We start from the raw sequence: 144,179 nt of genomic DNA on the forward strand, positions 1-144,179 counted from the left end.
TTCTGCAGATAAATACTTTGATTTTTCAACCATAACGCAATCAATAACATCCATTAAAAATTGCAAAAATTTCGAATGAAAGTTGTTTAGACTGCCTGGAATGCATTTTTAAAGCAAGTGAATGTAAATTTTATTTTATTAAATAATTTATTTTAAAAAGTAAATGGTTTATAACATTTCTTTTCTGCTATCAAATAAATTTAACTTGATTTAAAAAAGATAAAGTAAAAATATACATTACATTTGTTTATTACACCCGAGTGTGATAGATGAAGTTAATATACATATGTATGTATAGAAATATATTATGAAGATATATTTAAAGAACAAATTTAAATCACACTTTCGATTGTATCAAGAGGAAGTGAGTTGGAGTAAGCGATCAATCAAATGTATGTATTATAAGCATGCATGAGTAGATTTCATGTAAAGATATACAAAGTATCTGTGTCAAAATATAACCGGATTTTTAGCCGTTGTTTCAAATAACTATAACTGATCAAGCGCAAATATTATATACATATGCTAAACGTATTGTACACCAAGAGTTGACCGTGGAATATGATAGATGGTTCTAGTTATGAAAATAATAGCTATTGCACAATGAGACATGAGAACTTATCACGCCCTTAAAATGCATATGTTTTCATTTATAATCAATTTGAAGTATCTACATATATTGAGTGATTCATTGATACAAATTTAGTATGAGACATTATGAGGGTCAGAGTGAATTTTGATCAGTTTAAATTTAGAATTACTTTTTTTTCATTATTGATATTAATTATTAAATTGAATTTATTTTTATTTTTCAGGAGCTACCCGAGTTGATTAAGTCTTCGACGATCCATGGCGTGGATTTATATGAAGCACACAGCACACTAAATCGAACTAAAATCGTCAAATCGATCGAGAGCATTCGTTCAGCTCTCGGATCCGATGCCATATTGATGATAACTTTGCCCGCTCAGTCTGAACTGTTGGCAAAGTATTACGATCTGAAAGCTCTCGTTAAACCGGTATCGTTGTTCACCGTTGAGACACATCTCCTCGGTGAAGTCGAAAATGAAACTTTTCACCCTAGTAGATTGAGCGGTGTTTGGGATATGATGAACACTGTAAGTTATGAATGTGCATGTATATCATATTAATCAAATTATAATGAAATTCTCTTATAATATATTTGTCAATATGAAAACAGGATTCAGTCGTCGATTTGGCCATCGGACTTGGAGTTCCTTCTGCGAAGATAATAATCACCAGTCCTGCTAGAGCTTTTAAATTTACATTGAAAAATGTCACTCTCAGTACTCCAGGAAGTCCCACTACTGAGCAAAAGCCTATATATTTAAACCAAGCTGAATTATGCAAGGAATTGAACAATGGTGATAAATGGACGTTGGAACGTGATCAAGATTTGTCGGCACCTTATGCTTTTAAGTAAGACTTAAGATACTGTCTGTAAGATACGTATTTTCTATTCAAAATACAATTGGTATTAAATAAAACTAAAATTTTAGGGATGCCAAATGGTTAGCGTTTGAAGATGTATCATCGTTGGATGTTAAAGGAAAATATGCTCGTGTCCGTGGATTGGCAGGTTTAGGGTTAGTCGCCATAGATGACGATTCTAAGACTGATTGTGGAGTAAGTCTTTTGCAAACCATTGCAAAAGGCTTGGGAAGTCAATCAAGAGCACCCCGAGGAGCATTATTGAGGTATGTTGCTTTTAAGATTTATTAAAAATAATAAAAATTTATAATTTAAATAACTTTTAAATTTGATTATATTTTCAAGTTCATTGGAGAATGAAATATTATCAGTGCCACATTCAAGCCGTTTAGTAGATGGTATACAATTGTCACCATATAGAATATCAAGAGTTGTTGATTCTGATGGAGTTATCCACGCTATTAGAGAGGTATTTATAGATAATTGAACGTGTGTAATCTAAATATAAAATTATTATCTAATTATTTTTTGTTTTAATTTTAAGGATACAAGAACTGAATTTGAATGTCAACGTCAAGGATACTTTGTTCATCCACGTACTTGTAATAGATTCTACCGTTGTGTGAAATTCGATCAACTATCTGATGAATTCACAGTTTTCGAGTTTGATTGTCCTGCTGGTCTTGCTTTTGATTCCCGCTATGAAGTTTGTGTGTGGCCTGGAAGTCTTTCTGATGCTCAAGCCTGTCCGGGAAGTTCTGAAATTGCTCCGGTGCCTAAAGCACGATTCGTGTGTCCAGAAAAACCAGGTAGCCATTTGTCTTATATTATTTAATTTTAAAATTAATTTATGTTTGAATGATAAATTTATGTTTTTTAAGGTTATTATGCCGACCCTGCAAATTGTCGTTGGTTCTTTGCCTGTCTTGATCACGGAAAATCACCACTTTCTGCATACGAGTTTCGTTGTCCGTTCGGTCTTGGTTTTGATGAGTCAAAACTTATTTGCGATTGGCCATGGTTAGTACCTGGATGCGGAAATCTCGGAAAATATGAATCAACTGCCTACGGACATGGATCATCAGTGCTTACTGGTATGTTGAACTATCACAATTTTTAAATTTGATTAATTATAATGTATTAAAAGTTCTTTTTTAATTTCAAAGGTGCTTCGGCATACATCGGAGCTTCAGCAAATTCTGTAAACATTGCTGCACATCAAAGTCTTATATCTGGGGCGTCCACGGATAATTTGGTTGGTATCCAATCGGGATATGGATCTCATGGTAGTGGAGGAGGCCAAGGTATTTCATAAAAATTATATGGCGTAAATACATAATATACATTATTCAAAGTTATTAATTTGAATTTATTTAATAGGATACGATTCCGGAGCCTATATTGCAAGTGGGGTTGCCGGTAATGGTGGATATGATAATAATAATCTATATGAATTGAGTGGTAGTGCTCAAATTCACTCTGCCGGTGGTGCGGAAGGTGCTCAAATACTTTCAACTGGATTCGGTAATGTACATTCTGGGCAAGGAGGAAGTGTAGCATACAATTCAGGAAACGGGGTATATAGTGCAGGAAATGGAGGCTATAATGCAGGAAGTGGAGCTTACAATGCAGCAAGTGGGTCTTATAATGCAGGAAGTGGCGCTTACGATGCAGCAAGTGGATCTTATAATGCAGCAAATGGTGCTTACAATGCAGCAAGTGGATCTTATAATGCAGCAAGTGGGGGTTATAATGCAGCAAGTGGTGCTTACAACGCAGCAAGTGGTGCTTACAACGCAGCAAGTGGAGGTCATAATGCAGCAAGTGGTTCTTACAATGCAGCAAGTGATGCTTACAATGCAGCAAATGGAGCATACAACTCTGGAAACACAGCTTATAAATCAGGAATTGTATCTCACAATGCAGGTTACAATGTTGAAAGTGGAGCAAATGGAGGTTACAGCGCCGAAAGTGGATCCTACAATGGAGGAAATGCAGTACATTTATCCTCAAACACAGGAAACATTGGAAGCGGTATATCATCCTCTTATGTATCAACTGGACACGCTGGAACTGGATTCATAGGAAAACAAAATGTTTTGCTCAATAAAGTACCAGTAGCATCATCAGTGTCCTTCGGAAAGGCACATTCAGTTGAGAGTGGTGATTACTCTGGTGCTTATTATCATGACAATTCAGGTGATTATAAACATGATTATTCAGGAGAATATCAAGAAAGCGCCGTTCCTTACACACATCAAAGTTCGGGTGTAGTGTCATATTCAGGATCAAATAGTGGTATTGGTTTATCTAGTTCAAATCTGTTATACAAAGGGGATGGATCTAGTCAATATAGAGAGGACAGTTCAGGATCATATCAACATGATAACAGTGGATCGTACAAGGGAGATTTATCGTCTGGAAACGGTTACACTGATAATTCTGGTCTTTACAAGTCATATCAATATGGAGGAGCATCGTATGAACAGAATTCTGCTGCTAAATTAGGAGCTTTCGCAAACGGTGCTTCGAACGTGTACGTAAATCATGGATCATCTGGTCAGCAATTAAATTCAGCATATAATAGTGGTCTGAACGCTTACACTGGATATACTGCAACTGGTGGTGCACATACTTTGACAGCCGGTGCAATCAATGCTGGACTTGTTGGTAAAACCACATTAGTCGACACTCAACTATTACACAATAATGCATATGCTAACCAAGCTTCTCACGGTGCCTCAGTGCAGTCGTATGGAAACTCTGGTTCTGCACAATATTCAGCTGGATTAGCATACAATCAACCGAGCATTCTAACATCCCAAAATATCAACCATGGACAGCAAACATATACTGGATCTAAATTTGGAAACGGATATTCTCAACAAAGCGGTGCTTATAATCAATACTCACAAGGAAGCGCCAATCTTAATTCAGGTTATGCGTTTTCAACATCAGCTCCCATAGTGCAACAACAAGTTTTGTACGCTACTCCATCGGTGCAAACTGTAGCTCACATAGTATCACCACCAAAGACAACGCTGACCCAAGGAGTATTTGGAGTTCAAAAGCAAGCCGTATCATTTGTACAACCTATTGTAGTATCGTCTACTCCTAAGACGTTAGTACAACAACCGTATCAGCAATCTTACAATTATCAAACTGTGTCAGTTACACCAAGTGTGGCTACAGTCACCCAAGCTCCAATCATTCAATACCAACCTCAATATTATGAAAGTTCAACACCGAAAGTTTCCATAATAACGTATGAAAAACCAGCAGTTTCAGTATACAAAAATCCATTATTGCCTGTAAATAATGTCACACCTATCCCTACCATTGCTTCGGTGCCAGCTTATTCAAGTTACATATCCCAACCATCAACTATACAGTATTTGAAACCAACAATTTCATCATACAATTTTGAAGCCAGTAAAAATGCTGGACAAGTGTACCAGCAACAAAATGCCGTATATCACAATGTACAGCCGAATGTGCAAACTTATGAGCAAGTTAAATATGTACAAGCACCAGTTGTACAGCAAACTTATCAGCAGCCGTCTGTATCCCATCAGACGTTTACTTCACATAATCAATACGTTAAGCCGGTCATTTCATCCACAGCAGTTCCGTTAACGTATGTGTCTGAACAAAATCAACAAAGCCAGTCATTCTCTGCTTTCAAAGGTCCTGATTATTTACCACCAAAGGTCGAGTATAAAAAACCGGTCTACGTGTCTTCAACTCCAGCTTCATATCAACAATCTTACAGTGCAGTTAATCAAAAAGTATCATATCAACAACCTATCCAGGTAAAACAAGAGTATCAGTTTGTTTCGTCTACTCCAGCGCCTGTTAAATATCAACCACAGGCAGTTGTTCACAAATATGAAGCACCTAAAGCAGTCTTTACACAGCCCGAATATGTTTCTACATACATTTCGTCAACTCCAACTCCAATCAAATACCAACAACAGAGTGTGATTCACAAATATGAAGCACCCAAAGCAATCTTTACACAACCTGAATATGTTTCTACGTATATTTCTTCTACTCCAGCTCCAATCAAATATCAACAACAGAGCATAGTTCATAAATATGAAGCACCCAAAGCAATCATTACACAACCTGAATATATTTCTACGTATGTTTCTTCTACTCCAGCTCCAATCAAATATCAACAACAGAGCATAGTTCATAAATATGAAGCACCCAAAACAGTCTATACACAACCTGAATACGTGTCTTCATATGTTTCGTCTACTCCAACTCCAATTAAATACCAACAACAAAGCGTAGTACATACTTATGAAGCACCTAAAGCTGTTTATTCCCAACCACAGTATGTTTCATCAACTCCAGCACCAATCAAATTCGAACAAAGTTACATTCAAAATTACGATGTGCCAAAGACTGTGGTTTCATCTACATTTGCTCCATTGAAATATGAACAGCAGAGCACAATTCATACATACGAAAGTCCAAAACTATTGCAATCAGTTTATTCTTCTACTCCAGCTTCTTTGAACTATCAATCACAAAATCAAAATGATTTCTCTTACCAATACAAAACTCCCGCAAGAGTTCAATACGTTCAACCGGTGGTATCATCAACTCCAGCTATAGTTAAATTCGAACGCACTTTCAATTATAAATTGCCACAGACTTATGTGACTCCAAAAGTACAACAACCACTTATTCAAATATCTTCTCCAGCGCCTTTTGTCTATGAAAAGCCAAGCAAAGTTGTAGAATCATTCCACATCTCTTCAAATTACAAATCTGATTCTGGATCAAATTATAATTCATACGTATCTTCAACTCCAAGACCCCATACTTATGAACAAACTTATCAAGCTCCCAAATTTGTCCAATCGTCCACATACCTTCCACCTAAAGTAAATGTACAACATTATACATCAACCATTGCTCCTGTTGCATACAAAACTGTAACTCAACCTTCATTGGTAACATCAGTATATAAAGGACCTGATTATTTACCACCTGTAACGACAATTAAGGGTTATAACCGGGAAAATATCAATGTCAAATACGTATCAGTGACACCACCACCTGTGAAAATAGTTTCTAGTACGACTCCTTTGCCAATATACCGTGAACCTGTAAGTTATAACATTAATCCTATTCAAGAGTTTACTTTCAACAAAATTGCCGTGACCACAGCACCTACTATTAGGTACAGGAAGCCAGTATTACTCCAACAAAACTATGCACCTGTAGTTAAAATAACTGAAAAGCCTGTAGAATACAGTTCTACCTTTGGATATGCCGGTGATAGTTCAGTTAATTTATTAGGATTTGGAACGGTAGGACCTGATGCTGGTTTAGTACATTCTTCAGGATATTCTACGGTCGCTGCCGAACAATACATCCCCGTAACTCAAAATATAATTAAAAAGGTAACATATGCGCCCGCCACTCAAAAGTATGTTGACGTGACTCCTACCATTGTACGAAGACCGAGACCAAAGGTAGCCGTTGTTACTAAAGTTAACGATTTCAATCCACTGATTGTTAAAAAGTTGGGAGCGGTTTGCAGCTGTAGATCAAATGTATTACGCCTGCGAAAACCTAGGCCTGATGTTGAATACGAGGTTGAGTATGAGAATGACTACGATGTACCTGTAAATGGAGACAATGATGAGGAATGGACTTACAAATCTGGATCTCTCGACGGATCGCCTAATTATTCAGTACAACCTCAGATATCTTCGACATACGCAAGCGTTCCTGTAATTAAAAAACAAAAGGTAACCTTCGTTTCGTCGACACTAAGTCCTATCATAGTACCAGATGAATCACCAAATTACGAAGAAGAGTATAATTACCGACCTAAAGTGAAGTCTACCTTACAACCCATAATTGTCACAGAGGAAAATTACCCAGATATAGTACCAATAGTAAAGACACAAAACGTTCGTCCATACAGAGTTAAAACTAGAGTTAATGCTGTGACCGCAGCTCCGACTCTTGCAACAGTCTTGATTCCAGAATCGCAGTCTTTAGTTGATGTAGACTCAGCTAGGGCATTCGACCGTTACGGACCAGGCGGATGGAGAGGTCGCGACGAGACTCTTCAAGGCACTGTTGATTGTAAGAGAGTGGGTCTCTTCAGACATCCCAAGCATTGTAATAAGTTCTATTCTTGCCGATGGGACTGCACCAAGAAGAGGTTCACGCTGCACGTGTTCAATTGTCCCGTACAGTTGAGCTTCGATCCGACAATGGGAGCTTGTAACTGGCCAAGTCAAGGACCAGCATGTCAAGGTGATACATTGTTGCCATCAGGTTATTAAATTATTTGAGTGATTTTAAGTATAAGAACGAAACAGCCTTCATGAAAAATTTCAATCGCTTTATATATGTAAATATTTTATATTAAATTTGATAAATGTTACCATGACAATTCGACTATTATACTGCCATATTAAATTATATTCATATTCATTCATTAAAATTATTTATATAATATTGTAAGCAAACAATAATCATAATCATTTTCATATGGCAAACAAGTGTGAATGTAAACACGGTTATTATTAAATTATATTATTTCTTATTGTATTATTTAATTTTCGACATAAATACATATTGTCATTGTTTGGTGAGAGTGCCATTTGTTTTATATAGTGTGCTATGGGATGGATGTTAATGTATCTATAATATAAATATACTTTTAAATGTATAATACATTTTATATCATTTTTTTTTCTTTATATAAAAAAATCATTTTATATTTTTGTAACATCCTAATATCAGGGTATTTTAAACAGTGAAAATTATATTGGATACACATATCTAGACATAAGAGAATGTGACAACTACTGATATTTATGCATAGTGTGTAAGTTTATGTGTGTACATGTATCAAAAATTTTAATTGGATACAATTTTGTATTGTGTGATTGTCAAAAATAAACTCTATTTTCATTTAACGATTAGTGCTATTATTTTTACACCATCATCACAGTGGTCTAATATCTTATCATAAATGGGACAATCAGTCCTAAGGGAAATCTCGAATATTGAAAGGTTGATACAGTTATGTATATAATTCACAAAATGGGAATACTGCAACATTATATGACATATATAAATGATTTCCAACAGCTATTATTTAATAAGAGTATTTCTACAATCCATAAGTATACATATATGTATGTAAAATAAATCAGAGTTTCCGTTTAAACTGGTCACCCGCTATAGTATAATAATGTAATCAAAACAATATAATAAAAACGATAGATTTTGGAAGATTTTAATTGACTGATATATGTGGTAATTCATATGGCCAAATCAGCGAACTTCTTCGTGGCGAGACTATTCTTGTATAATGCTAGAATAGGTTTGACTTCATCGTCCAAAAACTCAACCACTTGTTCTGGGGCTCTGCCAATGAAAGTTGATGCATCCAATATATCATCGAGTTGGTCAATGATTGGTTCAAAGTACGGATCATCTTTGACACGCGCTATTAAATCATTATCCTGGCCTAACTGTTTAACTTGATTGGACGCTTGTTGAGACAGAACCCTGATCTTTTCATGGCACACTTGCCGGTCGCCTCCAGCCTTCACCATGGCCATGATGATGTTCTCTGTGCACATGAATGGCAGTTCTTGTAATATATGACGCTCGATTACCTTTGGATAGACAATGAGTCCTTTCGTTATGTTTAAAAGTGTGAGTAATACAGCGTCGGCAGTGAGGAATGATTCTGCTACTGTTAAGCGTTTATTAGCCGAGTCATCCAGGGTCCTTTCGAGCCATTGAGTTGCGTGTGTATTAGCTGCACTAGAAAATAGTGTGATAAGATGTCTAGCCAATGCACAGCATCTCTCCGAACGCATTGGATTCCTCTTATAAGGCATCGCACTGGATCCTATTTGGGAAACCTCGAACGGTTCTTCCAATTCTTTTCGAGAAGCTAGCAAGCGAATATCTGTGCACATCTTATGCACTGTTGAGCCAAAACTAGATAGTGTGGCTACACATTCAACATCTACCTTCCTAGAGTAAGTCTGTCCAGTAACTGGATAAGACTTTTCGAATCCAGCTAACTCAGCAACTCTACGGTCCAATTTTTTGACCTTTTCAGAATCTCCAGCAAAAAGTTGAAGAAAAGATGCTTGAGTACCGGTAGTGCCTTTCAGACCTCTAAAGCATAGTTCAGAGCTGGCACGACGTATTGCACGTTCGTCCATAATGAGATCCTGAAGCCAAAGTGTGGCTCTTTTGCCAACTGTCGTCAATTGGGCTGGTTGTAGATGTGTAAAGCCCAAAGTTGGCAAATCCCTAAAAGAATTTTAAGTTAGTAAAAAACTTTTAAATAATTAAATAAAATATAATAAAAATTATATAAGGTTACTTGTATTTGTCTGCAAATAAGGAAAGATGGTGGATCACCGAGGCAAGTTTTGGCAAGAGTATGTTAAAGCCATCTTTCATTAGAATGAGTTCTGTGTTGTCAGTGACGTAACAAGATGTGGCTCCGAGATGGATAATTCCAGCAGCCATAGGGCACCGAGCTGCTAGTACATGCACATGGGCCATCACATCGTGCCTAGTCAACTGTTCTTCAGCAGCAGCAGCAACAAAGTCAATGTCGTGTATATTAGTTTCCAATTCAGCAAGTTGTTCATCGCTTATATCTAAGCCTAACTCCTGAAAGAAATAAAATTGACTAAATTAATGAAAAATTAAGTGACAACAGTAATGTAAGTATATTTTAAAATAAATTTAAATTAAATATTATTTTTCTATGATAGATATTTTTAAATTGAAATCATATGCGTGATAATAAAAGAGTCTTGTAAAAAGAGACCTCTATTGAATGGTTTTATCACAAAATTCGGATAGATTAAAAGTATAATGAAAACGAAGCAGGTAAAGTTATGTTATCTTTTAGTTTTTATCATTGGGCTGGGTAATCATTGTTCTTATCTTTCTACATATCGTCCTAATACACAATGATGTAAGTGACAGCATGAGTTTATGTCGCTTAAGCTTTTTTATATTTGAGAAATATTATGGTTGAATCATCTATATCGAAATATAGATAACACATAGCAGAGAGTAACGATAGTCCAGTACACTGTTGTGGATCGTACCATTAAATCGGGGGATGTGAAAAGGGTTTCAAACAGCATTGAATAAAATTGTCCACTTGAGGAGATATTCCAGTAGTAAAGGGAAATATATTAAATAGTTCAAAATGGTGTCAATACAAACTATAGGATCTGTGATGATCAAGCTGTTGAAGTTGGTAAGTGAATTAAAATTTGTTTTCAACTATACTGAAATTCAACTCACATTCTTCAATAGATACATACATAAACGTATGTACTTTTTTTTTAAATTAGTACATTCTAATTGTATAGATAATTTGAATTAAAAAGTATTTTATAATAGTAAAATCAATTAAAACAACATGGCTGAAATAATTAGACATTGAAATGGATGCGTCGTATGTATGAAATACATTACAAAGTATAAATGTATTAGTGAAGTTACCTTATTTTTTACACAATGAAATTGGAATGATAATTAGATATCGTGGAAATGATTCACAAAATAAAAAAAGTGTGTAGTATGTAAAGTAGCTATGATTCATTGTAGTAAATTTCAAGTGAATGAAGATTACGTCATCAAAATAATTAAAAGTTGATAATTAAATTAACGTAGTGTAAGCTTTTGGATTGATAAGAAGTTTTGATAAACAATGAAACTTTCAATTCACAAAAAAGTATCTGATATCAGTTGTACCAAATATTTTATGAAAACGGTGGGTAATAAATATAAACTCTATTCAAAGTATTTACATACTTTCAAATATTTTTACACATTCAAATTATTGTATTCAACACTCATCGTATTTACATATTCAAAGTATTTACATACTTTGAACCCGATACTATCTGCATTTAAACATGCGGCAGTAAAATCTTGTATTTGAGTTATTTGTTTTAAAAAACTTACTTTAAAATAACATGAAATATGATATACACTGAAAAAATAATTTTTTTGCATTAATTTATTTAGTGATAAATATTATCATTCATTGTTCAATATAAAAATTAACAATCATCCTATTTTATAAAAGGACATTCTGGTATTTAAGAGAAAATTGTAAATTTATAGGGTTATTAGGCAAAATGAACGTGGTGCAATTATTGAATTAAGCGAGCCATTATTTGATTAAGTAATTTCATCTAAAACTACAATGAAAACTGGCGTTTGATTATTCTATTTTGAACGAACAATTCAACGCCATAATTAATAATTTATTTCAAATCATATAATTTATGAATAAAGATTTCAATTAGAATATTTAGCACGATACAAATTCGCCATGCAATGTTTGGAACGAACCGCTTTAATTGGACAAATTAAATTAAAACAAGGAGGGAATGGCACCAAGTGTACTAGTGCTGGTGGGTCATCACGGGTCAATTAGCGGGTCTTATCAATTGAACATAGTTATTTACAGACGAAAGAGATGTTGAAAATATTCTCTTTCAGTAGACTACAAACACACAAGAGGGTGAATCGAAATAGGGTTATAATAAATCGAATGTTAAAACGCTTAAGTTAGAGACTGATAAAACCATAGGGGCGTTAAATTAATTTATTGAGAGTATGATTTATGATTCATCAGATCAGTATTTGTATTGATGCATCAGTTGCATATGAATGTAACAATCTAATGTACATACGTACATAATATTCAGTGTGGGTTGCAAATAATTAAGGAATTGTCTATATAATTGTTTACATCCTTCATTAACATAAAAGACGTCGAACACACCCAAAAGTTGTTTTAATATATTTAAATTTTCGCTGGAATACAATAGGATTCAAATTGATCGATAAGATAAAGCAAATTCACCGAAATCGTATTGAATTAACGATGAGTATGTTTTTTGTTTACAGGTATTGAATTTATTGGTTCTGATCCTATATAGAACTGGGTATGCAGGTCAGTTTTTAGGGGTGAGTGGACAGTGGAACTTCAACGAAGTGAAGATACCTGATGCTGAAATATTTGCATCGGGTGTGTTCGTTGGATACTTCATATATACATCGGTGCAACTTGTATCATACTGTTTCGGCGCCAAAGATCATCAAAAGTAAGCTTATTCGAATTAAATGCAAAAGCACAAATGGACGTACTGTACTATAATTATGCTTTCAAAAAATCTTTCAGACAATTGACAGATACCATGATGAATTTCGTTGGTATTTTCTTGTGGATAGCAGTAGGCGGCATGGCACTTCACTACTGGCACGGTTACATGGGTGAACAACACTACAAACATATTTATTCTGAACGTCAGGTAATCGATTATTAAAACATAATTCTTACGATTATATTTTCAATTTGATGTCACATATACTAAAATGCTAATTAATTAAATTTCAGGTTGGTTTAGCTCTCGGTTCATTGTGTGTGTTGAACGGTGCAGCTCATCTATTGGATACAGTATTGGCTTTAGCTCACTTTTCACAATAAAAGTGATTATAATATAATATTTAAACATTAAGTACGATAGGATTAAGAAAAAATATAAAGTATAGCCAATGTGAAAAATGTAATTTTATATTTGAAATTCGTACAAAATATTACTAATAAATTGAATTTATATGTTTTGTTAATATGTGTGGTTTATTTACTAATTTAACATACAAACATCCTTTCCATATTCACATCAAAATATTAAAAAAACAATGCTTCTAAATCAATAATAACAAAGTACATGTTTGATTCACAAGAGTATTTTTATATTACAATAAAGATGTGTACGTACCACATATGTATGCTGAATTTAATAATGCATTATACGGTATGCAAAGTTAAAAATTTGACATGGACGATTTGATAACGAGAGCTTAAATTTATATGTACTCATACATATTGATCATTTTGTACAATCGTACATATTTATAAACGGAGACTACAAAATTGTTTCTATGTATGCATATACATAAATGAAAATGAAGTTCATACCAAATTTATTGGTACTAGGTCGATTTTAGAGGTTTTATTTTACAATAACCATTTGAAATTTGAGTAAATTAGTTTACAATTCATACATACATACATATGTATATTCATATATGCACATACATACGTATATTCAATATGTAAGTACTACTTATTACCAAAAAAAAAAAGACTAAATCTGAATAATTCTACGAGAATCTTATTTAGCTTTGATTTTTAGTATATTAATTATATAGAATTCCATTGGCTGTGGTACTACATATTAAATTTTGTAGAAATTGAACATGATCCGATGACGTTTTGTGTAGAAAATATATTGAACATGATCCGACGAGCATGTTCATTCATATCAGAGTCAATTTGTAAAGATTAGTCGAACTTTAACATATATTTCGTTACTGAATTTAAAAAAGCTCTAATTAAATTTCAAATATGCAGGTGACAAGAACAAAATTTTGATACAAATATTCAATGAGAATCAATAACCATTGACTGGGTGGGGGGTGGAAATACAGATTAGTCTAATGTGAAATAGCGGAATTGAATTTTAAATTGGTCACATACATAAATAAGACTATTTCCTATAAAGAAAAAAAAACGAAAATTGATTACAGAAAAAAATAGCGTGATACATCGTTACAGGGCGTAGTCACTTGTTATCGTTTAGCTACACTATCTGTGAGCTGGCCTGAGCCCATAGATAAAAAACACGCTAAAAACAAACACAGATCGAGAAGGAAAGGCAGCAAGTCACACGAGGGACAGCTCGACTTACGACGTTTCGTTCCAAGCACCTGCCTTACTCATTTCTCGATGATGAAACGAATGCCAATCTAATCGTTATCTGCTTTTGCTGCCGTGATAAAGTCATTTAGTTAGAAGGGACAAAAGAGTCATCATTCTCGATAATTACAGCTACACAGTGTAGGGCACAGTCGGTCTGGATTAACAGAACGGAATAAATCTGTATTGTGTAGTGTTTTTGGACAATTCACGAGTGTCATCATGTCGTCGTCGGTGAAGTCAGTGAGGTCCATCATCCTCAAGATATGTAAACTGGTGAGTGAGCGCCATTTTATATTTTTATTACGATAAGCGTTGATTTTGGCCCTCTTTGGAGTTACTGCATATTTAAGTAAAATACAATCGATAATTCTACTCATGATTTGAATGAAACATTTCATCTAAATATCATCAAAACTAAAACATGGTACATACCAAAATTAATGCTAGATCTGTAGTCGGCAATTTTTTAGGTGACTGGGTGAATTTTAAAATATTATTTTATATAACTTATATATATTTGCTTCATTTAACTTGATTATTTTCTGAAGTCTTCAGCTGCTGAATTTTTGAGACGTAGAAAATATATAATATAGGAAATAATAACGTCAACTAGAATTTAAATAAACCTATAGTTGATGAATATATTATACACATATATATATATATATATATATATATATATATATATATATATATATATCTTGTAATTATATATCTTGTAATTATATACATATATGTATATTTAATTATTTTTATTAAGTCACAGACTCCCCTAAATTGCCTATTAATCGAAAATAGTGCATTTTAATTGCTGCTAAAGTTTTATATATAGCAAATAAAATAGTATTTCAAATATCATTTGATGATAGTATTCCAAAGCTTGCAAGTAGTAAAAAAACTTCCGATATAACTTTATCGACATATTGAAATACATATATGACATGTACTTAGGGCTGATTAGGTACTATTATGCAGTCTAGCTTGTATTTATTCGATTACTATGATTTTTCAGGTTCTCAACCTAATCACCTTGATCCTGTATAGGGTAGGTTTTAAAGGAAATCTTCTGGGGATTGGGGGTACGTGGAATTTGAACGATGATAAAAGTGCTGATGCTGAAATCGTAGCTTCGGGAGTTTTCGTAGGATACTTCATATACACTACAATTCAAATTATTTCGGATTGCTTCAGACCGGAAGATTCCAAAAGGTATGTTTTGATTGTGATGGAATTTTATAAAAATGATTACCTTTCTTAATACATAAAATGAAAGATTAATTGTCATCAAGTCAAGACACTTAGACAGGTATCTTAACTTAATGGCAATACACAAGTACATACTATCCAATCGGATATTATGGCGATCTATTTCTTGAAAGTTCTATAAATTTTTGATTGATGTGTCGTTATTGAACGTTTCAAGTTGGTTTGCAGGCAGCTGACGGATGTATTGATGAGTTTTGTTGGAATATTTATGTGGTTTGCTGTGGGTGGAGCTGCAATTCACTACTGGAGTGGGTATGGAACCGAAGATTTGCACTGGCAAAATTATGCAGAACGAAAGGTAATTGCAATATGCAGTTCCCATTGCAATATTTAATTCAAAATATGAAATTAAATCGTCATTTATAATCATTGTTTAAATTTCAGGTCGGTTTGGCTTTGGGATCGCTCTGCATTGTCAATGGACTTGTTTACTTTGTAGATACAGTTTTGGCAGTCGTAGATTACTATAGAGACAATGCGTAAATCATAAATTTATAGTATTTAAACAATTAATTCTAAGATATAATTCGTTTATTAAATGAATTATTTTTTTTGAGCAGTTAAAATCTTTTTATACATTTGGGTAAGATTTAAAAAAAACAGTTAAGTCGCCATGACAGAAAGCATCAATGATCACTTATAAATGTACAAGATGTATTATAAATTACAGTGCAAAAATAGTTTTATAATGCAGTCTTTTTAAATGGTGTACATATATATGAACAGAAAATCCATTTATAAATTTAAGTTTGAGTAGTATGTAGAGTGAGTGTAAATGTTGAGAATTTTGTATAATTTAAATTCTGACTATTAAACATAATATTGCTATAGTGATAAGTATTGTCATTTATTTTAACTAGTAATAAGGAAAAATCACAGACCAAAAGAGATGTATCTTTATAGATTTTTTAGATATAATATCATGCATACTTACACAATACAATATGTATTTATGTATGTATATATTATATTATTATGCCACAATAATATGATACGCAAAATGTATTATATTATTATTATGCTATTATAACCATGCGTGAATGAATGTATGTTATAGTTTCGTTTTTTATCATACTTTTGATTTTTTTCTAATAAAATTATTTAAAATTATACACAAAACAATATTTTTAATATTTAAAATTTAAATCATCAATAACTTATACGATGTCATATATAGAATATTTTCTGATATAAAATTAATTAATTAAAATTTTATATTAGAACACTAATGTCATCACTCAATAGAAACAACTATTAAAGTAACTAAGGTTATTGAACTACTCAATAGCTCTATTTATATAACTATTTTTGCTACTTAAAATTATATTATGTACGTATGTATATTATTTATCATTTTCAAACAAAAAGAGTCAATAAAGAAATACAACAAAAACAGGAAGAATTTGTTATGGAATAAATTAATTAAATTAAATTGATTTTAACTAACGGAGATATTGAATTACACACTAAAAATGAATGTACGTTTGTAAATTTCGAGTACACAAGAGTACGTTTGTAAATTTCGAAAATAAAAATAAAAATAAATCTAGAAATAGAGCTATTTTATACAGATCGAACCTGTACCTGAGCTATAATATTTTATACACACATACATACATACACAGTAAGATAAGTAAGTAAAATTAGTAGATTTGATATGCGATGCATAGAAAGTTTTTATTGGAAAATATCAAATTATTAATCAACATTTGGGTGTCGGATTGGACTTAATAATTAATATGGACAATTTTAGTGTTCTCTCAAATTGGCACTGTCAAAATTGACCTGAAAAGGTTAACAACTGTCGTATGGGAGAAATGCCACGTCGGTTGTCCAATTTGCGTTAATCGAGGCACTGCCTGTTGATTCACTTAGCGAAATATGAGGAGCTATCCGCTTTGTGCAGCTATGTCACTGACTAGAAATAACAAAAGTACATCATTTGGAATGCGCCTACGTCTCGCAACTCGAACAGACAATTTAAATGGACATGAAATTTACAGATAACAGAGAAACTACACATGCACAAGCAATCCTTATCGAAATTTATAGAAAACTTTCAACGGATAACTCACTTAGAGACCCAGTTTTTCGCTTTTTGTTTTGAGTATTGGTGAAATTGTGAAGGCGCCAGATAACAATTGCATTGTTATTATACCCGTATTTAAAAATACATACATACATAGGTGTATGAATAAATTACAGTACACGTGCTGAGTTAAAGTGGACCAAGTACTTTTAGGGAAATCTAGAAATTCTCAACATTTGGTGTCGACAGTAAAAATATCATGTAGGCACACTGAGCTTTAACTGTTACATTGGACTTAGTCCTTTTTTTTGTATACAAAGACCTACATGTATGTACATATGTATGACATGTGATTGAAGAACTTTCGCTGTCAAAAAATATGTTATCGAAGCATGTACATACATATTTGTGAAATTCATAACAAATTATCGTCAATTATGTAAACTTCAGCACTCGGAGAAAAGTTAACCGAATAGGTAGGTGTGTTAGTTGTCGTTTAATCTGCGTACAATTTCCAGCTCGAATGCCTGTTTCTCAAACTTACACACCGCGTAAATATTTATTGCATAAATGTCACGAAGAAATCGAAACTGGTACAGCGATAATATAACAAAAATAAAAAAATAAATGTTATCGAATCTCATTCACGTTTCAATGAGAATTTTCTGGCTTCACTGGCCAGACCACATCGTGCGTGGCGATGGCCAATAAAATGTGTCCCTGAATTAAACATTTCATGGTATGTAATAGCTGCGTAATTTTCGCAAGAGGTCTAGGAATTAAATCGAAAAATAATAAACAAAATCACTCAAGATCTTAGTCTGATACCATTCTATGTATGTATCTAACCAAGACTGTGGAGCGTGTAATTGATCAGTTTTGTAATAAAGAAGATTAAAGCGAAAGAATCTATTAAGTACAAAATATAATAGTATATTTATTAAAATAATTTTTAATTGCAGTATTAAGCTTGGTAGTTTCAGAGATATAAAAAATTGTGCAGCATAACTTCCTTATATAATCCCGTTCTGAAATGCGACTGGAAAGGACCTCTAATGGATTCACATGATATAATATTTTTGCACCAGAAGATTGATTTTTTTAATTAATACATATATACTTATTGTAGTTGATTCGCTCATTTAATCTGATTTTATCAATTCTTTTGTGTGAGTACGGATATTTGATAAGATAGAAAAGGCGGAATCTCCATGTATGGAAATTCACATCAACGTTCATTTGAAAGGAACATCAATAGTTTGATGTATAGTAAAAAAATAAAAATCTAGAAAGGAAGCCAAATATGAAGATTTCGAATGCAAAACTATACTTTTAAAATACCATTTATCGTTTATTTTTTTTAGAACTACATATGTATCTAAATATGAGTAGATTACCGAATAGATGACAAATATTAATTGATAACACAGAGCAACAAAAAAATCACGTTTTTTACTTACCGAAGCGGGGACGAATCAATCTTTACTAAGTTTGACCCACCGAATTCGAATATGAGATATGAGCGTTTAAAAAATTCGCAATTGCTACAGATTTTTGGCATAAACAAGAGGAAATCATCAAAAATCAATGTCATGTTCAAATTCAGTGGGTCCAATTTAGTAAATATTGATTAGTCTTCGCCTCGGTATTTTTTTTTTGTTGCTTCGGTAGTTTTTTATATTGATTAATTAAAAAGGACTAACATCTAGTAAAATTAATAAAAAGCTTGTAAAAAGACAAGAATAAAGTTCAACATTTCATTATTAGACATCGGATGGGTCATTATGGCAATGGCAAATAACAATACACCGTTCCAACAGTGTTTATAGTAAAGAGAGCAAAAAAAATTATTTCTACGAAGTTATCAATAGTAAAACCCTCTTGGCCTAACTTTGTATGTAACTATTGCTGGTTCGTAGAAAAAAAAATGAATATTCAAATAAATATAAATAAAATAAAACTATTCAAATAAATTTAATAAAATGTTTACTATTGTTAAGGGGTTTATATTACAAATACCGAGCGAAGCCGGGTAAAAACACTAGTACTAAATATAATAATATTACAACTACATATACCTATACATATTATGAAAGCACATATGTTCATAAAATTGAAAGAAGTTGTCTGTGACGAATTTTTATTTATTTTATTTTATTTATACCAGGAAGGCCTAATAGGTAAACCCAATGCGCCTTCCTGGTCAAAGACAATTATATAAACATATATGTACACCATCCATATATACACAAATACTTGCACGCATACACAAATACACACACATACATACATAAATATATAAATACACATATATACACATACATACATACATACATACACACATACACATATACGGGTGCACCTCACGGGATCGAATGTGAAATGCACGAAAAACCAAATATCGGAAGGCAAAGATCGAAAATCGAAAGATCTTAAGTCGAAAGATCAAAAAAAAAAGGTGCATGGTAAACGGTACATACTCACTTAATTTGCGCGAGCAGGATACAACAGGAACAAGAGGATTAGGCTTTTCCTCCCGTATTAATGTGCGCGCGCAGAATACGGGAGGAAAAGCCTGTTCCTCTTGTTCCTGTTGTATCCTGCTCGCGCAAATTAAGTGAGGATGTACGTGAGTATGTACCGTTTACCATGCACCTTTTTTTTGATCTTTCGACTTAAGATCTTTCGATTTTCGATCTTTGCCTTCCGATATTTGGTTTTTCGTGCATTTCTAATTCGATCCCGTGGGGTAGACCCCACATATACATACACACAGTGGCGGACTGGGACTGAAATTAGTGCATGCCAGGAGACAGAGGGGGCCCACCCAGGGTTAAAAAAATTTGTCCCCCCCCCTCATATAACAAAATTTTCTTCTTTCCATCACGCTAAAAATCAAGGGTAAAAAATAAATAAAATTTAAAAAAATGGGAATAAACAAATTTAGGTACAAGAAAAATGGCAAAAGCAAAATAGATCCATAAATTACATTGTATATTTCGTTTTAACCCTTGTCCTAGGTAAAAAGAATGCGGCATAAAAGCAGCTTTTACTTTTGGTAGAAAACAATCAGAGACGTCATTTCAGCTTTTTCTTGGGGGGGCAGACAAAGATTGGTCAAATTGAATTTTTTTGTACACCTTATTGAGTTATAAAATATGAAAAAAATAAGCTTATTTTTAAAAAAATATTATGTAAAAAGCCAAAAAAGCGCCGCAGGCGAAAATCTTTTTCCAAAAATCTTCACATGGTCAACAAAAATCGACCATCAAACTGTGTCACTAAAAAACTATCAATAAACTTAATTTCTACCGACTATCTATGTACATACATTAACTATGTACATAATGTACGTTATATTATAACAATAAATAAAGTTTTGGGATTATGCGATAATTCGAACTCAGAATCGACCACTGATCACATTTACATAATATAGAAAAATGTGTGTGGCTTTGTGTGCCTAAGTGTATGTTTCTGTGTGTCTTTTTATTATTTTATATATGTATATTAGTGCTTCCAATCCCGGAAGGTTTCTTCAGCACCGGGATTGCGGTGCTGGGAATTTCCGATCCCGGGATCCCGGTGCTATCGCCGGGATTTCAAATGTATAAGAAAAAAAAGTTCAATTGCATGTTTTCATATTTCAAAAACGTTCAATTGCATTTTGCAAACTCTCCCGATGTTTCACGCAAAAAATACTCCCATATTGGCGTACTAATTTTGGGGGTTTGGCTACATTAAATTTTCGGTTCGCATCCACACCCATCCACACCCCTGAACGTATCAAGCTGAAAATTTATATTTGTATTCTTTATGTACTAAATTTGATAAGGTTTTGGTCGGAAAGCAATTTTATTAAATAACTAAAACTTTTTTGGACCGAATTCGTTACACATGAAGTTTAAATCCATCTCATTCGTTGTTTAGGGAGAGAATGGACGTCTGCAAATGAAATAAAAATACGAGAAATAAAATCATTTGTTATTGAACCGATTCAGTAAAATATTAATTTAAAACCTTTCCTGAAAACAAAAAATATACGAACTTTCGGAAAAATAAACGTGATACATCTGTTTTTGAGACAAAATAAAGTAAAGGGGACCTTTCTAACGATTTGCTCCATAGGATGAACAATTTCTAAGAATTTTACCCGAGGCATACCATTTAAAAACCAAAATATACTTGCTTCAAAATAATAAAATCTTTTTTTTTTCAAAGCATATAGCAGCGATTATTTTATTAGTTTACCCAAAAGTAACATACATAAGAAATAAACGTATCATTCATAGATTCGTAGTATATCATTAATCATTAAATTCATAATATTTTCTAAATTCACACTATTCCTTAATTTAGGGGGGCGAGTGCCTCCCTATGCCCCCCCCCCAAATCACGTCCCTGAAAACAATGCATTATATTTTCAATTAATGTTAATCGAAAATCTGGATTTTGGGGAGGGGGCCCCTATCGTATATTTCTTTATACATGGACGTGTCTACATAGATTAAGAATAGATTTTATATTCGGAAACTGTTTAAAATTGTGTATTTAAATCTTACTATATCGTCGAAGTATAATCAAATGTTATTTTGAAAGTATGAAGTAAATTTAAATCGAAGGTTGATGATGAATCGTCCTATCAAAATTGTTTTAAGCAATTCAGTTTATATTATTCACGGAAATTTGTTTATTCCCATTTTTATTTCAGTAGGTAGTTGTTACATAGGTACATATATACATAATCTTGAGGTTGGAAATGGGCCCAGCAAAAGGGCCCACGCAAATATTGAAACTTACATTTCCAGCCTAATAAAAAAAGTTAACCGATCCTTGGTCTGTTAAAGCATGTATTAGTTGTTTGTGTATATCGTAAGAAATTTGTTTTGTTGAAATACCCAAACTTTAGGTCCCAAAGTGCAATATCCTATAAATTTTTACACACGTGAAATAGTTAAAAAGTTATTTAATTTTACTGAGGGCCCATATTTTCCAACAGATAGTGGGGCCCACATGCCATCGGGCATGTTCGCTTGTATGGCCAGTCCGCCACTGCATACACATATGTATATATACAATTAATGAGACATTTTAAGAAGAAACAACGATGGGAGAATGACATTTTTATTGGTTTTCATTTTTGTGCGATATGAAAACATATGTACATTTAAAAATAATACACCCAACGTTTCATCCGAACAATTAGTTAATCCTAATGAATACATGCACTTAATCTTGGTTGGAAAATTCTAGTTGTTGGGGAAAAAACAGTACATTTTAGAAGCCATGGATGATTAGTGCGTCGGCAATGGCATCCTCAGGCACGCCCAGTACTGCGTTGACAAACAATTCTTGTTCAGTCGTTCTTCGGCAACAGTGGTGTTTGCACATCGTCAGTGTTGTGGCACGTGCTCTTGACAGACGATCGTTTGTTTTTCACACAGATCGAACAAATTTTCCACAACATTTTCCGACTACGGAAAATCCTCGCTTTTCCAAGGACAAACAGGCTAACAAACGTTTGAAAAATCAAGGTACATTTATTTACACACATTATTAATTTCAACTTACTACCGTGGAAAACCTCACCAATACATCAACTTTTAAATTCTAATTATGCGAAAGGATGATGTTCATAGATGGGAACAAACTGCACTATCATAATATTTACTAGTCATCGTGTACAATTGTTCCTAAACATATGTATGCAAAAGTTAACGGTCTATTACTTCGCACGTTCAGTTATTCGCTTCATTTGATAGTTACGCGCGTTTTGTTTGTGTCACAAAGTTAACCTTCGCCACTCGTCGCAATTGAACGGTTCGCATCGATTGTTCGCTACGAAAATTTGGCACACTTTTTCAGACGGTGGTAATCGCCTTACGGATTACAATCATTAATCAATTTGTTTAATATAAGAATAAACGACGCGAAAAATAATATATCTAATCAGACAACACATGTGCGTGTTAATTTTGCATCAAGGGAAAATGCATTACGGTCTTGAAGCAATTTACATACAGAGTTGAGCAATTAGTATGTTGTAATTGATCGGCGTTTACGATATAGATCGTTATATGTATAATAAATACTGTTGCGAATACTTATAATACTCGTCCTTGTTATACAAAGTAAATTTATTTTCATACATCTGTACAAAAGCGCAACAGTAAATAGAGTATGACTTGTGATATTATTGTGTTCTGATAAAAACAACTCGTCGATTAGATAATCAATTTCCAACAAAGAGGAAGGGTTCACTTTCTGTAACTTGTTACAAGGCATTGTAACAAGTTACAGAATGTTAAATGTTATAAATCATGGAAAGAAATCTAGATCGCATCAAAATTCGAACACGAGACTTTTAATACGCACTAATGGTTTCGCGCGCAATTCCATTGTAGTAGCTAAGTGAATTAAAAAATCTATGTAGAAAACTTGAATGACTATATTCATTAATTAAAGGCAGACTGTATTCGCATTTGTGCGTTTACGGTTTAAAAGCGAAGTTTACGTTGCCGAAAATTTGCATGAACGATCACCTGAATAAATAAAAACGAATGATTTATCATATATATGTATATAAAATGTTTGTGTGAGATAACGCTCGCCGTACTATAATAGTCGTTTCGATTCGAAATATGTACGTCACAGTTAAAACACTGCCAACAAAACTTACGAACATAACAGATCAAAAAAACTTCTATATATACTATTTGCTACCAATTTTTCCACTAGGGAAGTAAGTCTCTGAGCATCTATTGAATATTTATTTAATTAATTATTTTCTTTCGGTGTTTTATATTGTTTATATGTAGGTAGGTAGGTAGTTTTTACCATTTTTTCATAATAACCAATTAAATATAAATATATTTAAAAGGTATTTGAAAAAAATACGACCACGTGCTGATCGAACACAGGACCGACACATTTATTTTAAATTTTTTTTTGCGATGATATTTCATCGGGCACAACACTAGTTTATTATATTATTGTTAGAATTGATCTTCAAATGTGTGTGCGAAGCAGATAGCTTAAAAATGAAACGATAGGTTAATTGTCAAATCGATTTTTTGTTTATGAAATTATACGCACGAGAAAGTATCGAGAGAATGTACGTACGTCTTCTAAGTCGCAATTTATACGAAACGAGTTTAATGATAAAATCTATGCAAAAAATTGTGTCAACGAAATAAAAAGTGTTGTAAGAGTTTATTTGATGGGTAATAGTGGTCGTTGGTGGGAGAAATTTGGCGCGAAATTTTGGCGTCGAGTTAATATACCGTATTTGAAATAAGTATAATACAATATGTTACGAATGCTATAAATCTTTTAGTATATTGATTAATAAATATTGACGTTTCAATAAAACTAGAGTGATAGAAAAGTGTTGATGTGTGAGGCGAAAGGGTTAATAAAAAATTAAAACCTTTATAAACGTAGCTCTGAAGGTCTTCTTGGGGTTCAGGTAAAAACAAGATTAGGGATGAGATTGCATAAAAAGCCTACAAACACACGTTGTCATACAAAAAATACGACATGAAAATATTTTAAACTATTAATTCTTTTGTTTTTAAATATATTTGATTTTGTGTGGAAAAAATGTGCATTTCGTATAATATTTAGAAAAAAATCATACAGTGTGACAAAATTTAACTTTTCGTAATGATCAGTCACGAATGCGCATTATGATACATTTTGAATGAAAATTTCGAAACCGTTAGTCAATTGCAAATAGAGGCAATTTTTGATAATCGAAAAATAATGAGATCAAATTTAATGCACAAATTAAGATTAAAATTTTAAATAGCTGTAATCAATATTTACTATTGACAATTTTCGTTAAAATATGATTTAATAAAGTAATATACCAGGAATGCCTAACAGGTAAACTCCAATGCGCCTTCCTGGCCAATTACAAACATTGCAGTTTTTTTTTTTTATTACATAAATCGCCGAATTTCGAAATGCTGAAAATATATTTAAACTGGTTTATAAATTTTATTGTACATAAGTCATATTCAAATAGTGGTGACATATGTAGTGGGTAAGATGGTTTTTGCCAATTTGATGGAGGAACAGTTTCAACAATGAAATCAGATAAATTGGCATACTCTGATAGGAAACGATCGACTTGAAGTCACAAATATCCAAATCTGACCAGCAGCATTAAAGATTATACTCAGAATAAATTATTTTCAATCGAGGCCAGCTCACGGGATTTAACCCGGCGACCTCTCGGTGCTTAACATAAACGCAACCACCAAGCCATAGTGCTGGCTTATGTACAATATAACTTAACCAGCAGCGTGGTCTAGTGGTGAATGTTGAATTATTTCGTACTTGATGTTACGAGTTCGATTCCCGCTAAGTCTCGCTGTTGGCCAGACGTTGGTTTGTCGAGGTCGATCGTTTCTTATCAGAATTTGCCAATTTTTATGATTTTCATTGAAACGATTCCTGTAAAATTGGCTATTGTTATATCTTAAGTTTCGCCATATTGCTCACCATAGATGTCTCTGTGGTTGTTTATCGAATATAAAAAAAATCGTATTGTTACATGAAAGTTATTCATCGTTATTTATCGTATTAATACGATGTTTGTAATATCTGACCATAGATGTCAGATATTGTTTAGATTTACATGTATCTATGTAATAATTATGTGGACCAGGAAGGCGCATTTGGGGTTTACCTGTTAAGCCTTCCTGGTATATTTGTATATATGTATGTAAAAATAAAAATAACTGGCCAGATTGATTCGTGTATGAACAAACTAGTATGTTCATGAACTTGGACTGTTACTTATACGCTAAAATTGAATTAATATAATATGTTGCAAAAATAAAAGAAAATTGACTTAAATAAGATACATACTTTCAAAATTCCGTTATAAGATTGCATTAAAAATTCAAATAGAGGTATTGCATATTCAAACGGTCACTTGTGCCTTATATGAATTAAATGTGTCGCTCGTACAAAAATACCGGTCCAATCAAAATTTGAGAATCGCAAATGAAAGAACTAAGAAGAGGTTAGTAAAAATAGACAAAGCACGCGCAGGCAGGAGTGAAGAAAAAAAATGGCGCTCACAGAGAAACTTCTGGACAGAGAAATCAGAGAAATTCTGCGGTTAAACGACAGAATGTCGTCAAACTTGTGAACGCACATCGATGACAGGTGTTTAATCTAAATCGTAAATATAGTGTCCGATCGAATTAAGTATAGACCGTGGGCGACGCTGCTCCAGTTTGGGTATTGTTTGTGACCCAGAACTTTAGAGATGCTACCTGTGCGTTGCGTATTTTCATTTTTGGTGGATAACGTGAGAGTTAAACGGTTTGCGAGGAAGAGTTGAACCATGACGACTTAACTTTTGTGCTGACTGTATATATTGGTTAAAATGTGACCGACAAAATCGAACTTAGAACCCACTTTCGAACGCGGGGCTGCCTTACAAATTGGTCTCGTTTGCACAGGTGCCGGCCACGCACTATACCTGGCCATGGTGAAAATTACAATAGCACACGTACCTATAACGTTACGGAACTAAACAAGATCTCAATCTACTAACGAGATCTATTTGGTGTTATTTTGGTTTCAATTTGTCAGGGAAACGTGTGAATTTGTGATATACGACCTGTTAAGAATTTTTAAGTTTATCTCAGATGAAGGTTCTTTATATGAAGGTTCAATCTGCTCAAAACATCTCGCATCTTGTTTGACGTATCGACATTACCTGTCAATAGGTGCATATTGATCGGCATACAAACAAAATACAGTCACAAAAATACGAATAGTGTCAAAGTATTATCCAAAAACGGAATGGATACAAATTGTGCAATATGAGGGATAGATTTAGAAAGCATGAATGAATACCAGCCAAATAGCTACACATCTGCTTGCTAAATGCTTCTTGAAGAGTCTTTTGTTTAGCACCGAGTCGACTGTCAACAAATGCTAATAAAGCATAGTAGACTTGAGCAATCATTGAGAACGATATGCATACTAATTGTGCACCATTAACAAATGTACAATAGCGATTCTCATCTACTTCTACTCTGTGTGATCAGAAGTGCATCAAAATGCAACAGAACATCGGTGGTTCCGAGTTCAAAGTCAAATGCCGTTGAAAATAAGGTCACGGAAGACGGTAAGGTATTGTGTGTGACCCATACGATACTTTGATGGATGTATGCGTAGTAGATTAGACTGGACTGGTTTTGCTGCTGCGAGACGCAGCTCTAGCTGTCATGGAACTATCTGGTCAAAGTCGCTCAACCGTATTGCTTGTCACAGTGCAAGTCATTAGGGAACGGAAATGAACCCAGTATACGCTCTACATCAGAAAATGTTTGCAATCAATGGCTATAAAAACTGTGGAGAGAGTTCTACTGATAAGATTTGAAAGTGCAATAGTGTAGAAATATAACGAAACTGGGAAAATAATGTATCAGAACTTTTATTCCCAATGATAAATTTGTTACTGAAGGATTTTAAGACAAAAACACACTTAAAGGAACGGCACGGCACGTCTTCGTGGCTTTGTCAATGAAGGGCGTTCACAGTTCATTGTTAATTCGTACGATCTTACTATTTCGTCCAGTTTCTTCTGCATTTTTTCAAATATGGGATTCACCGTTATCGATCATTGTCAATACAAGGATAAAATACCACCGAAAACACTTTAAGGGGAGATTTTTGGGACTGCGTGCCTCGGTTATAGCTAGGCGTGCTTGCAGTTTGTTTGCATGTTCAAAAGAATCTAAAAAAAAAACACGTACCGCCTGCCTCTCAGTGTGTTCTCGACCTTAAGTACGTACATATATACATACTTCTTGTTCAAAAGGAGTCATAAAGTATTGTACCTTACGAAAACAACATAATCGTGTACATATGTACATAAGGTACTTTATTTATTGTAACGTGTGCAGTTCATAAGAGGGCATAGTAAAATGCGTGGGTCACGTACGAGTAAACGTGCAGAGCTCAAAATAAAATGCTACTGTATTTTTTGTTATAAAAATACACATACATTTATATAAGTAGGCTAAATAAATACCTTGAGTTCAATTTTTACCGTGGAAAAAATAGAAACGATTTCAATTTAACTTAAAAATTTACATGGAAATTGATAAACGAGCTATGTTACTAATGTGTCGAAAGGGGTGTATATTTTCAAAGGATATCCTGTTGCTCCTAGACGACGATAAAAAACTGGTTCTACTTGGAATTAACAATAAGAAAAAGTTCGAACGTATCCTGGAGAGACCACCTCGAAGTAGGAACAGAGTGATAAAATGGATTATACTACCAAGTATGTAGATCAAGTTACAAGACCGAGTAGATCAAAATTGAAAATATTATTATACCTAATACATATAATGCTAATCAATTACAATTCTACAGTTGCGGCGATCCATCACGATCATTTTCCGATTTTGGACCGAGTCCTAAACAATACTGATCGTAACAATGACGTTAGTTATATCGTTTGCATAGTTTTGACGTTAATCATCTAGTCCACGATGAGTAACGATCGGATTACTCATCGGATTAGTTTAAGAACTTATTGTAGTCACTGGACCATTCGGCGAATAAAAGGGTAGTATGCGTAACACTTTGAGGGCCACTGGCGAATCGACGAGGAAATACACAGCTGCCAGAACAATGGCTGGGAAACGACTTTTCACATCAACTTTTTTTCGAGATTTCACTTAGTCATACCCATACGCACTCCCAAGTAATTTTCATTCCATGTAAGCGAGGGTAATAAAATATCAGCAGTGCAACTCACGCTCGCAATGCGAGTCGTAAAAGTTATATGTTAAGAAAAGGAAGAAAGTAAAATTGTATTGTGTTGTAAATATATATGAACCTATTGGAATTTTTCATTTTGTCTCAGGTGGCGGAATCACCAAAGTCGACTAAGCAGATCCATTGGAACATGTCCTCGGAAGCTGAACGAGGAGGTGACCCACAAGTGAAGAAGGCAGAGAATGGAGGTCATCAAAGGCAGTCACCCACTAGTTACGTGAAGGAACATTGGTCGACAGCTCTCAAGATAATAGAACTGGTATGAAGGATTGTATGAAAGCAGATTCACATTGAGAAAAATGTAGATTTCTAGTCATTCTACCTATAATATTAGTATCTACATGTTACATGAATTAAATTGTTCGTAACTTGAATTGTAAATTATTTTTTATAGTATACTATATTTTGATTCAAATTTTACCGCCAGATATTATATTTTGTTGTTTGGTTTGTTACTTTGCTAATAACTTTTAATTATATAGTTGAATCATAGATGTCACTACTTTTTTTAAAGAAAATATAAATTTCTACTGCATGTACATAATGTACATATATGTATGTATATAGAGTAGGTTTTAAATGCATCAGAAACAAATACGTGTAAATTGGAACTGATTAGTATACAATGATTATAAATATTTTATTTATTACTATTAGTTCCACCCCGGCTCGGTATTCATAACATTCATTTGTTTATTTTTTTTTTATTTATTTGAATATTTAACGACAGCCAATCAGAAACTATTTTTTACATATATATGTAGTGTAAATAGTGATATAAAATACACCTTCATTAGATACAAATATTGTACATATGTACCTATGTATATATGTATATGTATATATGTATTTTTGTATGTATGTATATGTATATGTATGTATATATATATATATATATATATATATATATATATATATATATATATATATATATATATATATATATATAACTAAATATTTAAATAATTGATAAATATTTAAATAATTGGAAAAACTTTTAAAGAAAATGGATAGTAATTGTTAGAGGTAGGATAGTCACAGTGCTATCCATTGTTCGGCAAACCTTTAACAATGCATTTACAACCTTTGAACAATACACGGCACCCTCAGGCTCCGGTGACTAGTAATTATCATGAAAAATACCTATGAATGACCTTAATTTAAATCATAAAAAAAAATCTTTAATATTTCAATGTCACAAACCAAGCGGAATTAAATCATCAACTAATATAAATTGTAATAATAAATTGTGTCATTGTTTACAGAAAAAAAAACTAAAACCATTGTTCGAGATGGTACTAAATTTTAACTTAAATTATGATTGATTTTAGCTATTCGCCATATTCTGCATCGGCTTGATCGTAGACCCGGTCAACTATGGAAGACTTCAGAACAACCTCCATCATATCGCCATGATTTTCACAGCATTTGGAGGTACTAACACATTTATAACGATTACATGAAATAGTAACGAATAAAGCTGCCGTATGAAAAAAGCGACAAGAATCTAATGCGATTTAAATTGGCCCATAAATATGCGTTAAGTGCAAATTTATTTACGACATTCTCACTAGGTAGTGTTTTATTCGTCATGACTAAAAAGAAAATTATGGTAATTACATATGTGATTTACAGCGACGTTTCATTCTAAAATGTCGCATGTAATTTAATTCGAGCTCCGGATTTTTTTTATGTACAACATTAAAAGTACAATTCGATGTAATTAAGTCATTATACAATAGTATCTATTTGTATTTATGGATATGGATATTTTGGTCCAAGTCGTAACTGAGGAAGCTTTTGCACAATCGTGGTACACAGGTGTGCCATTGGACAAAATACAATATGTACCATGAATCACGTATTATTGAAGCAATTAACCATACTTATGAGAGTCGTTATTGTGAATAATGGGATGGTGGACCAAAACAGGTGTCGTCAATCGATGTCTAGCGACCTTGCTTATTCTACGTGTTTCGCCATATACACATTTCAATTGTAGAAAATTACAATTGTTATTATGCACTACTGACTACGCAATGCATTTCAAAAATCAATAAAAAGGCATAACTGTGTTTATTGTAAGCTGTTAAAAACAATAACAAATGAGTGCTTTGTTTGCAGGATACATGATAGTGAATTCTGTTTTGATCTTGGGAAGACTTAGCGGAGAGAGAATAGGATGGAAGACATCGGTCACTTTTTCGCTCGTAGGAGCTGTAGTTTTCACAGCAGCTGGTGGGGTTATCATTTCTGGTAAGATATCATAAAAATCTAATAATAATACTTGTTTTAATCAATGTAGTTTAACGTAGACATCATTCGCGGGAACTTGAATTTTTTTCTTAATTATTTAAAAAAAATATAAGGTTTCATAATAAATATATTTGCATGAGCAAGTATAGAAAAATTATGTACATATACATATATACAAATGAAATACATTGAATATACATACAAATGGTCGATGGCTGGAGTGTTTCCCCTACTTTAAAAATTTGTTTTTAGAGCCAAAAATGTCATGTAAATCTTAACCATCCATTTTGATAAATAAATGCCAACTTAAGTAATGAAATGCAAACTTCAATTTAACCAGCAGCGTGGACTATTGGTTAGCATACATGCTTTCAAACATAGTGGTCACGGGTTCGAGTCTCACTGGTTGCTGCTGGCCAGACCTTGGTTTGTGACTCCAGGTCGATCGTTTCCTATCAGAGTTTGCCAATTTATCTGATTTTAAACCGGTTACACCCGTTTTTGGTCAAAATTCGACCTTCGTTACTACTGGTAGTATCGAAATATAATGATTTCAATTTTATGTTCGTCGAATTGTTTTGAATTAAGAAGAAACTGTTGTATCGGCTAGTTTTTTGTTCTTTAGTAGACTTTATTGTGCATGTATGTATGATAATTCCGATCAAATTTTTGAAAAATATTACTACAAAGCTGTTAGTGGCCGCAGCAAAATCATCATGATGGCTGCACTTGAGAGCCACTGCTAAAAATACCACAATTTCAACGATGCTAATCTTTCATTTATATCATAAGCAAATCAAAATGATTTTTCAATTGAGAATGATAATAATAATAGGGACGATTTCGAAGAACTTGAATTGCTTTTAAAGGTTAAAATATACATATGTATGTTACGTATACATATGTACATCTATAAAGATGAAAATGTTTATAAACACTATTGCTCTAATATCCAATTAACGGTTTGGATAAACTATAATATAATACAACTTGAACACACGAGAATTTGATTAGGAAATAAATAGTATTACATGTATGTAGTAAGTGCCGAATCTAATAGCAAAAATTTTATATTAAAATTATATTTCAGATTGGACCAAGTATATGTACAATCACGTCTATCATCCGAGCAAACACTACATGGACATGATGATTTCTTCGGGCGTTTTCGCCATTTTCTCAGCGGCTATATACGTCGTAGACGCCATATTGACGTACAGAGAAGAACCTTAGGTTATGACTGATCAAAACTACCACTCTTTCATCCGAGCACGCTCAGATTTGTCATCGCAGCTTTAATCATACAACAGTACAAAAGCATTCGATCATTATTCACCATCAAAAAACACGGCTATTTACATTTAAAATGAAATACATAAAACCTGTCTTTTGAAACGTTTACTTGTATAGTGCTTTATTGAATAAGAGACAAATTCAATATTTTTTTGGAGTTAATAAAAAATATTAATATTTTGTAAGGGTTACAATTGTGTCGAATTGAAATATAAGCCGAACGAAATTAAATTATAATTTTACATTTTATATCTAATAATAATATATAGACGAACCAGTGTGTATGAATCCATTGAATAAATAAGTAAATATAAGGATAAATAGTACCTATTTTTATATGCACTACATATAGATATACCAAAGTTAAGTGAAATCAATATGGCAATAGAAATACGTGCAGTAAAATTGCTATTTAGTAGATCTATGTATAATCTTTAGTTGTAAGTTTTTATAATGATATAATTTTTAAATGTCCAAAAACTACATTAATTTGTATAGTATTAAGTATAAAATGTACCAATTTCTTGTATTAAATCATACCAAAATACATGAAAATAATTGTTTGACTTGATAATGTAATCTATTTATGTAGTAATATTGCAGTCAAAATTTAATCTATATACAGTTAAAATAGGAAATTTGCGGTTAATATATCGAAATATCTGATATTTATATTATGTATACATTATTTAGTTTGATATACCTATATATTACGTATTTCTTTCATTTTATTTTTATTATCAGAGGAAATATTTGTTTACATATCAGATATAAAATTTACGTAGGTATACTAGTTTGAAATGTTATCCAGTGGTTTCAAAAGAAAAAATAATAAGAAATATGTTGTACAAATGGAAATTTCGTTAGCATTCATCCGAAAATATCGATATTTGATAACCGGAGAGTATTGAAACGTTGTCAAGAATTGAATAAGAAGTTCAACGATCAACAACATTTGACCTACATACATAGTTATGTAAATAAATAAATATTACGCATTAAAGTTCATTTATACTAGCACAGCACAGACCAGCAAAACGGCTTGAAATGGGTTATGAAAATTACCTGAAAAAATATTGATAAAGTAAAAAAAGGTGTATGAAGTCATAAATAAAAATCCCTCACCAATTCAAAAAGATATGAGCCGTTAAATTTGAAAGCGGCATAAGTCCATTTTTTTAAATTTCAAGAAATATTTCGCATAGCATTAAATATAATGTTTTGCGTTTAACAATATTTTATTAAAAATGGTACCATTTATCGGCCCGGCAAAATAGCCCTATTTCCAGACAAATAAGATATTTATCACGAGATTATTTGCGATCTATATACCATCTCTAAAACATTTCGCCCTGCAAATAAAAAAAAGTGTCCTTCCGTAAAATAGCTCGCACGACAGATTCGGTGTCCGCTCGGCAAATCAAACGTCAAATGGGTTGCCAGTATCAAAAATAAAATTTGACAAAAATAAATACTGACCCTAACAACCTAATCTTAAATGAATAAAAACAAACCTAACTTAAACCTTAAATAAATGAGTGTTGGCTGCTAAGATATTATGGCAGGAGCGGGGCGACGCGCTGTCAAAAATTATAATTTCACTGATAGGGGTCAACGAAAATGAAATTGGATATGATTTCACTGAACTATACCCAGTGAAAATGTAACTGGTTATGATTTCACTGAAATGTCAAATTTTAATTTTGTTACTGGCAACCCATTTGACCTTTTATTTGCCGGGCCAACGCCGAATCTGTCGTGCGATCTATTTTAGGAGATGTTAATTTGACAGTAAATGTCGTTTTGACATATTTCGTGTAATTTATTTTACAGCCGTGCCAAAACTATTATCCTTTTAATACTGGTGGCCTGTAATACGTTTATTCCGCTTTTCCGAGATTCTGGGCATATCGAATTAAAATAAGTAATAGCAATTTGTGAATTAAGTCAAACAGAAATAGTGTTTTTGAAACTGAACATTGGACTTTCTAATATAACGGATCATATGTATGTATAATAATAATTATATTTAAAGAAAGAGATCGCAATAAACCATCTTCACTTTCAAATAATAATTAAATAAAAAATAAAATAAATAAATATAACGGCTCATAATCAAAATTGAATGTCTGTTTGTCTGTCTGTCTCGTATAGGCTCCTAAACCACTAAACCGATTACGATGGAAATTTTAGGATTTGTTGTATGCATGTCCGGGAAGCTTACTGTGAAAAAAAATTCTCATTGTGTAGTCAAGGAAATGTGTTCGTTGGTAACCACGCTACCAGTTAGTTTATGACGACACGGCGTTGAAGAGACGTTACTAGAGCTCCAACCTAGAGCTTCCAAACCGGTTTAAACCGAAACGCCGGCTTTTTGACCATTTTTCAAAAAACCGAAAACCGGCTTTTTGGCTCGATCAACCGGCTTTTTAAGGTTTTCTTTAATTAATGTTTTTTTCCTCAAAATTAACAATTATGAATTTTAAATTTCTATGAAAGATCAAAATAAATGTGTATAAACGATCTTAGGTAATAGGCGTATATTTCTTTGAACAAAAAAAAAGCTACACTACTTTCTTTCTTGAGCGGTTTCTTTGAGATTTAGTAATGGACCAGGTCATAAACCAATAAAATATTATTGAAAGTATATAGTTTCAATGGCCTACCCAACTTCAGGTATAGAAAGCATCATTATCTATCGCAAATCCTTGTACTTGAAAACATCAAAAAAGTAGTCAAATGATTTATGGCAAAATGCATAGGAATTTCCGAAATATAATTGATTTTTCTTCGAAGGAATTGCCCTTTAAATATTGAGGCCACATACCTACTTTTATTATGGATTTAAAATGTTCGTGATCAAATGAATTTGTTTCCGAAATTTGCAACGGTTGCTTTTGGATTTTTTAAGCTAAAACAGATGCCTAAAAACCACTTTGAAATCTCTTTATCTATAATATATCTAGCTTATTTAAATCATTTAATTATATGTGCGTATTTAGGATCTGCCATTTTACGACTGTGATATATGTACATATAATACAAATTTTATTATTTGTAATATTTGTAATAATAATATAAAGTAATGATCTTATGAAAGTTCATAATGTTTATAACTTAATTTAATTTATAAAAGACTATTTTTTTTTTTGCATAATATAGATATATATTATGCAAATATATACATATTTACATTTTTTTTCCGATATAAAAATTTTAAACTTAAAAAAATCGTATTTTTCTAAAACCGGCTTTTTATTTGTAAAAAAAACGAAAACCGGCTTTTTATTTCGGGCGGTTTTTTGGAACCCCTAGCTCCAACCATCACTTGAAACAGGAACGGGAATTGCTTGCCTTATTCTGGGATTGCATCGCATGTCGGGTTCAGCTAGTACATAATAAAAAAAGTTCATACCATAACTCGACAAACTTTTATTTCCATCGAACAGTATGAGAATATGTTGTGTATGCATAACAGGATTCTTGGAAAAAAGTTCAAACTTTACATGAATATCAAGAAGTTTTATCAAAACCAAATATGTACAAATACATAAATGTCTCTCATACAAATGTACATATGTACATACAAGCCGTAGTTTGCGCGAAATTTTCCTGCCGGGAAAAAGGTTAATAATTGAGCGATAATATTGTGTAGCGCCAACCGATAAATGAGTCAACGGTTGACAAGTTTTTTTTTCTATATATACATAATAACATTAGTAACACTTCAGTTCACGGCAATGTTCGACGGGTGCGAGCGCGTCGCAAACGACGTCGGCGAAAACACTGACAGGATCGTCACGGACACGGACAAGTATTACACAGATTCTTACGAGAAGCTGTGCATGGACTTCCACGAGGATACATTTCGGGAGAAGTTCGACAACGAGGAAAATGAGATAGCGGCGAAGGCGATACCCTCAAGATTGAAAACTTGGTGGAGTCACGTATTGAAAAAGGAATTCACCCTCAAGATTATAGAAATGGTTACCTATCAAGCGTTTTTGATGATTTTAATTGTTTCGATTTCAATTGGTTATATTTCAATACGATGAAAATTCGTTTTAGGTCTTGTTGATAGTGTGTGCAATCTTGTACTCTCAAGTGAAGTACCTTCCCGTTCATTTCGAATTCGTGAAAGTGTATCCGAACGTGGTGTTTATGACTTTCATCATCATAACGTTCGTCAGGTTGTCCAGCATAACGTTCAGATGGCAAATATCTCCGATATTGGTGAGTTGATCACATATATTGTTATAATTTATAATCAAATTAAAATATTCATAAAAGAGACTTGCATAAATTTTCCATTAAAAAGTGGTTTCACAAGTTAAATAACTCAAGTCAATGTTATTGAAGTGCGGTGTGATGGAAAAATGCTCGAGAATTATGCACAAACGAGAAATGACGTGATATACAATATGTATAATTACAAGGATAATTTTAGATGAAAATTGAGAGATGGTGTCATGAATTCAGTCCTCGATTATCGGACAAGAAAAATTCATGGAAAACTTCGATTTTTCTGTCTTACGTTGTTTTAATTCGTCTCTACGTTGTTTGATTTGATTATGCGATTTGAATTGTTTTGATCATGTGCAGAGCAATCCAAGTTTTATAAAAAAGTATATGTGGGTATTTGCAAGTTTTATTTACAAAAATATATAATGATAAATTCACTTCATTTAAGAGTTATTCCATCAAGTAAATGATTGTTGACGCATAAAAAATAATATTTAAAAAATACCACTTCTTCTATGCAAAATGTTTGAGTTCAAAATGAAAGTTTGACGAACAAATGTATGAATGTATGTATGTATATGTTACAGTGAAACTGTTATCGTCAGTGAAATTATAATTTCACTAGTGAGAATATAATTTCACTGACTCAAGCAGTGAGCACGGATATAGCTATAGAATTACAAATTAATTTCTGAATGTCAGTGAATTTGTAATTGGAATTACAACGTACGAATTCGAATTACAATATTCTACCAACCCTAACAACCTAATCTTAAATTAATAAAACCAACAACTATAATTAACCTAACTTTAAATATATAAGTGTTGGTTGCTAAGATATTATGATGTGGGCATCAAAAAAAGTCAAATCGAAACAGATAGTGGACCAAGAGGAGAGTGGGAATGGACAGGAGCGGGGTTGCGAGGAGGGCGAGTTCGGCATCGAAGTGGGGATGGAAAGGAGCGGGGTCGTGACGTGGTGGCGCGATTCGTGTCGGCGACGCACTATCATTCAACTGTCAAAAATTATAATTTCACCAATAGGGGCCAATAAAAAGTAAATTAAAATAAAGGTTTGATTTCACTGAACTGTGAAAATGTAACTGTAATAATGGCAGACGATACATTTACGTATATTGATGACCAAAATGAGCAATATGGCAAAGTATGAAAACGATCGGATAAGAGATAAAAATGACCACTGACACAAAAGCCATGTGAAACGTAAAGGAGGTATGTAAAAATGTAACTGTAACTGTAACCCAGTGAAAATGTAACTGGTTATGAGTTCACTGAAACGCCAGTGAAATTATGATTTCACTGCTGTTATAATTTCACTTTGACATACATACATACATGACTAAAGTATGTATAATATATTTTAATCAGCTCCCAAAATTTGAAATATTTATTCAACCAACTGTATCGTTACTCATTTGCCGATAAATGTTTAAGGTCAATTCAGACTATTCTCGACTTGCTCAAATTAAATAACCGTTTTTTAAACACATTACATGAGGTTTTACCATAAAAAATAATTATAAAATTGCCTAGGTCACTCAAGAATGAGCGGTTAGTATAATATAAAAAAAAAAATCAAATAGGAATTTCTATATAATCTAATAAGCGAACCCATATAAAATTTTATACATAAATTTTGTTACGACACTAAAGCGCCTTGTGCGAGTTATGTATAATATTATTATGTTATTTTGATTGCGTGCAGTTTATTAACACTTATGTTTATTATAATAATCAATGATCATAGGTTAAATTGAATGGAACATTATGCAAATGCGTGCAAGAAAATGTATTATAATATAATAAAAAAAAAATACCACCCCTTGAGTATTATTTTTATGATAAAGGGTAATTAAAATGAATTGTGCCGAACGATTGAAAGCATTTCCAACTATTAAATTCAATACTACATACATACATATGTATGTATTAATTACGCATATTCCCGCTGAATATATACTTAAATATGTATGTATGTATATTATGCACATTTCCGCCGAATATGAGTACATACATATGTACATATGTATATTAAACTTGATAAAGCTTTTGATTTGAGAAGTACACTGAATTTCATGAGTTCATTATCTATTTTGTTGTATGTATGTATGTACATATGTATATAATTTGATTTCTTTGATGTAACAATAACACAGCGAAATAATTAATGTAACCCTACCGCTACAATAGAAATAAAAATGAAAAATGAAGAATGAAAATTACGAAAAATATATAAATTTTTCATGGCTGCTGTGCACCTCATATAATGGCAATTATTAGGATGCATCGCGATGCAATCGATGCACATCTGATAGTGTCAACATAAATATTGTGAAATTTTGTAGAGCACAAACATATTTGTTATTGCAGCGAATTAAACATCAATATTTTTGTTACTAAGACGCATGCAAAATAAAGATTAGTTACATTTGAGAGCAACAAAAAAATTACATTTCTTTAAGTTACTGGAGCGGAGGCTAATCAATCATTACTCAGTTTGGCCCACTGTATTCGAATATGACAACGATTTTTGTCGATTTGCTCTCGTTAATAAGATATGAGCGATTAAAAAATGCGTAATTTTTATTTTTTTGGCTTTTGCAGTCTTTAACTCTGCTACTGCTAAAAGTGAGTATTGGAAGCAATATTGTTTTTACAAGCCTCTTCTATGTTTTTTCTATTGATTGTGATTTTTTATTGATTTAAAATAATTAATTATCTAATTACTAACGTTCGACACGAAAAATGGTTCAGAGACGAGATATGACTTTTCTTATAGATCTATGTCCAGTAGATCTATAAGAAAATTCGACTATTCTTGTGGATTAATAACAAAAATTCTATTGATAACTGGCTTACATCGATAAAATAAACGAATCCACAAGAATAGTCGAAATATGATTTTTCTAAGTGGAATTATATTTCATTCTCATATAAAGACAATTTAATATATTATCCCTATTAATTCAATTCAGATTCGTGTAAATACGAGTAAATACTAGTACGAGCTTTCAGCTCGCAATTTTACCGATTTAAAATTCAGCACACTTCCAATTAACCCTTTTAAACGAAAACAAAAAATAGTGTGGCCAGAACATTATTCCAATAAACATGTTTCAATAGAAAAAACTCAATAAAATTTTATTAACAGTGGGAAAAAATCCCAAGTGAAAATACGTACTTTTGACTTTTGATTTGAACTGGACGTCTACTTAGAGAGATTTGAAAGCTGAAAAGTACTACAAATGAAAGATAAAATACCCGACTATAGATTCCAATATTCATTTTGAACAGGAAATTGACAGGTTTTGAGACATCGACCGAACAACACCAAGATATAGAAAAATCGCGCGATTTAAAAAACACATATGTACATATGTCTCCGAATCTCGAGCCAATCAACATTTTTATTACCAGATTCGTGTTTACTGGGTAAAGATCTATAAGAAAAGTCATATTTCGTCTCTAAACCAAAAAAAAGTCGTCATTTGTCGAACAGTGTTATCTAACGAAAGCCAACCAACAAAAATCATTGTCTCATTTGAATTGATTTTTCGTAATTTTTTTTTGCTGTTGCTCAGTGTAATTAGTTGAAAATATGTATTTACTTTTAGCGTGCAGGGTTGACTACATATGTAGTGTAATGGCAGATTTATACACATTTCGAAGGGTCTTTTGACATTGTCTCTGTATACTACGGGCTTTACAAACCCACTATAATTTGAACAGGGATATAAGTAAATGCTCAATATAGCGTAAAACTCGATCAAGCACGTAATAGGAGGGAATAGGTTAAAATTAGTTAACCACCTCAATTTTTCACGATGAATTCCATTAAAATGTGATTTTTTTAGTAGATATATGCAGCGGCGGTTTATCATATATACATTGAATATAAGCGCGCACTCGGGTTCCCCGAAATGGGCCTTTTCTACCTTAATTTATAATTAACAAATTATTATTACTGTCCACAATACGTTTGTAAGCCAAGAATAAATTAAATTAATGCCTATTTTAAAATAGTGTATATTTTATTCCAAACACTCTTAGTGTTTCAAGTATAGTGATTAAATAAAAAATATGGTTTTGTACAATCCGAATGAAAAAACATGTACTGAAAAGCATGGTAAAAAACGATTATAGCATTATTTTTACTGATGCTAATTAATTTGAAAAGTCAATCAAAATGGTCTGAGTAAGGTTTATTATTTTTTGCAATATAATATAGTTCTGAAAATTTTGATATATGATTCGATTTCGGCATCATTTAAAGTGTATATAATTACTTTTTTTTCAATGGGTTGTTGTTGAACTGTTTTTAAATTTTTTTCTGCATTCAAATGCCCATTTGAGTGAGGATACAGTTGTAGTCAGGGCCGTAGAGATAAAATCCGGGCCCCGGTGCAAATTTGAAAATCCGTGCTCCCCCTCCCTTGACCCATTTTAGTAAAAAAAAATTTCAATATAGTATGTATGTAAAAAAAAAAAGTTGCTAATTAATAAAAATATATTTTATATTAATTTATATACATAAATACAATATAGTGAAACAAATGAAATTAATTAAATACAACAATAAACTGTAACAACACAGAAAATGAAAAATGAAATTATTAAAACATGTATACACACGATAAATAATAGTTTAATTTTAAAAAATAATGCTGTCATACATGAAATTAAAATTAAACATATAACATAATGTAAAAAAACCGTAAAATATCAACTTATATTATTTATGGAAAAGTAGGTAATAATGTATTGAATTTGGGATGACTTTTTCTGTGAGAGTTTTTTAATATGTCTCTATATATGTACATACATATATGTATGTACATACTTCAGATTGATTCATTATGGGTTAAAATAATCAACATAGAAAATAGTTGAATAAGTAGGTTACTCAAAAACAGTTATACAATTTTGCTTAGTGTCCAAAAAACTCTAAGAGTATAAAGGCCAAATAATGCTTTTATACTTTTGCTAAAAATGTACATATTATTTATGGGGGCCCCGGGCCCCCTTCGAAAGCCGGGCCCGGGTTATTTGCATACCTTTTTTATACATTTTTTTTTGTTTGATATAAAAAAATTTAATATTTGGTATTCAAAATTTTATTAGGATATCATAAAAAATATTTTTTAATTGTACTCGAAAAACAATTTTTATATCAAAGTACCAGGGCGGCGACCTGGCTCAAAACATAGTACCAGGGCGGCGACCTGGCTCGACTACACCACTGGATATATGTATATATGTATGATACGCAGTGGGTGGCCAACGTGATTCACTTGACGCACGTTTGGTCGCGGCGTTTCGCAGCATACCAACTTAAACATACACCCGACCTAGGGTTGCCAACATGTCTCTTTTTATAATTTATAAAAGCCCGCATAAAACAAACATTTTTTTGTTAAATGTTCTCTTTTTTTTTATCCATGACATTTGGCAAACCTACCCGACGCAAGCATGACAACTTTATCATTTATTCATGAACTCTTCTGGGTTTGAAAGCTAATATTCAATTGAATCCAATTAAAATATTGATTTTTTTTTTCAGGTCATAGTCTTGAATTGCATAGCAGCCGTGATGATAGGAGGTTCAGGAGGTGTGACACTTCATGTCTGGTATTACGATCCATACGTAGGAAGGATGTCAGTTGACGTCCAATCGTCATATGTATTATTGAGTGAAACTATGCTCAGTCTGTTGACACCCTTTGTCTATTTAGCAGATATTTCGAATAATATAAACTCGCTGGAATCCTTGTCTTTCTGACGAATAGTGACTGAAGAAGGCGGACTCAAATCGCTGAATGAAAAAGTAGACCGACAAGACGCCTCACGTTGAAAAATGGAAAGAGAGGAGCGTTTGAGGTTTCAAGGAGCATGTGCCAAATTTATATTGCAGGGTAGCCCTTTTCAGAGAAATTCCGAATTGTGACTTTAGTTTTAGGTAATTTACGTTGCGAACGACTGATTTATCGTTATCAATACGAAATGTTAATAATTTTGATCTCGTCATATTTGTAACAATGTTTTGTATCGGTGATATTTATTTATTAATAAAAATTATTTATACATTGCGTGCGTTTTTGTAACACCTTTTTTTTTGAAAACAAAAGCCCAGTCTATTTTCAACAAAATCGATGCGTCATAATTTAACCCGAGTGGTCACGCGAAGGTTAAACGCACGAACATACGTACATACAACAATAGTTCAAATCGGTCAGCCTGTTCCTAATCTTGTTTATGCGGTGAATATTTTATTACTATCTAGGTCACACTTGTTCAAACTATGACTTTTCATACTCTCTGCTAGTATTTCTTATCAATAACAAGAAAGAACACTTTTCAAGTCCCATTTTTAATTGCAGATAAAAAATAGCACAGGCATTTAAATTTTGTATTAAAACGTGAAATAAATATAATATATATGTGCATCTATTTAGTATTTAAAAATAAAAAAAATTTAATAGCATTACATCACAAATTCTTCGATTGCAGTAGTTTAGGCAAGGAGTACATATGTATGGATGTAGATTGTATTTTGCTTATCTCTGGAATAACGGCAGCTGAATTTTTTTTGTATTTTTTGTTTGAGACAAACATATACTGGTACATAGGTTAGGTTATGTGTATAAGTATGTGTATGTACATACATACATACATACATAAATACGTACGTAGAACATAGATATAGTTCTAATAGTTCTGAACGTTGGACTATATTCGAATGTTTGTGCATTATTATGAACCTCAATGATTGATTGGTCTATAGCAGTTGTTTATATGGTTTAACAAATAGCATTGTACATAGGGAGCTTTGTGTGCCCACAATAGTGCTTTTGTTTACTATTACTCGATGGAAAAATCCAGATAGCTTATTGCAATATAATTATAATTATTATTATACATACATACATATGAGCCGTTATATTTGAAAGTCCAATTTTTAGTTCCAAAAACAATATTTCGGTGTTTCTTAATAAATAAATTGTCATAACTTATTTTAATGCGATATGTCCAGAATCTCGGAAAAGCAGAATAAACGTATTACAGGCCAGCAGTATTTTTAAATTTTGTTAAACGCAAAACATTATATTAAATGTTTTGTGAAATATTTCTCGCAGTGAAGAAAGGTGGACTTATGCCACTTTCAAATATGGTGGCTCATATAAATATGTACGTAAAAGTCTAGATTTTTTTCCGTCAATCCGGAAAGTTTCAGAAAAAAACAATTAAAAAGTAGGTGTCTGAAAACATTAAAAATATAAATGATGAACATCAACGGGCAAACGTTATTAATTATCTCATTATAACTTATAATGATTGTCCGTTATAAATAACTCAACATAAGTTTATGAACTTTGAAATCAATTTAATAGGTAATTCTATAACTTAATTATTATAACTATAACTATAACTATTATTAATGTGGAATCAGGAACACTACAGTTTGATTTAGAGATTTCTTAAGGACCATTAAAAATACGTTATTCGTATACGTCAGAATTCATACATGACAAGTAGGAATTGCCTATTTTTCTATTTACTGCTAAATTTACTGAAAAGAGGTTTTAGGTTTTTCCAAATACATTTTAAATGGCAAAATATTGATATACTCGTTAAATTAAAATTTCATAAAATACACATATGTAAATAAGTCTTTAATTAAAATAGGAAGCAGGAACGAAAATGTACGATAACGCCATTTTGAATATCATTATTAACGCCATTTTGAATATCAGTATTTTTTTATCTCCGAATTTGTCAACATTACAATACACTTTTTATAATCCAATTTGGAATAGTTGTAACATTCAAATTCCATACAGACATTATGAAATACGCTAAAATACAAAATTGAAGTTCAAATGTGTATGTAAGTGCAAAAAAAAGGTGGTCTGGGATATATGTAGAGCGCAATATATGTAACATTAAAAGGGTCTGCAAGTTATTTTATCGCAACGTTATACCGGATCGATAAACAGCAACCTTTGAAAAAGGGCGACATACATTAAAAACATAATGGAATAAAAAAATTGAAAAAGGCGCCGACATAACCTAAAATCCAAACGGCTCCAATTTTGAAAAGAGACGTGACCAAGTCGAAATGTGATGATTCGGTTACCTGTTGGGCTTTGGCCAGGTAGAGCCACAGTTTCCGCCACGTGGAGAACTTCTTCTGGTCGCTGAAGTTGTACTGCATCTCCTTGGTGGCATACCTGGTGCTGAGCGGAGACCGGTAAGTGCAGAACTCCGTGTCCAGCAGCTCTGGTGGGACATCCTCGATGGACATGATGATGATTCCTTCTTACTTCCGGATCCTGGACGTGATGGATGGAACAGCTCGTTTATTTGGTCGCTTGTGGAGTGGAGGCTTCGCTCGCGCACGAGACCGCTCTGCTTCGCTCTTCGACTCGTTCTGACGCAAAACAGCTGACTTGACACATAACCTCTTCCTTCTATTTCTAAACATGTTTTTATTTTATTTTGCGCAACGTTCTAATATAATATTTACAATATTGTATGGTGCATTGATTTTTTATAGTTTATATACATTGAAGTAGAATGGGTAGAAGCGCTCTCAGCTTCCAAAAATGTTGCTACTAAAACTCCGTGCAGACGGAGATTTCGGCTGTTTTTCTCAGTTGCAGTAGGATCTCTGTAGCAGTAGGATCTCTTTGAAATAGGCTCTACTAGTGAAATTGTGTGGTAGTATTAGTTCGACAAAGTCCGAACATCTGTATGTGCACGTGCTAATTCGGACCAGCCTCACTCATTGAAAAAAAGTTATTATTACTTTATCTACATTGAAGTAGTATGCATAGAATTGCTCTCAGCCAGGAGATGTCAGCTGTTTTGTCCAGTTGTTGTAAGGGACGATCACTTCCACGAATTTTTTTTCCTCACTCTTTTGTCTCTCTTCTGACTTTCCGTCTCTCTCTTCGATGGCTCGCTTTTAAGCGATACCATCGAAGAGAGAGATTGTTAGGAATGACTATTCTATACATTATACTTCAATGTTTATATAACAATGAGAAGGACACTCATTCATTCATTGGCCGTTACACGGTTGTTAATCGTTCATTCACATTATGTACACATACATTAAGAGGGCTGTACACCCTAAACCTTAATTTTGTTGCCGTTCCTTTCTTCGATATATATATTGAGTGAATGCGACAATATATATATATATATATATATATATATATATATATATATATATATATATATATATATATATATATATATATATATCAATATATCAATATATATATTGAGTTGCGCTTTGACCAGATAAAACGTATTTTAAATCGACAAAATCGAGGTTTGGTATTCTCATATTTTCTCCTCCGAAACTGGACCAATTTAAAAAAAAAAAAATCATCATCGTTATGAGAAAGATATTTTCTGTGCAACTATGTGCGTTTTTTTTTTAAATCGACCGTTAGGCGGCCGCGCACTAGGCAGCCAGACTGCTGCAGCCTGGCTGCCGCAGCCAAAATATTGAGCAGCCAATTTCGGCAGCCAGAGTCGACGGCCAGTAGTCACCTTTCCGTCAAGCGTAGAAGAAATAATTCTTTACCTCTTGTTTCGTAAGAAACGCAAAGCAAAGAGAAGATTTTGGATTCATTCATTCAAACAAACAGCGTTTCCAGAATTGAATGGAGAAAGATGGATTGAGATAGCAAATGGTTTCAATAAAAATGCAAATTTTCCCAATTGCATTGGTGCCATCGATGGTAAACATATATGTATGTAAGATTAATAAAACCAAGCTTTCCTCACACTTTGTATTTGTGATTTCCTACCATCTTCGTCTTTTCACATCTCGATCACTATATTCTTCTGAAGACATATCCCATATTGCCTTACGATTTAATCCGTTAACAGATATCCGTTACAGATAATCCTTGAAAGGTCACACAGTCTCTGGGATTCTATTCGCTATCCGCGGCGTAAAACTTCTGGCTGCTACGTCAAGTGCGCGGAGACTGAAGGCAGCCACATACTAGCCACATACATTCTACCTTGCAGGCTCTGGCTGCGTGCAGCCAGCTGGCTGCCGTGCAATCGTACGCGATCTATTGGCTGCCTAGTGCGCGGGCTCCAATGAGCCACCGTATGTTAGATTGGCTGCGGCAGCCTGGCTGCCTAGTGCGCGGCCAGTCTTAAATAAGCATGCTGGACTCTTTTCTTGGGTGTAAAAAAGAGGCGATTTTATAGATATTTGGCGGCTCCTAGCTCCTATAAAAAATAACTAATCAAAAAAATAAAACGATAGATGCATCCCAATGGTGGATATCCATAGCATATTTAAAAATAATTTCTCTAGTGCCATAATTGAGGAAGGGAGAAGTGTAATACGTTTGTATGGACAAGGCGCTGGTGTCCACCCCTCTTAAGGCAACCATTTTTTCCAAATTGAAAACCAGAACATTTTTTTAAAAAAACATATTTCTAAATAGTACCTAAATTATTTAAAACGAAGACAAAATAATCATGGACGCACATTTATGAAATAAAAATGAATTCATTCTCTTGAACGCTTTTATAAAAATCTACACAAGACTGGTTAAAATTATACTATGTGATTAGCAAACATTTTAAGGTTTCATCACTGGTCTACACATACTTCGGCTGGTGAGTGTTCCTGGCTTCGCTCGGTATTTGTAATATAAACCGCTTAAATATGGCTAATCTAATAGTAAACATTTTATTAAATTTATTTGAATAGTTTTATTTTATTTAAATTTATTTGTATATTCATTTGTTTTTTATTAAATTGAACGTCACGGATTCTACGAACCAAACAAACAAACATACATACATAGAAAATCTCTTTCGAAAGTATGTATTAGATATAAGCAGGCGCGGCTCGTGCATAGGAACTGCGGCGCTGCAGCACCCCCAGAAAAAAAAAAATCACATTTGTATACATTTGCAACTTGTGAATATAATTTAAATAAGAATGATTAGATATTTGACATAATCATTATTAATGAGTATGTCAAATATATCTAAATACAAGTTGTAAATGTGATTTTTTTGTAATTTTTCTGGGGGTGCTGCAGCGTCGCAGTTCCTATGCACGAGCCGCGCCTGGATATAAGATATATGTATATGATAGTAGCATTAAAAATGTTTGAATTTTAAACAATCACATTTATTACACATCACTGGAATTTAAATGAAATTAATTTTGATATTTATCTTTTTTAATAACGCAGGTTCGTGGCTTAAAAAATCATAAAATTGTATATAGCTCATTTCACAGTTGCATTTGGTATAAGTATATACTTCTAGTGTGTCTATTTTTAATTGGGTTCTTTCATTAGTCCACGTATTGTTCACAAATGAAAATAATCGTTCGATGGGGGAATTCGATCCAGTCAGATACATATAAGGAAAATTCAACGGTTTGAAAGGAATTTCTTTATCTGTGAAATATTAAAAAAAAAAAATTTAACAGTTTGATGTTACAAAATAAAGAAAACAGTTTTAGAAAAATAGATAAATATAAATGATCAGTGAAATAAAGGACGTATGGTCAGCATGACTGATATTTTTTTAATATCTTTGATTTTCACTAGAATGTTAAAATATTGGTAAGTTGTTCTCTGATTTGAATGTGCGGAATGCTGGAATTTTTTCATCTGATTTGTCGAACCAATTCATTAGTCATATTGTGAAGCTAGTGGAATATCATGACTTTTTACCATAGAATTACGCAAATGATTGTATAATGAGCTTACTTTCACAAATTTCTTCATCATTAGTACTTGCTTCCTTCAGTTAGGGTTTCCCTACATGGCAATGACTTCAGTTTGCACAAGCAAATGAACTTAAGTGAGGGAGCAATGTAAAAAGGACTTTTAAATTTCCAACTAGTTATTTACCTTAAAAATGTTTTAAAATATTGTAGAAGTTTAGTTAAATACGTAATGTTTTTTTTTTTATTGTTGATTTATTATCAATAAATTAATTTACAAATATATATATATATATATAAACAAATTGATACTTAACACATACATATTTATAATATTTTTGTTTGTACAATACATTCAAAATGTTTTATTATATTGCAGTTCAAACAAAAAAACTTATGATATTAAATTGTCCATAAAATTATCGTTTTTCTAGAAACTCGAACAAAAATTATATAATTAGTAATGCAAATTTACCAAAAATTAAAAATTCCGAATTTTCCGTAAGAATTAACAAAACAATATCAAAACGGCAATTGGGAAAAATGTTAAAAAAAACGGTAGTTATCTTAAATATAAAATAAAATCTTTTATGTTATTAATTTAAAGATGCATTATAAAAAGGCAGTACAAAAATATATCACTCCATAAAAAATATTGTCCGTTCATAGGAAATATTCTATAAAATGATCACAGCTTTGATTTTAAACTTTTCATCAACTTTTCTAACTTCATTGCCTTCTGAAGGTCACCGGTGATTTTGAGTTTTCCCATCATAAATGCATTGGCTGGCTTCAATTTACCTACAAGTAAATACATAAAAAAATGAATGCAATTTAGTTATGTAGTTATTATATCTTATAATTTTTGAGCATTCTGAATTATATATTAATTACCAGTAAACATGTCGAAGAAATTTTTGCTGTCCATTGTTAAGGTCGCATCAGCTGGAGATGGAGGCTCTCCTTGTCCACATGATCCTTCTCCATTCTTGAGGTCAAGATACCAAACGCCCTCTTCCTTTCCTGATAAAACATAAATGCACAAAAAAAATATAAGAAAACTAACAAAAACTATTAATATGTACATTAAATATTTTAAAATACTCAATACCTTTAACATTGAATTGGAAAATTGCTTGAGTTTTTCCAACAATTTCAGTATTCAAAGTTTTGGTAATATCTTCGAATAATAATCGAATTTGACTCTGAGACCCACTATCAGCCTAAAATAAATGTAAAATTAATATTTTTATTTTTCATTGTATCATTATATTTCGCCAAATAGTAATTAAGTCAAATTAATAAAACTACATGTCAAAAATAGGCCTGCATTTAATTGGCTAGTAACTTTAAATGGTTTTGGTCTATTAATAAATTGACAGTTATTATTATTAACAGTCAGTAACTACAAATAAACGATCAGTAAATAAAATAAGCAACCAGTATAAATGTACATATACATATGTATATCGTCAGCATGTAAGTAAATGGTTAATTTACTTTAATAGTTGGATCAAAATTTCACTATTCCACTGCGTTGAAAGTTACTGATAAACAACTGACCAAAAATTAAGTTGCATAAAAAAATATATGAATGCTTTCAGTAATTTCTTGTATCAACATAGTGGCGCCTATTAAATTCACACCTTGGGGCTAGCTTTTGCTGCCAGAGTTTCTTCATGCTGTTTAGCAATAGCTGCTGGATCCTCGTCCAAGAAAAAGTCCAGCATTAGGCTGTTAGCATTTTCTGAAAAACAAATGAAAAAATATGGAAAATGCATCCATTTAAGTAATGACGGATCGTTCAAAGATGGGACCAAATGAATGTCTCGACAAGTTGCTGCGTTGCTGTAAAAGAAGGCAATTTAAGGTTTCATCGGTTGAAACAAACCTTTTTCTCATCGTCCGACGCAAATGACGCGGTAGACGTATGAAAAAGTCGGTTTCCTTTAGTTGCAGCTCTCCGGCTATTATAAATATTGAGTAATTCTTTAGAACTATCGCAAGGTTCGTCATCGATAAAACCATCCATCATTAGAGAATCAGCATTTGCTGCAAATCAACGCATTTCATGCACTACGTTTTATAATATATATAAAATGTATCTTAGATGCAAATTTAGATATTTATATAAACCCCTATAAAACTTAATTTTAAGTATTATAAATATTTTATATTAAGTATTATAAATATTTCATGATAACAATAAAATAATTTACCTGGATTACAAGCGTAGGGAACAAGATCTGTAACACCAGCCTCTTTAACGACGTCTTCATCGATGAAGAAGTTGCCCGATGCTGCTTTTGGATCCCTAGTTTAAAAACAAAGTATTGATAAAAATTCAACAATGTTTCATTTCACAGATCATAGTCCGATACGCACTTGGATAAGATTGCATAAGCTGCATCCGCAAGAATATCGGGCTTACGACTATGCTCTCCAGTTCCAGTCAGCATACGGATGGCAGCAGTATCGATAGCTAAACAAAAATGTAAATATTGATCAAATATGTTATTAAAAAATTATTTAAGTATTTAAAAATAAAATTGTATGATTGTTAACCTGTTCTGGGCCACAAAGCATTAACTGCAATATTGAGTGGTCTGAATTCTTCAGCCATTCCCAAGACACACATTGACATACCGTATTTGGCAATTGTGTAGGCCACGTGATTTGTAAACCTATAATAAATATCATTGTGCTTAAATTGTTGAGAAATACTATACAGAAATAATATTTGAGAAATATACATACCAATGTTTGCTTAGATTTAGGGGGGGGGAGAGGTTGAGAATGTGAGCGTGATTGCTATTTTTCAGATGCGGCAAACAAAGTTTTGACCTATGAACAGAGTGCAAAAATAATACAATATACTATTATAATCAGTGTAAAAAGAATACGCTTCAAAGGTCATTCATTCAAGTGGTAATAATGAATAATCGATAACTTTTACAACAATTATAATTGATAATATGTAAATTTTCTTATATTTGAAATGTACAAAGTATAATACTTACACTAAAAATGTACCTCTGATGTTGATATCATGCATCAAATCGTATTTCTTCATATCAAGCTGGGCCGTTCCAACCAGAGCAATAGCCGAGGCATTGTTGACTAAAATGTCAATACCACCAAACTGAAAAGAAAAATCAAACGTTACACAGTTTCCAATATAATAGGCAAACGTTTGAATGTTGTAGGGAAATTATGTAACCTTTTTAACGGCTTGGTCTATAGCACTTTGGACTTGGGCCTCATCTCTGATATCGACGATGCAAGGCAAAGCCTTTCCACCGGCAGCCTCGACTGAAAATATGAATACATTTTTAAATAAAAATGATATAAAATAAACCAAAATCCTCATTATTTAAATAAAATAACGTTACTTTCAGCAGCTGCCGTGTAAATGGTGCCTGGAAGTTTTGGATGGGTTTCGGCAGTTTTAGCCGCAACAACGATATTGGCACCATCTTTAGCTGCTTTCAAAGCAATAGCTTTGCCGATTCCTCTAGACGCTCCAGTAATAAAGATGGTACGTCCGGCGAGTTTGCTGAAGATTCGAAGAAAAAGATGTTATCAAAATTTCATTAGTTGTTGTGAAGCAATAATTAATTTGATAATTATTCTTATATAAAACATCACGAGATTTTCATCAGATAAAATATAATATATAATAACGTGGGAAAGATAAAAATATGAAAGATAACTGTTGTCACAATGAAGATAACTAACTATTTTGACATTAGAATTTTATAATAGTACAGTTATTATGTTAATAAAGTAACTGTAATAAAAATGGAAAGTTGATACTTTAACATATGTGTATATTAAAATATTCTTTGACATGTAGTGAGTATATGTAAGTAATACAAATGATGACAACACTGTGAAAATAAGAAAGTTTCTAAAATAGCATACTTGAAATGAATAAGCGATTCAATCAATTGAACTTATAATTAAACAATTACCACTACGTATAATATTATATACGTAAAAAGTAAATGTTTATATAAACGGTCTACGTGTGTTCACTAATTTATATTTAGTGTTGGGACAGATTCAATTTGAAAATTTGTGAAGTGAACTTTGAACGTGGCGTGTATAGCAATTATGAAAGACATGTGTGGGTAAATGTAAAAGAAATTGGAAGGATCGGCCTCACCCCGTGTTGGCGATCATGATGATGCAAGTATTGGACACTTCTAATGCTGGCTGGTCTAATGTTCTGGTGGCCGGGGAAAGGCTTGGAAACAAATTCGCGGACAAACCACACCAACAACAGTCGCCGGCCAACTGACAGCGGAATGCGGCTGGACTACTAACTACAGATACATATGTATGCACTTCACTTCACGCTTCCATAACGGTGTTTGCGAACACACCTAGATATTCTACAAAATATAATATTTACATACTTCAATTTTCACTTTATTTTATGGAAAATCACCACATAATGTGATTTAAACTGAACTGATTTCTGAATTATAATGAAATAAATATTTAATAGTGATCAAATTATATTTATAACCAGTGGCGGCTCGTCCATATGCACTGCGGTACTGCAGCACCCCCAAGGAAAATGAGAAAAATTTTATATTATTTGTGGGAATCTCGTCACCATCATCAAGACATTTACTGCGACGCAGAATACATTTCCAAAACCTTCTAGAAAGCTCCACCCCTACCAGTCGAGTGGAAAAAAACCGGTCGAAGCACACCTGCAGCCATTAAACTAAAATCAAGCGGAACGGTGCCAAAATGTTCCAGAAAGCTCCACCCCTACCAGTAGAGTGGAACCAAACCGGTCGAAGCACACCGCAGCCATTAAACTACATCGAGCGGAACGGTGCCAATCGTTCCAGAAAATTCTACCCCATCGACAAAAACACATTCCTCGCATACGCATCAACAACAGCTGCAACGAAACCCAAACAACGCCAGTCGACCCACAGCAGCAAGCGTCGACACACAGCAGCAGACCAGTCGACATCCAGCTTCTGACCTGCCACCACTACACTACGCTGACCATGGAGGATCAACCAGCCGAACGAGCCAGCAACACACTGCCGTATCCAGAGACCTTCCGAACATAGCCGAACAACGAGCCAGCAACACACTGCCGCATCCAGAGACTTGCTGAACATAGCCGAATGCCGAGCCAGCGACACTCTACCATATCCAGAGACCGCTGAACGACATACTTTTACCAACTATTAATCATACTCGTGTATACGTTGTTACATCAAAATAAATACCATATCCAACATATACCAGTATTTAATACCGAAACACAGACGAACCTATCTATAACACATGGCGGACTGGTGGTGAAGAACACCTTCACAACTAGATCAGTCCCCATAATTATATACATAAATGTATGTACATATATTATATAAAAATATAAATATCATTTAAGCGTGTATTAAGAGGGCTGTACACCTGAAACCTTAATTTTGTTACCGTTCCTTCCTTCGATATATATATTGAGTGTATGTATATATTGAGTGAATGCGAAAATATATATCAATATATATATATATATATATATATTGAGTGAATGCGACAGTTGCGCTTCGACCAGATAAAACGTATTTTAAATTGACAAAATCGAGGTTTCATATTCTACTATTTTCTCCTCCAAAACTGGACCAATTTTTAAAAAAATTTCATCATCGGTATGAGAAAAATACTTTCTGTGCATCTATCGGCGTATTTTTTTTTAAATCGACCGTTAAATAAGCACGCTGGACTTGTTTCGTGGGTGTAAAAAAGAGGCGATTTTATAGATGTTTGGCGGCTCCTAGCTCATATAAAAAATAATTAATCAAAAAAAATAAAACGATAGATGCACCCCAATGGTGGATATCCATAGCATATTAAAAAATAATTTCTCTAGTGCCATAATTGAGGAAGGGAGAAGTATAGTACGTTTGTATGGACAAGGCGCTGCTGTCCAGCCCTCTTAAGCTCGCCCGTACACCGATACATACAATAATGATCATACATCGCGGTACTAATATCAGAAAGTGAGGCATAATTTATGATTTTGTGCAGTACGGTTTTCGATGGAATATGCCGAGTGGGCGAAGGAGGGGTGTGGGGGCAGCTAGAAGCTTGGTCCGTACTGCACTCCCAACAGTACGCATTTCTTTTTGCGTTCGTGTGCGCGCCCGACACGCTCCTCACTTTTCCTCATTTCTTCTACACCTTTTGTGTTTCCTTCTACACCTCTTACACTTTCCACGTTTCTACACTTCCTTCTACACGTCACTATTTAAGATGGTATCGAAATCAAGAGAAGCTGCAATCTAGTAATATCGATGCATTTTCAATTAAAGAAAACTTAAAAAGTTAAAAACTACCTCTGAGCCAGACCGGTGTTTTTCATCAATAAATAGAATAAAGACATACATATATAAGAAACACAATGGTTCAAGAAAGATTGAGGGCTTTGTCTATGCTATCAATTGAAAAAAAATGATTACGAACAGTGAAAAATTTAACGAAAAGGTGATAGACCTTTTTTCAAGGAAAAAAGACAGAAGAATCAATTTTTTAATGAAATAAAATACATATAATGTTTAATTTTGATGTTAATAGTAAAATATAATCCAAATAAACATTTTTTTTACTTTTAATCAACCGCAGCACCCCCAGATATCTACTCTATCTTTTGAGTAATGATATCTACTATAGATATTATTACTCAAAATGCAAATAGAGTTCGCTTTTATTTATCCTGCCACAAACATAATCTAAATGTTTTTGTGCGTAATATTTATCATTCCATCGGAATCCACCAAAGAATATCTTACAGTAATCTGTGCAAAATTATTAGTTTGGCCCCCATGTACAATTATAGAGAACCAAACACCAAATTTATTTTCGTTCCTAGTATTTTAAAATATGTCACCCAATTTGGATATTTCGATAATTTTTATTATTATATGCTAATTAAAATTAGCTAATCCATTGATTTTATTAAAATTTTGTGTTATAAAATCACCTCTATATAGAAGTGATCATTTATTTGTCTTCATCTATTTTGACCACTTGCTTGGTATTTACAAATATTGTCTAAATATACGTTTTGACATGTACAGTATACGTGAGATAAATTCACGTCACGATTTTGCCAGAAATTGTTTCACTTAGTAATTGGCAAATATTGTTATCCATTTTGACAATCATATCTTTATTTTTCATGTATTTGGCTTTATCATATTGTGCCTTTTCATAAATGGCTCTATCATACTGATAATTTATTTACTGTTTTACTTTATTTTGTTTGTATTATGGTATTAGTTTACTTTGTTTAGTAAATTTGTAAATTGTTATATATTTTGTATGTAGGATGCAGGTATTTATCGTGTAACTGTCTTAAATTTTGATAATTTTGGGACTTTCATTATACGTACATATGTAAATATGTACACACTTATAGGTATGAATAAAAAATACAAAATACACTGATAAATATATTTCATTTTTTCTGCTTGGAACAATTAAGCACAATTTTATTAACAAATGAAATACATTTTGTAATTAATGAATACATACTGAATAATTCTCAGTATAGTACAGATTTTCAATCTATACAATTTTTGCAAGTGTATTTAATTAATAATAATAATAGAACATATTATAATAACAATAATAATACAACGTGTGTAGATTGTGTACGTTTGAACGAACTAAATTTACACAGAATAAATCATTCGCCTAATCTTCCACAGTATTCCTAATGATAATTAATCAATCATAAGACATTCAGTAGGCTTTAACTATGATTTACTTAAAACAAAGTACACATACAGAGTATATATATATGGACATACATATACACATATGTATGTTTATATATATATATATTAAATAATATATTATAAAAATACACATTTTTCTACTTAAACTCACATTCAAAGTTTTTATTTGTGAATTGAAATATGATGATATTAATCAATAAATATGGCAACTTGATTTAAAAATAGGGTTTTCTTAAAATCAGGTAAATTTAAATATTCTTTTATACTAAAAAAATAATATATTTTACATGGCTACTTAGTATTGGAGTTATAATTTGTAAAGACTAATAAAACTTTATTTAGATTTTATTTAAACGTTATAATCTTCAAATAATTTTCAATAAAGCTCATTCTCGCAATAATGCGTTTAATATTTAAAATAAAAATCATTTCGTAATATCTTTGCAATACATATAAGATTCACAATAAATATTATTATAATATTACAGTACATATATAGAGAAGTAATTCAGATTTTAATATGCATACGTGGAAATGAGATGTTAAAGAAAAAGTAAACTAGGAAAACATTTCGCAACATCAACGTACACTCTCAATCGATACGCTCAAAAATTGACACCATCATATAGCGAAATTGTCCAAGTTTACTCTCCCGGCACATTTAAAATCTATGGCAACAACTTATGATACAATATGCACCATGAACTGAATGTACACACCATAATTTAAATAACGCGCATACATAAATTATATCTTTATCAATAAAATTGAACGTCGGTTCCTAAAGATACAAAGCCATTTAACACCGTCACATATTTATTATCTAAAGCAACCTATTCTTTTTAACTAAACTATACAAATTAAAATCAACGGAGATCTTCAAAATACTTTATATTGACACATTTCTTATATAGGTAACGAATATTCCATATATATGAAACGATACTTAAAAAATACATGCACACTTCCAGCCTAGAATATACATCTGCGACCTGCACCGTAATTCTTTCTATAAGCACCTATGTTCAATCCCTAAAATACAAGTTGTCATTTAAATGTTTGCAATGTAAAAAACATGAAACTAACAACAATGTATATGTAGATCAATTGAGTCATTTTTTTATTATAAATTAATACTTGTGGCATATAAGGACGTCAACTTTTACAAAATATAATACAGATACACTACGTAGACAGTTAATAGTTGGAAAGCAATATTTTGAAAATTTAAGTCGACTGGATAAAGGCGAATGTGCACTGGAATGTCTGGAATAAAAGTGTTTAAAAAGTTTTACAGAATAATTCAAGGGCTTTTGATTTTACTAGATCATCTTTCTTCATCGTATACACTTCACTAGTAAAAATAACAATCGAAATAGCATACTATAGATACAATCTAAACATGCACAAAAGTCTATAATTGAAAGGAATGGAATGATTAAATGAAAGCAACTTGTTTGCTGGAGTGTTCTAGTGCTGCCAAAACATCATGTTTTTGCCTAACATACAATCGACCTTTCCTCCACGGGTTCTGTAATTGTAAGGGTTTAAAGTCATCCCTAAGACATCTTTCTCTAGCACCTATAACGGCGACTAAGCAGAAATTTTTAAGCTTATCACTAGTGTAAATTGGACCATCTTTACCTTTGAGAACGACGGCCATGTTGAGTTGCTTAACCACCAAGTCTACGACTTCCCTGGCAGACGTGCGAGGGGTGACATGCAATTTTAGAGACGTTCCGCTGGCGAGGCCGGTATCGTAGGCAGCGTACACTTGCAATATACCCGGTGACAGATTTTTGACAGTGAGCGGTTCAGAATTCAGTGACTGGTCGCGGAGACTGCTGTGCGAACTGTAGCGGCTGCCGTCGCTCGAACTCGCTACATCCGACGCTTCATTATTCTGTTGCTGAAGAATCTTTGTTTGTGTAAGTGGCGCGTTTTTTTCAGATACTTTGTAATCTTTTTGAACAGAGTTGGTTCGTTCATCATCTGTTCGGCTATCGCATCTGGATGAATATTCTGATGTTCTGTCGTCGCCGGTTTGCTCTTTGGCCGCCTCAAGAAAAAACTGGTTCTCGTCGTGAGTTTTGGCGTTTTCATTATACAAACACTCGGAATGGGTTTTTTCAAGTTCAGTTTCAGATTGAATTGCATTCAATGTAGGCTTTAAGTAAGTAGTCGGTTTGAGAAACACTCCAGTTTGCCCTGTGTCTGTAAAATCTAGGTTACATTTAACATTCGACATGCTTTTTGACGAAGATATGTTCAATTCGATCTTTTTTGGTTTGTGCGATTTTTTCGTTTTTGGCTTATTTGGTGTGGACGTCGAAACTGGACAACTTTGCCCTTCGGAATCGCTCGACATGCTATGTAAAGAATCTGACGTATTTGTGGTATTTGCAGTATGTACACTTACCATACTGCTGGCATAGAATGGTTTGACGTGAAGAAGAGGACTGGATGTTGCCGATAAACTAGAATTGAGTGTTGAGCTTTTTCTTCGTTGAGTGTTTGAATTTGGTTGGGAAAGAAGAGTATCCTGGCTTCTTGAAGGTGGAAGTCTATTGATTATAACGGGCTCTTCGAATACTTTGCAAGGAACGGGTTGAACTACAGGGTAATAATTATTGCTAACCATACTGGAATGTGTATATTGAGAATCAGCACTACTTTTCCTAGAGTAAGGATCTAGAACGCTGAGTGCATCGGAAGTAGCGCTTAAATATTGTGATCCACTAAGATTCAAAGTAGATACAGAGTCGTTTCTAGGTGAAATGCTTAAGTGCTGTTCAGATTTGCTGAATTCAGTTGATAGAAGATTGGTACAGGGAGGGCCAAGTGGACTGGTCGCATTGGGCCCTGGCCATGATCCTCGACCGGGAGAGCTTTTTGCTAATTTCGGATCTCTCGGTGGCAATTGAAGTAAAGTTCGTTTCAAGTTGGAATTGTTAACATTGGCAATGACCATTAAATTATCGGCGACTGGATTATTATCCGTGCTGATTAATGTTGTGGGTATTCTGCTGATTAGATTCTTCATTTGAATACCAATGTTATTGTTTCCAGTGCCACCCTGTAATTTATCCTTATCCCTAGCGAAACTTATAACATCCATTAACCATCTAGAATCCTTCCAAACTGCATTCAAATTATTTTGAAGCTCTTGTAATTTTACTAATCTATCCTTAGCCGTTTGCAATTCACTATTTGAGAATGCTTCTCTGTGTGAGTGGTTCGCTAGCACCGTGTCAAGCTCCAATGTACAACTTAATTTTGAGTATTTATTTATAATACTGTTTTGATATGTGTTGAGATGTATCATTTCGAAAGCTTGAATCGGCAAACTCAAGAGATCACCTCGCTGTAAAAGTATCTCTCTTTGACCTGGCACTGAACAAGCTTGTTCTGCTGGAGGGCATATAATAATAAAACTTACATCACTACTTAAATCTATTATTTCAATATCGTAAAGTCTATGCGTTAGAGCATTTTCCAGTGGAATATCCATATATTTGAATAGCTTTTTGGCAGTTGACGTAACAAGATCTAGGAACATTTGCTGAGATTCTGTCGGCGATTGAGACTGGATACTCGTAATTGACATTCTTCTACTTGATTTCGTCTGGTGTTCTACTAAACTTTTCGTTTGCTGTTGCTTTAAATAATCCCATTCTTCACTGTAAACGAAAATTATGTTTTATACACATCCATATATGCGAAAAAATGCAATAAATTAAAAATAATAAATACTAACGCAGAAACGTGAGAGTTGTCTCTCATTTTGCAATGGGGCAGCACGTTCGGAGCTTTGGACGGCACAACCACTTGAATAAGATCTACGGACGATTGCAGCTTCAAATAACCCAAATACAGACCTCGAGGTAATTTCACAGATGACAACTATAATCGAATTAAATTGATTAATAAAATACCAATGGTATTTGTTACAATGCAACAAGCGAACTTTGCATACTTGATGATAGTTAATTTGTTCTTGGATCGTTCCCATTAACAGATCTCCAATAGTGTTATCCTCACTAAGAACGGTCAACTTTTTGTGCACTTTATTCAATGGCATCCATCTAGAATTGATCACTGAAACGCTCTTTGGCGATTTGACAGAATTGATGCAAGATATTACCAATGTGCCGTGACTGTCCCGCAATGGCTTATGGTAAAGTTGGCCTAGAATTGAAAGATTCTTATATTGTAGGTATTCTCTAAAAATGTTTTAATATTAAAAGAGAAAAATTATTACCTAAATCTTGTATACATAGTGCAGATTGCATTTGTGCAGCAGCTGCGAGTAATTTAGTTCTAAAATGAATAGCGGAGGATGCATTCTTTTCCATATCACTTCTCAAACCTTTTACATCGTCCCATGTGCAAGCCACCTATATATAGCAAAGAGTTTCATTAATTGAACTAATAATAAAATAAATTTGAAAAAAGTAATCCAAAATAGTTAAAATAAATACCTTCATTAACCAATGATAATCCGTATATATACAAGCAGGGTAAGTCTCGTCTATTTCTATTACTGGTAAAAAATCTTCATTGGTGACTAGCACCTTATCTTCATGATAAATAATGCACGCCAAATAAACACCTCTGAAATAAAAATGCAATGGTTTAATCAATTGTATTCATATATTACAGGTTAAATCGAATTTGGACAAAATTTTGGTCCCAAGTAATGATTTTCGTACAAAATTTTACCATTAATTAGTAATTCATAATTAATGTAATTTTAATTAATTGGACTTTTAATTTGATGAATTCAAATACAATTATCGAAATTTAATATAAAATGCTACATTAATTAATAAGTTAATCTATAAAAATCCAATACATAATTTCGAAAGAGACTTTGTATGTATATATCTTTGGTTGGGAATTTCATAATCGAGTCAAAAATGATATCAAATAAATTTAATAAAAAAACAAATGAATATTTACTATTGCATTCGCCATGTTTACGATATTTATATTATAAAAATTGAGCGAAGCCGGGTAAAACAACTAGTATAATATATATAAAAACGGATGCGATGTATGTTTGTGGTTATATGTGAATGCATCGATAAGTATGAAGATTTCAAAAAACCAAATTTTAGAACACCAGGAGTATACGTTATGCATAGAGACGAGATGCGAGTAAGCAGTTTAGCGGGGAAGTGGGGGGTGTGGATCGTCTGGCATATGCTCCTGATATTGAGCACTTGCGTTGACGTCAGATGCACGGGAGCGTACACACATACACAAAGGCACACACATTCATTCATCATTTCGACGCGGGCGAACGGGTAGCGTTTAATGAGCGCTCGACTTTTTACTATTATTAAACTATATTGATATATAACATATAAATTTATTTTAATTCGTGTATCAATTCCTTTCCGAAGCCACCCATTGAAATCAACGGGCACAACACTAGTGTATGTATAATGATAAAGATCATCTAAATATGTACAATATGTCGCGAAAAAGTTCAACTAAATTATAATTAACTTAATAATGTGCTTAAGTAAAATAAAAAAGTAAAATGTACCGTCGTAGGTTCTTATGAAATTTACTAGCAGCTGTGAAGAGGTGTTTAATGGCATGTCGTCCTCGATGTGGACGACGAGCTGGAGCTGCAGGAGCTCGAGTTGGCCTAGCTAATCGTGCTGCTGCACCGACACGTTCCAGAGCTTCAGCGGAGCGTCCATCAAAACGAGCCTGCTTCCCTTCAACATCTCTCCAACCTAAAAGTGGAAGAAATATAAAATATTAAATAACATGTAGCAAGATTTCAAATAAAGTCAGCTGTAGTGATAACTTGGTAGGGTGTTTTCGATTTTCGATGATTTCACAAATCTCAATCATATATATAATATCACTATTCTGTCTGAGATAACGCTCGCCGTACTATAATAGTCGTTTCGATTCGACATACATATGTAGGTCACAGCTAAACCACTGCCAAAACGTATATACAATACAATAACAAAAGAAAAAACTTCTATATATACTATTTGTTACCAATTTTTCTTCTTGGCAGAGAATTTACCGCCATCTATTGAAAATTTATTTAATTAATTAATTTTTCTATTGTTAACATGTAGGTAGGTAGGTAGTTTTTACCTTTTTTCATATTAAATAATTAAATATAAATATTAAATTAAATATATTTAAAAGGCATTTGAGATAAATTTGACCGGCGTGCGGATCGAACCGACACATTTCTTTTAATTTTGATTTTATTTAATAACTTGCCAACACCCATGCGATGATATGTCATCGGGTACAACACTAGTAGTATAATATATAATTGCTGAAAATATATGAATTTGTCAGAATTTTCCAATTTATTTACAATTTCTATTAGACTGTATGACTTATTTATGAAACCACAAGAGAATTACATTCTATTTCTATTTACGTCATTATTAAATTTATTTCTACATGGTGACACACTATCAAAAAAAACCTTATACATATATGTACAAAATTAAATTTACCAGTTTTTTCAGTGTTGATAATGCAAGAACGAATTAGTTTAAAAAAACTTTTCGCAAAATATTCGATATCCGCATGTATGTATATGTTTATGGATTAGTAAAAAAAATTGTTTGTTATTATTTAATATTATACATATATATTGTGACTTGCATCAGCGTTTTTTAACTATCAGTTTGTATAAAGGTATCGGCAGAGAAATGTTATACAGTACACTCTCGATTATCCGGGCTAATGCTGGGGAGGGAGGGCACGGATAATCCGAATCATCAAATTTTGACTTGGTTTCGAGTATAATATCATATTAACCCTGTGACTGCTACAACAACGATATATCGTTGTTATGAAAATGGCGAAGACTGCTAACAACGATCGTTGTTGACGTCATAATTGCCGTATTCCATACTTTCTATACGCAGTACGTCAGGGGTGTGATGGTGCGTACGCACCAAGCCAACGAACGGCCCACAGGCCAACTTTTAAAACCAGTAGCGTACAAAATATCGAAATAAAAATTAAATTTAAAAATTGAAATTAAATATCAAAATTAAAACTATTATTATTATATTAAAATTAAATTCAAGTATCAAAATAAAATTATAATCATTATATTAAAATTAAAATTAAATATTGAAAGTTAAAACAGAACATGCACAATTTAAATAAATTTTCGAGATTGACCTAAAATTAGATCATCAACAATCACATACAGATAATCCTCGACGTTTGTTTGTCGAAGATGTTTTGACTTACGAAGATACGCACTAAGATCGAAAAAAAATCAAAGAATTATTATTTTTACTTCCCCGTAATGCGCAGTTACTGAGAATATATCATGTATTAGTATGGGTGATCCAACGATGGAAGCTAACCATCACGGTCACATCAAACGGATTTTTTTATTCTTCAATTGTTTCTCTCGTCGAAATAAATCAAGTCATTTAATCATTTCAGAGGTAAAATTTATCGGATAATGTGTGATTATTAATTTTATTTCGACGAAAGAAAAAAAACCCTTTGCCAAATCACCGACATCCGACACCGCGTTTTTTTATGAATTGTTTTTTTTTTATCGATCATCCACGTGGAAATACAGTAACATCTCGTGACGACTTTAACAATATTTTTTTTCGCTCGTAAGCAGAGAAATTATAATATTTCTCTGGTTTTAAATGCGTATCGTCGTAATTTAAAACATTGTTGTAATTCAAAACATCAACGATGATCTAATTTTAGCTCAATCTCGCTCTTTAGCTTGATTTTGATATTTAATTTCAATTTTAAAATTTAATTTTTATTTCGATATTTTGTACGCTACTGCTGGTTAAAAAGTTGGCCCAAAATCGTCGTTGGTTTAGTCCGTAAGCACCATGAAACAATCGATTGCTTTCCACGACAATGAGCTGCCATAATTCATCGGTAAAAAATAATCGAAGTAAGACATTGGCAACGCGGTAGTCGGGTTAAAATAATATTTTTTTTTTTACATATATACCAGGAAGCCTTTACAGGCAAACACCAATGCGCCTTCTTGGCCAATTACAATTTATTACAATGCAGAATTTTTATTACAAGTCGTTGAATTACGAGACACTGAAAAACTCGCAAATTAACGATATACATTTTATTGCACATTAATCATACTACAAATAGTGGTGACATAATAAGTAGGAAGGATTTATAGCCAACTGAAATGCATACCAAATGTTTATGATACATGTTGAAAAATTATTTGATTACTTGAAATTTCGCATCCTTGTGTGTCTCACTCACACGCATATAATTAAAACCAAGAAAGAAAGAGAGAAAGACCGCTACCTGTTTCAAATGTATCGCATGTTGAAAAGATACATCGATGTCTAAAAATAGATTATTGAAAAAAATAATGCATCCAACAACAATAGTCAAAACTTATTGAGTGTATATATATGTAGGTATCTCTTTCACAAGCGCGCATGTAAAAGCAAGACAGAAAGAGAGAGCGTGAGTCCACAACTGCTTCTTAAAAAATTATATAAAGTATTCCAAAAATTACGCGCGTTCGGCGAAGTATGTAAAAAAAAAATAATATATTATTTTTTTTTTGAAAAAATAAAAAAAAAAGATAAAAAAGGGTGCATGGTAAACGGTACATACTCACTTAATTTGCGCGAGCAGGATACAACAGGAACAAGAGAAACAGGCTTTTCCTCCCGTATTCTGCGCGCGCACATTAATACGGGAGGAAGAGCCTGTTCCTCTTGTTCCTGTTGTATCCTGATCGCGCAAATTAAGTGAGTATGTACCGTTTACCATGAACCCTTTTTTTTTGATCTTTCGATTTTCGATATTTGCCTTCCGATATTTGCGTTTTCGGGCCCGTCACGGAGACCGGTTATGTACATACATTGACTTTATCTTATCCATGTTAGATTAAAAATTTTACTATCCTTGTTTAGCTGTGTTAGTCTGTTAAGTGCGTCAGTTGGATAACGAGTTAGTAAGACTATTCGTCTCTGAAACGAAGGTGATTCAAGAGCCGTTGATGTTAATCCTGCTTTATTAAATTTAAAGTTCCTGTAAACGCCTTCAAGTACCGCATTATTAATAGCTTGGGAGAGATGGTATATCATTGTCTGACGAATTTTTCCCATTGGCGCTATCTACTAATTGGCTAACTACTTGGAGATGGTCCATTGTGAAGTTTCGAGAATAAGTTTGAATAAAACTTGTATACATTGGACTCCTGTCTGCGAAGTGTTTCCTCTATTTTTATGGGTCTGCAGGTAAAAAAATGTTGAAAGCCACCTATTTAGATAACATAACTATATTCGAAATATTTCTGTACAAAACGTGTTTTGCATTTACAACATTGTGGTCTCGACAAAAACACAATTAGCATGTACATAAATACACAGCGCAGGTACGTCTTTTATTCAAGGTACATACATAATGTTTGGTTATAAAGATAACGAAATATATAAAATAATATATACATATGTAAATATTTAGTAAAAAAAACAATAAGATTATATTTTTATAAATAATTTCAGATACAACATTGAAAATAATTAAAAAGTGTTAAATGATAATCGTAAAATAATTATGCAAAGAAGAATTAAATGGCTTATTGCTGGGGTTTTTGCAATGATTTTTTGGTTGACATATAGTTATAATTATTCAATTAACACTAGCCTGTTAAAAAATTTCATAAAAAACGACGAAAGACTCAAAGATGGAGTTAAGAATATTTTGATGTGGACTCACAACTACACAGAGCCATTCAATCGATTTAAAAATGGAAGAGAGTCATTCTTGGAAGCAAATTGTCCGATAAATAACTGTTACATAACTAATAATCGCAGTTATTTAGAGAGAGTAGAGAGTTGGGATGCGATACTATTTCATGCACCGGAGTATACATGGAGAAACAACCCGTGGAAACACGGAATGCCATCGGTCAGGAGTCCTCACCAGAGGTATATATTTGTATCGATAGAATCATCAGCTAATTATCCAGTTGATGATCCGAAATGGGATGGTTACTTCAATTGGACTATGACTTATAAGACTGACTCGGATGTTCGGTGGGTGTATTTAGCTATACGGGATGTAAATGAAAATTTGGTAGGACCTAAACCCAACATTGAATGGAATATTGGCGATAAAGATGTGTCACGAGATATAAAAGATGAGATTAAGAAGAAGAGCAAAACTGCAGCATGGTTTGTATCAAATTGTAAGACGTTGAGTGGAAGAGAAAATTATGCGCGAGATCTTCAGACACACTTAAAAAAACTTGGTTTAACGTTAGATATCTACGGCCGTTGTGGAAACTTAAAATGTCCTAGAGATGATATGTCATCGTGTTGGAAGATGTTAAAAGATGACTATTTATTCTATCTGTCATTTGAGAATTCTTTCAGTGAAGATTATACCACAGAAAAATTACTTCATGCAGTATTGAATGATGTCGTACCAATTGTGATGGGAGGTTCTGATTACTCAAGGTATTAACATTGGTACCTTACATTTATATATATATATATATATATATATATATATATATATATATATATGTATTTAATCATTTATTTTAAGATTTTGGTTGTAGATAAAACGTCAGTATGTAATTTTTTATTGAATTTGTAATTTGGCATGGTTTCAATCTGCAAAATATTATATAGTAGATATTGCATAATAAGATCTGTTATTATTTGAAAATTTCCAAATCAATATAAATTAGATTATTTCTATGATTTTAGATTTATTCCACCAAACTCATACCTGGATGCCAGTAGTTATAGAGCTGAAGATCTAGCAAAAGTTTTAAACGATTACATGAATAACAAAAATGAGTATGAAAAGTTTTTTAAATGGAAGAATTATTACAAATACCATAGTTATGATGATAGTCCTGAAACCCACCAAGCTTGTTTACTATGTGAAGCTTTGAATAAAAATCTAGCAACTAAAACATATTACAATTTCAGGGAATGGTGGAATGGTAAAAAAGTAAATAGAGACGGTTGGTTCGGTAAAAAAGTAATTGTAAACAGTGACGGTTGGTTCGGTTAATCCTGTTTAAAAAAAACTTATAATCATATTAAAAGATACTTGACATTGGAAAACTTGTATCATGATATAACAGGATTATTATTAACGAATTTTAAATAAATTATTTAACATTATATATGTAGTTTTTTTTCCCCCCTATAATTGTGTGTTCGATTAATGGCAATTTTGAAATCACTTTTCAAATCTTATTTTGTCTTATTCTTCTAGAATTGTCAAATAAATCTAGCTCAACCTTCATATTATATTAAGATAGGGGGGGGGGGGATTTTGAGAGCTACCCAAACACAACAAGAAAAGTATTTAGGTTACATATGTATATATGTACATACATATTGTTTGTATACACAGGCTTGTTTCTAGCCGATTTTAAGGGTAACTAAAGATAAACAAGAGAAATATTATTATTATTATATATATATATATATATATATATATATATATATATATATATATATATATATATTTTTATAGGAAGTCCGCTGGGTAGTAGGGAGGATTGCAGGAGAGAGAGACAAGTAAAGACGATCTCAATTCAATCTTATGTTTATTTAGAACAATAGGTAATCGATGCGCGTACGCAACCGGCGCGTCAAGGCGCGACGCCTACTACTACTACTGTCGCTACCGCACACGGTTCAGGGGTACCAACCTTAACATTAATACATACGTGTACCAACTGTTCGGCATGAGCCACATCATTATACATAATTGTAATCATTTTTATATTAATATCCTACACACACATATATATATATATATATATATATATATATATATATATATATATATATATATATATATATATGTATGATCGCTTATATTACTTAAATAATAAGCATAATCAATGGCGTAGTGCTGTTGAGTGAAAATAAAAAATATTTAATATTAGATAATGTAGAGGTTTTTTTTTTCAAATAAATATAACATATGTACATATAAATATGTGTAATGGCGTTCCGCTATTGTTATATGTATACGCACGCATAAATTAAATCAAGCACACATAAAGCACAATATCGTATATATGTATGAATTTATGTATGAGCGATTGCGATATCGATTTCAATTTCAAGTATGAAGATTTCAAAAAAATATTATTTTGATTTCGATTTTGATTCCGATTTCAGTACAGATTTCGATTCCTTTTTCAGTTCCCGATTCGAATTTATTTTTCAGTTCCTGATCCAGATTCCTTGTTCAGTTCCGATTTTCGGTACCCGTTTCAGTTTCGGATCCAGATTCCTTTTTCAGTTCCGGATCTGGATTCCTTTTTCAGTTCCGGATTCCGAAACCACCCGTTGAAATTTCAACGGGCACGACACTAATTTTATATAAAACTTCTAGATATGAAATTTCGGTTCAATACAACGAAAGGTTTCTGAGAAAAATATAGAAACCTCGATTCTCGAAAGTAAAAATAATACTACTGGTTGAGGTCAAAATATTTAAAAAATATAAATATAAAAAAATTATCACTTCTACTACATGTAAAAAATTTCAGATAGGAATAGCGGTGTTCAAAAAATCCCCAAAATACACAGGCACGCATTTTTTCTAAACCATGAAAAGGTGATCAGTGATCGATTTTGATTTTGAATCAGTCAAAATATCATGTTAGAATTTTCGCATGATCACAAAACTACATATATCTATTTTTACTACGTACATAGATAAAATGATAAAAATTGAGAAGTTTTATGAGATTGAAATGCATTTTTGTTTGAAAAAAAATATATATACATATGTATTCCCTCGTCAATAATTTTTCTTATTTTAATTTTTTTAAATTAATACACCAGTGGGAGGGGGGGAGGAAATAAAATATATTTGCAGACAATCGGCTGAACCCCTAGACAAAGCCCTGTCATTAATTGTTAATAATGTTTGAGAAAAGTAATTACCATACAAATATAAAATGTTTAAAGATCAAATTTAATCAGATTTCTTACAGATTTAAAATTGTTACACAATTTATGTAGTCATATTATTAATGCATAATACATGGTAATTATGAATTAAAATTGACAATTATGTACATATGTACATATAAGTATTGTACTGTCTATGTTTTGTGTTTGACAATTGGTAGCACTGGTGTTGCCATGCATTATTATTTGCAACTGTGTGGCGCCAAATAATTTTTTTACTTCCGGTGTTAGTCATTCTGTTCTCCAAATGTTTGATTACATAATGGGTTGGCCAAATCTGACCTTTATTGTTCATTAGTATGCTGAAGACTGGGTTTTATCATAATATGGAAACTTTTCTTTTTTTGTGTAGTGGCAATTTTGAAATTATGTATGCATTGAAATGGGAAAATCCACACCAAAATATGAATCAATTTTTGATAAGGAAAAAAAGCGGCTAAAGCATTACACGGCAAATGCGCAAACCAATTAGACTATGGCTGTATTTTTTTTTAATACAGTTATATAAATAGTGAACAGTTGAGTTTTAAAGCAGTTACTAAAAATAAATATGTGGAAAGGGTGAAAACATAAATTTTAACGACTTGTTGTACTATAAAAATGTAGTTTTATTGGCATATTGAAAGCGTCTAGATAACACACTATCTTATCAGTGCTACAAAGCCAAATAGTTCGAATAATATGTCTTCGTAAGAATAGGTTATGTGATGAAGTTTATAAAAATGTCGTATAGATTCAAATTCTGTGTGAACACTTTGATTGTGATAACAATTGTAACAGTGCTATTCCTCATATTTCAAAATTCGGGAAACAAGGCTACCACAAGTGTGAATATATACTCAAGTCCACCTGATAGTACTGATAGTCCATCTGATATGAAATACATACTCACGTGGACTAGTCCTACAACATATCCTTTCATTTATTTGAAAGAAGGTCAGAAAGCATTCGAAAGAGAAAATTGTGAATTCATTAATTGCCATGTCACACATGACCAGAATTTTTTTTCTGATTTGAGATCTTTCGATGCCATTCTATTCCATATTCCGGAATATATATGGAGTCATAATAGTAATAAATGGCCATTTCCCAAGCCACGGTCTCCAAATCAAAAATATATAATAGCATGTATTGAGTCGGCTGCCAACTATCCAACTTGCGATCCTAAATACAACAATTTTTTCAATTGGACTTGGACATATAAATTGAGTTCAGATGTGATGTGGGGTTATATGGGTATACGGGACCTGGAAACTGGTAAAATTGTCGGACCCAGAGCTGACATGCAGTGGAGGAAAGATATGGATGAAGTTACTGAGGAAATGAAGAATAAATTGAAGACTAAAACGAGAGCAGTTGCTTGGTTTGTTTCCAACTGTTGGACGAAAAGTAAAAGAGAACAGTATGTCAAATCATTAGGTAGCAGTTTGAATAAGTATGGATTACAAATTGATATATACGGAAAATGCGGACAGCTGAAATGTGAAAGAGATTCACAAGAGTGTTTTGATAAAATGGAAAATGATTATTTCTTTTATTTAGCATTTGAAAATTCCATGTCTGAAGACTATGTAACAGAAAAGTTTGTACATCCAATGAAACACAGGGTTGTGCCAATTGTTTATGGAGGAGCTAACTATAGCAGGTGAATATTTACATAAATGAATTTGTTTACCAATAGAATGTGTTATGAATAAATTTTCTCTAATTTTGTAGATTTGCTCCGCCAGGATCATATATTGATACCAAAGATTTTGAAAATACTGACGAACTAGCAATAAAAATAGACAGCCTCATGAAGAATATTGATGAATACTCCAAGTATTTCAAATGGTCTAAATATTATTCATATCAAAGGGATATTGAAACGCGTGAAACGCAATCGTTTTGCAATTTGTGCAAAGCCTTGAATGATCCTGTAAAAATGTCTGAGACTAAAACATATGGAGACATGAAGACATGGTGGAATGGTGAAAATACAAATTACTGTTATTAGTATCAGAAATACGTATACATATGTACATTGAGTGTAAAATCTGAAATATTGATTGTAATTGTAATTGTTTGAAAAAATTGTCATAATAGATATTTATAGTTTAAGTAATTTCGTAGGTATGTCATGTTTTTAAAATTATCAAGATTTGAAAATTTATTGCTATAATAACTAATTTTAATATTATATTTTTTATTCAAAGAAAATTAAATATCATTTCATTTATTCAAAATGAAAATTTAAAATGTATATTCTATTTTTTATATTCATTTATTACACATGTATTATATGGAAAAGTTAAATGACAATTTTTTTATAGTTTCGCGTACCATTCATGATGTTCGTTTACTATTCGATATGTTGTGTGAACACTGCTTGTCCAATCTATGAAAAAATACTTCTCTTGAAACGCATTTTATGAACCAACTAAAAGAATTTAAAAAAATAATAACAATATATTAATTATTCTCTGCACGAAATGCTAGCAAAAAATCATACTATTGAAGCTGGTTATGACATTTCTCATCTCATAACTAAATCTGGAAAAAACATACCATAAGGGAGGATTTATAATATTTATAAAAACTAGTTATATTAGTTTTTCTTAAAAAAGTTTTGGTAATAGAAGACAGATGTCAGTAATAAAATATATGAATTGGCTAAGGATGTACATAGAAACACTTATTGAAAAGTTGAGAACAAGAAAGTTCTCAATGCAGATAAATGAGTCAGAGTAATATAAGAGACAGAGCCTGTATACACGCTGCGTATTTTTACTAACCTCTTCTTACTTTCACTTACGATCACTATTATTCCTATCTTTACGTGTATTTCACAACCATTCTATGACAGTGATGGCTACTGTTAAAACATCCATGTCATATTTGAATGAGTGAAAGATCAAGTTATATAATTTGCCAGTTAGGAATTATCTGTTGGTCAATCCATAAAATAAGCAATGAATTCCTGCATTTTTCGTGAAGTGAGCAAATATTTACGAAAAAACCATTTGTCTTGCACGGTTCATGAACTGAGCGTTTTTCTGACAAGTTCATGAATTGGGCATATACTATAATACACATATAAAAAATGAGAAGTTTTAAAATATATCTGTTTTTATGTATGTATCATATATACTAACTGCTTGGCAATACACTGTTGGGCGTTGATGTATTGAATGGTCCCCAGCCTTTTAAATTTCCACCTTGGGCTCTAAAAAAATATCTGCGTCCACGTGTAAGTCCTGTAACGGAGCATGTGCACACCGGTTGAGCTGCTCTGACTTCACGCCAACCACATATATTGGAAAAGTCAGAGCGTGCTGACCATTCCACTGGAATTTGATAACAGATATATGAAATAATGCATATAAAACGAAATAAAATAAAATAATGTAGTCATAATATAATATTAACCTCTATATTTAGTAATGATAGGTTGATTTTGTTGATGAGACATGTTTTCACGTATCCTCACAGTTACCGTTGTTGGTGACGTTACATCTAACTCTGGACTACATGGTAGATTCGGTGGTCTAGTTTGTTGCCAACCTAATAGCATCCTACTGAAATACAGATTGATTAGAGTTAAAAAATAATAATTATATTATGATTCCAGTTGTGTTTTTAGAAGATTGTTTACTTTAAAGCTTTAGTTCTTCGCTCCCAATGATGGAGTTGTTTATCTTGATCAGCGCCTTGGCCGGCACAACCGGTAGCAGCTCCGGCTCCAGGGGCTCCTCCTTGGGATCTTGGAGGTGGAGGTATTCCAAGAGCTACTCCACCAGTACACAATTCCTGAAGCCGACCTTCGGCTTCAAAGCTCAACCGGCGTAGATGTCCACCGAGAGCCTCAGAGCTTTTAACTGTAAATATAATCCGATATTAAAATACAGATCGCAAATTAAAAAAATATACAAGAATTTGCAATATTACGAAAATGATACAAAACATATAAGACGAGTCGTAAATGGATATAATAAACTGAGTCAATGGAATGTTCTCCGAATGGGTATTGTATGAAATTGCTAAGGTTGTAGTATATACATACATGTGCACAATATATTTTTGGTACTACACACATATGAGGTATATTATGTCGGTTGATTTATTTCTTAATCATCGCAATGACATTCCCCTGAGCATTTAATATCTTTCATAAATGTCGTCGTAAAGGCTAGGACAAAATTAACGACAGGTGATGAAAGCAACTTCAGACGCATTATATTTCAGAGTAATGGGTATTTAATTTAATTTTGTATCAACATGTTATGGTCATTTATAAGTCAGTATGAGATTATTATTATATAAAAACATTATAGCACATTTTAATTCTGTTTATTCGTCTCCTTTAAGTTATTTTCGAGACGCTAATTTATAATTATTCCCGCAAATAGAGTGTGTATTGGAAGAAACTTTAATAGCGTTTTCATTTAGCTTTCATCGAACATCATACAAAACTTAATGAAGTCCAACGAACACAAACTGAAATAAATTGATTTTAACGCGGATACAAAGAACAGCACGTCTGCGCGATCGATCGATAAGTCGGAATGGGGTAAATTGAGCATAAAAGAATTGAATCAATTACGACTTTGTGAAGGTGGGTAATGTGATTCATGACTGAGTCTTTTGTGGCGGTGATTAAGGTTGCGAACTTCAAAGTATAAGTCCAGATAAAATATCCTTTTCTTTGAGTGATAGTACAGTTAAATAAAATAAAATTAATAACAATTCGTTTTAAAGGAAAGGTCGAAAGGTTTGTAGTTCATCTCGATAATTTAAATTTAGAATGCTTTTATTTTATGATACAATATTTGGATTGGTTCCGTAAAGGCTGTATCCAAACAATGAATATATTATACAAGTGTATACATAGGATTAGGATAAATATTTAGAGGCGAAACAAACGTCGAAAAGGATGGGCCTTAGTGTGAATGTGCGCAATTTAATCGAAAGGGACACTAACGTTGGGGCACAATGGAAATCATTACAATAGAAAAGGGTTAAAATAGTTCTATAAAAAGGGTTCATTCGTGGCGGGACTCTCGAGTAAATAGTATGGGCCACCAAGAGAAAATGAAGATTCGGTAAAAATTCTTTCGAGAAAAATTAGTCTTGATACACTTTTATTAAACATGAAAAAGATAGACGGTGGATTGAGTTTTACATTGGTTTCCTTCTTGGGCACCAAAGCCAAGCAGCATCTTGGCTAGTGGTCTGTTGTTACCAAGGACTGCCACATCCAAAGGAGATAGTCCATCTGCATTCAGGCTGAAATGAAAGAAAATTAAATATTATACTATGCATACAAATATAAGAACATATTAAATTGCAATTGCAATGTAAATTATGTAGATAAAACATGACCACTTCCGGTTACTATACATAAGCTATTTTTTTCAATTGCCAACGTTTGCAAATTAATTTGTGAAGATTCGATAACCAAAGTGGTACATATCTATAGTTCGTTTATAAATTTGTGGTATATTTTTACTTTATCTATGTTTTTTATATCGATTGAGCTCGGATGGTTTTTTGTGGAAAAAATGTCACTGTATTAAATTGAAATATTAATGGAAGTAAGATGGATACGAGAGTTAGACGAATACTTGTCGTAAGGGCTTTCAGACGATTAAAATTATCAGAAAGACGACGACGTAATGAAGAAGGATGAACGTAAAGGAAGAAGAGATAGTCTTCTCTGGAATCTTTTAATGTTCGAAGTTTACAATACCCAGAGTTTAAATTATAATACGGAGCTACGGGAACAATTCGAACTTTGCTATTGTTAATTATTACAATGGAAGGGGTGAATTGTATTCTGAAATTGAATCAATCCGAAAATTATTATATTTATTACTTCAGGTTTAGAAATTCATATACATAAATTAACTTAATAAATAAGGATTCAGTTAAAAAATATATTCATATAATATAACAGATTACATAAGATATTTTTGAATAAAATTTTATTTTCTACAAATAAAGGCGCATAACTATTGGATGACAAATCATTATTGGACACCATTTCATCTCCATAAAATTTACTCTAAGCATTTACAGTAAATGTACCGGTGAATCTAGAGACGTCATTTGGGGGGGGGGGGGGCAATTGCCCCCCCTAAATTTTGGAATTGTGTAAATTTAGAAAACATTAAAAATTTAATGATTAAGGAAATAATATGATATATAAATTCAAATGAAGTCGGTTATTTCTAATGTTACTTTTGAGTAGCATAGACTAGGCCAGAAATAGAATCGCTGCAATAAAGTTATGTAAAAAAAAGGTTTTATGATTTCGAAGCAAGTACATATATTTTTTTTTAGATAAATGATATTCCTTGGGTAAAATTCTTAGAATTTGTTCGACCTGTGGAGCGAATTGTTAGAAAGGTCCACCTTATTTTATTTACAACTGAAACGGTCGTATGTTTATTACGTCCCTTCGTAGAATTAACGGAACCGAAAATACGACTGCAAGAAGATTTAATTTTAGTGAAAGTCAACGGTATTCCCACTGTTAATCTGCACATGCATTAAACACAGGGACGTATTTATAGATAAAGTAAAAAGACAGTCGGTAGAAATTAAGTTAAGTGATACAGTTTGATTGCCGATGTGATGTATGCCCAGTATGTATGTATGTATCTATGTATGCCCAGTATGTATGCATATGTCTATGTATGCCCAGTAAACACGAATCTGGTAATAAAAAATATTGATTGGCTCGAGATTCGGAGATATGTGTTTAAACATGGCCAATCTAATATGTAGTAAATATTTTATTAAATTTATTTGAATATTCATTTGTTCTTCTACGAACTAACAATAGTTACATACAAAGTCTCTTTCGAAATTATATATTAGATGAAAAAAAAAACTATACATAAAATATGTACATATGTATGTAGGTATAATATATTCTCACTACTCATAAAATCATTGGTTTTTATTATTTTTACATTTTCCTCTTTCCAGAAGACAATGTTGAGTTTCTCCGAAAGTTATTAATAATGTTTTACAACGACCGACAGAAATGTTTTTAAAATCTTTTATTTAAAAAGTAAGCGGATGTGTACGAGCAACTGCGAAAATATTATATAAAAATTCTGAGCTGAACAAAAAAGTACTTAAAGCCAGTGAGAACGTCGCGACATATTGTGAATGCCTGGTATTTACGCTAAAATTCAATAATACGAGCCTACGTTTGAACTGTAGAAACGTTTCCGAGCGATTAATACTTTTACATCATACCGAGGGGGATGTAAAGGGATGAAAGATGCGTATGATACGTCAAAAATGAATGTCGTAGATTTTAAGTAACACGCTTCTATATTATTATTTATTATATTGCGAGGCGTGCGAATTCAATACTTTACGCTTAAGCGCGCACTCTGCATATCTTTGACGCGTTACACACATTCGGGGGTTTTCAATAATGGAATTTTTCTTTGAGTTTTCTTCTTTGCGCGCGTGAGTTTTCTTCTTGGTGCTCTTTGCGGTTTTCACGCATGAAATATTGTCATGTAATTTCATCTAAAATAATAATATGTACACAGATTAAGCAGAGAATTTTTATTTTTTATTACATTTCAAATGTTGCAGTTCATAATTAACCTTTTTAAAAACTGAAACTTTTTTAAATTTAAAATATAAATAATGAGTTCGGTCACCAAGAGAGTAAATATATAAGACCAAGATGAGCAGCCGCATCGAAGCTTTTGAGATGTTGAGATTTTGAGGCGTATGCTGAAAATCCCATGGACCAAAAAAGTTACAAATGAAGCTGTCTTCAGTATGATAGGGAGAGGCAGGGAATTTGTTTCTGTCCTCAAGCGGAGAAAGATGAAGTACCTCGGACACATGATACGGGGTCCAAAATACGAATTTCCCCGTTTGATAGCCATGGGAAAAATAAAAGGTAGAAAATGGATTGGCAAGAAGAAGTTGTCTTGGCTTCGAAACATGCGCATGTGGACCGATATGAGTGCCGACAATCTGTAACGAGCCGCTGAAGACCGATGCGATGCAAATAATCGACGAGGTGGTCGCCAAAGTCCGAATGCGGACAAGGCATTAAGAAGAATAATAAGTCAAAAGTTATCTTCAAATAGAGAAATGGCTATGCCATTGAGAATACTTAAATTCTATGTCATTGAGAAATGGATATGACATTTAGAGAATGGGATATGCAATTGAGAATACTTAAACTTATGCCTAATGGCTTGTGCATAAACAAATTAGTTCATTTGTCAATTTCTTTATTTGTGTACAGTATAACTGGCCGGATTAGTTCGTGTATAAACAAACTAGAATGTTTATGAATGAACCGGAGTGAACACGGACTGTAAAGTATCTCCATATCTACATATGCACATCGGGTCTACCTCACGGGCCCGAATGTGAAACGCCCGAAAACGCAAATATCTGAAGGCAAAGATCGAAAATCGAAAGATCTCAAGTCGAAAGATAAAAAAAAGGGTGCATGGTAAACGGTAAATACTCACTTAATTTGCGCGAGCAGGATACAACAGGAACAAGAGGAACAGGCTTTTCCTCTCGTATTCTGCGCTCTCACATTAATACGGGAGGAAAAGCCTGTTCCTCTTGTTCCTGTTGTATCCTGCTCGTGCAAATTAAGTACATACTTATTAATACATACATATAGAATATATAAAAATAGCTCCAGTTAAGCTGTGGGCCAAATATAGGTCAAATTGAAATCTGCATTTTTTGTCGTTTGACTTAATTCACTTTCGTGTAGAATGTCGTTCATACACGTCGAATGGTGTTTCGACGATGAAAGTATTCCGTCGTATCCTATTATTTATGTTGCACGGTATCTTTTCCGCGGGAAAACTCTTCCGCTTTTCCGCGCATGGACGGGGGGGATACTTTATAACATTATAAATTTGCGAACGAACATTGTTACTCTCTTTCCATTATTTTATTTTGCACGTTCGAGACCATTATTGCTAAGCGAATGGCAGTGTAATATTATTTGTGGACGCGATAAAAGGTTAACGTATGTATGTATGTAAGAATAGTATATTTATCCTTCGCGAGAAGAAAAAACCGGCAGTTTTCTTTTCTTTATGAGAAAACGAAAAGATGTCCCTTTTCGTACGAAATACACACATTGAGGAATTTCTTTTGTGTGCGCTTTTTTTTTGACAATTTAACGTGGAAAAATTGGGGTAGGAGCGTGTGTCCCAAGCAAAGACAATGAGAAAATGCCCCTCAAAGATCGCTTTGCTATTTTTTCCGGTTCAATAAATATTTTTTCGACTGTAGCGAGGTTTATTTTGAGAGCTTTATGAAAATTCTTTGTGCTCCCAAGGGAAGGTGGAGCAAAAACAAAACAAAGCTTTTTCACATTGGAAACGATGTAAAGGGGTGTCTCATTCGTGAACGAAGTGGTAAATTGAATAGACAAATGTATGTACATACACATAAATGCATTTATGTGTGATTGGAGATTTATTGAATTTGCGGTTGTGTGTCATTTGTAAGTTGAATGTTTCGCAAAAGGCATTTGTCGCTTTTAATATTATACATGCGAGCGTGGAAAAAAATGTTAAAAAAAGACACATTGCTATGTTTCAATTTTCCACAACGTACTCACGGGAACGGAAAATATGATCTGATGTGAAAGGGTCACTGAAAAACGAAAATAGATATGAAAAGCATACGTATTACTTATATGTATGCGAAAGGTTTGCGAGATCGCATACACGAATACGATGAAATATTTTTTTTTATGTTAATTGTTTTTATGTTTTTGATGTTTAAGCTTTTGAAAAAAATTCTTAAAAGTACACACTTTGTATATAAAATTTTATTACAAAATCCAAATTAAAATATAATTTTCAATATATCAATTATTTATTATGCATACATACATATAAGTACATATGTATATTGCAGTCTAAGTTTTCACTCAGGTTTGTTCATAAACATGCTAGATTGTTCATGCACTATTGGTTTAGTTATGTAAGTGCCAACTATCATAATCTATCTTCAAATAGACTCACCAGGTGTCAAAACCTTAAAAGTCATAGTACAACGAGGCTACAATTCCCACTCCCGCTAATATTAAAAAAATGCAACCTGGGGTAAGCATATATATGTACAGATGATGTGAGAAATTACATATTTAGAATACTTATGCCCAGAGATCGGCGGACAAGTTGCTTTTGCCCATTAAAAATGGTTAACTATTGTCAAACCTTTTTTTTTATTACTCTCTTGCTTTGTAGGACTTGCTTATGCCTAATAGTTTGTACATGATCAAGCTATGGAGTCAATTTGTTCTTTTGTGTACACTAAAATTGGCCAGATTGATTCGTGTCTGAATAAAGTAGTAGGTTCATGAACGAACGAAATACAATCATGTAATGGAATGTTGATTTTAAGCAGCAATATATAAAATATAAAATATCCAGGGCTCGAAATGAACGGGAGTACATGGGAACGCCGCCCCTTTCGTGAAATCCAGAAAGGTATCGCTCCGTCTCGAGAAAAATCCAATATTTCCGTACCCTTTCGTAAATTTAAAAATCTTTCAGTCTTGCATGTCCCTCTGATGAGAAAACTGAATTTAGCGACTGTATCCAATAAATCAGTAATAATTAATTTAAGAAACCCTGACTCGTCACATACAAATATGTCAATCTATTATGAATACCTATAATATATATACATACTAGCTGAACCCGTCATGCGTTGCAATGCCACAATAATGCATGCAATTCCCGTACCAGATTCTCGATAAGTAAATGTTTCAGTTTCAAATTAATACTTAATAATCAAATTAAATTACAGTAATGATAATGATAATGCGGAAAAACGCAGGCGGCGAACACATTTGAAATTATTGCGTTGCAATGCTACTCATTCCTGTTTTCCCGTTCCCGTTCCCGTTTTTGGGCGATTTTTTTTATAGAAACCATCGCGGGTATGCGCACAATAACTCTTGATTTTTATATACATACATATGTATATTTAGATGTATATATGTATGTGCAAATATGTATATGAAAACTTTTGAAGACACTCTTCTTCGAACAGTGGCCCATTAAGCTTAAATTTTATAGTAGGTTTTCTTAAACATGTGAAAAACAATTTCATGATTTTTTTTAATTGAACATCTTGAAAAAGGCTAATATTTTATTTAAGAAATACTTACCGAAAATAAAAAAAAAAAAAATTACATAGGGGTGCAATATTTTACTCAGGTGAAAAAATCTCTAGTTACATATGTATGTATAATGTATTAAAATTGTAGGTACAATAAAAAGAAACAAAATCATCTTTTGAAAACTATCGAGCGCTGCCATTCGTGGAAATTTCCAGTTGCCTTGAAATTAACTGACAATACATATCATACGATTAATTTTTAATTTTTACCGTTTTTTACTTTATTTTTTGTTTCTTTAAATATTTTGGGTAGCATGTGAAAACTGTAATCGATGTTTGTTAAATAAAATGAAATATGTTTCAATATAACGACAACTATTCGCCCCTAATGTTTCGGTACCACAAAATAAGGACATGTGCATATGAGTGTGTATACCTATGTATACTTACATATAATATTCAAACCTAAATATATCGACAAAATTACACAAATGAGTGTAAGATGTGAGCAAAAAGACTACGTTTATATGAAGCGTATAAAATTTGCGAAATAAAGTTGAAAGTCCGCCTCTCGGAGGTTGTTATCTTTACACGCCTTTTGTGTTTTCCGTCCGCCTCTCGCAATAATGAGGGAATTAGACGACGTTAAGTGCCGTCGCCTTTTCGTGACTCTACTTCGTCCCTTCGCTCATTATTCCACTTTCACACTTTCTTCTTGTCCTTTCACTCGGAAAATTCACAACCCTCCCCTGCAATCGGATTAAATCTAATGGTCTTGCGACTCTACTCGTGTGTGCGTACTAAACCCGAAAGAACAAACGATTCAACGACCCAAGTTACTCAAATTCAAAGTCACTTCAAATGAAAAATGAAACCTGCCATCATACTGACCAACTGTTATGATTGGAACCGGTCTCCGTGACGAGCCAGAATGTTAAATTACAGAAAACACAAATATCGGAAGGCAAGGATCGAAAATCGAAAGATCTTAAGTCGAAAGATAAAAAAAAGGGTGCATGGTAAACGGTACATACTCATTTAATTTGCGCGAGCAGGATACAACAGGAACAAGAGGAACAGGCTTTTCCTCACGTATTAATGTGCGCGCGCAGACCATGCACCCTTTTTTTTGATCTTTCGACTTAAGATCTTTCGATTTTCGATCTTTGCCTTCAGATATTTGTGTTTTCTGTAATTTAACATTCTGGCTCGTCACGGAGACCGGATTGGAACACATGTTTAATTAATGAGGTATGTACATATCTGTAATATAAAATGTCCTATAAATTTTTTTGGGTGGACAAGAATGTTAGCAAGTTTTTCGTGCAGTCTTTGGTTACATTTGTCGTAGAATATGATAGATATATACGAGTTGAGGGTTGGTAATATGAGAATTAAATAAAATTCCACTTAGAAAAATCTTATATCGATTATTCTTGTGGATTTAATAACAAAAATTCTATTGATAACTGGCTTACCTCGATATTTTTGAATTTTTGTTATTAATCCACAATAAAATAAATAAAATAAACGAATCCACAAGAATAGTCGAAATATGATGTTTCTAAGTGGAATTTTATATAATTCTCATATAAAGACAATTTGATATATTATCCCTATTAATTCAATTCAGATTCGTGTAAATACGAGTAAATACTAGTACGAGCTTTTAGCTCGCAATTTTACCCATTTAAAATTCAGCACACTTCCTTTCCTTTTAAACGAAAACAAAAAATAGTGTGGCCAGAACACTATCCCAATAAACATGTTTCAATATAAAATAGTATTAACAGTGGGAAAAAAATCCCAAGTGAAAATACGTACTTTTGACTTTTGATTTGAACTGGACGACTTCTTCGAGAGATTTGAAAGCTGAAAAGTACTACAAATGAAAGATAAAATACCCGACCATAGATTCCAATATTTATTTTGGACAGGAAATTGACAGATTTTGAGACATCGACCGAACAACACCAAGATATAGAAAAAACGCGCAATTTGAAAAACGCATATATCTCCGAATCTCGAACTAATCAACATTTTTTATTACCAGATTCTTGTTTACTGGGCACAGATCTATAAGAAAAGTCATATCTCATCTCTGAACCATTTTTCGTGTCGAATGGTGTAATTGATCATCTCGGATATGGAACAATCCAAACGTTTACGTTATTTTTTCAATATTATATTAAAAATATTTTTTGTTCGAAATAATTTACATACATAGTATGTCTGGAAGAATGAGTGTTCGAAAAATCACCGAAACCGTACTATTATACATATACATAGAATGTGGCAAGTCTCACGACACTATTATGTTTTAGCAGCATTTTGTTATTTTGACGTTTGTATCAGTTTCGTTTTAAGCTTTAAAATTTAAAGGTTGTGTATAGAAGACATGTAAATTTAATTACGTATAAATTTACATCTAGAGAATGTCTTGAATTTAACTATTTTTATCATAAATTAATGATGATCAATGAAGCACATTTTTCACATTTCAGTGGTTACGAAAAAAAAAATAGCCAAAGCTCATCCACCAATAGGAATCGAGATTTACAGTTAACCTACTGCAAAGACTACTGAAATTAAATATAGATCTGGAAATTTTTTCCTTTGAACAAAAGCTTTATTTGTTTGACAGCAATAGACAAGTTGCCGAACTCTGAGAAACAGCCACGACAGAAAAATTGCTAAAGATTCGTCTGCATACAAACTACGTTTACTTTTGTTACTAAATTATATAAGGAATTTTCGTGTTGACGTAAAATATTATTCAGTATATGATAAATGAACACACAATGCTTTGTTTTACATTAACTTAAACCAACCTGTTAACTTCAACGTCTGTCGATTCGAGAATAGTGCGAGCCTTTTCTAAGTGACCATGTTCCACTGCGGCGAATAGAGCTGCAAAGAAAAAAAAAACAATTCTTTATTACATAGATTAACTGTTTTACATTTTATTAAAACATATAAGCGGTACAAATAAAACTTTAATATATTGAAGTACATATGGGGCGAGGCGAACCACTTTGGAAATGGAATGTGGGATTAATAGGAAAATTCATCAAATAAACAAGTATATAATGGGTACTTTTTTTAATTTATATTTTACCCTGATGCCATTACAGGTTACATTACATAACTCCTAAGCAACAACTATGATATTAAAATTGTATGTACATACATGTAAAAATTACTAAATATAAATTATATAAATTATATATATATATATATATATATATATATATATATATATATATATATATATATATATATATATATATATATATATATATATATTGATTCCATGCCTAGTAGCATAAAAGCTGTGATAAAAGCAAAAGGAGCCGCAACCAAATATTAATTTCTTTTTTATTAATTTGTAAATAGTTTATATGATCGAAATAAAATGAAAAATGTACATGTAAACTGTTATTTTAATCCCAAATATCATTCTTGCGCGACATCGACACACCGTCGTTAAAACCAATCAGCCATAAAACTTGTCTTGCCCCCTTTCTGTTATATAATTTTAACACTTCTCTTCTTTAAATAGTGCACTACGATATCATCTACTATTTTAACGACTTTGGGTGTTGGTTTTAAACATTTAAAGCTGAAATTTTACGCATAATCTCCTTGTTCCACTTTCCATTTTCGTGACTGTATATATATATATATATATATATATATATATATATATATATATATATATATATATTCATGGGTATTTGTGTATGTGTAATTGTAATTGGCCAGGAAGGCGGATTGGGTTTACCTGTTAGGACTTCCTGGTATAAATATATAAAAAATAAATAAAAATAAAACAAATTCTGCTGATTATAGCATACTTTTATTAAAATTGTCATCGTACAAAATGGTATATTATGAATTGATCAAAAGATTTGTTAATTGTCATTATCAAATTGAAGGGGTGAGTGACTGTTATTTTCACTCTTTTCACCTGTATTGAAGTGAGATTTCGTACATTTTGTTTATGTAAATCGACTGAAAATCAGTCGTTTACGTAGTTAAAACGAATTTTCCACGAGCCACCTTCTAAATAGAAAATCGCGTTCGTCCAAGTGTAGGCACGCACAAAAGAAAGTGAAGCGACTCGACGAAACAATCGAGCAGGTGCTGTGAAACACGCGAGCTCCCCAGCTTTTGTACGACGAGCACAATGTAAGTACCATTGTTCAGGAATGAGTCGGAGTGCGGTTTACTCATCCAGAGATCCATCGTCGGTACTTCCCGTATGGTTCGCGATTTCAGGACGAGGACTGAACAGAGGCCTTTCAATAGTCGTAATTAGTCGTAAGTACGTACATACACACTAGGTATGTAGATTCCACTCAAATGCTAACTAAAAACCGATAGCATTGACAATGTTCATAAATGAAGCCGATGGTTGTGATGAAATAATATGCGTGAACGGGAAATGATATTCATATGTACATATATATGCACGTAACTAATCTATGCCTAGGTTTCATCGATTATGAAAAATAATTCGACACAGTTAGTCATAATGCAGTATTTAACGCTCTACAAACACAGGGAGTGCCAGAACCCTATGTGGGGTTGTTAGTTGCGATATATGTATGTTCAGTGCCCGACAGAATTAAGTGGACACTTCAGAAAAAAAACTTTAAGACAGTATATTTTTGTAAAAAAACTTTAAGACAGTATATACATTTTACACAAGAGAAATAAATCAGTAATATTCATGATACTTAGGTTTAAAATATTATACAAAAAAATTTTGAAAAAACAATACTGTTTATTAAAAAAAAAAAAATGAGCAAAATACAGAGACAGAGAGAAATTGAGATATATATTTTTTAAAACTTGTATGAGATCCTTTGGAATTAATTACAGTCTGCAGTCTATTGGGTGTGCTTTCAACTAATTTTTGGTGTGTCAGCATCTAATTTTATTCAAATAATGGACAATTCAGCAAAAAACATACTTTTATCATTGTGACCGATTTTTAAAATTTTTTGGTCCATTATAGACCACTATACATTTTCAATGGGATTAATATCTGGTGATTGGGAAGGCCACTCAATTAATTAAATTGTATCTTCTTCCAAAAATTTCATTGTTTTCTTCGATTTGTGTTTTAGGTCGTTGTCCCGTTGAAAGATGAAAGTACTCGCCAGACCCATTTTTTTCGACTGATTCTTCCAAATTGTCTTTGTATCGATGTATATCGATGTATAGAAGGAATAATGGACTCCGCCATTATTCCTTCTATTTTGGCTGGACTCCGACGCCCTTCCAGGGAAAACAGCCCCATATCATAATTGAGCCACCACCATATTTCACCGTTTTCTCAACACACTTGTTTTTGAGGGCTTCACTGAATTTTTTCCATACTTTTCTTTTACTTTTTGTGCCGAACAGCTCAAATTTACGTTCGTCACTCCACACAATTCGTTTCCAAAACGATAAAGGCATTGCAATATATTTTTTGGTGAATTTTAATCTCTTCGCTTGGTTCACCTTGCTGGTTAAAGGTTTGCGCCGTATTCTACATTTTTTTAAGCCAGCTTCTTTTAATCTACGCGACACTGTCTTCTCCAAGATATTCAACGACAGGTCTTCTTTAATTTCCCGACAAGTTTTCGTCGGTTCTTGCTTTACTTTCTTAAAAATCAGACGATCACCCTGTCGATTTGTTCATTTTTTTCTTCCTCTTCCCGGTAAATTCTCAACAGTGTCATGGTTTTTGAATTTATTCCAAATCTTTTCGGCAAAAATTTTAAATACGATATTTACTCGCGATGTCACAAAAACTCACACCAATTTTATCATCTTCTACCACAAATTTTCGAACTTAAACATGAATTTCAGATTTTTTTCGACATTTTATTTTTACAACACTACACGGGAACAATATTAACGAAACAACTGTCTCCAACCAATTCAAAAGATAAAATGATAAAACACAAAAAAATTTAAGAAATCGTATCAGTAATAACTGAAATACAGGGTCCATAACACATTCGTTCCGCATGAACGCACGACCCAATTTTTGAATTGTGACGAATGCGGCAATGTCAACGAAACAGCTATAAAGCGAAAAAAACGAAATGTCTAAATTAGGATCATAAAATAACACCCTTTTAATTTTTGAAAACTATAAAGCTCTATGTTAAATACTTTTTGAGAAAACCGCGTTCTTGTGTACACATAAAAAGTGTCCACTTAATTCTGTCGGGCACTGTATATGTAAGAACGTCACAGCATCGGTTAAACTTTTTTCAGATACAGATAGATTTAGCATAGGAAAAGGAGTTAGGCAAGGAGACACCATCTCTCCGAAACTATTCAATACGGTGTTTGAGGGGCATGGACACCGCAGGAAGTAAGCATCAACGGTCGCTTCTTGAGTCGTCTAAGGTTCGCAGACGATATAGTTTTAATAGCTCGCGATCCAGCTAACCTACTTAACAGACTAACACCGTTGGATAGGGAAAGTAAGAGAGTAGGATTAAAAATTAACGTAGATAAGACCAAACTTATTTTATGCCTTAAAATTAACGTAGATAAGACCAAAGTTATTGTATGCCTGATAGCATTTCATTAGATGATAAAATAGTAGAAGTAGTAAATAATTATTTATATTTAAGTCAAATAATTGTCATGTCCGGTAGTAAAGAAGAAGAAATAAAGAGACGTATGAAATTAGGATGGAGTGCATTTGGACGAATGAATGTTGTTTTTAATCAAAAATGCCACTCTGCCTGAAGAAAAAGATATTCGATCAATGCGTTTTGCCACTGATGACGTAGGGATGTGAAACTTGGACATTGAAAGCCAATATGCTACACTCAAATAAGTATGGAACGCTGTATGCTCGGCATAAAGAGGGAAGTCAGGAAGCGGAACACGTGGGTGAGAAGTATGACCAGGGTAGTGGACATAGTAGATAGAGTAAAGAGATTGAAATGGCAATGTGCGGGCCACGTGGCTAGAAGAATGGACGAAAGGTGGACGCTTGGCATAACGAGAAAAGACAGGAAAAGGAATACGTGGGTGAGAAGTATGACAAGGGTAGTAGATATAGTGAAAAAATTGACATGGCAATGGGCCACGTGGCTAAAAGAATGGAAAAAATAAGTACTAGACTGGTACCCGAGAGAATTCAAAAGGGTTAAATGGAAGACCGCAAGGAAGATGGGTATACGAAATTAGTAAAAAGGTGTCGGGTGAGGTGGATGAGTTTCGCAAAACAGAGACGAATGGAAGCGTGTTGGAGAGGCCTTCGTCCAGCAGTGGATGGTGAATGGCTGTAGATGATGATGATGATATATGTACGTATATATGCATGTATGTATTATCTGTTAGTGACCCAGTCCCCATCACTATTTATTTTAAAAGCGAATAAAAGGTATTTGATTTGAAAGCTGTAATTCCTGCAATTACAGTTACTATAGATACGTACATACATACAATGCAATACCCACGATGGACCTATTAGAAACTTGGACCGTAACAAGGGGTTCCCGGAAAGATGCACTAAATTGCACTCAATAGTAGCGGAGTTTCGAGAAGTCATAATTTTCAAAGGCGCCTAAAAAGAACTTAGGCAATAAAATTCCACAAAAAAAAAAAGTTTAGCACCTACATACATATAAATACCCCTTGACGCTTTTTTGTGGAATTCTACTGCGTTAGTTCTCTTTGAGTATCTTTGAAAGTTTGGATGTCTCGAGAGTGCAACTACATATGTCGAGTGCATTTTTCCGGTCACCGTAAAAAGGAAATGTTAAATAAAAAAAAATTAAATTAAAACAATGCCTTGTGCCTTCAAATAATTGATTTAATTCGATAAAAATTACGAAATAGTAGGTTTTCTTCTATATAAAATTATTATTTTATATAGAAAAAAAATATATAGATACTTTCAATAGTCATCGATTACTGAATTGGGTTGATTACACTGAGCAATAAAAAATCATGTTTTTTACTTACCGGAGAGGAGACATCTTTTTTGTTAGTTTGCTCTCGTTTAAAAGATGACCGTTTAAAAAAAATGTGCGATTTTTACAGATTTTTATTGGCGTTTACAGTCTTTAATTCAAAATCTAGTATTGCCATGCCAAAAGTGATTATTGGAATCAATAGTCGGATGTTTTTTTTCTATTGACTGTAATTTTTTGTTGCTATAAAATACGTTTAATTAATTATTTAGCAAATTTTAAAAGTAAAAAATATATTTTCCGCAATATTTATTATCAGCTAATTTCGATAATTTTTCACTTTGATTCATTTAATTGTTTTATTTTGATTCTTAAAGTGATAGAGTTTTTTTTGGGTGTATATCTTTATTTTAATTACAAAATATGTCGAAAATTTTATGAAATGTAAACAGGGCAAAATGTTATATTTGAACGCGATAGGAAGTGGAACATTCCTACACTTATTGACAAAAAATCGGAAAAAATAAAACACTTTATATCGATTTACAATAAAAAAAATGATATACATACATATTAGGATAGCCGAATATTTCATGGAAAGCAGATTGAATATCCGATTTAAAAATAATTATCCGGCGAAATTTGCTATACCATAACAAAAATTGGGACAGTACCTCAATTTTGTACCTACATATATGTTAAACGATGAACCTACATACATATGTACATACTACATAAATAGCTGACACCGTCTGATCACTCAAGAACAAGATTAGTACATGTACATATGTATATGCATGTAGTTTCCATGCTTTGAAACATTGAGGAAGTTCGACAATACCAATTGTAATATTTTAAGGTACATACATAATGTAATATTATTTGGGCATTCGAGGTGAGCATTTTTGACCTGTACGATAAAGTTCAACTTTCTAAAATCGAGAACTTAAAATTTGAATCTGCAGTCTTGTAAGTAACGAAATGAAAAAAAAAAAACAACATTATAAATTAATTCAAAATCATATTCTATTATACTAATCAATATGTGTGTACTTAATACATTTTCGTATGTTATTGTTGTTAAACTGATGATATGTTTTGTATATATGTAGAGGCGAAATACTATTGGATGTATGTAGTATGGGTCTACGTGACGAGACAGAATGTTAAACGACAGAAAACGCAAATATCGGAAGGCAAAGATCGAAAATCGAAAGATCTTCAGCCGAAAGATCAAAAAAAAAATGGTGCATGGTAAACGGTACATACTCACTTAATTTTCCCGAGCAGGATACAACAGGAACAAGAGGAACATGCTTTTCCTCCCGTATTCTGCGCGCGCACATTAATATGGGAGGAAAAGCCTGTTCCTCTTGTTCCTGTTGTATCCTGCTCGCGCAAATTAAGTGAGTATGTACGTGAGTATGTACCGTTTACCATGCACCTTTTTTTTTAATCTTTCGACTTAAGATCTTTCGATTTTCGATCTTTGCCTTCCGATATTTGCGTTTTCTGTCGTTTAACATTCTGTCTCGTCACGGAGACCGATGTAGTATATGTAGTATACGTGCCAAGAAGAACTAAAATGAAACGCCCCTTTTGAAAGGGAGATCACCCGTTTCGGGATTATCCGGAAGATTGATTAAGGGCAATCAACAGTGCGAAGACCTACAGCGCGGAAGAAAGCGGAGAAGCGCCATCATTTTGATGGATTAAAAAAGATGAACTTTAAATTGGACCGACACTGAAAAATGGGTCAATCGTTCGCTCGACAGAGTGCGAGGAGCGATTATTTTTTTTTCTTTTACCTTTATTTTTCACCTCTCCATATCTTGGCGCGATCTAAAACTGTTGAAATTTATCGAGACGTCGTACAGATTAGATCCGACGGTGGACCGGAAGTAGAGGCAGATAAAAAAAACGTCGGTAAATCACGCGAATCGCCTGCAAGATGCTTCCATTGTTACAACGAGGCGTGCGTGAGAATGACGTGAAGTGATTCTAGTTTTGTCAATGAGAAAAGAAAAATACTCAAAAAAGCCTGAAATTAAATTGTCACGAAGGTTCGGACATATGTACTGTAATATATTACGTATAATATTATTAAATAATTAGAATATTACCAAAAATCATTAAAGTAAAACTTACATATGTATAGTTATGAAGACAGCAAAGATCATGACCGCGACCAAATGTTTTATCTATGTTTTATGTATGTATTAGAAGACCAACCAATGGGAGAGTTGAATGTATTTCGATTGCAGTCAATGTGAACCGATAAAAAAATCAGGGAATTAAGAAAAGATGAAAAGAGGAAGAGGAGAATCATGAACCAGTGGTTACGGGTTTGAACATAGTGGTCACTGGTTTGAGCCCCAATGTTTGCTGCTGGCCAGACCTTAGTTTGTGCCTCCAGGTCAATTATTTCTGATTTTATTGAAATGGTTCCAACACATTGGCAACCTTTACCCGTTTCTCGCAATTTACGAGTTTTAAGCAATCTCGAATTTCGCTGAATTATATAAAATGCTGCAAATGTACAAATTTGACCATAAATGTCTCCGTGGATGTTATTTGATAACTGAATTTCACAGAATTGTTTAAAAAATGCTGCAAATTTGATCAAAATTTCAGTGTAGATGTTAATTGATATGTATTTACTTTGTATAATAATACTTTTATCAAATGTACAGACCCATGACAGGTTGTTCTTACCACTAGCGTAATTTGCGAAACTTGTGACAAATTTGACTAACATGTGGGAAACACGTATTTATTTTAATACTGGTAGATAGATTGAATAGCAGCCCACATGTGGTGAAAAAAACCGAAAATTTTGAAACTGGGGATGAAATTCGCCCTGTTAACACGCTGCGTAAATTAACAATTATTAACTTAAAAATGGACTTAAGATTTAGTTCTTTTTAATTATTTTAAATATACGTTGTAAATTAATATTATTGTGTATAATTCATTGTGCTTTTACGTTCGCTTTAATATATTTTTTGATTTTTTAATCAAAAACTTTTTTTTTGAAATGGCTCCAAAAAAACCATTTCAGAAGACGTGAAAGTGGCCATTGCAACGCTTATTAGTAAAAAGACATATAGTTACAGACAAATTGCAAAAAAAATCATGTTTCTCACCCTACGGTAGCCCATATTGCACAATTGGTGCAATCGGTAGTTTCTCCAACTGCTACATTATACGACAAATGTGGGAGAAAACGAAAAACCACACCGCGAACGGATCGAAAAATCATCACCATAGCTTTGGAGAACCGTAAGGTGCCTAATAAAGGCATTCAAGCTATTCTAAACCAAGAGGGTATCGATATTTCCACAAGGACGATGCAACGTAGATTTCGTGAAGTTAACGCCAAGAGCCAAACTCCCATAAAAAAGCCAAAATTGACACCAACGATGAAAAAAAAGCTCAGGAACATCAGCAATGGACTGTTGATGATTGGAAAAAGGTATTGTTTAAATATTAATATTAAACTAAAAAATACTTGATAACCTCCTATGTACTAATTTTTCATTCATTTTGGGTTTGTTTCTCTGACGAAACAATTCTAAGGACAATGACAGATGTTGTCCAATAAATCAGAAGACGACCTTCCGAGAAGCTGAGCGACGAATGCACCATTCAAACAACAAAATATAATGCATCTGTGTGGTGTGGTCCGTTATTAGCGGAAAAGGGGCTGGACCCGTACATTGGGGCAGGATCAATACAAAAAAAAATTGTTGAACGTATTTTTGCCTTATTTTGAATAAGAGGGGATGGATGCACATAATTACATTTTTATGCAAGATGATACACGGCCAAAACAATTAACAACTACCTAACCACAAAAAATATTCGAATTTTGTTATGGCCAGGTAATTCACCTGATGTATATTCCGATTGAAAATTGTTGGGGATATTAAAAAGTATTTTTTATAACAACCCTAATTAGATAATTTAAAAGAAAAAATAATAGATACATGGAAAAATAATTCAAAAATCAAAAAAACAATACAGTCATTCATAGAGATCAATTCGGGCTGTTATAACAAATAGGGGAGGGACAACTAAATATTAAGTTAATTAGAGTTTTTTTTGTAAATATTATTGATGAATATATTATGCGTGTATAATAAAAAGTTTTGTTTCATTTCCTGTTCTAAAATTATACAAAATCGACAAAAAACGAGTTTTACGCTAGTGGTAAGAACTTACTTTCGTGGGTCTGTACATTGTTTCTGGCCAGGAAGGCGTATTGGGACTATCTGTTAGGCCTTCCTGGTATAAATAAAAAAATAAAAAATTTCATAACTATGAATGACTCAAACGACAACCATTAAGATATTCAATGGACACTTACATATGTAATTAATATGTGTTTTCTTACTCAACGTTTAAACCTGTGAAGGTACGATCATCACTGTAAAGCCCGGACCCAGAGGGTTCCGCGTATTGTTCAAATGTTGTAAATGCATTGTTAAAGGTTTGCCGAACCTTTTTTACAAAGGATTTACAACAATGGAACAATGAGCGGCACCTTGGCTATTCTACCTCTAATCATCAGTCAAAGAGAGGGGGGGGGGGGAATATCTCAAGACCCTTTTTTCATACTACCGTGCGACAATAACCAAACGACGCACGAAGACAATGCTTATAATTTGCACTACACTTTCTATAAAAACGAGCTTTGAGAGCTTTAGTTACGCGTTCGTGTACGAACGAAGGTATAATTTGACAATTCGTATGCGACCAAAAGGAGAGTAACAAATTCGAACGTCACGCATTCTCTTCGCGCTGAAATAATGCCGAAATTTCGTACGTACTCATTCCCATGGCAAATGCCTAATGAGAAAACTACCCATTGTGTAGTCTACAAAACAATATAATGGAACAATAATCAATCTTCTTCCATTTTCTAAACCTAATTTTCGGTGATTCGCCGCCGATAATCCGATAGCACCAACGCACTGTTACGACACACGAAATACTCCCTACATACATACATATCTACCAAATTTGATATAATGAATTTCGTTTCTTTATATTAATGTCAATGTCACTATTATAATATTAATTATGTTTATTAATTATATTATATTAATTTCTTTATATTAATGTAATATCACTAATATAATAACTGTAGTAAATAAAATAATATAACTTAATTTTATCCATGAATCAATTTCTTTTCCAAAACTACCCGTTGAAATATCAACAACACTAGTGACATATAATTTTTGCGATTAAAGCTTTAAGCAATTTCATGAAGGATGTTTCTCAAGCCAAGATATTTGCTATGAATAATTTTTGAGATATTTGGTATGAAAAATGTACAAAAAAAATCGTAATTATTGTATAAGAAGCTTGAATGAAGTTATGTATGTTCGAGAGCAGAGTGTCGAATGGCAAGAGAAAAGTTGTAGATATGATTGGAGGATTTTCTCGCCAATGACGGTCGTAATATGGAAGAGCTCGAAAAATATATTGCATTCAAAGTTTTCCGTATTTTTCAAAGTTTAAGCCGTTTCCACTGGAGCATCGGGAATTAGATTGTGCAGAAAGTTTTATACCATTCTTCAAGGATTGAAAGTTAGATGGATTTCGTTAACTCGAACAAAATTATAAAATACAATAATGTAATTTTCTTGACTATAAAAACTAGAAATACAATATCTAAATACATTAAATATATTAAATGCATTGAAAAAATGACTAAATGTATGTGTACGTCTGTACGCGAAAGTAGAAGAATGAAAATATGTACGTTAAGGTTGCATCTTAGGGAACGGTGCAGATAAGACTTATGATTATGTACTTTTATAATGATTATGTACTTTTGAAAGAGAGGAGAATTTTAATGAAAACGTGTGTGGGAATAGGTAAAGAATATTGATTAAACACTATTTCCCTTTCGAATAATTTAAGTGTATATTTTTTGAATTTTACATGAAAAAGTTTTTGAATGGTAAGAATTCCGTTATTTATATATGTATAATGTTGCTTTAATTACAGTGTGGTACAAAACCACATCATCGAAGACGTGAAATTATATGTGAGTTTGATCGTTAAGGATAAATTAATTGTACCATAGTGGTACACCGCCATTGTTTTAAAACTGTACCGTATAATTGAGTCGTAAACTTAACAGAAGACCACGTAAAAATGCCACGCACGAAATCATATTATTAAGAATAATTATAATATCGGAATTATAAATGAAAACGTAACAGTTAAACAGGAAAGGTTCAATAATTCACACACAAACGAATTATACATACATATGTACATAGTTTTAAAACGAATTATACTATTTGAGTTATAATATGACCTAAATATTTACTGTAATAAATTGACATAAACAAGAATAGGACAGGACGTATTACTTTATGGCAGTTTAATTTAAAATGTGTAAACAGTGAGCTTTGATTCAAAATTTATAATACATAAATTATTTCCATGCTACAGATAAAAATCTCGACCACAAGCAAAATGCAAATCGAAATATAAAACCGCACAGTGTGTATCAATACTGAATATATGTGTGTTAAAAAAATTAGGTTACGTGTAACATTTGTTTAGTTAGAATATACATATGTATATTGTACAGTAATTAAAAATGTATTACACGCAATTAAAAAAGTATATGATGTAACATTCGGCTTATATTTGATGTGCCTCCATTCATTATTATCATCAATCATTTTCATTGTGTGCGAGTTTTGCAAACACGATTATTAGTATTGTTGTGTAACGAAAAAATGGCAAACGTTGTGTATTTAAAATTCTTAATCGAAATCCTTTCAAAATTAAATTACCGATCGTATCTAGGGTACCGTAAGCTGAGTGATGATTAATTTGCGCGTTGTAGAAAAACGTATTTTTCATCCACCACCTGTATTGCTAAACAAAATTATCCTCACCGTGTAGGTGTATATTGATTTTGGCCAATTTGTCCAGCTGAGCCTGCGCTTGTTTGCTCTGTTTCTTGGTCATCTTGAGGGCGGGGGGCGCTGCGGGGGCGGCAGGGGCGCAGGCGACGACGGGGGCCGCCCCGCGGCAGCCTGCCTCTAGCGGGGCCCCCACGGGCACTTCTATTCCGCACAATCAAAATAAAAAAATCATAAATAAAAAATAATAAAAACAATAAAAAGCAACAAAAACAAAAAATAAATGACAATATGTAGTAAGAATCCACTTTCAATATTAACGTGGTATCAAATTCGTATGTGTGATATCCTATTGGTATGTTTACACTAAGTGAACGAGTGATTTACGATTTAACTTTTTTTCTAGACAATAAAATAAGCCTTTCGCATTTTTTCGCTGGGTATAATGATATTTAGGATAATGTTTTTAGTATATAGTTTTTTCATACAAAAGCTGGTTTGGTTGAGGTGCAGCAGTACCGTATTTCCTATAGGCGATACGCGTCTTATAACAGGCATAAGCACGTTGACGTTAGCATAAGTTAATATTAACGCAGCATAAGAAAGTAGTAAGACAAGAGTCAAAATTAGGGATAGAAATATGTGAGTGAAAATTTAATTTTATTACTGAGCGTTGCAAAGGGGCGATAGAAAGCCGTGTTTGGATAGCTAGCTGTCATCGCTTTGATCTGACACAAAATTCCGATATCAATTTTAATGAGTTCGTTCGTGATTAAACTCCTCTAGCTTCACGTCGGATATTTTAGCTTACTTCAATGTTAGCTAACCCTCGTATGTCGGAAAAATATCAAAGCGATCTAAAGAGTGGAAGTGGTTCAAAATCATATCACGAAATTTTGACGGGCAGAATTGCAACTGGACTAACAGAGTGAGGCTAATAAAAAGCTTGTAAAAATATAGTCAACGCAAGAAACTATGAAGGCAAAAGAAGAAGAATGAATTGTAAGAAAACATGATACCAAGATATAACGTCCTCTTACAATTTCATTTGTTGAACCAATATACCGCGTTATAGGAGGGGTGGGGTGACTGTACACAAAAATACCCTATATTTGCATTTGTGAATCATTTAAGGTAATATAATATAAACATAGCTCGCAGTTGACGAGTTACATATGTTGACTGAGTATTAATCATACATACATTATTGAGTAATCATATGTATGTAGCAAACGCTAAAAATCGATTAGTCTTCAGTTGAGTAAGTACGTACATATGTTTATTTTTCATTTGGGATCAACGTATGCAATTTAACCGCCGGCTCTCGTTTGAATCGCGAAGATAGTATTTACTTTCAATTGCGAATTTTAATAGAAATTCAAACGAAAAAAAAATAGTAAAAACTGACCACACACAATTTGACAATTGTCACTGAGAATGAACATGTCTGAACGCCGGTACGAGTCGAACTGATTGAAATGAATTCGACGTTCTGAAGATGCGAAGACAGTCATGGGGACAATGACTAAACGTCGTCGGGTGAAAACGAAAACAAATAATTATCTCATCGTACGAGTGCCGTCCGTGAGAAAAGCCGGAAAAAAGACACTTTCCTTGGCCGTTTCAGTGACACCGGAAAAGCGCTCTATCGGTCGACTTTCACTGGCGACTGTGACGAGTCGCGCGTCGAACGGCGAAAATTATTGTGTGACTTCTCATGGCTATTGTCTCAGAGATTTGGTACATGTTCAAGAGATAAACGTACGTGCGTACGTTTCGAGGGTTTTTTTATTATTATTATTTCGTTTGTTTGTCGTCGTAAATAAAAGGAAATTGTATTATTATGTATGTGCATTCGACATTTTTCCCACGACTTGTTCCAAATATGATATCAGTCAAAACGATGTGGTAGCGAGACTGTTAGTCACAATGTTACTGAAATAATTTCTATCTTGATACTACTGACCGACAATGTGTAAAACAAATAGGAATACGATACCATATTTTAGGTGTATTAAATATTTGATTCAATTCAATTTATTTTTAAGAATGGAATCATCCAGTGAATGGCAATTTGAATGCGATTTATGTTTTAATGTTTGTGTTTAATCGTGAAACCTCTGCTACAAGAAGCCACGATTCTGTCCACCTGATAAGTATTTTTATACTTACTTAGTTGTGATTCGGACATCCAAAGTCCATGTTTTCTGTCTTTGGGAGGGCTGTAGAATGTGAAGATTTGTCGAGGAGATGACCCTTGATCTCCTTCAGAGCCTCTTCTAGATCGTTTTTGGTCGGTGTCATCTTCAGAACATTCCTGATTAGTTCCGAGAGGAGGACCCATACCGGTTAGTTCAGAACCGCAATCGCTACTGAATCCGTTGACCAAAAACCGACTGTCCGACTGATCTGCAAGATTTTTTACGGCCGGAATGTGCAAAATGGCTGCCGCTTTAGGCGGTACCGACGAAGGTATTCTGAAAATGTCTTCATCTTTGCAACCGTTTTCTTTATGTTTCGTGGAACTGCTGCGCGTGAAAAGATCGGTAAACTTCTCTTTTTTATCCAATTTGTTCAACCGATCGCTGGAGCTACGCAGTATGAGTGTTATGTCTTTCTTCTCGGCCGCTTTTTTTGATTGTTTGTTGTAATTGATCTCTTTGACTTCCATTTCTGAATCGATGGGATCTTCCGAGTCTTTGTATCCAGATCTCCAATGATGATAGCCTGAATACAGTTCGTCGCTTTTGATTATCTGCGTGTATATCTCCTGAGTCTTTGACTCTTCGGGATCAGAGAGCGACTGATTCAAACGCATCATGTCCGATTGCTTCTGGTTCTTCCATCGGTTGCCAATCATGCGCAAGGATGCACGAACTGAACGCGACCTTATGAGGGCAGACCCTGTGTTGGCATTTCGTCTCCTCTCAGGGAAGGCTTCCATTTAGAAGATATCACACACAATATTTATGAATCCATATTTGGCACTTTTAATCTTGTTATTATAGGCACATTGAATCGCGGCACATATTTAACGTTTATTGATATCTGCAGAACAAAAGAATAAATTAAAAATTTAGGCATTGGGAATAAGTACTCCTCGGAATACTCGCATTGCAATAAATTTGAAAGCGATATTTTACGAAAAATAGCGAGAATCCTGAAATTAAAGGCTTATTTTTTTCGTAATGAAAGTCGTTTCAAAAAAAGAGTTTCTTTTGAAGATCAAATGGATCGCACCGAAAGCGAATAATGTATAGAGAGCGGTAGCAAAGCGATTGTATCATTTTTTTTCGGATTAATTAAAAATATTTCGTCGAGCGAAGGACTATTGAAAGTTGACGTTCTTAAGAACACAACAAGGGTTTTTTTTTTATAAATTTTATAGCTCTCGCAAAGGACGCGGAACGAAAATTTCAATTAAATCAAACGTAATATAAATTCCCCTTCACAAAAAATAAATTTCACGACGCACAATTACAAATAAAACTACCATACATACATACATACTTGAAATTTCTAACACTCATTAACGTCAACCGAATCAATTTATACGCTTAGGAGAATACCCCAAGAGGACGTGGACCCGAGCCGACACAATCCAGCAGAAGGGTCACCCGATCATTAGTTATACAACCTACATTAAACACACTACATACATCAACGAGAGTTTAATTTCGGTCGATTAATTATTCGCACGCATTAACATGTCTCGATAATAAACGAGTATGAAAAGTCGAGAATCTTTTGTTGGATTTTCCCGACCGGAAATGTGGGTTGGAAACGCGATACCCAGGGCCGCGTTGGATGGGATACGATCGTTCTTGCGTAATTCTCAATCGACGGTTTTCGTTAATCCGGAAAATCCGGGATTTCCACACCGGGCATGATCCGTACCCGAAATACGTGTGTGTGTGTGTGTAATTTCACTTCGCGTGAGAAGGGTCTGGCTTTATTGGACCGCAGACGGACACCGGTCACTTTACGCGCGACACGACCAACTGAATAGTACGCAAATTCACTCAACACAAACTAATCGCGATTTGAGCGATATTTTTCCTATCGTGAAATTCCCCGACACGAACGGTAACGTCATCGTTACATTAATGATTTTAAGAAGTTGATTATAAATAAAACACGCCGTTTCGTTGATAAACCGCAAATTTTTCTTTGCGGTCGTCGGTATATGTTATATTTATACACGCATGTAGGCATGCGAGTATTGGGGCGAAAACACACCGAGTAGTAGGTGGTACGTGGTTTTTTAGATACTTTAAACATGCGAAAAAAATGCAGCACCCCTAGCCCATATACATGGTAAACAATCCCAAAAATCACCCCCTGGAGTGTTTTCGGTTATATTTTATCCTTGCTTGTCATACCACCACACAGTGGTTATGAGTTCGAGTTACACTGGTTGCTGCTGGCCAGACCTTGGTTTGGTCAGTCGTTTCTTATCAGAGTTTGCCAATATTTCTGATTTTCATATAAACGATCCCTAAAAAAATGGCTTACCCTCCCCATTTCTCCCGCGAAATCTTGAGTTATTGTGTTATATCTCAGGATTCACCGGGTTTCTCTCCATAGTTGTCTCTGTGGATGTTTATTGATCGTATTGTATGCGATGTTTATTAATCGTATTGTATACGATGTTTGCAATGTCTGACCATAGATGTCATGTACGGTTTCGAATTATGTAATAAATATGTATTAAAAATATATATATGATTTCTTTATGTTTATAGTACTCTCGTCGCGCTGGAGCGATATTAAATGACGAGGGTACATTGATTGATTGAATAAAAATAAAATAAATAAATAGAAAATAACAGTGAATCGCATATACATATGAAGAAATGTAGGAGAAACATATGCACTCTGCACGTGCAAACTAGACCTGAATTCGGTTTGGGGAACACCCACTGGCACAGCGGGCAGTCAAGGAAATGACGTCCCATACCACTCAGTGTGTTTTCGCCCTTATTGCCGACACTTGGACTATTATTATGCGCTATATTTTAAATTATGACGTGATTCCAGATTCCACCAGCGAACGAATGCACATAAATCTTATCGCGATTGTGGACCGTTTTTTTCTGTGACATTTCAGGTCAATATTACGACACACGTGACCCGAACGTTATACTCCCTGAATGTCTATAATGCAAAAAAAAGGTCTAGATTCAAATATTCGTTCGTTCGTGGAAATACGCCTTTAATATACATATATGTATGTAGATAGAATGGTCATAGATTGTTAGTAGAAACCTTTAAAATGCACTGTCGATGCTGATTAATTGTTAGGGAAACAAGAATACCTATAATATATATACATAGTTATAATATATCGTGATACGCGTAATATAAGTTCACCAGTGTTGTGCCCGTTAAAATTTCAACGGATGGTTTTGGAAAATAATTCATACATGAACCACACCCGAGGCTATTGTCCATATCGTTCATGGTCAGCATGTACTCTCGACAGGTCTTACAAATGATTATGTGTAATATGTAAGACGCGATCTCCTGTGTTCTAAGGTACTTCCGGTATATGTATAAATGATTTTTTCATTCCATCCCCGCGACTCGCCCGTCGTCCATATACATACGAGCACGGATGTGTACTTTTGATAGTGTTTGCGGCTTTCTTATGAACTTCTGGTAATTGTAATATTTATGTTTTGAAATCTCCATACCTGTCCATGCAAAAATACATATATATGTACATATAAATATATATTTTGTCAAACAAAATTACATTTATTTAAGGTATATCAGTTAGGTTAGGTTATAAAATTTTAGCCTGTTTTATAATATGTAAATCAGAATGAGTAGAAACCAAATGAAATTCACGATTGGGTAGTTACAAAAAAAAAGATTCACATTAATGTAAGGGCGAAAATACCCTTAAGTGGTATGTACGTATTTTTTTTAGATACTTTTAAACATGCGAAAAAACCCCCTGGAGTGTTTTTGGTGATATTTTATCATTGCTTAACAGTGATCGATAATGGTGAATCCCATATTTAAAGAAATGTAGGAGAAACTTGTCGGTTGCATATGGATTGCATACACGTGCGACCTCCCAAATGTATGTATTCTGCACGTGCAACTACACCCGAATTCGGTTTGGGGAACACCCATTGTTTACGGCTACGGAACATCCACTGTTTACAATCCAGGGACGTGACGTCCACTACCACTCAGTGTGTTTTCGCCCAAATGGTTAAAATAATACTTGTGTTTATTTTATAATTCCATTCATATCAGATAATCACATTTTAAACAATTTAAAGTATCACAAAGCGTCGAAAGCCACGAATAAATGATCTCATTTACCACGGAGCTTACCGCGTATGTGTGCATAAAAACAATGTAAAATACGATAACGTATCAAACAGACCAATCTTAGAAGTCTTATTGTCCTATTGTGCATTTTGACCATTAGAAATTCGCCAGTGGTCGATAAACACAACCGAAATAAAAGAATAAAATAAAATAAAACGGAGAAAATCTTGATTTGTGCATCCGGTTGTAAGTGTTGAGCACGCTGTTCTCCATTTCGCACGAAGATTAAATCGGGAAAATCGAGTAATTATACCGCAATAAATTTGGATTTGAACGTTGGGTTAAATCCGATAGATGGAAACACACTTTCAGACTTCCCATTTCCTGGATATGAAACGGTGCTTATTAAACCAATTTAATGTGTACATACATATGTATATGTATTTGCTCTACTGAAGGTAAATAACGAACAAAGGTTCATTCAAAATTAAATGAATTTTTAATTATTCATACTGTGAATGAAAATGACGGTAATTGTGCTAAAAATGTGTACTTTATACGCGTTTTCATAATTAAAAATTAAATTATAGACTTAGGAACGAAAGTCCAAGACGAAAAATCAACCTGAAATCGTTGCACGTGTAATTTCTACTGAACAAAATTAATAACAAAAGCTCATTGTCTTTGAGATATATTAAACGTAATGGGGATTATAATTTGAAATAAAACGAATTATTATAATTATGAGATAATTAGCTTTCCTTGACTAGCTAGCTTGAATTAGCTTAAACGCATATATGTATGTATGAAAGTATTTGGAATCCGATGTATGTACATATAATATAACAAGTTGGATCCGTTCAGCAAAAAGTCGTAACAAATGTTAGTAAAGAATATGTGTTTTTAGAATTTATCGAAAGACTATTATTTTTAAATAATTTAATAGTATCGTATTAAAAATAAGCGATAGTGAAAAATTTATTCAACAGATTACATAAAATCTTGAGTGTTTGGCAATTCTTAATTCGCATCAATAAGTTCAATACTTTTGCAAGAAGGGCTGCAGAGTGCAGTTTGGCTGTCATTGATGAAATATTTGCATGAAAGACGATGATGATGATGATGACGATGTAGTCGGAACAGTCGACCTTTCTGGTTGAATTGAGTGAAGAAGCAGCAAAATTTAGATGAATTACAATTCGTTAGTTTTCAGAGGAACATCTCATATGAGGAGCTGCTACAACTGCTTCCGCAGTGAAAGAGTCGAGTGGTAGGGGTTGTCGCACAATGTTTTCAACTCATATTTTGTGTACAATCATTATGTACAATGATGGTATTTGGGACTTTTATACAAAAGTTTGATCATAGGTGTCACCTTGAGTAGCCTGTAGTGGCAATTATGGTTGGGGTTAATATATAAATAGGTAAATAAATAAATATGTAGAAATATTTTTGGTGTCAATATTTTGAAAAAATATTGTAATACTGTATGTAATAAATAAATGAACAAACTTCGAATAGTTCATTTGATACATACATACGTGTTGACAATCAAGTCCGATTGGAGAATTAGCCTGAATTTATCTGTTGCGTGTGGTCATAACAAATGAGGTAAAAAACGGTTAACTGATTATGGAATAAAAAGAGTTGAGCACTTTCAAAGAAACGATGACACGCTTCTAAAATAGTTAAATTGTGAATTTTCAACTCGAAACACGCAAAACGCGATTAGAAATCGGCAATTTTTTCCTCTACAATACAATACGCAATTATGCTAATGATCGTTCGGTCGTGATCACTATATCTAGTAGAGATGATGGTCACGACAGTGAGAAGAATTAATTGAATAATTACCAGGTTTGTATAATGTAGATTTAAACGAGAAGAAATACGCAAACAAACGACAGTTCTCGTCCCACTTTAGTGGAAACTGAAATATTAATTTCGCATACAAAGGTTAATATTTACAATTTCACAGCCGAGTGTTTGATAAATTAAACGTATCTACTTATCGTAAATTCGCCGAACAGACGTGAATAATATTATTATTTTTAAATACACGCTATCGCATTACGATATATAATACCTAGAATGTAAAAATTACCAAAGTTTATGTACATATATTAAATCTTCTGCGAATGGTTTCAACTCGTAATTCAAACGCAACTATGCTGGTTAGGAAGCTGGTTAATTAAACTTCTTGGACAGTTAAACATTGTTTTATTTCGATTAGCATACTACATATATTTTATATTATAGCATGAATGTCAGCGTTAATTAAAATTTAGATTAAATTACCCTTAATTCATTAACAAAAACATTATTATTAATATAAACGGCTATTTTAATTAATTTGCATAGATTAATGGAAAGACTGGTGAAAAAAAACGTGTTCAATTTGAAAAATGTATACTATTTCAGACATGAAAGTACGATTTGCGGTCGTACTTTATTATCGACACGATCGCGAATTTAACGATAGTTATTTAAACTAGTGAACAGTTTTCATTAGTTTCAGAAATAGTTTCTTCTGGATCGGTTAACCGCAATTCGCATTTTCGAATAGTTCGCGATAACACGTTAGAACAAAAATGGGTCGAGGAATCCTGTACCTTGAAATTTAATTGAAAATTTATACTGTCATAAAAAACAACGATAGCACATTGCCGAAACCCTTTGGAACGTTTTGTATGCGGTAATCAAAAACCAAAATTGGGGTATGTATGTATGTATGTAGTAGCTATTTTCAGCTCGCACCGAGTAATGGCAATAAGACCAGATATGTGGTGAAAAAACGGCTCGTATTTTTTTGGGTCAGACTTTTAATACGTTTATGGTCATAATTGATATATCTTTGGTTAGAATTTATATCTAAAGGTCAGAATACATTGGTAATATATTTTTTTGTAAAAATCTATAATTGGGCTCAGTTATATTTATTCTTTATTTTTATGAATTTCTACATCTGAAGCCTGTTGAGTTTTCAATAAATAAATAAATGGTTAAAATAAATACATATCAAATTGTCAGAATTTATATTGAATGGTCAGAATTTCAACTGGATTGGTTTTCATCAAACGGTAAGAATTATTCTGAAAGATCGATTTTTATTCTGACCAAAAAATACAATGGAAACAATTATCTCGTATTGTTCGTTTCGCTTAAATGTAACGATTCGTTTTAACGGGCTATTTTTCGGCGTTAATTTCGTAATTTGAAGCTATTGGAAAATTAACTCATTAAGTTTTCGAGGAATTCCTGAAAAACGACACTCGGTCTGTGCTTTCGCTACGTAACGAGCAGTGGCGTGCGGTCCATGGATGCGGTGGATGCGGCGCATCCCCTATAACTTTAAAAAGCCAAGAGTATTTTTAATAAATATTTGAATTTCGCTTCGATGTATTCTTAGTGATGTACGTGATTATGATGTAGTTTATGAGTATATATATATATATATTTCACATATCACGTGTTTTTTGTTACATGATGCATTATATAGGATCTTTTGATAATTTTTATTAAGGATTCGCATAGGCCGCATTCGCATAGGCCGGCCACAGGCGAGTGACGCTGGCGAGTAGACGCTGAGTGAAGTGCGCGCGCGTCATGGATTCGGAGTCGCGACCGATCCCATTTGCGCATGCGCACTATGAGGCTGTCTTATTCGCGCGGACGCGTTGACACTTGTTTAACCTCTACGGTGGATTCGGTTTCTCTGTTTGCTTATCTATTGAGTTTCACTTGGAAGCCGCTGTTGATCGATATTTCCGCACGCTACGCCCCAAGTTATTTATCAAAAAGCTAGCCGATTCATTTCTTTAGACGAAGTTAATCATTTATACTGTAAGTTGGTTATTTTTTACTTTTGAATTAAGTTTTCATTTTAATTAGTTTCGTCTAACTTTATTTTTAGTTTACTGTTCCACTACTTACGAGTTTTCATTATTGCCTTTAATATGGATATTGAAAATAACAATGAGAGTGGACTTGTCGTCGAGATCAATAATAATTGCAATTGTTTAATTGAAAATGTGCTGAAAAGAAGATTTGCTTCTCTCCCATTTAATGAAAAGGAGATTATTGTTAAGAGCCCCAAACCCACACCAATATTAAATATTCAGTCTAAAACAAAAACATTTAAAAGGTATTTTAACACAGAAACATACGAAAAAATTTCATGGATTTGTGGATGTGCTCACTTAACGAAATTATTCTGTTGGCCATGTATTTTATTTTCTCAAGAAGTGAATGTCTGGAGTAAATTTGGATTTTCTGACCTAAACAATTTAAGTAAATCGCGCAAGAGACATGAATGTTCTCAAGCTCACATATGTTCTGCTGCTCAATTTAAAAAATTTGGAAAGGGACCTCGTATAGAAAATTTTTTAAGTGCTCAATTTAAAGCAAATATTGAAATGCACAACAAAGAAGTTACTGCAAATAGATACATTTTGTCGAAATTAATAAGCGCGATCTGTTTTTTAGCAAAACAAGAACAACCTTTACGAGGACATTTTGAACACCAGGAATCGTAAAATAGAGGGAATTATATTGAATTGCTGTATCTGTTGAGTGAATCAGACATAAAATTGAAAACTCATTTAGATAACTCTACGGTGTTTACTGGATTATCGAACCATATACAAAATGACTTGGTATCCGCAATATCAAAAGTCTTGCTAGATGAGATTAAAACTGAAATACGTGCATCAAAATTTGTTTCCATAATTGTGGACGAATCTACAGATATCAGTCGCAAAGCTCAGCTATCTACTATTTTTAGATATGTAGATGAAAACAATGAAATTCAGGAGAGATTAGTTGGATTTGTCGATGTTAGTCCCAATAGAACAGCTAATTCTCTTTTTCAGCACATACGTGAGACCTTGGAAGAATTTGGTTGTTTGGACAAATTAATTGCACAAACGTATGATGGAGCGGCTGTAATGTCCGGGGAGCATAATGGAGTGCAACGAAAAATTCGAGATATTTGTCCTAATTATTTATTTGTCCATTGTTACGCTCAGAGATTGAATTTAGTTTTGTCGCAATCTGTTAACCATATATCCGGATGCAAACGTTTTTTCAGCCGTATGTTGTCATTTTCAACTTTTTTTTGTAAGTCTTCAAGAAGAATTTCCCTTCTCGATTGTCAAATAAAAAAACGATTTCCCACTGCTGCCCCTACACGATGGAACTACAATAGCAAAATTTTAAATATGGTATTAGAATATCAAACAGAATTAATGGAAATATTTAATCAAATAATTAATGATGAAGACGAATGGGATACTGATGCTGTCATAAATGCTGAAGTCCTTCATCGTTATTTAAAAGAGTTTGAATTCAATTTCAATTTGCATTTATTTTCTGCAATATTTAATTCGGCAGATTTTTTATTTGAAATTTTACAAAAAAAAACCTTTGACATATCGTATTGCGTAAGTGAAATTAAAAAATTTGTAAAATATTTAGATAACAAAAAAGACGATTTTGATTCATTGTGGAACAAAGTAATAACTAAAAATTTTAATAGAAAAAGAAAATATGCTGAATGTGAAGAAGATGTGAAAACAACGTATAAACTTCACTATTCTGAAATTTTAGAAACTCTTTCAGTAAATACAACCAATCGATTTCGAGATATCGAAAATTTTAAATTTCTTTTAATTTTTTTTAACGTCAAAAAATTTAAAGAATATGAAAATAATTTTCCAGATATCCTATTTAAATCACTCCACCTAACTTATGGAAAATAATTTGATTTGATGAAATTAAAAAGCGAATTAATTTACATGTACTCAACGCAAGATTTTCATTTGAAATCTATAAATGACGTAAAGGAATTAATTGTGAAAGATGATCTAATAGAAGTTTTGGAACAAGTATTTAGTTTAATACAATTAATTTGTACGATACCTTCCACGAGCGCATCGGCTGAACGATCATTTTCGACTATGAAAAGAATTAAAACGTTCACCAGAAGTAGTCAAAGTGAAGAAAGACTCTCTGGTCTTACTAAAATTGCAATCGAAAAGAAAATAATGTCAAATTTAAAAAACAATAAAAAATTCTATGATGCGGTTATCGATGAATTTTGTAAAAAGGAACGAAGAATAAAATAAAATTTTAAAAAATAAATTGGTCGGTTTTTTTTTTCAAACAAGAGACAGCATCCCTTGTTTGAAAAGTCACCGCACGCCACTGGTAACGAGCGTTACAAGCGAAGAATAATGTCCCAAAGGACTGTCTACTATTTAATTTACTAGATCAAATTAAATTTCATTCGTGACCTACATATATTTACACGTATTGTATTCATTGCAGGATCTGAACGTAGCTAGCACGTTTGAAGACGTTACGTGACGCAGGGCTCGTAGAAAATGTTTTGGTAAGCTATGTTTACGTGACGAGCCATGACGACAAACAAATCAACCCTTAAACGGAGAAATTCCTAGAACACAACTCCATTAATCATCAAGTGAAACAACAAAATATGGTTAAAAGCCAGAATGTATAGACTTCTTAAATTAAAACGTTTGCGCGGAGATATAGAGATACTTATTGGAAACTGAATGGTGAAATAAAGAATGTGAATATATAAAATAAGGGTATTATTTAAACTTGTGGATATACATATGTATATTGATAAAATAATATACGTAGCTCAGTAGTTAGCGAGTAGTGTTTTCAACTGAGGGGTCATGATTTTATTCCCTGGCCTGGTGTTGCTGGCCAGACTTTGGATATATGTGACTCCAGGTCGATCGATTCCTATCAGTTTTCCAATTTATTTGATTTCATAGTTGAAACGGTCCCACCAAATAACGTCTATTCTGTCTCTATTAAATTCGAATCTATAGCATCTCGAATGTGTTGATTATTATAAAATGTTTTTCGCAAAAAATGCTATATATCGAATTTGTACATAGATATATGTATCTATGATACTGTTTAAATATAATTGGTTATCGATGTTTGTAATTGGCCAGGAAGGCGCATTTGGTTTACCTGATAGGTCTTTCTGGTATACATATATGTATACAAAACAAAATAAAATATATAAAAACGCAAGGTATAAATGTTTTTTGAACGGAAAAATATGGCGATTTCAAAAAAATATATTACAATCATCAGAAGTCCGTAAAAATATCAGTGACAAAAGCGCTGATTTGTACGTGGACGGCCGAGCGAGTCGCAGAAGTACATAGTGCAGGAGGTCGCGCCGTAAACACTGACCAAGATATGTGCACATTTGTACGAGGACGGCCGGGTGAGTGTGCGGGATGGAGTGAGGGGCGATCCAAATCTACCACTAGGGCTGTTCACAATGAAACTATTAGCGACAATAGCCTCGGGTGTGAATTTTATATCAATTCCGTTCCAAAATCACTCGTTTAAATATCAACGGACATAGCATTATTATCTAGTAATAGAGAAAAAGTTTCACAAAAACTACATATGTACATACATAATATGTACATAGGTATAAAATATCGCTATACTGTGTGTCTGTCTGTCTGTGCAAAATAACGCTCGCCGTACTATAATAGTCGATTCGATTCGACATACATGCATATGTACATCACAGCTGCCAACAAAACGTACGAATATAATAACAAAAGAAATAACTTATATATACATATACATATACTGTTTGCTACCAATGTTTCCGCTAAGTCTATGAGTATTTACCGCCATCTATTGAAAATTTATTTATTTTCTCTATTGGTGTTTTATATTGTTTATATGTAGGCAGGTAGGTAGTTCTTGCCATTTTTTTCATATTAAACAATAAAATATAAACATTAAATTTAATATATAATATTTAAAAGGTATTTGAAAAAATTCGACTGCATGCGAATCGAACACGTGACCGACACATTTTTATTTATTTAATAACTAAATATGCCAACATCCATGCGATGATATTTCATCGGGTACAACACTAGTGTTATATAATTTAAAATTTAATTTCAAAACTCCAGTTTACATAAGTAGTTTAGGATGATTTCGAACATTTTTCGAACGAAGGGTTTTCGAGTAACCAGTCTTTTTACTATAGTAAGTGATGAAACCAATACGACAATGACAAATTTCATAGCTGTCAGTTCAAGTTGAGACCGGATAAAATCTATTCTGCCGCACGAGTAAATGGCAATATCAAAGCGATAAAATTACCCAGAATGTATCATTATCTGCTAAATGTTGTCAAAATATTCACTATAATAGTTTGGATATACTATGTACTATGCATAGGTATTATTACGGCTTATAGCTTATCGGTGGATCGTCTGCTCAGACAGGCATGTAAGAAAATGATAGCGGTTCAACGATCACAGACGAAGGATTCTCTACGGTTAAATTTAACATCCAGAATTAATCACGCCATGTTGCCATACACGTGTATTCGTGATAAAATCAATCAATCAGGATAAATTTTAAATATACATATTGTACACAGCTCAATATTGTAATGCTTATGAGAAATAATATTGTAATAAGGTGTGGGTTATGTAGCGCAATTACATTGAAATTTGGGTATAAATTCGGATGGATAGGCAGCGTACGGAAATATTCCGAATTCCGGTAAAAGTTCCGGTAAAAGAATTCACCAGGATAATTTAGTGGATCCAAATGATAGTGAAATACATACGCAAAATGTGGATGCGTGTGAAAAGAAAGATGAAGCGTCAATTTGGCACAACGCGTGCCAGTTTTGATTCATATTTAGATGAATTTGTATTGAACCAAAAACGAATTCGGGTATATTCCATTCGCAATATGTGGAATGAGGTTTTTGTTAAATGTTACGATGTAAATCATAGGACATTGTATTGGAAATTTAAAATTTTGTAAACTTCTAGTATAACTTATGAGATAGACATAAACAATAAATTACACGACATATGTCAAAACGACATTCAATATCAAATTAACATATCTAAAATAGCTCGCACGACCCAATCGGGGTCCGCCCCGCAAATCAAACGTCAAATAGGTTGCCAGTATCAAAAATAAAATTTGATAGTGAACTTAAATATTATAAAAACTAAACATTAAATACAATTTTTTAAATGTAAATTCCTATATTGTAATATTTTAATGTATTTTTAATATATTTTAATATATTTTAATGTATTAAAATATATTAAAATATGATTTAAAATAAATTAAAAGTAAATTTCTGAGAACGATTTTGACATTGTAGGTTATGATGATGCATTTGACAGTTTGATGAAATTTCGCATCGGTTTTTATTATTATCGCATCGCATCAATTTACAACTAATAAATTGCAATCAATGTTTATTTTTTATAATAAATTCACTATCAAATTTTATTTTTGTTACTGGCAACCCATTTGACATTTGATTTGCTGGGTGGACCCCGATTGGGTCGTGCGAGCTATTTTAGAGAGAGGCACTCTTTTTATTTGCAGGGCGAAATGTTTTAAAGATGGTCATTTGCATATTGTGTCGTGATAAATACCTAATTTCTCTGGAAATAGGGCTATTTTGCCGGGCCGATAAATGGTACCCATAAACAATTTTGAGTATGCTTCTTATGCAATGTCGTTAATAGCATGACCGTCAAATATAATCTAAGTTAGGTGTTGTCAATGCTCTAGGGATATGTCTATAAAATATATATTTACATATATAATCATCCGATTCAAAGGCGGGACCTTAAAGGTCCTTTGACAATTGGACACTACAAAGGATAGCATAGAAGCACCACATTTCCTTTTGTACATAAACTATACGTGTTTAAAGTCACACGCACGCCTCCCACATTTGAATATTCAATATCTTAGACCTGTCTTCATGCGGATTATTTCCCAGGCGGTTAAGCCTATTTATTGGTGGCCAACGCAAGGTAGATAAAGGACCCGTTGTTTCGGAGCCATTCCTATTGTGCAAATTCGATTATCACGGTTGATTCGAGTCACAATAGAGGCACGTCCGAGCGAATAATGCACGTGTTTAAACAAGCCATGTGTCGTGCACAAGTTAATCTAACAGTCGGGTATGAGAATGCTTTGATCAATCGTAGAATCCCGGATCGAGATGGACCGAATTACATTTTAGTATTGGGAATGCATTCGGCAGATATGTACCTAAAGCCAAGGATGTAAAGGAGTCATTAACAAAAGCTTGGTTGGACCGCGATGAGAGGAATAACCATGAATAAGTCATGAAGTGGTATCTGAAGCTCGTTTCGTCGAGGATGTAAACCAGACCGAGCCGTCTGTTGGATCGAATGATATGACAAAAGACGGGAAACGGGGAATTTACGAGTGGTTGTCGATTCGATTTCTGTAGTAGCGCATGATATTCGAATGGTTCATATCGCACGATAATCTTTTCAGTTTTATTACTAAAATGACTACGAGTATACATACAACATATCCACATATACTGGCGAGATATGGATTCATTTGAAATCTTCCAAATCTTATGTCAGTGGTTGTCGAAAAATTGGCCACACCAAAAATACAACTCACACATCGTTTCTTTAAATTCAAAACTCAAGTGAAATTTACATAAGTAGTTTAGGATTATTTCGAACACTTTTCGAAAGAACGGTTTTCTAGTAACCAGTGTTTTTACTATGGTAAGTGATGAAACCAATATGACAATGACAAACCAAAAATACAACTCACACATCGTTTATATTTTCTTTTCTTTAAATGCACATCGAGGGAAAAATTTTACCAACAAAACTTCCCTATATGGATTTTTTTACCATGGTGTACCCAGTCAAGAAGGAGACACAGATTAAATAACGACTATACTAACATTATAAGTGAGATTCAACATCTTATACATACACATATGTTGCAGTCCAAGTGTTAACTCCGGTTCGTTCATGAGCATACAACTTTTACTTTATCTATGTACGCGGTAACAATAGATGAAGTTTTGTGATCATGCGAAAATTCTAACTCGAGATTTTGACTGATTCGAACTCAGAATCGATGACTGATCACGTTTTCATGGTCTAGAGAAAATGTGTGTGTGTCTGTGTATTTTGGGGATTTTTTTTTGAACACCGTTAGTCCTATCGAACTGAAATTTATCGGATACTGAAATTCTTATTGATATGACGTAATTTGTTTTTTAAATTTTTAAGTTGACCGGAAACGGTACCTCCTTTTTATTTCATTCATTAACTGTAGATTTTGGTTCGAGCGCTAACAGTTAAAACTTACACCAGGTATCGCATGAAACTTTTAGCTGTCAAAACGCTAAAAAAGTTTTAAAAATGGGAAAGCCTATGGAAACGTAGCGTAATTTCCGTTTCCGCTGATATTTTAAAAATATTGTAACCCAGGATACGCACACATAGAAGACAGAATGGAGGATGGGACAAACAATTGAGAGTATATAAATAAACTAGTTCGTTTGTCAATTTGTTCTTCTGTGTACAATATAACTGGACAGATTGGTTCGTGTATGAACGAACTAGTGTGTTCACGAAAGAACGAAAAGTATACGTCGTTTGTAACATATACATACATACAGTGGCGGACTGGGACTGAAATTAGTGCATGCCAGGAGTCAAAGGGGGCCCACCCAGGGTTAAAAAAATTTGTCCCCCCCCCCCCCATATAACAAAATTTTCTTCTTTCCATCACGCTAAAATCAAGGGTAAAAAAAAATTTTTTTTCAAAGATGGGAATAAACAAATTTAAGTTGAAATAGATCCATAAATTACGTTGTATATTTCTTTTTAACCCTTGTCCTAGGTAAATAGAATGCATCATAAAAGAATGCGGCATAAAATCGGCTTTTACTTTCGGTAGAAAACAATCAGGGACGTCATTTCAGCTTTTTCTTGGGGGGCGTAGGCAAAGATTGGTCAAATTGAATTTTTTCAAAAAATCTTTTTTATATCTGAATAAAAATGGAAAATATTCTTTGCATACACCTTATTGAGTTATAAAATATGAAAAAAATAAGCTTATTTTTAATAAAATAATTATAAAAAAATATTATGTAAAACGCGAAAAAAGCGCTGCAGGCGAAAATTTTTTTCTAAAAATCTTCACATGATCAACAAAAATCGACCATCAAACTGAGTCACTAAAAAACTATCAATTAACTTAATTTCTACCGACTGTCTTTTCACTTTATCTATGTACATACATACATACATATGTTCGTAATAACAATAGATAAAGTTTTGTGATCATGCGAAAATCGGGATTTTGGGGAGGGGGTCCCTATCCTATATTTCTATATACATGGATGTGTCTAGATTACGAATAGATTTCATTTTCGGAAACTGTTTAAAATTGTGTATTTAAATCTTACTATATCGTCGAAGTATAATCAAATGTTATTTTGAAAGTATGAAGTAAATTTAAATCGCTGGTTGATGATGAATCGTCTTATCAAAATTGTTTTAAGCAATTCAGTTTATATTATTCACGGAAATTTGTTTATTCCCATTTTTATTTCAGTAGGTTGTTGTTACATAGGTATTGGTATATACATAATATTGAGGTTAGAAATGGGCCCAGCAAAAGGGCCCACGCAAATGTTGAAACTTACATTTCGAACCTAATAAAAAAAGTTAACCGACCCTTGGGCTGTTAAAGCAGGTATTAGTTGTTTGTGTATATCGTAAGAAATTTGTTTTGTTGAAATACCCAAACTTAAGGTCCCAAAGTGCAATATCCTATAAATTTTTACACACGTGAAATAGTTAAAAAGTTATTTAATTTTACTGAGGGCCCATATTTTCTAACAGATAGTGGGGCCCACATGCCATCGGGCATGTTCGCTTGTATGGCCAGTCCGCCACTGCATACATACATAAGTATAACTCCTTCAGCGACTGGTATTTTCAAGACTTTTTCATACCTTGAAAGAATAAATGTTTTTAGACCACTTTTAGAACGGATCTTAGGATAGGTACAGATATAGGAGGCACTTTCACGAAATAGAAATTGAAAAAATACTAAAGCCCCCATATTACTACTATAATGAAGACCAATAACAGTAGTAAGCCGTTTTGGAGTGGTTAGAAACTCGCTTCGCCGTTGCTTGAAAGCGTTGGGTTTTTTCCACGACTGGAGTGTCTCCTCGAAGATAAGACACAAAGCCAATAATGAAAAGACGTATATAACGACTGAGGGCGAGCTCGAAACGTCACTGAGATGGGGCAAGGTCCTAAGAACAAAAAATCTGGGCCAATGTGCTCTGCGAAGAGGTCGCACAGTTGAAGTCCAGTACAAGTTATAAAATTCCCGAGTACTAGGATCTAAAATCAAGTTGCGTTCTCACAGAGAACACACTGATTCAAATCAACGACCCAAAATAAGAGCAAAAATCACGCGTAAATTAAACGTTTTGCATCTGCACAAGCATGGTAGCAATTACTGACGTAGGTTTTACGTAAAATTCAGCTTTTATCTGTGACAACATTGAACGTTTTCATATTTAAGCTCACGTCAAACACACACGCGACATGTTTTTGTTGCCAAGACCGTTTCGAGTAAGCAACGCGTGTAAATATGCGTTCTTCATCGCATAATTGGAATATTTCACGTAAAATACACACACACACACACATACAAAATAATAGAAAATACCAGATTGCATAAAAACAATCATTTCTAACATGCTTTAAATTTACATTTTATTCCAAACAGTTGTATTTCAATACGAGTAGCATAAACAGACACGAATCTTATTGATGCGTAATATAATATCTGTGAATACAATAATTAAAATATTCTAATGTAAAACGAAAACACGAGCAGCGCATGAGCGTTAATTAGAAAGGGGGTGGGCACCTCATAACAGGTAGGGAAATATTAAACAGGTAGAAACAATATTATATGGAGATGTGGAGCGAGTCAGGTAGGAGCAGTAATAATAACCGGTCGTATTTTACAATTATGAAGGGTATAAGATCAAAATTTTTGGATATTTCTTATAAGTAGACGCTTTTGTGAATACATATTTGAACACGTGGAAAACTTCCGCTATGGATAACGTACATACATAACTACGTCATAATATTTACATATTCCGTTTGAAATAGTCAAATATCCTAAGTCGACCATTCGCAAAATGTCCGCGCTCAATGTTGCTTAACCTTGGCGCATTGGTTTTGACACTGGATGAATGTTATACGGAACTACATAGTTCGCCCTTGCGAAGGTTTGACACTGCTTAAACTTTCAAATGCAGACATGGCAGAAACGAATTTCATTTCAAATATTCAAATAATTATATATGTACATATTTACTAGCTCTGAGGACGTAGCTTCAGATGAGATTTTTAATTAAAAATTATATTTGAAAAAATTTACCTGACCTTAGCTTTTCTTAATTTTGGAGTTTATTTATGAGTTTTTCAATTAAGATACAATTATGTACCGGGAATGTAAATAAAGTACTAGGACTGGTATCGTAGCATCGGATCTGGCAACACTGCTGGTTTCCCGTTTAAAGGAAAAGCAATTCCACATTTTGCGCCTTCGTTATGAGTCTACAGTGCTACATAGAGTCAGTTAGTGATTTGTAGCCATGGTTTTCGTGAACCAGTTGTTTTTAGTGCGCTCTGAAAATGAGTGACGACAATATTTCGAGCAACTGTGCGCTATCATGTTTTGCTTCAGACTTAGGCGCAATGCGACTTTTCTAAAACTTCAACAGGCCTATGGGCCTTAGGTTTTCAGGTGGTTTAAGGCATTCTTGGAAGGCCGAAGCTCGATTGTAACCTCGCAGAATGAGCAAACCTAAGATCAAAAGCATGCTGATTTGCTTCTTTGATAGCCAGAGGATCGGATATGTGCCTCAAGGCCAACGGTACACCAGCATTTTTACCGAAAAGTTCTTTAAAGACTTCAAAAAAGGGTCATTCGTGTGAGACTGAACATTAAGAACACCTGGGTGCTTCATCACTACAATGCACTTTGCCACTCTACAATTTAAATTAACGAGTTTCTGGCGAGACATCCCTTCAGCCCCCTTATTCGCCAAACTTCTCTTGACTTATTAGCAGAGATCGGCGGACAAGTTTATTTTGCCCAAAAAAAAAATGTTCACTGCTGTCAATTACTATCATCCTACAAAACAAGAGAGCAAAAAAAAAGGTTGACAATAGTGAAACTTTTTTTTGGGCAAAAGCAACTTATCCGCCGAACTTTGCTTCTTAGTCTCCCGAGTTGTCTTGAATTCCTAGTCCTTGTGACTTTTTCCTTTTCTTAAGATTGCAAATTCGCTTTAAAGGACACCATTTTGGGATATTGGAGAACATTGAAAAGGCCGTATCCGACCAGCTGAAAACGATTCCAGTATCTGAATTCTAGCACTGCAGAGGAGAGTGGAATAGCCATCTCATTTGTGGTTTATTTTACTTTTATTTTGAAGGAGACAAAGTGGAATTGTAATTTCAAATGAATTGAAAAATTATAATATATCAGTTTCATTACTTTATTGACACAGCTTTTAATACTGGGTTGATTTTTTCATTAGTTTATACCGGGTAGACACGATGCGAGTAGCTTGGACGAGTAACTTAGACGTCCAAAAGTTTCAAAAACGGTTGGATCACCTGTTGCCACGTTGCGAGTAACGTCCTAGTTCACTCACATCGTGTCAACCCGATAGTACCTTCGTATTCTCAGTTGTTATTCGATGCATAAAATAAAATTTCAGCATATTCGAAAAGAGCTGAAGATTAATTTCAATGGCATTAATTGAAATTTAGTATAAAATCGATAAATATTTATTAAAGCGTTTTTGGGAAAATTTATCTATGTATTTTAGCACCAGATTTTGAACGTTCGAAGATACAAAGTATTCGGTTCAAAAAATTAAGAAAAATATTTATATAAGTCTCGCCTCTCTCTAGGGAAATCAAGGGAAACGATACTGGTTTATTAAATTAATTATGAAAGTAATATGTTGAGCTATCAAAAATTTCGATTTTTTTTTTATTATGAACTTTCAAACGAGGCTTCCATCCATGTGCACGGCACACAAAATTAAATTATTTTGATATCTACAAATAATCAAAAATATTTATTAGATTTAATGTACAAAATTTCAATTATAAAAATTCAGATTTAAAATATGTACTGTGTGGTTCCAATAGAAATTATCTCCACTAAATACTGCCGATTTCTACGGGGCTTGAAACAAGAAAAACCTGTTCATTCGCATATATTGTCCATAAAGGAATAATTTTTAAGACAATTTAAATATTTCAATACCGATATGGTAGACGCCGAGTGAGAATCGTGACATTTGGCGTTATTCTATCTAGGAACGTATCTAATATATATTAAATAACCGAGACTAGATTGGTGTATGTAATAAGATTAATATGAAACTATACATCAATTTAGAAAGAAAGACGACCAATCTTCGTGGTATTGTTTGTAACTGAAAGGTTTAGTTGTGAAACACGATATGTCAGAAAAACACGAGCGAGTCACGCAATCAATATAGACATTATTAACCGGTTAATATCTACAACGTGCATTTTCATTTTCAAATCATAATAACTATGTGTTTGATTTTATATACTTGGAAATTCTATACCCAATAAATCAACAATATACATATGTATATGAATAACCCTTGCGACTTCAAACTAACACACGTAAGTTTAGGGTGAATATATCAAAGAAAAAATATATATGTAAAGAACGGATGTAATTAAATGCGTCACGTGAACCGTTAACCCCCATATAAAAATATATATAACAGGTTATGAAGAACTGGAATGCGTTTAAAAAAAAACCTATTCCAATATTTATAGTATGCTATGTATGAATGTTAATTTCATAACACGATCCAATACAATTAATATTTATGATTTCGATTTTATTAATCGTGTGATAGTTATGTTATATTGAACCACCATAAAGTCATGAGGCTAACTGCAAATATTTAATACAATTAAAATGTGCTATTAACGTAAGTCGATGTTCGAGTGCATCAAGTTAACGAGAATATTCATTCATATTTTAATTAATATTAAAATAGATTTAAATATGTAGATATATATGTAATATATATATATATATATATATATATATATATATATATATATATATATATATATATATATATATGTATACCACATGTTTGTATGTGTAACTAAACTTGAAAACATCTTCATGTTCGTGAATACATGCACACATACATACAAAAATACAAAGTTTCATTTAAATTGGAATCTAAATTATAATACAAGGAAAACGTGTATGTATTCCCCAATATAGATAAAAATTTAGTTTTGAAATATAAAAAAAAATATTATAATCAGGACTGAGTCATTAAAAATCGTTTAGTAATGTATGTGAATATTGAATTACTAACTAAGATTGACGACAAATACTCAAATGTACATATGTATGTAGATTTGAGAAGCAGTGTTTCTATCTTTGTCTTCTTCTCGTGTTTAGATCGAATTGAGAAAAGAGATATTTGTCAAATTCGTTACGCACAAATGCGTACATTCTATTAATTTTATGTAAGAAAAGAAAAGTAATTATTTACTATATATGCTCACCGTATTAAATATATGAAAATATTAGCATTTGAAAACATTGCATTGGTTGGTGAAATTATGACTGTATTTTTGTATGTACCTGGAAATGGCCTTTTAAGGTATGTACCTATACATATAGGAACAAAGGTGGGAAAAAATAAATTACATTTTGAAAATCTGTCCAAATTGGAGTCAGCGTGTTTTTTTAACAACTCCACAGCCTTGATTACAGAACAAAAACAAGGCGTTTATTATATAAATAAAAAAAAATATCCGTCTGTTGACATTTGAGGTTATGTCGCTGCTGGTATTCCGAGGTGCTCCAATACAAATAAAAAAAATACAAACAATAAATAAAATCACATACAATCACAAAACAAAACGACTACACATATCCGCACAAACACAAACACAACACTAGTCAATATAAAATTGGTTAAAAACGGAAAGTTTGAAAAATTCGTATTTTTGTTGTGTAGAGCGTGAGGTTGGTAACCGTCAACAGTGCGCGAGAATGACAGTTACTCGATCGCGATCTCACTGAGCTGATTGCACCGAAGCAACTGTCGCATCGCGGAAAAAATCAGCAAATACCGGAAGTAGAGACGACCGGACGTGGGTTTTCGGCACTTCCGGTCGAGTTTCATTGACGAGCGAGGCTCAGAATGCGATCGAAAGTGCGAGTGGCGAGAGCGGGGCGAGTGGAAGCGACCGCCGCAAGTCCCGTTGCGCGAACGCACTGACGCCGCAGGTCTTAAGCCGATCGTAAGCCGGCCATTGTCTGAGGTGCGCGCGCGCACTCTTTTCGCCGCCGATATATTACCTATGTAGAAATTCGATGAGAATTCTCTCCCATTGTGTTTGGCGTGCGACGACTACTTTGCCAATGCCAATCTTTTGCTAATTTTGACTCGAGTATTCGGTTTTAAGTTGTGATTATGTAGTTCAAAAAGTCGCCCCTTCTAAAAATATGATATTAAGTGTACGGAAACATCATACTTAGGGCTGCCAGATTTATTGATATCCAAACCGGGACATTTTAATTGTATCCCCCCCCCCCCAAATACAGATATTACAAGAAGGATAAAAACTTTGTAAAAAGCGTAAACTTAACCCTCCCTCGCCCAAGTGGGGTATGCCAAGTGTCCCAATTTTTACGTTTTTCGTAATAACTATGTGGTTTTCAAAGCTATACACCCTATATTTCTTTATTATGCACTACAAGAAATTTATTTTAATAGATTTTGTATGATTTAGAAAACGGGTACATCGTAAAAAATCCATTTATACATTTCTACGTTCCAACGTGTTATTGAAAGGCGGTAGCGATGTCATGTTTTTGACTGTTCGCTTGCATATTCTTGTTGATCGGTGAATCAATAAAAGAAAAAAACAGCTATATTTTCGCAAGCTATTGTTTTCGTCGCTTTTGGCGCGTGGCTATTGAGTCATGCAGTCGCCTGTTGGCCTTATCTATGTGCGTTTGCGTGTCGATACTTGTCATTATTTTTTAATACAAAAATAGTCAAAAACATGCTATTGGACTAAAACTTTTTTATGTTGGTGTATAAAATGATTAATAAGTTATATATTGAACCCATTTGTATTGAGAAAAGCTGTATTTTGATTAAAAAATACTGGGGTCTTACTCGACCCCGGTTAGGGACACTCGTTCGATCTCGACGCTCCATCCTTCAAAGGTTACCAAATTACATTTAAGATCCTTCCTTTTATAAACTAGTATTTCCTTTATTTTTTTCCAGTTTCTTTAGTTATTTTAATGTTAAATGAAATTAAAAACATATTTTCAAAGAAAGATTGATTTTATCAATCTCGCTTTTCTTGCTATTTAACCATGGATTTGGATCTACGGTAAAATTAAAGTTCGTACATTTTTTTGCAGTTTCATAACTGCGGGGGGTCGGTATTTCTGAACGATGAAAAGTCAATAAGCAGCTATCGAAAACTGGGACATTTGGCTGTCCCAATCCATGCATATCCGGAGATGCTACCCTTAAAACACCTTCGCTTGAACAATTTGACATGCCCGACAACGACTAAATGCAACACGAGTTCTCCACAAAAAATCAAGAAAAAATGGCTTCGGTTTCATACCACGCACCTTCACCCTTTACATACATGTGGTATTTGAAGTTTTAAATAAACGCACAACAGACGTCCTCAGTTTTAGCTCAACCATTTGCCAGTAGGATTTAGTTCAGCCAGCCGTGCCGACTTCACTTCATACAGCTTCTGCGTTTACAAAAGTTGTACTTCCCAAATACAAATAACTTCGTTAAAACTCAATTGACTCACCAGAACCTCTACAATGGATGTGTATAATTCTTCATACAACAACTGGAAGTCCAATATCCATAAAATAATTTTCATGTTTTAAATTACATTTTTATTTTATTTCGAAATTTCCGATAATGTCGACAATTGTCTTAAAATACAAACAAATTTTAATGAAAGAAATCAAGATGCATCATCTACATTAGTTAAGATTTTGCTGTCCAATTTTGATATTTGTTATAAAATATAAACGGAATATAGTAATTTAAATTTACAATTTCTATTATTGTTTCTACCTTAGTTTTCCGCCCTTGGGCGCTAACTTACTTACCTATGCCCACGGGACGTATCTGGTTGTAGCCCACAGCTTATGGAGGAAGCCAGGGCTGTTGAGTCCAAGTCGTGGGTGGAGTCACGGATTTTTTTGCACTAATTTATTTATTTCATTTTTACCATCTTATTAGTAATAAGATGGTAACAATTACTAATAAGTTTTAGTAATAAGTAGACTCCGGACCCAAAGCGTGCCAAATCGGACTGACGATATGTAATAAGCTATTACATATCGTCAGTCCGGAAGAAAAAGTCAAAAAGTGAATTTTTTCAGTACAGACGATTGAAGTTTGAACGTGGTGAACACTTCCATACAAGTGAAAAACGAAATTAATTTTTTTGACTTGTGACGTTTTAACTCAAAAATCATTTTTTTTGACTTGTGACGTTTTTATTCCGGACTGACGATATGTATAATATGTATTTCATCGCATTTTTTGCTAACGTGATTGACGGCTGTTCGTCAAGACTGAAGTTACACCGAAAATGCGCTATAGCAGTATTTCAACTTACATTTTATTCCATTCCATTTTATTTGCCCTTTTGTTTTTGTAATTTTCATCAACGTCACCATATTGGACAGTTCATTGTTCGAGTTAGTGTTCGTTTTTACTTCTCTTCGGAAATAAAATAAGTAGAGGCGGCTGCAACAATCAAGTTTGATAACAAGCTCGGGGTGAGTAATCTGTTCAGTTCATGGAATTTTTGCATTTTGCATTTTATCGAGTGCATATATTGCCCCAAATCGATAACAAATAGTCAATTTATGAGGAATCGTTTCAATAAAAATGAAATCAGATGAATTGGTCACACTAAAACTGTCACCCTAAAACTGGTCACGAGAAAACTGGTCACACCCTAAAATCGGTCAACCAGTTTTCTCGTGATCACGTGTGACCGATCTAGAGCGACCGGTTGTCCTGTGACTAGTTCACATATGACTAGTAGTCCGTTTACCACATATATGTATACATATAGTATCCGACCAGCTACCACTGAATACGAGTACGTATATGTGAAATTCAATTCCTAACAAATGTAGGGCACGAATGTTAATGATTTGAATATTTTTTAAATAAATAAACATATACATGTACACAGTTTGCAGTTGCTATATGTATTTCGATGTATGAATTAAAAAGTTTCTCATCGCCATTAGTATTTAAAAGCCAATGATGCGTAATAATATTTGCGCTTTATAAGGCAAGTCTTCGAATATCATTCAAAGAATACATTAGTAATTGAACATGCAGGAATGTCACAAGTAAAACAATATGATGCTGAAACTTAATTAAGAATTCATATTTGTACGCAAGTGAAACACCTGTGTTCGCTTTAATCATACATTCGTCTCACTTTCTTTGTAAAAATATTTATTGATCGATTAATAAGAAAAAATTATATTATTACATATGTATGTATTATATATAAAAAATAAAATAAGGCAAACAAAGGTCAGTGTGTAACAAAGTAGCGAATTTAAATTTTATTCTACATCCAATGTCGTAAAACGAACACTCTTTGTCAGCTGTTGAATAAAATACACACGTTTTACAAAAAAAAAAAAAAAAATATGGGCCAAAAGTAGTAGGAGTTTTTCTCACTGCCTCGCTACAAAAGTACGACACAAATAATACCCGAACGTGAATATTTTCCATCCTCTTTCGCCACACTATTTTGGCAACACGGCAAGCAGGGCTGCCGAACTTGGGCTCGCGTGCCGTATGAACTGCCACATAATCGGATTTACGTTTCGGTTTTGGTCTTAAGGGCGGAAATAAATCAAGGGTCGAAATGCGAAGATAAATCGATAATATTGGGTAAATAAACCCCAATGCGCTCACCTTGTCTAACAATCACCCCTTCCCCAATAGTCATGTTGTGGCGAAACGTCTTTTTTGTGCCAAATTTTATGTTGCGCGGTATATACATACATACGGTGGACTCTTGAGAGCCATTTTTACTGGATACATTTGCAAATGGAACGAACCTATTTACCTAAGTGGATAAAACTATAGTCGAATTTTATATATACATATGTTTATATATAATTTGATAAAAAAGGCAGTAAGTTCATACATCATCCCCTTCGAATTTTATAAATACATGTACATAAATACTATAATCTGTATAATCAAAATATCAGTAAGTTCATACATACATATGTACATCACTCCCATCGAATTTTATGAGGATACATTTGCAAATAGAACGAACCTATCTACCTAGGCAGATTAAACTATAATACAATTATATACCACTATGTATATAATTTCATATATAATCTGATCAAAAAAATCTGTTAATACATCACCCACATTGAATTTTATGAGTATTAATATTTTATGAACCTCGTGAAATTTATCGAGACTCATTTTCCCAACTTTTTCGGTGTATTTCGTCGTCGAGTTTGTATATATGAACATATATACAAAACACATATACGAAAACGATTCACATAGTGAAATACTTATTTTACGAGATAAACATTAACTATTAAAAAAAGTATAGTAAGAATTAATTTTTAAGCTTTTGGCTGCTTGGCTTAAAAATCTCTTGATCACAATATGTCTCGTATATTAAAGATATATATTTATACAAAAAAATATTTTTGTATACAATATACAAACTCCTGTTAAAGCAGACGACGAGTTGAGAAAACGAATCTTGAGAAAATCCTAGTCGGTAGAACGAAGGGCGCCACATAAATAAAAATGCATTGCAGTGTTAATTTCCATTTTATAATACAAGACATTCAAAACAAATATTTTACGGTTTTGCTTAGTTATTTTTATTTTTTAGTATTCAAATTCATAAAACAAGATGAAAAGACGAAATATTTCATGGGTTGTCAGAGAGTAAACATCGATCACAATTTGCAATGAGCAATTTTTGACATGAAAAAAGGCACACGACAGAAATACTACATGTGTATGTATACATACAATATGTACTAGAATTCGTATGTGGGCTATTTTAGCCGTTCAAATTTGATGAAAAAGTTATGACTTTTATAAGGCTTGTTGACGACCTTCGCCCACACAAATAGGAAACACACCTGAGGCACGGGAATCTACTCCGAATTTAGAATGCGTCGGTGGATTTCATTAAAGGTGAAAATAATTTATGTTCGCAGCCAGATATCGATTGTAGAGGTGAGCTACCACCGCGAACCGGAATATAAAGGAATAGAAAAATTTTCCTTGAAACATATATCGAATTTGGCCAATTGGAATTTTGAAGATACGTACATATAAATATCATACGATCTATTAATTTTGTTTCTTCTTTCTGATTTAATTTATTTTCTTCTTTCTTATCTTACTGATATAGAGTATAATATTATCAAAAAGTTCAAAAGAAGTATACTCAACGTCAGTATATGATAAAATTCAAAACGGTTAACTTTCCAAAAGCACTGGATCGGTTTAGTAAAAATATGTAAGAAATGCAAGAAAATCATAAATAAAAAAACATAAATTAAAATGGACAATTTTATGGCTTGAGCGACCAACACTATCCTTCAAAATGTATTAAGGATTACGTCAAATGGCGTTGTATCGGAGGGTCCCCCACTCGGCGATTAGTCGTCGGCGACTACATAGTGAAAAAACTACGAGCACTTGTGACTGTATCGTCACATATTGAAAAATCTATAGTGACAAAACTATTACTAGCACGTGTGGTTGCTTCGTCATACATATATTGAGCGGATTCTTGGTCACTTTTGGTCTCCCAAATTGAGAGATCAAGAGCGACCACGACCCTCAACTGAGCCACTCACAAGTCACTAGGTGTGGCTCGGCCCTAAGGTTTGTGTTTGAAATTCAAGATTTGTCTTTGGGAACCAAGAGAACTTACTCAAAATATGTCACCTGACAACATTTAGGTCATGTAATACATTATTTGCAACTGTAATGCTTTGGAGCAGTGGTTCTTAACCTTTTCGAAGTCACGTTGCACTTTTGATCATAAGAAAAAACGGCGGTGCACCAGAATTAAACGATCAAAAAAAAAAAATGTATATATATGCGAACATAATTGTTATTACAAATTTAACAAATTAAATATCAGTTAAAGAAAAAAATAATAAAAGAAAAGATATATACATATACGGATAAACTGTAACTAACTTTACCCTTAACAAAATGGAATTTATTTGGTGTAAAAATTAATTAATGTGATACCTGAGCTTGTCGGATTTTGCAGATTTCAGAAATATTAGGTCAAATATTTGATATATGTAGCTTCCCTCATTTCTTCGTCTAAATTCTAAGTCTTTCTCGTGTTTTAGTTTTTATACTAGTTATTGTTGAGAAACCGAGTTGACGCAAATATGATGTTGAAAACTGTAACAAAATCATTTTGGATTAAAATCCAAATTCTTCAAATCCAAAACCAAAGTCATTTTGTAAAACTGAATTTTTAGAGTACAATCCGTTCAAAAGGAGACCAATTCTTCTTCTTCTGGGTACGAAAATCCACAACTCAATGTATCAGTCGTAGCGAATGGATTTCGTATCCAGTCATAAATTTCTATATTTAAGAAAAGAAATAATGTGAAATCTTTTTTTCAAATAAAGTTAAATGTTCTGTTACAGCGGAAATAATTTCCTCGGCAATATTTTCGTTAAGTGAAGGAAACATACCTACTTTATGTTTCTCTATTATTCGATTTTTCCAGTTATTTTTTCAGTGGATTTGCCATTTGAGCATATCAATTATTATTCTGAAGACATTTTATAAAATCATACCATATAATATTAGGGTTTCTTGTCTTTGCAAGGGTAACAAATCCTTTAAATGAGTCTATGTACCATTGACGAAGCACCATCCGTACAAATTCCTACACATTACTCCCATGATATTTTAAATTGTTCTAAACATGAAGAAATAGAATTGAAAACATCTTATACTGTCGTACTCTCGGTTAGTTCTTTGAAGCATAGATATTGGATTCACAATTTTGTTTTCATTTATGAAACGACTGTATCCTACTTTCACTATTTCTTGGATTTTTCTGATTTTACCATATTTTTCGCGGTGCACTTGCAACAAGCTCGCGGTGCACAGGTTGAGAACCACTACTTTAGATGGACGATGTAAACAGTAAAAAAAAGCATAAGAAAAAAAATACTAAAATTTAGTCTTCAATGTATGCAGAAACGTACATATTTGATAATTATTTTTCGTTTCATGATTTGAAAATTATACGTCTACTCGTATTTAATGCTCAAGATTTAATTTAAGATTCGAATTAAAATTTTATTTAAGTTTGTCGTATAACAAAAGTATACCGCAAACTATGAATAAGTGGTTGAATGAAAAAAAAAATAGCTATTTTCTATTCATTTAATCGATATTGGTCATTTTATTAGGTTCATCGTCATCTGGATTTGGCCTGTTCTTCAGATGAATTGAGATTAAATAGAGCAATAAAAGTTTTATAGTGCTCCAAGAATAAAATTGGAAGTGCACTGATGAAATAACTAAAGTAAAATTCAGCAAGTTTTAATGTATGTACATATATTGTGAAAGTTGACAATGATAGACGAGCTTTTCACAGATTTTCACCGTGTCTCACCGATCCGTGTCTCCCCAATCTCGGTGGAAAATTGTATTTTCGAGATTTTATTTGCGACATTAAAATAAAAACACAAGTGAAGGATTTATGGATTTAAGCGCCCACGGGAAATATGAGACGCGAGAGCCGAAATGTGCATGAAACTTGTGTAAACCTCAAAGGTGTAAATCTATAACGTTCTTTAAAGCTGAATACATACGACCTTTTTTGGTTCTTTGATCCCTAGTTGCTCATATGGTTTGCTTTACTTTGAATAAATTTGAATACATGATATAAAAAATAACATAAAAATAAAAATCAACATACTTAAAAAATAATACTGTGTGTATAATGAACGAAAGTGTGATATTTTCTATATTAATAAATACATTCGATTGATGTTATGTATAATTATATACATATATAATTTTTCTAATTATATTTACATATGTATTGTAAATTGTTTAAGATACACTCTCTCTAATTAAAATAATTTTGAAAACTAAATTGTAATACTAAAACATGTACCTATGTATGTATTTATTAGAGGTATTTATTAATTGTCGTTATTAAATTAATTAATCAAGTTGTTGAATTTTAAGTGAAAGGTCTAAAATTTAATTTTATTATTTGTTATAAATAGAAATACGTAATACAATCAAAAAGCAATTTTGTGTAAAATCGCGTTGAAAGGAAGTTCGGAACATAATCAACACTTCCGTTTATTGTCTTGCATTATATTATTAGTGTTACACTCCCAAGACAGAAAATAATTTATTATGTTTCGATTTATTTAATATAAATACTAAATCATTCCCTGTGTAAACAATAACAAAGAATTACAATATGAAGAACAATAAATAAATACATTTCATATATAAAATAAACGTCTAAGGATAATGAATGGAGTACAATGGATAAAACTTTATGGTAGTTAATAAATGGCATATAATTCGAAATCTCAAAAAAGTAATTAAACTATATCACTAGACACAAAACATCTCCTTTTAAAAACTTGAGCCTATCAGATCCTGCGCTGCCAAAAAGTTAACGATGTTAAAATTGATATCTGAAATCAAATTTTGCCATCACAAATCAACACATATTTAATTCGGAAATTCTCCCATCTTTCAGTGCTTCTAATCAGAGATAATTCTACACAGTAGCGTGTAAACAGCCCGCCCACACATTCGTCTGTGTTGTAATTTTCAAAGACATATAAGTAAAACAAATAAATAAAATGTACATATCTATATATCGCACCTTTATAACAATAGTGTCACTAAACAAAAATCCCAATTTTTAAATGCACGGGATCAAAGTTCAATTTTCAAATCAACGCTTTGGATATTATTTACGAAAAAAAATTACCTTCATTTTACTTTTCCGGTGTCAAAATAGTATTTAATTTAGTTTATAATCACTAATTGGTCAATTTTTGCATGCAATAAAAGTATTATTTAAAAAAAATAGTGCAGTTAGCATAGTGACACTATTGTAATAAAGTTGCGATATTTAGTTTTCAAAGTTGTTGGAAAATTCCAATCTCAAAAATGATTATGTGTATACCGATGAAAGTATATATGTATGTATGTATATGTATGCAGTGTCTGTAAAAGTAAACTAACAATATTAAGTTTTAAGCGAGTTAAAATTTAATTTTACCCCACTCGCGCAACGGAGACACATAGGATATTAAAAAATTCCATGTGCTGAAATTCCACACTGTGTGGAACGGAGATTTTTCAATTTCCCCCGAAAAAAAATTCAGTAGAGGGGGTAAATTAACGAAAAATATACGTAATTACACCGTAAATTCATTTTCGCAGGCCGTAAATACGGTAGGACAATAGAAGGGCGTACTTGCCTCCGAAAAAGTCACTGTCGTAAATATTCCGGTTGAAAAATTAAATTTCGAGAATTTTCCCACCGAAAATCTATCGATTGACCCATGCCCGTGCCAGTTTCTCTCGCAATCCTTTACCCCGGCATGAATAAGTTTCGCTAATAAATCCTCGGCTTTGAATATTCATGATGTTGTTGTCGTATCCTTATCTGACAACGTATACGTCCGACGAGGAGCTATGCTATTAAATATGCGATAACACAATCAGTAGCATAATACATAGCTTACAAGACATTTTGTTCCTTCCTGTTTAAAGAATACATAAACCATCCCCTTCTTCTTTACTTTTCATCCTTTCAAGATAAATTGAAATATAAATTCATAATCAAACAGACCTATATACATATGTATGTAATATTATGATAAAAAAGAGCACTTCAGTGTGTTATATTATATTATATTACAAACATACGTACAATTGTTGAATAAATAAACCGTGATAAATGAACAACGTTACGCTACTATCGACTTCCTGTCTCTCCGTATCTTGGACAGATAAAACGAAATTTCTGTACGAAACTATTTCGAATATTTATTCCGATAGGGAAATTATTCCTACCTCATATTAACAAGTATAATTTTAAAGTACCGGGAATATGCTATAAGCTTATATGGGATCACTACTTGGCACCATTTCGCATGGTAGGCGTTTAAAGTGGGCTCTTGCGGTCGTCGATTCGCGTACTTCAAAAACAGGCAGCATATTATAACATACTCGTATGTACATATTATATATGTATATATATATATATATATATATATATATATATATATATATATATATATATATATATATATATATATATATTTATATATATTTACATATATATATATCATCATCATCATCATTTACAGCCATTCGCCATCCACTGCTGGATGAAGGCCTCTCCAACACGCTTCCACTCGTCTCTGTTTTGCGCAACACTCATCCATCTCATTCCGCACCTTTTCCTAATTTCGTTCACCCATCTTCCTTGCGGTCTTCCTTTTACTCTTTTGCCTTCTCTCGGGTACCATTCAAGCACTTCTTTTGTCCACCTTTCGTCCATCCTCCTAGCTACGTGACCCGCCCATTGCCATTTCAATCTCTTCACTCTATCCACTATGTCCACTACCCTTGTCATATTTCTCACCCACGTGTTCCGCTTCCTGTCTTTCCTCGTTATGCCAAGCATACAGCGTTCCATACTTCTTTGAGTGCATTGGATTTTATTTTGCATCTTGGCGTTCAGTGTCCAAGTTTCACATCCATACGTCATCACTGGCAAAACGCATTGATCAAAGATCCTTTTCTTCAGGCAGAGTGGCATTTTTGATTTAAAAACAGCATTCATCCGTCCAAATGCACTCCACCCTAATTTCATACGTCTCTTTATCTCTTCATTTTTACTACCAGACATGTCAATTATTTGACCTAAATATAAATAATTATTTACTACTTCTACTGGTTTATCATCTAAGGGGATGCTATCAGGCATGCAATAACTATTGAACATTAGTTTAGTCTTATCTACGTTAATTTTTAATCCTACTTTTCTACTTTCTCTGTCCAGCTGTGTTAGTCTGATAAGTAGGTCAGCTGAATCACGAGCTACTAAAACTATATCGTCTGCGAACCGAAGGTGACTCAAAAAGCGACCGTTGATGCTTACTCCGGCTGTATCCCAATCCAATTTCCTGAAAACTCCCTCAAGCACCGCATTGAATAACTTGGGCGAGATTGTATCTCCTTGTCTTACTCCTTTTTCTATGCTAAATCTATCTGTACCTGAAAAAATTTTAACCGAAGCTGTGGCATTCTTATATATTGCAGCTAACAGTCCCACATAGGGTTCCGGCACTCCCTGTGTTTTTAGAGCGTTAAGTACTGCATTATGACTAACTGTATCGAAGGCTTTCTCATAATCGACGAAACCTAGGCACAATGGCCGTTGATATTCGTTGGCGCGCTCGATTAGTTCGCCAACTACTTGGAGGTGGTCCATTGTGCTGAAATTTGCCCTAAACCCTGCCTGCTCTATAGGTTGGTTCTCGTCGAGGATATTCTTCAGCCTTTCTGTAATAACTGTTCCGACTTTTGTAATGACGTGTGGCAAACAGTCTTATTAACTGATTGTCGATTGGCATTATTGACGAGTTGGCATTAGTGTCGGCCCAAGCGGAAATACGCGACGGTCGACAGAGTTCGAGCAGACGGCGTACGGACAACTTGTGTTCCGTACGCTCCGCTGAACCACCACGTGCAAATTTTACATTTCAATAAACTACATCAATCCATTATCGAAGTCTTTTCCATGATGGTCACTTCGAACCGGACACCAGTAACCTAGGCCACAACACCAAACGGACAAACCAATAGGAAAAAACGTGGTCGAGAAAAAATGGATGTCAATTAAGAAATCGGTATCGTTCCTTTGTTACTATCCATACCTTTCCAATACTAATAACATGTTTGCTTCTATTTCAGCAATATATTGATTGATGTACAGAGGTACATGACCGCGTGATTGACGCAGAAAATATATAAATAAAAACATAACCTACAAAGACGCATGGGACACAGAGGTAATCCAAAATTATCGGAACGATCACATAAACATCGTAAAGGATATTCAAGTAAGTGAATGTATTCAATCTCAGGCAATCTGTTCAAAAGGCAATCATGTGGGTAGGTCAGTTTTTAAAATATGTTTTAAAGTATAACAATTAATTAACGCGATTGTATAAAATAATATCGCGCTACGAAGGAATGTTTCATCGGTCGCATCGAATTTCGTATTAAAAGTGTAAAATCAGATGTAGTGTAAAATTAGCAAAGCACGTGGGGAATTATACTTGTAGCCCCAAAGTGGCTTAAACCAAGTACATACCGGTATATTAATATACCGGCAGATCTCTTTGTTTCTTAATGTGTGTAGAAACTTTCTCCCCCCTCCCCCCTCCACAATAAATGTGGAATTATACTTGTAGCCCCAAAGTGGCTTAAACCAAGTACATACCGGTATATGCATATCGGTAGATCTTTGTTTCTTAATGTGTGTAGAAACACCCTCCCCCCCCCCCCCCTTCCACGATAAATGTGGAATTACACTTGTAGCCCCAAAGTGGATTAAATCAAGTACATACCGGCATATACATACATCGGTAGATCTCTTTGTTTCATAATGTGTGATGAAACAGTGGTGATTTAAAATAAATCACAAGACTTGTAGCCCCAAAGTGGTTTAAATCAAGCACCCACCAATTTAGGGTTGTTATTTCTTCCAAAATATGTTGGATAGATTCTGGTGATAATAGTTAAAGTAGAATATTAAGATTCACGGTGAATCATTGAATATTATTACCTTATCTCTACGAATAGTTCAATTGACAGCTATAGTAGAGAATAACTGTATTTATGAGACGAAATAGTGCAACTTTCTGAAACAAATGTCAAGTGCTGAAAACGAGGAAATAGAAGCTTCGACTTCCAAGTCGCATAAAGGTCGAAATCCAACTAGGGACGTAGAACCTATTAGAGACAGGTCAAGCTCTAGAATACATCAGACTCGAAGTCAGACTCAATCGATAAAAACATTAGCGAAAGAAAATAAAGTAGAAGTTACAATGGCGTCAATAGAATTAAGGTATTCGGGCGCGTTTAAAAGACTACAGGAGAAAATAGACAGAATCTCCGAAATAAATGAAGGACAGTATCAATTTATTGAAAAAGCATACGACTATCTCCAAAAACTCCATTATGAGTATTTAGACAACCTCACAGATATAGAGCAGGCGGATCAAATAGACGAAGAGTTCTACATGATTACAATGACAATTAAAAATCTTAAAGCAGCATTAGATTGCCAATCCTTTCAAGATAGTAAACTAAAGGTAGAGCAAGCAACAATTAAATTTGCTAGAGATAAGTTACCGACGTTAACCATTCCCACATTTCAGGGAGATCCATCTGAATGGCAATCGTTTCAACAAGCTTTTAAGAATATAATAGGAAACAAAACGGAATATTCGAATGTCACGAAATTGCAATATTTGCATCAATCCTTAATCGGTCCCGCTTTGGCAGCTGTATCAGGTTTAGATATTAGCTCAGACAATTACGAAATAGCTTGGAGTATTTTAGACAAGCAATATAATTTACCAAGACTTAATCTCAAAACTAGGATTAATTCACTTTGTGACTTAAAATTAATCACAAGAGAATCACATATCGAATTGAGAAATCTATTGAATCAGGTAACAGTGTGTATTAAAAACATTGAATCGTTGGGTTACGCGAGAGAAATTTTAGATCCATGGGTAACATGTTTAGTTCTAAGGAAATTACCTTTTAATCTAGTAAGAGACTGGGAAATATCGCTGGTTAGCAGAGAAATGCCACCATATGAAAGTTTAGAGACATTCTTGCAGAATAGATGTAATGTATTACAATCTACTGCATCTGTAACTACGGTGAAGGAATTCCCTCATAGTCGTCAAAGAATCATGAGAACTCATGTCGCGAACAAAAACCCATCAAGTAAGGTAAACGCATGCGCATTCTGTCGGAATAATCATTTCATAGGCAAATGTGATAAATTCAAAGCAAAATCCAGTATGGAAAGAAATGAATTCGTTAAATCTAATAACATGTGTTTTAAATGTTTAAATTCATCGCATAAGATAACAAATTGCAAGTCTAACTATAATTGCTTAAGGTGCAAACAAAACCATCACACTTTGTTGCATCAGGACGATACATTTAGTTCCAATAATACGGGAAGGAAGTCAATTAATGCTCATTCTACTCATTTCTCTCAAAGGGAGATAATTTTACCGACGGTACAAGTAGACATTATAACGTCCAATGGAACGGTCGTTAAGGGTCGCACATTATTAGATTCCGGCTCACAAGTCAACTATGTTACCACATCTTTCGCTAAGAAGAATAACTTCAAATTAGAGAAAATCTCTCAAAAAATTGTAGGTATCGCTAATCAAGAAAGTAGCATTCGTCACATCACCAAGGTGACCATAAGGTCTTCAACCACTAATTACTCAACCAAAGTGTTGTGTTTGGTATTACCAGAAATTACTGGCGAAATTCCAACTGTGAAACTGGATCAACAGTTAATTTCAATACCAGCGGGAATCAAGTTATCAGATCCCCTTTGGAATAAACCGACGCCAATCGATTTATTGCTCGGCGCCGAGATTTGCGTTCATGCTATGAAAGCAGGAACCATCCAGTTAGGAAAAGGTATGCCTATCTTAAAGGATACCGAATTCGGATGGACAATAGTTGGTCCATATCCCGAAGTAAATAATGCTCCAGGGAAGAGCCACATAGGCTTAAGTCAATTAGACAGTCACATTCAAAACTTTTGGATGATCGACCAGGTTCCTATGGTAAAACATCAATCTCTTGAGGAGAAAAGATGTGAGGAACATTTCCAAGCACACACATCACGAGATAAAAACGGTAGATTTTGTGTAGCTTTACCATATAAAAATTCCCCGGTAGTATTAGGAAGTTCATTACACATTGCGGAGAAAAGACACAAAACTTTGGAAAGACGTTTTTTAGCCAATAATAATTTAAAAATGGAATACAATAAAGTTTTAGAAGAGTACATAAATTTAGGACATATGTCAGAGTGTGAACCTCCGGAGGCACATGAGGTTCATTGTTATTTACCTCATCACGTCGTGGTTAAGGAGTCTAGCCTTACCACTAAATATCGTGTAGTTTTTGATGCGTCCGCAAAGACAACGTCTAATATCTCACTAAATAATATTTTGATGGTGGGACCTAGTGTCCAATCAGATTTGTTAAGTTTACTACTCAACTTTCGACTCCATAAATACGTGATTACTGCGGATATTAAGCAGATGTACCGACAGATTCAAATAGCAGAGAAAAATAAAAATGTACAACGAATCATTTGGCGAACAGATCCCCAGAGTAAATTCAAGCATTACAAGCTTAATACAGTAACATTCGGAACTGCTTCAGCCCCATTTTTAGCTACTAGATGTCTAAATCAGTTAGCAGAGGAGAATAGAAACAAATATCCCATCGCTAGTAAAGTGATCGAACGTGATTTTTATGTTGATGATTTGCTCACGGGAACTAATACTATTGAAGCTGGTAAATTATTAAAGGTTCAACTGGAAACCATATTATTATCAGCCGGTATGCCCTTAAGCAAATGGACATCGAACAACTCCGATATAATCACGGATGTTAAAGCTGACGATTGTTCAGATTTTAACTTCTCTAACGAATCACACAAAACTTTAGGTTTATTTTGGAAACCGCGGGAAGACGTTTTTGTATTTAAGGTTCAAACCGAAGTCGAGACTGAAAATATAACAAAAAGAAACTTTTTATCAGTAATTAGTCAGATCTTCGACCCATTAGGACTATTATCTCCATTGTTAATTAATTATAAGATATTAATGCAATCTGTCTGGCAACAAACCATTGGTTGGGATGAATTCATTCCTCAGACAATCTTCAAAAAATGGAAAGATTGTCAATTATCCAATACAGTCATGAAACTTTATAAAATTCCTAGATTGATAATACTAAATAATGCCATTAATATACAGGCACACGGATTTTGTGACGCATCCGAGAAAGCTTATGGTGCTTGTATTTATGTAAAATGTACTGATCAATTGGGAAATTCCAAATGTCATCTTGTGTGTTCTCGTTCGAGAGTCGCTCCGCTCAGTTTTGTAACTATTCCGCGTTTAGAGCTGTGCTCCGCTATGTTATTATCAAAGTTAATGAAGTCAACAATAGACCAATTAACAATTCATATTAATGAAAAATATTATTGGACGGATTCAACCGTCGCATTGCATTGGATTAGAGGAGAGTCATGTAAATGGACCACCTTCGTTGCCAATCGAGTGGCCGAAATCCAATCAATATCTCAACCCATTGAGTGGTACCATGTCTCCTCTACAGACAATCCAGCAGATTTAATTTCTCGAGGGACTCAACCATCAGAATTAAATCATAATTCGTTATGGTGGGACGGCCCTAGTTGGTTGAAATTAGACGAATCACGATGGCCTCGAAGACCTCCTGAGATCACAATAGATCTTCCAGAGAGAAGGGTAGTCACTAACGCTACCCTTGTGAGGGAAAATAATTGGATAGATAAATATTCTCATCTTCCAAGACTCCTTCGAGTTTTATCATATGTTCGTCGGCCACTAAGGAATAAACAATTAAACGTTAAAGAAAATAACGAACCGTCCGCTTTAGAATTAAAAGATGCTTTAAATAATTTGATTAGGTTATCGCAAATGGAATCATTTCCATTGGAATATCGTTTGCTGAGCAAGGGACATCCAATTCCCAGTAGCAGTAAATTAGCTAAATTGTCCCCTCTATTCCACGAGAATTTAATTTGTGTTGGAAGTAGACTTCCTCTGGGAACAACTCTATCAACGTCACCCATTATCTTGTCAAATAAGCATAAACTTACACACATGATTGTCCGAGATGCGCACTTGAAATATATTCACTTGGGTACTCAAGCCTTACTGTCGTTATTGCGGCAGACCTATTGGCCATTGGCCGGACATAATACTGTCAAAGGAGTGGTGCGTTCATGTGTCATTTGTTTCAGAAATAAACCACTGTCACACAATAGATTAATGGGATTACTCCCGCTTGAACGTACCACTGCGAATTTTCCTTTCAGTCATGTGGGGATAGACTTCGCAGGACCTTTTCCTGTGAAGAGTGGTTGCAATAAGAATTCTAAGATAATTAAGGGTTACGTTTGTGTCTTTGTGTGTTTTTCCAGTAAGGCAGTTCACTTGGAACTTGTCGGAGACTTAACGAGTTCAAATTTCTTAAATTGTTTAAGAAGATTCGTAGCCAGACGTGGCAGGCCCAATACGATATATTCCGACAATGCTACTAATTTTGTCGGTGCAAGTCGTGAACTCGTTAATTTAGTAAAATTAATTTACGAACGTCCTCATGAGGAGAAGCTACTACGGTATGTAGCCTCCGAAGGGATTCGTTGGAAGTTTAACCCGCCAAGGGCGCCTCACATGGGAGGGCTGTGGGAAGCAGCGGTTAAATCCATGAAGATTCATTTAAACAAGGTGTTAAAGGCCACCACCTTAAATTTCGAATCATTTTGTACGGTATTGACTCAAATAGAAGCTTGCATGAATTCCCGTCCTCTTAGTCCCTTGTCTTCGGATCCACTAGACCTTTTACCCCTCACACCTGGACATTTCTTAATTGGCAGATCCTTACTCGCTCTTCCAATGGAGGTTAAATATAACACTAATGTCCATGCCAATCTGCTTCAGATACAATTGACCACAGCAGCATTTTGGAAACGTTGGTCGGCGGAATATTTACATTCTTTGCAGTTACGACACAAATGGAAGAAGGACTCGAGCAACAATCTGAGTGTGGGTCAAATGGTCCTGTTAAAGGAGGAACACATGCTGCCAACCCGATGGGTCTTGGGTCGAGTCACTAAATTGTATCCCGGACCAGATGGCAGAGTTCGAGTCGTCGACGTCTTTACTGCCAGCGGAGAGTTTCGTCGGTCCAGTCATCTAGTGGCGCCATTGCCGATTCTACCACAAGGACCACTTGACAGGAAGGAAGATCAGCAAGAGGGAGGAGAAACAGCAGCTTCAATTCCGTCAACTTCGGTAGCTTAGTTTAACCCGAAGACACTACCCCCAACTCATATTACTTATTAGATGTAATCATGAGTTTAAATCATTCAATGTTAATAGTAGTACTCCGTAGTTCACTTTAATTGTGTTGTGTGTATAATTTAAGCTATTTTCATTTTAACATTCGGCAGTATATATCTCCGAATTTAATCTAATCATTTTGTCTTTATAATATAAGACTTGTCTCATGTCATCACTCGGAAGGATTATATCCGAGTTTAAAATAAACTGTTCAAATTTGACAGTTAAAATTAGATTCATGATTTGTTAATGTTAGTCTCCAAGCCACACTTAATGGAGCATCTTAAATTATTTCATGTCTACTTAATTATAACCTGCCGGGAGTCATCCGCAGGTCTTATGTTTCTTGTTATGAAAACATAAGTTAACTCTTACTGTTTATAGTATTTATGTGAATCATAGAATAAGTAAATATTATAATACTGAACATTTCAATGTTTAACGTAGAGACATCTATAATCATAGTTCACTTTCATTTCCTGCTTGTAGGAATGAATGAATGACTTTCCAATTTACTTTTAATTTAGCAATGTTTGTGTTACTTATTGATGAAATCAAGTTAACTTAGGAGCATTACACTCACTAATCAAGTTAAGTTGATCGGTAATAGCTGATCTGTATTGACTACTGTAATAGTGTCAACATTGTCTTGTCTAAGTTAACATCAAGATGAGGAATGCTTAAATTTTAAACCATATACAGTCCACTCTCTCTTCTTTAAAGTAAACTTATCTTGTAATGCTTATTCACAGCTTCAAAGGAGATTTCAAAAATTTTAATGTAAATAGAAACAACATTCACCAGAGGTATACCTATAAGTTGAAATATTACTGAACCAATAAATTGATTTTATCCTCACACTGGATGAGGCAAAGGTTTCATTATTCACCCTCTATTTAATTATTTTAAGAGCTATGATTTATTGTAAACGACTCGTCAGTAATGCTGTAACTCTGTAGAATAACTGTATTGTTCAACAGTTTTCCTATGTGGGACTATGTTCCGACTTTTGTAATGACGTGTGGCAAACAGTCTTATTAACTGATTGTCGATTGGCATTATTGACGAGTTGGCATTAGTGTCGGCCCAAGCGGAAATACGCGACGGTCGACAGAGTTCGAGCAGACGGCGTACGGACAACTTGTGTTCCGTACGCTCCGCTGAACCACCACGTGCAAATTTTACATTTCAATAAACTACATCAATCCATTATCGAAGTCTTTTCCATATATTCACCCTCTATTTAATTATTTTAAGAGCTATGATTTATTGTAAACGACTCGTCAGTAATGCTGTAACTCTGTAGAATAACTGTATTGTTCAACAGTTTTCCTATGTGGGACTATGTTCCGACTTTTGTAATGACGTGTGGCAAACAGTCTTATTAACTGATTGTCGATTGGCATTATTGACGAGTTGGCATTAGTGTCGGCCCAAGCGGAAATACGCGACGGTCGACAGAGTTCGAGCAGACGGCGTACGGACAACTTGTGTTCCGTACGCTCCGCTGAACCACCACGTGCAAATTTTACATTTCAATAAACTACATCAATCCATTATCGAAGTCTTTTCCAATAACCTAACAGTCTTATTAACTGATTGTCGATTGGCATTATTGACGAGTTGGCATTAGTGTCGGCCCAAGCGGAAATACGCGACGGTCGACAGAGTTCGAGCAGACGGCGTACGGACAACTTGTGTTCCGTACGCTCCGCTGAACCACCACGTGCAAATTTTACATTTCAATAAACTACATCAATCCATTATCGAAGTCTTTTCCATATATTCACCCTCTATTTAATTATTTTAAGAGCTATGATTTATTGTAAACGACTCGTCAGTAATGCTGTAACTCTGTAGAATAACTGTATTGTTCAACAGTTTTCCTATGTGGGACTATGTTCCGACTTTTGTAATGACGTGTGGCAAACAGTCTTATTAACTGATTGTCGATTGGCATTATTGACGAGTTGGCATTAGTGTCGGCCCAAGCGGAAATACGCGACGGTCGACAGAGTTCGAGCAGACGGCGTACGGACAACTTGTGTTCCGTACGCTCCGCTGAACCACCACGTGCAAATTTTACATTTCAATAAACTACATCAATCCATTATCGAAGTCTTTTCCAATAACCTTCGTGAAGAGCTTGTAGACCGCTGAAAGTAGACTAATGGGTCGGTAGTTCTTGATATCGCTTTTGTCGCCTTTTTTGTGTATTAAAATGATAGTTGCGTTATTCCATCCTTCTGGTATAGCTTGGTTCTGGATGCATTTGCTGAAAAGCCTAGCTAAGATATTAATTAGGGGGGGGCCGCCATATTTTAGTAAGTCAATGGGAATATTATCTTCCCCTGGGGATTTACCGTTCTTTGCAGTTTTTAGCGCGGCCTCTACTTCGCTAGGCAATACTGCAGGAACCCTTTGGCCGTGTGTCGATTCCAGAGCGGGGAATTGGCCGTTGTCGTTCTCGTATAGTTTTGCATAGAACGTGTAAACTCTGTCTATGATTTCTTCTCTATTCCTAATTATTACTCCGCTCTCTGATCTGATTGCGATCATTTGGTTTTTGCCTAAGAAAAGATCCTGTTTGCACTTTTTCAGGCTACGGTTATTCTTAATGGTATTTTCTATTAGCTTGCTGTTAAAATCCCTGACATCCCTGACTATTCTCTTTTTAATTTCCTTATTTACTAGATTGTATTCTTGCTTATTATTATCCCTATCTAAATTCCTTTTATGCTTAATTAGGTTTTTTGTTTCCGCTGAAATTTTGCTTAATTTAATCTGTTTCCTGAATCCACCTAATTTCTTACCTGTTGAGGTTAGAACCGAACTAATTACAGTGTTTATATATATATATATATATATATATATATATATATATATATATATATATATATATATATATATATATATATATATATATATATATATATATATACTCGAACGATAATAAATTAAAGATCAAAATTCTACATTTATTAAGAAAATTCAGAAGCCGGTAGCAATATCAATAACTCAAAAAATTCGTTGAGGAAAAACGAATGCCATCGATTCGAAATTAATATATATTTTTTTATTGAAGGTCTTTGCGTCTTTTCAGAGCCAACGTTTGTATATTTGGATTGATTTGTTAGAAATAAAAGAACCTTGTGATTTATTTACTATTTTTATATAGGGGCGGATCTCAGCAGGAATATGAATTTTTCATTTTGTTTGATATACATAATTAGAAGTATATCTATATATTTACAAATACATACATACATACATGTACGTATACATATTATATATAAGGTTATCTTTACACATCGACAATATGCATGAGCAGTCTGTCAATTGAAATTCAGCTTCAAAGTCTAGACCTCCAGATCAAGTGCACGAATTCGTGCACTTGGTTACTTGTTAAAAGATAAAATGAGGAAGATTAAAATTTTTCACTACCTTTAAATTTTATAATTAATTTAGTTAAGCTTGTTGGAAAATTGGGATTTAGGGGCTAATTTCAATTCAAATTGTTCAAATGTACATATTGTGTAGGTCAAATTCAACTCTCATTATTTAACATGTACTCATACATACATTCATATGTATATTATAGAAGTTGAATTTTACATCTTGCTTTGTTGAATCAAATATGTATGATAGAAGCTATATTTTTCAGGACGATAGTCATGTCTCAGAAAAATAGAAATAAATGATATTCAACAAGATGAATATACCACATATATATATATATGTATGTTTTCAAACATAGTCACCGGTTCGAGTCTCACTGGTTGCTGCTGGCCAAACCTTGGTTCGTGACGCCAGGTCGATCGTTTCCTATCAGAGTTGGCAAAATTTTTCTGATTTTCATTGAAACGGTTCCAACAAATTGGCAACCTTTATCAATTTCTTAATATATATGTATATATATATATATACATATACATATATATCTGAATATCAAATTATATATATCTGAAGCATCAAAGTTTGATGCTTCAGTCATTCAGTCAGTCTAGACTTATCCAAGGCCTTCGATCGAGTGAATCATGATCTACTTTGGTCCAAACTGTTAAAAAATGACCACTAACACGAAAGCCATGTGAAACGTAAAGGAGGTATGTAAAAAGGGGAGTTCCAAGTCAATTCGTGAGGTTTTTAGCATTCTGGCACCGGAATCAGTTCAGCCATGTACGCTGGGGGAATGCATACTCTGATCCCGCTTCTTTGAAGTGCGGAGTTAGACAGGGTGGGTCAATGTCTCCTGGATTATTCAACCTATACATGGATGAACTTTCACATCGCCTTCGGCAAACTGGAGTTGGTTGCCACATAGGAGGAATATGCAGTAACCACATCAGCTATGCGGATGACATGGTGATCTTGCCTTCTCCGTCGGCTCTGAATCGCCTCCTGGAAGTTTGCTGCAGAACATAATATGCGGTATAATACGAGTAAATCCATGGTATTGATTTTCCGATACGCTCGAGGTCCTAATTTCGTCCCCAACATTATTTTAGATGGGCGTAATCTTGAAACCGTTAGGGAAGTCAAGTATCTGGGACACCTGCTGACGGAGGATCTCTCTGATCACCGTGACATCGAAAGTCAAAGAAGAGCTATTTGTGTAAGGGCAAATATGCTAGCTAGACGGTTTTTTCACTCCAGTGAAGAGGTTACAATTATTTATGTCCTTTTGTACTGGCCTCTATGGTGAATTATGGACCAGATACAAGCGGGAGACGATGAGGAGGATAAATGTACAATACAACAATAAATTGCTACCGTGCTCTTTTCGGGCTACCTAGAAGCTGCAGCGCGTCGCAAATGTTTGTGGAAAAGCATGTGCCTCACTTTGAAGCCATTCTCAGGATGAGAGCGGCCTTTTACGTCTTCGTATATTTTTATCGTCTAATTGTCTTCTTGCTGCTGCATCTTCTCATTTGCATTCTTCATTGTATGTTCGGTGGATGAAACTACTCCACCGACCACCTTGAATAGACATTAAATTATTATTATTTATTATTATTATACTTACTATTATTATTATTTATTATTATTGTTTATTATTATTATTATTATTATTTATTTTTATTGTTTATTATTATTATTATTATTATTATTATTTATTATTATTAGTAATATTTATATATTTACATATTTATATTAATAATAGCTTTAATTCCAGACGATAGGGAGAATAGTGCAATCCCCAACGCCCATATAAATAATATATAGATAGTAAAAAGAGTATTGAAAAATAGTAAACAAAAAATACATTCAATCATACATATATGTATGATTGAAAATTTTTTATCAATCATACATATATGTATGATTGATAAAAAATTCAATCATACATATATGTATATGTACTTGTGTAATGTTTCAAATGTCTTTACCTTTCAGGTATAAACACAGATTATCTAAACACAATCTGCTTTAGATCGTCGACTTTAGAGAGTATTTAATTAATATTATGTATTATATGTATTATGAGCATTTATAAGAATTGTAAATAGGTTTTTGAGCTCTTTTTCTTATTATGCTGTTTTGTCACCGCGCTATATATTTACATACATATATATATATATATATATATATATATATATATATATATATATATATATATCAGTATGTCTGTAAAAAAAATATATCAAATTTAATAAACATATTTAAAGGACTTTTTATATCAGTGAAAATACAATTTCAATCTAATATCGAAAAACTATTAATTTTACTATATTTTATGCTCGTTTTTCTGACCATGGGTATTATTATACATACGTATGTATGTATGTACTTCGCCTGTGTCCACCGTTTGCAATTCAGACGTGCATAAAATATCCATTGCGGAACTTAAAATCACACACTCGCACAGGAACATAAGGGTATAGTATATTCATATGTGTATA

At 33.4% G+C, this 144,179-nt stretch overlaps 10 protein-coding genes across 16 annotated transcripts; 7 read left to right on the forward strand and 3 right to left on the reverse strand.

The window, feature by feature from the left end:
• Positions 1-8,008: 8,008 nt before the first annotated feature.
• On the reverse strand, positions 8,009-46,015 carry Adsl (adenylosuccinate lyase). The gene is made up of 4 exons (XM_077430115.1): positions 45,751-46,015; positions 45,322-45,661; positions 9,842-10,137; positions 8,009-9,768 (listed from the first exon to the last, which is right to left on the reverse strand). The coding sequence occupies exons 2-4, from the start codon at positions 45,487-45,489 to the stop codon at positions 8,757-8,759; spliced, it is 1,476 nt and encodes a 491-aa protein (XP_077286241.1). The 5' UTR covers positions 45,490-45,661; positions 45,751-46,015; the 3' UTR covers positions 8,009-8,756.
• On the forward strand, positions 10,427-13,127 carry Ssk (smooth septate junction protein snakeskin). The gene is made up of 4 exons (XM_077430122.1): positions 10,427-10,738; positions 12,406-12,602; positions 12,680-12,809; positions 12,896-13,127. Exons 1-4 carry the CDS (start codon positions 10,688-10,690, stop codon positions 12,983-12,985), a joined length of 468 nt encoding a protein of 155 aa, XP_077286248.1. The 5' UTR covers positions 10,427-10,687; the 3' UTR covers positions 12,986-13,127.
• Positions 13,849-17,054, forward strand: LOC143911283 (protein snakeskin-like). Its single transcript, XM_077430120.1, has 4 exons — positions 13,849-14,536; positions 15,276-15,472; positions 15,698-15,827; positions 15,914-17,054. Exons 1-4 carry the CDS (start codon positions 14,483-14,485, stop codon positions 16,010-16,012), a joined length of 480 nt encoding a protein of 159 aa, XP_077286246.1. The 5' UTR covers positions 13,849-14,482; the 3' UTR covers positions 16,013-17,054.
• On the forward strand, positions 22,916-33,475 carry LOC143911282 (uncharacterized). Its single transcript, XM_077430119.1, has 5 exons — positions 22,916-23,092; positions 29,464-29,634; positions 30,707-30,809; positions 31,500-31,631; positions 32,722-33,475. Exons 2-5 carry the CDS (start codon positions 29,506-29,508, stop codon positions 32,862-32,864), a joined length of 507 nt encoding a protein of 168 aa, XP_077286245.1. The 5' UTR covers positions 22,916-23,092; positions 29,464-29,505; the 3' UTR covers positions 32,865-33,475.
• On the forward strand, positions 36,660-43,270 carry LOC143911281 (uncharacterized). Its single transcript, XM_077430118.1, has 3 exons — positions 36,660-36,910; positions 36,993-37,157; positions 42,748-43,270. Exons 1-3 carry the CDS (start codon positions 36,665-36,667, stop codon positions 42,964-42,966), a joined length of 630 nt encoding a protein of 209 aa, XP_077286244.1. The 5' UTR covers positions 36,660-36,664; the 3' UTR covers positions 42,967-43,270.
• Positions 46,016-49,161: 3,146 nt separating the features above from the next.
• On the reverse strand, positions 49,162-53,283 carry Hsdl2 (Hydroxysteroid dehydrogenase like 2). 2 transcript variants are annotated; one of them, XM_077430117.1, is made up of 12 exons: positions 53,078-53,283; positions 52,302-52,465; positions 52,130-52,221; positions 51,930-52,051; positions 51,667-51,753; positions 51,475-51,593; positions 51,295-51,391; positions 51,129-51,223; positions 50,556-50,656; positions 50,021-50,132; positions 49,804-49,932; positions 49,162-49,710 (listed from the first exon to the last, which is right to left on the reverse strand). In XM_077430117.1, the coding sequence occupies exons 1-12, from the start codon at positions 53,092-53,094 to the stop codon at positions 49,598-49,600; spliced, it is 1,248 nt and encodes a 415-aa protein (XP_077286243.1). In that variant the 5' UTR covers positions 53,095-53,283; the 3' UTR covers positions 49,162-49,597. The 2 variants fall into 2 exon arrangements, with proteins under 2 accessions (XP_077286243.1, XP_077286242.1); XM_077430116.1 differs by lacking the exon at positions 50,556-50,656 and adding an exon at positions 50,801-50,961 and having other exon boundaries at positions 53,078-53,251.
• Positions 53,284-58,022: 4,739 nt separating this feature from the next.
• On the reverse strand, positions 58,023-120,190 carry wake (ankyrin repeat and fibronectin type III domain containing protein wide awake). The gene is made up of 14 exons (XM_077429441.1): positions 120,044-120,190; positions 97,812-98,687; positions 95,673-95,843; positions 83,638-83,716; positions 74,835-74,938; positions 73,308-73,530; positions 73,082-73,227; positions 72,808-72,999; positions 62,239-62,434; positions 61,166-61,298; positions 60,946-61,081; positions 60,661-60,872; positions 60,442-60,587; positions 58,023-60,364 (listed from the first exon to the last, which is right to left on the reverse strand). The coding sequence occupies exons 2-14, from the start codon at positions 98,581-98,583 to the stop codon at positions 58,123-58,125; spliced, it is 4,752 nt and encodes a 1,583-aa protein (XP_077285567.1). The 5' UTR covers positions 98,584-98,687; positions 120,044-120,190; the 3' UTR covers positions 58,023-58,122.
• LOC143910309 (alpha-(1,3)-fucosyltransferase C-like) lies at positions 65,598-67,858 on the forward strand. Of its 6 annotated transcripts, XM_077428724.1 has the most exons (5): positions 65,651-65,953; positions 66,221-66,906; positions 66,982-67,177; positions 67,433-67,525; positions 67,661-67,857. In XM_077428724.1, exons 2-5 carry the CDS (start codon positions 66,273-66,275, stop codon positions 67,743-67,745), a joined length of 1,008 nt encoding a protein of 335 aa, XP_077284850.1. In that variant the 5' UTR covers positions 65,651-65,953; positions 66,221-66,272; the 3' UTR covers positions 67,746-67,857. The 6 variants fall into 6 exon arrangements, with proteins under 6 accessions (XP_077284846.1, XP_077284845.1, XP_077284847.1 ...); XM_077428721.1 differs by having other exon boundaries at positions 65,618-65,663; positions 65,742-65,953; positions 66,221-67,177; positions 67,433-67,858; XM_077428723.1 differs by having other exon boundaries at positions 65,634-65,953; positions 66,221-67,177.
• LOC143910580 (alpha-(1,3)-fucosyltransferase C-like) lies at positions 69,536-71,913 on the forward strand. The gene is made up of 2 exons (XM_077429112.1): positions 69,536-71,318; positions 71,390-71,913. Exons 1-2 carry the CDS (start codon positions 70,381-70,383, stop codon positions 71,667-71,669), a joined length of 1,218 nt encoding a protein of 405 aa, XP_077285238.1. The 5' UTR covers positions 69,536-70,380; the 3' UTR covers positions 71,670-71,913.
• An 11,536-nt stretch (positions 120,191-131,726) lies between the features above and the next one.
• LOC143910842 (uncharacterized) lies at positions 131,727-139,481 on the forward strand. Its single transcript, XM_077429440.1, has 2 exons — positions 131,727-132,394; positions 132,525-139,481. Exon 2 carries the CDS (start codon positions 132,976-132,978, stop codon positions 138,235-138,237), a length of 5,262 nt encoding a protein of 1,753 aa, XP_077285566.1. The 5' UTR covers positions 131,727-132,394; positions 132,525-132,975; the 3' UTR covers positions 138,238-139,481.
• Positions 139,482-144,179: the final 4,698 nt, after the last annotated feature.

This window comes from Arctopsyche grandis, chromosome 4 (assembly GCF_051622035.1).
Source record: "Arctopsyche grandis isolate Sample6627 chromosome 4, ASM5162203v2, whole genome shotgun sequence".
Lineage (NCBI taxonomy): Eukaryota > Metazoa > Arthropoda > Insecta > Trichoptera > Hydropsychidae > Arctopsyche > Arctopsyche grandis.

Coding starts and splice junctions, on each gene's coding strand:
- Ssk (XM_077430122.1), top strand. CDS start 10,688: ATGGTGTCAATACAAACTATAGGATCTGTGATGATCAAGCTGTTGAAG. Junction 12,603..12,679: donor GGCGCCAAAGATCATCAAAA/GTAAGCTTATTC, acceptor AAAATCTTTCAG/ACAATTGACAGATACCATGA. Junction 12,810..12,895: donor ATATTTATTCTGAACGTCAG/GTAATCGATTAT, acceptor ATTAAATTTCAG/GTTGGTTTAGCTCTCGGTTC.
- LOC143911283 (XM_077430120.1), top strand. CDS start 14,483: ATGTCGTCGTCGGTGAAGTCAGTGAGGTCCATCATCCTCAAGATATGT. Junction 14,537..15,275: donor TCCTCAAGATATGTAAACTG/GTGAGTGAGCGC, acceptor ATGATTTTTCAG/GTTCTCAACCTAATCACCTT. Junction 15,828..15,913: donor AAAATTATGCAGAACGAAAG/GTAATTGCAATA, acceptor TTTAAATTTCAG/GTCGGTTTGGCTTTGGGATC.
- LOC143911282 (XM_077430119.1), top strand. CDS start 29,506: ATGTCCTCGGAAGCTGAACGAGGAGGTGACCCACAAGTGAAGAAGGCA. Junction 30,810..31,499: donor GATTTTCACAGCATTTGGAG/GTACTAACACAT, acceptor CTTTGTTTGCAG/GATACATGATAGTGAATTCT. Junction 31,632..32,721: donor TGGTGGGGTTATCATTTCTG/GTAAGATATCAT, acceptor ATTATATTTCAG/ATTGGACCAAGTATATGTAC.
- LOC143911281 (XM_077430118.1), top strand. CDS start 36,665: ATGTTCGACGGGTGCGAGCGCGTCGCAAACGACGTCGGCGAAAACACT. Junction 36,911..36,992: donor CCCTCAAGATTATAGAAATG/GTTACCTATCAA, acceptor AATTCGTTTTAG/GTCTTGTTGATAGTGTGTGC. Junction 37,158..42,747: donor GGCAAATATCTCCGATATTG/GTGAGTTGATCA, acceptor TTTTTTTTTCAG/GTCATAGTCTTGAATTGCAT.
- Adsl (XM_077430115.1), bottom strand. CDS start 45,489: ATGTCCATCGAGGATGTCCCACCAGAGCTGCTGGACACGGAGTTCTGC. Junction 10,138..45,321: donor ACCTGGCCAAAGCCCAACAG/GTAACCGAATCA, acceptor TATTTCTTTCAG/GAGTTAGGCTTAGATATAAG. Junction 9,769..9,841: donor TTATTTGCAGACAAATACAA/GTAACCTTATAT, acceptor AAATTCTTTTAG/GGATTTGCCAACTTTGGGCT.
- Hsdl2 (XM_077430116.1), bottom strand. Junction 52,052..52,129: donor TAGACCAAGCCGTTAAAAAG/GTTACATAATTT, acceptor TTTTCTTTTCAG/TTTGGTGGTATTGACATTTT. Junction 51,224..51,294: donor GCTTATGCAATCTTATCCAA/GTGCGTATCGGA, acceptor TTTTTAAACTAG/GGATCCAAAAGCAGCATCGG.
- LOC143910309 (XM_077428720.1), top strand. CDS start 66,273: ATGCAAAGAAGAATTAAATGGCTTATTGCTGGGGTTTTTGCAATGATT. Junction 67,178..67,432: donor GGAGGTTCTGATTACTCAAG/GTATTAACATTG, acceptor CTATGATTTTAG/ATTTATTCCACCAAACTCAT.
- LOC143910580 (XM_077429112.1), top strand. CDS start 70,381: ATGAAGTTTATAAAAATGTCGTATAGATTCAAATTCTGTGTGAACACT. Junction 71,319..71,389: donor GGAGGAGCTAACTATAGCAG/GTGAATATTTAC, acceptor CTAATTTTGTAG/ATTTGCTCCGCCAGGATCAT.
- wake (XM_077429441.1), bottom strand. CDS start 98,583: ATGGAAGCCTTCCCTGAGAGGAGACGAAATGCCAACACAGGGTCTGCC. Junction 73,531..74,834: donor TGCCCAAGAAGGAAACCAAT/GTAAAACTCAAT, acceptor TTATATTTACAG/TTAAAAGCTCTGAGGCTCTC. Junction 73,000..73,081: donor TATCATTACTAAATATAGAG/GTTAATATTATA, acceptor ATCAAATTCCAG/TGGAATGGTCAGCACGCTCT.
- LOC143910842 (XM_077429440.1), top strand. CDS start 132,976: ATGTCAAGTGCTGAAAACGAGGAAATAGAAGCTTCGACTTCCAAGTCG.